General features: G+C 43.9%; 2 protein-coding genes and 1 pseudogene across 5 annotated transcripts; 1 reads left to right on the forward strand and 2 right to left on the reverse strand.

Annotated features, from left to right (window-relative positions):
• Nucleotides 1–43308: 43308 nt before the first annotated feature.
• FAF2 (Fas associated factor family member 2) lies at nucleotides 43309–106663 on the forward strand (the record flags this gene model as incomplete). Its single annotated transcript, XM_080693869.1, has 11 exons — nucleotides 43309–43371; nucleotides 77448–77516; nucleotides 83120–83254; nucleotides 87668–87744; nucleotides 91009–91147; nucleotides 92736–92821; nucleotides 92912–93003; nucleotides 96279–96456; nucleotides 98795–98966; nucleotides 100794–100937; nucleotides 106481–106663. The coding sequence occupies 11 exons, from the start codon at nucleotides 43309–43311 to the stop codon at nucleotides 106661–106663; spliced, it is 1338 nt and encodes a 445-aa protein (XP_080549995.1).
• Nucleotides 57968–59132, reverse strand: LOC308279238 (Y-box-binding protein 1-like; annotated as a pseudogene). Its single transcript has one exon. The product of its transcript is annotated as a Y-box-binding protein 1-like (transcript).
• Nucleotides 106664–122490: 15827 nt separating the features above from the next.
• Nucleotides 122491–125715, reverse strand: RNF44 (ring finger protein 44; the record flags this gene model as incomplete). Of its 3 annotated transcripts, none has more annotated exons than XM_080695458.1 (10): nucleotides 122491–122553; nucleotides 122693–122792; nucleotides 122920–123041; nucleotides 123124–123211; nucleotides 123422–123546; nucleotides 123635–123796; nucleotides 123874–124047; nucleotides 124667–124834; nucleotides 125246–125420; nucleotides 125580–125715. In XM_080695458.1, 10 exons carry the CDS (start codon nucleotides 125681–125683, stop codon nucleotides 122491–122493), a joined length of 1281 nt encoding a protein of 426 aa, XP_080551584.1. The 3 variants fall into 3 exon arrangements, with proteins under 3 accessions (XP_080551584.1, XP_080551583.1, XP_080551582.1); XM_080695457.1 differs by having other exon boundaries at nucleotides 123874–124050; nucleotides 125580–125683; XM_080695456.1 differs by having other exon boundaries at nucleotides 125246–125450; nucleotides 125580–125683.
• Between the last annotated feature and the right edge of the window lie 18464 nt (nucleotides 125716–144179).

Below are 144179 nucleotides of genomic sequence, written 5' to 3' on the forward strand. Positions count from 1 at the left end.
CTATTTTTTTCTTAAATTTTGGAACAGGGTTTTACTAAGTGGCCAAGGCTGCCTGCAAAACTGTGATTCTTTTGATTCAGCCTCCCAATTACAAGAATGTGCAACCACGTTCAGCCTATTTTTAAATAAAGCATTGAATAGCTCATACAATGTATTGAATACTATACTGAAAGTGAAAAGTGCAATAGTTGTATGGATACTTGAAGTAAGGTTTCTATTAAGTGCAAATGGCTTTTGTACCATGGTAAAGTTGCAAAATCAGAAAGTGACCAAACGTAAGTTCGAGATCATCTACAACAATAATATAATCAGTCAGTAGAGTGAAAAAAAAGGGAAAAAAATAAGACCCTGAACAGCCTGGTCCATGCCCACCACTTCAGCATCATCTTTCACCTCCTCCTCAACTACACAAGCATAGGTTTTATTACAGGAGGCTTTGATCTACAGAGAACAAGAGACTAGCAGGTCTCTTTATTCACCCATGAGGCCCAGAGAGCAGAGCTCCAAGTCTGACACCCAAATGGTGCCATCATACAAATTATATAGCTAACCCTAGTGGTACAGGTTCTGATTGGGTCAATAACAGGCAGGGGTACAATATGGGGACTAAGGTCAGGTTTCATTTCTGCTTCCTGAGCTATATTTCCTGTATTAGCTTCCATGTGACCAGGACTGGGTGGTGCCTCCCTGGGCTCCTGCCTCATTTCCTTCTTTGAGATACCTAGATTGATATTTAATTTCGGGGCCTCATATTCTCTTTCTTTCATCCTCCAACTTGCTCTGGAGGGGCTTGGAGTAATGCAACCACATAAGGTGGGCAGCCATCTTCTGGTCTACCAGGCCTTGCCATGGCAGTGAGAGTGTTTTTGAATTAAGGGAGCTCACAGGGCAGGAAGAGGAGCATCACTAGGATCACCAGAACAGTGAAGCCTCTGAGGGCAGAGAGCCATCCTCCAAAGGCACTGTTCACATCCCAACCCTTCCAAGTATGGACAGGGACATGAGCAATCTGCCTTGTGTTATCAATGATATTGGTCATAGCCTCGTCATTACCAGCTATGTTTAGACAACAGTTGGTATAAAGTTAAAATTTCCACAAACCCCTCATTCTTCAGCTAATAAGTAATTTAGGGTTAAGTGGTTTTGGTAATGGCTGTTCTCATTTGCTCTGGTTGATTATCTCTAAGCTCTAGGGCAGAGGCTGTCTGTTATGATTTCTAGAACTGCCTGGAACCTGATAATGCAGTTTAGCATAAAAACAGGTGTCCAGTAACCCCAGGCTCTGTCCTAAGTCCAGGGGGTTGGGCTATACTATTGGATAATTGGCTGAAGTGGCCACTCATTGCCTATCCACTGCTGAGTCCCTCCTATGTCAACCATGCAGCAATGCCAGGATGAGGTTTTGGGAAGTAAATCATCAAATAAGGGGATGCCCAGGAATGTACTACTGGTGTTGGGAAGGAGGAAGAACCCTGGCACAATGATGCCAAGAGAACAGGTGCCAGTCCAGTTACTGGGGAAGAGAATATAAGCCATTTTTCCACAACGCCAGAACATTCCCTACGAGGCTACCCATCTCAGGCTTGTGTTCCAGGGCTGTTCCCAGAGAGTGGCTAGGGCCAGGGGACAGTTCTCATAGGGGCTGCAGAGGGATTAGTTAGTAGGATTACTGCTGAGCAACCAGACCCCTGCAGAGCTATTTGAGATTAGGATGTCAATACAAGAGCTGTCCTCAACTGACTTTCCCTCCATGTTTTCTTGGAGCCTTGAGACACATTTGGTTCCACTGCAGGGTATGTCAGTGGCCAGGTAAATGGTCTCCAATAGGAGAGAGAGTAGATATTTGGTGATATTGGTGGGGAAGATCTAGGCCTCAGCATGGCTACTGCTCACTCATCTGAGCCCCCGAAGACCAACAGTTGGTAAGATTAAGGGAATGGGCAATACACTCAGCTAGATTCATAAACAAATTTTTTTCCAGGGGCTGGTAACTTTATATTTATTTATTTATTTGGTGGTACTGGGGGTGGAACCCAGAGGCTTTCCACCTCTAGGCTATACTCCCAGACCTTTTTTTAAAAATATATTTTATTTGGAAACAGGGTCTCACTAAGTTGCTGAGAGCCTCACTAAGTAGCTGAGGCTGGCTTTGAACCCGTGCAATCCTCCTGTCTCAGACTCCCTAGCTCTGGGATTACAATCGTGCACCACCACACCCGGCTTGGGCTGGTAACTTTAAATCCCATTTTAAAAGACATAAGTTGGTATATATGTCAGATAAGATGCTCGGAATACGTGGTGGGATGTTGTACTGGCTAGCTAAGGTCTTAGAACCCTTGCTCTCTTTACCACCACCTTTTCTTGCTTTATGTCCTTGAGAACTTGGGAATTGACTCCCACTTGCCCAATGGGAGTGAAACACAAAAAATATTGTTTTCCTCATGAACATCTCTGCCCATTGTTGGAGCCCCTGGGCCCTAGGTGTTCTGTCCAGTAGTAACAGAAGCTTCCTCTACACAAATGTTTTGCTGAAATCTGTTTGCAGGCCTGACTGATGTGGTATAGGAAGCGCAGGTCTGAACTGTTGAAAGAGTTAGTAACAACGAGTACAAGGGTCCCTGAGGCAAAGGGGATTTTACCTAACTAGAGGGCAATGAGAAGATTCCTCCATCTTCAGCCCCATGTGGACCAGTCAGCTTCCCAGGTATGACTGGAGCAGGGTGTGACATCTTCTGCAGGGTCAGGTGGCAGGGCTTGTTGGGGGATCTGCTGCAGCTTTTCATGGCAGTTCTGGGGTGGCCCTTTTGAGGTGCTGTGGTAGATCCGACTCAGGCAGCTATGCTATCTATTTTTTGCAGCTGTGGGAGTAGTTAAGATAATAGTGAAGGGTCCTCTCCGCTTTGCCTTGAGAGGAGCTTGATTCCAGTCCTTGAGCCAAACTAAATCTCCAGGCTCATAGGGATGGACTGGGGTAGTAAAACTTACTGGCATTCTATCTAGCATTTATGTAGTGTGTGGGTGACCTTCCCCAAATCCCTCATAAGCCTATGAACTTCTATTTCTCCTCTTTCATGCAGCCTTTCTGGAAGTCCCTGGAGGATACAAGGGGGTCAAGCGAACATACCATGGTAGGGAGAATTCCCTATTCTTTTAGTGGGAGCACATCTAATCTTGAACAGGACGAAGGGTAAGGCTTGGGCCCAAGTTAGCTTGGTTTCCCGACACATCTTTTCTAGTCCAGTTTTGATGGTTCTGTTCATGTTTTCTCTTTTGCCTGAACAAACTATTTGGCCTATATGCAGAATGCTGCACTCTGGGAGACTTCCGCAACAAAGGTCTGCCCACTGTCTGACCCTATGTGGAAGGGAGGTTCATTTCTGGAAATTATATCTCTAAGTAAGGTTCTTTGGCCTTTTCTATCTGTCAGGGGTATGCTTCTACCCATCCAGTCTGAGTACATAGCCGATCTGTGCACTTTTAAAGGGGGAGGCTCCGACAGCCTGTATTCTGGGAAGGAATTCAGGTCCTTGCTTAGGATTATTTTTGCTGCAGGTCATGCACTGCTGCACAACCCCTTTCACGAGGGCTGCCTGATGTTATATGTAATAATACCGGCCAAGCAGATTTTCAAGGTTTTCTCACCTGATGTGAGTGGATGCATACGCCTCCTGCACAGTTGTTAGTCCAAACTTGTAAGGAATGACTATGTGATTATCAGGCAGTAGAATCCATTTTCCTGGGGTTTTGGTTGGCTTTTCTCTTCTTAGCCACTCCACCTTGGGGCTCATAGAAGGGACATGGGTGGGTGCCCATGGCAGGAGAATTGCTGGGGACAGCCTCAGCAATTTAATGAGACCCTCAGCAATTTAGGAGACCCTGTTTCAAAATAAAGAATAAAAAATAGGGCTTGTGACGGGCCCCGCCCATCAGCCAGTAAGTCCGAGAGCTAAGATGGCGCTGAGCGGAATTTCCCCAGAGCACTTAGGTGGTAAACAGCTTTCAGGAAGTGACGACAAGAGCATGAGATACACGGGAACACCGCATGCCATAGGGCAACAGCCAATGGACTGGCTGTTGCCATGAGTTGTGCACGTGAACAGTCTGCTGATTGGCTGTTGGGCTCTATATAAGGGGAAGATTTCTGGGGGGAGGAGATCGACGGGAGAAGATCTACGGGAAGAAGTTTTACGGGAACTGTACAAGAACCTGGGGTAATAAAACTGCTTGAGGAAGATCGTGTAAGAGTCGTCGCTGCGCCCGACAAGTGGTGGCCCGTACGGGGACCTTCGCTTTGATCAGAACCTCGGCAGTCCAGGGCAGCTGGCTGGTAAGTACTCCTTGACTCCAAAAAGGGAGGAGGAGGCTCCGTTTACGGAGGGTTATTTTCCCCGATCAAAGGGGGCTCCATTAAGGAGGGCAGCTGGCTGGTAAGTACTCCTTTGACTCCGAAAAGGGAGGAGGAGGCTCCGTTTACGGAGGGTTATTTTCCCCGATCAAAGGGGGCTCCATTAAGGAGGATATTTTTTAATGTAAGCAAGTTAGAGAATCGGGCTGGTCCTGATTCGATTTTCTCGAACAAATAGATAGGGTAGCGCCATGGTTTACAGTATCAGGGAATCTTTCTTTAGCAAGCTGGGATAAATTGGGAAGAGACGTAGAACGCGCCGAAGAACAAGGTATTGTTACAGGAGGGACTCGGCCGCTTTTTCGGCTGATTCGTGCCTGTTTGGAAGAAAGGCGCTTTAGAAAATTTGTGCAGGAGGGCCAGGCAGCTTTAGACGGTGTAAAAGAGGAACGTTCAACTTCCTCTAAAGTGGCCAGTGAGGAGGATTCAGAGTCAGAGGGGGAAGATGACTCTGAGGAGGAATTAGAGGCCATTTGTAAACAAGTGAAAGCTTTTGAACTGATTAAAGAGGAAATTTCGCCTCCTCCGTATAACCCTTCTGCGCCCGGAGCAGGAGAAGGTGTTTCTTTTAGTAGTCAGATGTGGAGAGATGCGGGAATTTTTCTAGCAAATCAAGCTTTCCCAGTTTTCCAGCTGCAGGAGGGGGGAAATCGTTATCATGAGCCTTTGGACTTTAAAACAGTTAAGCATCTCGCAGAGTCAGTTCGCACATATGGGTTGTCAGCTGCTTTCAATATAGCAATAATAGAGAGTTTACATCGCTATGCCATGACCCCAGGAGACTGGCAAAATTTAGTTAGGGCCATCTTAAATCCTGGCCAATACTTGGATTGATCCACAATGGGGGCTTCTGACTGCTTTTCCTTTTCCATTGCCTTTGAGTCATTCTGCTCAAGTTTTTCCCCGCTTAATCCTTTTACCTTTTCCCCTAAAATTGGCACAGGAGCAAATTCTACTTTTGCAGGTTATAATTTTACTTATCAGAGCCCGACCATGGCCTTTCATTCTAACCCATTTGATCTGTGGCTTCTTTGTGGGATAAATGGCAGTTGCACGGATTTAGCTCCCCTTGTCATGATTAATGATAACGCGTCTATTGCCGCTAATCTTTCTTGCGAGCTTTCTGCATATCCTACAGATAACTGGTCATCGAAATTTGACAATTTGACAAAACAGTTGCGGTTGGAGATCATCAAAACCAATACTACTCGAGTTGACCCGGTGATGGCCCGCACCTTGATGTCCTGGATCCAACAAGCAGCTCGTCATTTAAAAGAGTGGGCTGGACTGGGTGCTCTTGGCCTCTGTCTGGTCTTACTGTGTATCTTATGTCTCTATTGTCTTAGAAAACTAATCCGTCAGCGCGCTACAGATCAAGTGCTCATAGCTCAGGCATTTGCAGCCATGGAGTTGGGACAATCCCCTCAAATATGGCTTGCGGCGATGGGAAAGTCTTAATGACAGGATGCCAGCTAGGACTGCACTCGGGACCCCGGGAGGGTGCATCCCGAGGAGGGCATGCTCAACTGCATACGGGTTGCCACTGATTCTTGTCCCGTCCCTGGCAAAAGGTGGTGGGCCTAGAAGCCCCTTCCAAACATACAGGGGTTGAGTCCTCTGTCCTCTCCTGTCTGAAAAAACAAAAAAGGGGGAACTGTGACGGGCCCCGCCCATCAGCCAGTAAGTCCGAGAGCTAAGATGGCGCTGAGCGGAATTTCCCCAGAGCACTTAGGTGGTAAACAGCTTTCAGGAAGTGACGACAAGAGCATGAGATACACGGGAACACCGCATGCCATAGGGCAACAGCCAATGGACTGGCTGTTGCCATGAGTTGTGCACGTGAACAGTCTGCTGATTGGCTGTTGGGCTCTATATAAGGGGAAGATTTCTGGGGGGAGGAGATCGACGGGAGAAGATCTACGGGAAGAAGTTTTACGGGAACTGTACAAGAACCTGGGGTAATAAAACTGCTTGAGGAAGATCGTGTAAGAGTCGTCGCTGCGCCCGACAAGGGCTGAGAGTGTAGCTTGGAGGTAGAATGCACCCGGGTTCAATCCCTAGTACTGAAAAACAAACAAAAAAAATCCCATTTCCTAAGGCTTCAGAAGTCCATTCTCAATAACCTCAAAACCAAAAAAATAAAATGCCTTGAAATAAGCCTAGCCAAGGAAGTAAAGAACCTGTACAATAAAAATTATAAAACACTAAAGAAAGAAATTGGAGAAGATCTTAGAAGATGGAAAGATTTCCCTTACTTTGGATGGAAAAATAAGTATTATCAAAATGGCCATTCTACCGAAAGTGGTTTACAGAGTCAATGCAATATCTATCAAAATGCCAATGTCATCTTCACAGACCTAGAAAAATCAGTTCTAAATTTCATATGGAGAAACAACGGACCCAGCATAGGCAAAACAGTTCTTAGAAACAAGAACTGTGAGCCCGGCGTGGTGGCGCACGCTTGTAATCCCCACTCTTGGGAGGCTGAGACAGGAGGATCATACGGGTTCAAAGCCAGCCTCAGCTACTTAGTGAGGTTCTCAGCAACCGAGTGAGACCCTGTTTCCAAATAAAATATAAAAAAGGTCTGGGAGCATAGCCCGGAGGTAGAAAGCCTCTGGGTTCCACCCCCAGTACCACAAAAAAAAAAAAAGAAAAGAAAAGAAAAAGAAACAAGAACCGTGCAGGAGGCATTACAATTCCTGATTTTAAATTATACTACAGAGCTATAGTAATAAAAACAACATGATATTAGCACAAAAACAGACAAATAGACCAATGGAACAGAATAGAAGACACAGAAGCAAATCCACACACTTATATCCAATGGATTTTCTTTTTTTTTCTCTCTCTCTCTCTTTTCTGGCACTGGGGATGGAACCCAGGAGCATTCTACCTCTGAGCAACACCCCTAGCCCTGTTTTTATTCTTTACTTTGAATCAGGGCCTCACTAAGTAGCTGAGGCTGTCCAAGAACCGTGATTCTCCTGTCTCACGCTCCCAAATGCGCTACAAGTGTGTGCTACCATGACCAGCTTGCCAATGGGTTTTCAACAAAGGTGCCAAACACATATCTTGGAGAAAAGACAACCTTTTCAACAAATGGTGTTGGTAAAACTTGTTATCCAATGTAGAAAAGTGGACCTAAATTCTTACCTCTCACCCTGCACAGGAATCAACTCGAGATGGATCAAAGACCTGGAAGTTAAACCAGAGATTTTGGAGCTGCTAGAGGAGGGCATAGGTTCAACACTCCAACATATAGGCACAGATAGAAAGTTCCTCAGCAAGACCCCAATAGCTCAGGAAATTAAAACAAGAATTAATTAATAGGTGAAAATTAAACTAAAAAGTTTCTGCTCATCAAAGGAAACCATCAAGAGTCTAAGAGGAAGCCTATGGAATGGAAGATCTTTACCAGTTACCCATTTGATAGAGAATTAATATCTAGAATATACAAATAACTTAAAAGACTTTACACTAAAAATAAACCTAATCAAGAAATGGGCAATTAGGCTAAAAAGACGTTTCACAAAAGAAGAGATACAAATGGCCAATAAATACATGAAAAAATGTTTAGCATCATTAGCGATCAAGGAGATGCAAATCAAAACTACACTGAGATTTCATCTAACCCCAGTCAGAATAGCAATCATTAAGAAGTAAAAAAAAATAACAGATTTTTCAAGGATATAGGAAATTAGAAACTTTTCTACACTGTTGGTGGAACTGCAAATTAGTTCAGCCACTATGAAGATCAGTATGGAGATTCCTCAGGAAAGGGGGATGGATCCACCATACGATCCAGCTTTACCTCCTGGGGATCTTTCCAAAATTAGAGAACTACAGTAATGTATACATATTCATGTTCATAGCACCACAATTCACAGTAGCCAAATTGTGGAACCAACCTAGGTGTTCATCAACAGATGAATGGATTACAAAATTGTGGGATAGCCAGACAATGGAATTCTACTCAGCAATAAACAAGAAAAAATTAAGGCATTTGTAGGAAAATGGAAGGACCTAGAGAACATTACATTAAGTGAGATTAGCCAGTCACAGAAAGTAAAGGGTCATATGTTTTCTCTAATATGCAGAAGCTAGGGAGTGATTGGGATACCAGAGGGACTACATATGATGGAGGACTAACTTCGGGGGAGCCAGAGAGGAGATCTAGAGAAGAAGGGGGAAGAGTGAGGACCAATAAAGAAATGACTACCATCAGCTTTGTGTATATATGTGAAAATACTAATGTCAATCTTAGTACTCTTCATGGGGAAGAATGGTATAGAGAGGGAGAGGTGGGGCTACCAAGTACTATGTGTATGTATGTCACTGTGAACATGATTTACATTAAATACCATAAAATAAATAATAAAAACAAATAAAGTATTACTAAAGTTACATTTTGAATCATGTAGCAAGCACTTCTATGTGATAGAGATTTTTTTTTTTTTTTTTTTTTTTTTTTTGCCATACTGAAGATGGAACCCTGGGGCACTCTACCTCTGAGCAACACCTCCAGCCCTATTTTTTGATTCTTTATTTTGAAACAGGGTCTCACTGAGTTGCAAAGGACCTCTCAGCCTCTCAAATGTTGGGATTACAAGGGTGTGCCACCACTCCTGGTTCAGATAGTTCTAGTTTATTGACAATCCTTTACCTTTGTAGGTACCTAAATATTATTCCAATTTTTTAATGTGCTGGGAATTAAACCTAGGGCCTTGGGTACACTAGGCAAGCACTCTACTACTACTAAGCAATATCCCTAGCCCTCTAGTTTTTATTCCCCCATTTTTCGTTGGTTTATATTATTTCCAGTGTTTCTTTTAATTTTTCCCCACTTTTATTTTGACATAATGTCAGGTTTACAGACATAGCAAAGAGTTTCCATATGCTCCACAGTAGACATCAGATGACAACATTCATCACATTAGCTTTATCCCTTTTCTCCCTTCTCTATTACTCTCTTTGTCTTTCTTTCTTTTATTATTTTTTCAGCACTGGGAATTAAATCCAGTGCTGCTCTACCACTTGGCTAGATCCCCAGACCGACCTTTCTTTCTTTCTTTCTTTCTTCCCTTCTTTGTTTATTCGTTTATTTTTGCAGTTCTAGGGATTGAACCCAGAGGCACTCCTCCTCTGAGATACATCCTCACCCCTTTTGTTGTTGCTGTTGTTTTATTTTATTTTTTTATTTTTTGGTGGTACTGGGGGTGGAACACAGAGGCTTTCTACCTCTGGGCTATACTCCCAGACCTATTTTTATATTTTATTTGGAAACAGGGTCTCACTAAGTTGCTGAGAGCCTCACTAAGTAGCTGAGGCTGGCTTCGAACCTGTGTGATCCTCCTGTCTCAGCCTCCCAAGCGTGGAGATTACAAGCGTGCGCCACCACGCCCGGCTGTTGTTTTATTTTTTAAACGGAATCTCACTAGGTTGCTAAGGCTGGCCTCAAGCCTACAATCTTCCTGTCTCGGCCTCCCAGATACTGGAATTAGCTGGGCGTGGTGGTGCACACCTTTAATCCCAGTACTGGAGAGGCTAAGACAGGAGGGTAACAGGTTTGAAGTCAGCCTCAGAAATTTAGCAAGGCTCTCAGCAACTTAGCAAGACCCTGTTTCCAAATAAAAAATAAAATAAGAGCAGAGCATGGTGGTGCACTCTTGTAATCCCAGTACTAGTGAGGCTAAAACAGGAGGTCTACAGGTTTGAGGACAGCCTCAGCTACTTAGTGAGGCCCTCAGCAACTTAGTGAGACTCTGTTTCAAAATAAGGAATAAAAAATTAGGGCTGGGAGTGTAGCTCAGAGTTAGAATGCCCCTGAGTTCAATCCCAAGTACCACAAAATAAAACAAAACAAAATAAAATAGAGACCATTAGATCTTTCAGCCCCAAAAGCCAGCTTCCAAGCCAGAGTGGTGAAGACATAACCTTTCTGTGTTTTATTTCTTCATCTATAAATGAATAAATCCATCACCAAGATCCTTGGCTAAATAACTATTAAACACATTATGATGATCTTTACAGACATCAAGCACTGAGTCAAGGGAAAAAATAAAATAGGGCTGGAGGTGTAGTGCAGAGGTAGAATGCCTCTGGGTTTAATCATTAGCACCAAATCAAACAAACAAACAAACAAACAAACATCAAAAGGAAGTAATGAAAGGGAAAAAGAGACTAGTGGTAGTTAAGTTTCTGCTTGACCTGCTGCATTCCTCCCTGTGACCAGAGTCATGTTAAACTTTTTCTTTTTTTGGTGGTAATGGGGGTGGAACCCAGAGGCTTTCTACCTCCGAGCTATACTCCCAGACCTTTTTTATATTTTATTTGGAAACAGGGTCTCACTAAGTTGCTGAGAGCCTCACTAAGTAGCTGAGGCTGGCTTCGAACCTGTGCTATCCTCCTGTCTCAGCCTCCCAAGCGCGGGGATTACAAGCGTGTGCCACCACGTCTGGCTCTAAGTTTTATATTTTAAAAATTTATGAATAATTTCCAGCTTCCACAAAAATAGAGATGATTATAAAATATATATAATCACATATAAGATTGTCATATTACAATATAACAATACTAATATAATAATATAACAACATTATTATAACAATAATAATAAGGTCAATAATGCAGTATAGATTTTTTTTCTCACAGTGCCAGGGCTCAAACTGGGACTTGACATGTGCTAGAAAGTGCTCTACCACTGAGCTAAGCTTTCATGCCAATGATATAGTATAGTAAATCCCAATGTGTCTATTGCCCAGCTTCAATAGTTATCAATATTTGACCAAACTTGTTTCATCTATACCCTAACACTTTAAATTATTTTAAAGGGAAAACATGTTATATCAATTCATCCACAAATATTTCTCTAAAAGAAGATTTATTTTCCTCTTTTTAGTAGAATCACAAAATAATTACCAGAGATTAAATAAAAAAATTTCCAACAATATCAATATCAGCAAGTATGCAGCCAGTATTCCAATTTTCATGATTGGAATACTGATTTCATGAATCAGAATTTCATGAATCAGGCATGGTGGTACACTCTTGTAATCCCAATACTCAGGAGGCTGAGACAGGAGGACGGAAAGTTCACGGCCAGCCTCAGCAATTTATGAGGCCCTCTGCAACTCAGTGAGACCCTGTTTCATTCTTTTTTTTTTTTTTTGGTGGTACTGGGGGTAGAACCCAGGGGCTTTCTACCTCCGGGCTATACTCCCATACCTATTTTATATTTTATTTGGAAACAGGGTCTCACTAAATTGCTAAGAGCCTCACTAAGTAGCTGAGGCTGGCTCCGAACCTGTGCAATCCTCCTGATGAGACCCTGTTTCAAAATAAAGAGTAAAATAGGACTGTGGGTTTATCTCAGAGGTACAATGCCCCTGGGTTCAATTCTCAGTATTACAAAATAATTATCATCGTCATCATCATCATCATCATCATCATCATCAAGATCTAAAAAATGGAGCCAGGCGTGGTAGTGCACACTTGTAATCCCAGCATTTGGGAGGCTGAGACAGGAGGATCACAGTTCGCAGACAGCCTCAGCAACTTAGTGAGGCCCTTTGCAACTCAGTGAGACCCTGTTTCAAAATAAAGAATAAAATTTTGGGCAGGGGTGTAGCTCAGAGGTCAAATGCCCCTGGGTTCCATCCCCAGACCCACAAAAAAAAAAAAATCTAAAAAGTGTCTCCACTTTGCACTTGTTCATGTCTCCCAAGCCTTTTTGGAAAACCAACAATATAGAAGCAAAATTTATAAACAACAAAATGTACCTATTTTTAGTGTGAAATCTGAGTTTTGACAAATGTGTATACCTATATAACTACCAGCAAAATCAAGATATGTATCACATCCATCACCCAAAATATTTTATTATTTATTTATTTACTTAGTATTTGGGATTAAACCCCAGGGTGTTCTACTTCTGAGCAATATTCCAGCTCTGTTGTTTTTTTTTTTTTTTGAAACAGGGTCTCACTAAGCTGTCCTCAAACCTGTGATCCTCATGTCTTAGCCTTCTGAGTACTGAGATTACACAGGTGTGTTCTACCTTTCCCAGCTCTCAAGTTTTCCTGTGCCCTTTCTCATTAAACTCCTTCTACTTCAACCCGTTCCCAGGAAGTGAGTGGCCTGCATTCAGTTGACCACAGATTCCTTTTTGTGAATTCATCCACATTATTGCATGTATCCACATTTATTGCTATATGGACATTCTATATCCAAACCATAACAACAGGCAAAGCGTTTGCTATTATGCATAAAGTTGCTATGAAGATCCGTGTACAGTCTTTGCATGGATATATTTTCATTTCTCCTGGGTAAATGACTAAGAGTGGAATTGCTAGGTTGCTTGTAAAGTGTATGTCTATCTTTACAAGGCACAAATTGTTTTCCATATTATATTCCCACTAGTAAAATCTGAGAGTTTCTGTTGCTCTACATCTTCATAAATTCTTAGACTTTTTTTTTTTTAAACTTTGGACCTTCTAGATGTTTGAGTGATATCTCACTAAGATTTTAATTTGCATTTCTCTGAAAACTAAAATGATGAAAAGTTTCTCTCCAGGCGTGGTGGCGCAAGATTGTAATCCCAGAGTTTGGGAGGCTGAGACAGGAGGATCGCGCAGGTTCGAAGCCAGCCTCAGCTATTTAGTGAAGCTCTCAGCAACTTAGTGAGACCCTGTTTCCAAATCAAATATAAAATAGTCTGGGAGTATAGACTGGAGGTAGAAAGTCTCTGGGTTCCACCCCCAGTACCACCAAAATAATAATAATAATAATAATGAAAAGTTTCTCATAGAATGATGAAAACTTTCTTCTCTTATGCAGTGTCTCATCAAATCTTTTTTCCATATTTTCATTGGGTTGCTCTCTTATTATTGATTTATAAGAAGTATTTATGTATTCTGTATTCAAGTTCTTCAACAGATACATTTATTGCTGTGAGTATTTTCCCCATTCTATATGCTTTTTTTTGGGGGGGGTATGTGGTACTGGGAATTGAACCCCGGAGTATTTTACCTCCAGGATACACTCCCAGCCCTATCTTTTATTCTTATTTTATTTTATTTTATTTTATTTTATTTTATTTTTGGTGGTACTGGGGTTTCTGGAAGCCCTTCTACCTCCGGGCTACACTCCCAGACCTATTTTACATTTTCATTTTTGGAAACAGGGTCTCCTAAGCCAGCGCGCGCGGCTGGCTTCGAACCTGTGCGATCCTCCTGTCTCTGCCTCCCAAGCGCGGGGATTACAAGCGTGCGCCACCACGCCCGGCTTATTCTTATTTTAAAACAGGGTCTCACTAGGTTGATTAGAATCTCACCATTTGCTGAGGCTATCCTCAAACCTGAGCTCTTCCTGCCTCAGCCCCCCAAGTACTGAGGTTATAGGTATGCGCCACCACTCTCAGCTACCTTTTCATTTTTGTATTTGTGACTTTTAGACAGCAGATTTCAAAAAACTTCTTGAGACAGCATCTCTCTATGTTACCCAGGCTGGTCTGGAACTCTTGGGCCCAAGCAATCATCCCTCCTCAGCCTGCTACAGGGGCACCACTGTGCCTGGTTAAAGTTTGTAACTTTTATAAGGCTTTTTGTGATCTATCTTTAAAACTACCTACATCAAATTTGTAAAGTTTTTCTTCTAGAAGTTTTGTAGTTTTAGTTTTTATGTAATATAGTGCATTACAAGATAATCTTTGTGTATGCTGTTAGGTAAGATTGAGGTTCACTTTTTTAAATATGAATATCCAGCTTGGCTGTATGTTTTTTTCCCCTTCCTTCCTTCCTTTCTTTTTTTTTTTTTCAGGTCTGAGGATGAAACCCAAGGGCATTTGACCTCTGAGCTACACCCCCTGCCCTATTTTTTATTCTTTATTTTGAAACAGGGTCTCACTAAGTTGTGGAGGGCCTCACTAAGTAGCTGAGGCTGTCCAGGAACTGCAATCCTCCTGTCTCAGCCTCCCAAATGCTGGGATTACAAGCGTGCGCCACCACACCTGGCTTTCTTTCTTTCTTTCTTTCTTTCTTTCTTTCTTTCTTTCTTCTTTCTTTTTTAGTACTGGGGATTGAACCCAGGGGAATTCTTCCTCCAAGCAGTACCCTCAGCTCTTTTTATGTTTTTGTGGTACTGGGAACTGAACCCCAGGGCATTCTACCTCTGAGCTATACCCCTAGTCCTCTTTTTATGTTTTTTTTTTTTTTGGTGGTACTAGGGGTGGAACCCAGAGGCTTCTACCTCTGGGCTATACTCCCAGACCTTTTTTATATTTTATTTGGAAACAGGGTCTCACTAAGTTGCTGAGAGCCTCACTAAGTAGCTGAGGCTGGCTTTGAACCCATGTGATCCTCCTGTCTCAGCCTCCCAAGCATGGGGATTACAAGCGTGTACCACCATGCTTTTTTATGTTTTATTTAGAAACAAGGTCTCACTAAGTTGCTGAGGCTGGCTTAGAACCTGTGATCCTCCTGTCTCAGCCTCCCAGATACTGAAATTGCAAGCATGTATCACCATGTCTGGCTCATAGGTCTATTTCTGGATTCTATTACATTGATCAGTGTATCTATCTATATGCCAATACTATGCTGTCTTAATTATTATAGCTAAGTAAGTTTGGTAGTCAGAGAATGTAAATCCTCCACCTATATTTTTTTTCAAAATTGTTTGGCTCCATTATCACCACTCCTTTTCAATACAGTCCTCAAGATTCTTGCTACAGCAATAAGAGAAGGATATCATAGGAATTCAAATAGGAAAGAGGAATTAAAATTATCCTTGTTTGCAGACAACATGATCCTATATGTATAAGACCCAAAAAAAACTCAACCAAAAGACTCCTAGAGCTGATAACCAATTCAGCAAAATAGAGGGCTACAAAATCAACCTAAAGAAACCAGTTGCTTTTCAATGTGCCAACAATGAATCCACAAAGAAAAAAATTAAGAAAACAATTCCATTCACAATAACCTCAAAACCAAATAAAATACCTAGGAATAAACCTAACTAAAGATGTAAAAGTCCTATACAATGAAAATTATAAAACATTTTTTAAAAAGACATTTAAGAAGACCTTGGAAGATGGAAAGATCTCCCTTGCTCATGGATAGGCAGAATAAATATAATCAAAATGGCCATTCTGCCAAAATTGACCTACAGATTCAATGCAATTCCTATCAAAATACCAATGACAAGCCGGGCGTGGTGGCGCACACTTGTAATCCCAGCATTTGGGAGGCTGAGACCGGAGGATTGCAGTTCATGGACAGCCTCAGCTACTTAGGCCCTCTGCAACTCAGTGAGACCCACTTTCATAATAAAAGAATACAAAAATAGGGCAGGGGGTGTAGCTCGGAAGTCGAATGCCCCTGGGTTCAATCCCCAGACACACACACACACACACACAATGACATTCTTCATAAACCTAGAAAACTCAGTCATGAATTTCATATGGAGAAAGAAAAGACCCAGAATAGCCAAAGCAATTCTCAGCAATAAGAACCATGCAGGAGGCATCACAATTCCTGACTTCAAACTATACTACAGAGCAATAGTAGTAAAAACAGCATGGTATGGGCACAATAACAATAACAGGCACACAGACCAATGGGACAGAATAGAAGATGCAGAAACAAACCCCACACACTTATAGTAAATTGATTTTTGACAGAGGTGCCAAATTCTACACTGGAGAAAAGACAGCCTTTTCAACAAATGGTGCTGGAAGAACCAGTTATCCATTTGTAGAAAGATGGAACTAAATCCTTACCTCTCACCATGGACAGGAATCAATCAGGATGCATCAAAGACCTGGATATCAGACCAGACCCTGTGAAGCTATTAGAGGAGGGCATAGACTCAACACTCCAACATATAGTTACAGGTAGTAATTTCCTCAACAAGACCTCCAAAGTGCAGGAAATTAAAACAAGAATTAACATGTGGGATGGCATCAAACTAAAAAGTTTCTGCTTATCAAAGGAAACCATAAAGAACCTAAAGAGAAAGCCTATAGAATGGGAGAAGATTTTTTACCAGCCACCACTCTGATAGAGGACTAATCCAGAATATACATAGAGCTCAAAAGACTCTACACTAGCAAAACAAATAACCCAACCAAGAAATGGGCAACTGAATTGAATAGACACTTCACAAAAGAAGAGATACAAATGGCCAACAGATACATGAAAAGATGTTCAACATCATTAGCCATCAGGGAGATGCAAGTCAAAACTACACTGAGATTCCGTCTAACCCCAGTCAGAGTGGCAAGCATAAAGAAGTCAAATAACAAATGCTGGCGAAGATGTGGGGAAAGAGGAACTCTTTTACACTGTTGGTGGGAGTGCAAACCAGTTCAGCTGCTATGGAGATCAGTATGGAGATTCCTTAGAAAACTGGGAATGGATCCACCATATGATCTGGCTTTACCACTCCTGGGTATCTTTCCAAAGAGGCTGAAATCAGAGAACTACGGAAACATATGCATACTCATGTATCCCATCAGGAAGATGCATATCAAAACTACAGTGAGATTCCATCTAACCCCAGTCAGGAATATCTACTTCACCTGGCTATCTTGCCCTATTTTATTACTTGTTTATTTTTATTTTTTGTAGTACTGGGAATTGAAATCAGGAGCATTCTGCTTCTGAGCTATACTCCCAGCCTTATTATTTATTTATTTATTTATTTATTTATTTATTTATTTTATTTATGGTGCTGGAAATTGAACCCAGAGTATTCTACCTCTGAGATATACCCCATCCTTATTTTTACATTTATTTATTTATTTATGGCACTAGGGATTGAACCCAGGGGCATTCTACTTCTGAGCTACACCCTTAGCCCTATTTTATTTTTATTTGGAAACAAGGTCTCGCTAGGTTAATGAGAGTCTCATTATTTGCTGAGATTGTTCTTGAACCTGTGATCCCCATCTCAGACTCCTAAGTACTGGGATTACAACCATGCACCACCACACCCAGCTATTTTTATTTTAAAACAGGTTCTCACTACTTGCTGAGGCTGTGCTAAAACCTGCAATCCCCCTTTCTTACTCTCCCAAGTACTGAGATTACAGGTATGTGCCACCATGTCTGGCTTATTTTTATTTACTTATTTATTTATTATTTATTTTTGTGATACTGGAGATTGAACTCAGGGCATTCTACCATTCTACCTCCAAGCTACACTCTCAGCCCTATTTTTTATTCTTTTTTTTTTTTTTTTTTTTTTTTTTTTGCGGGTCTGGGGATGGAACCCAGGAGCATTCAACCTCCGAACTACAGCCCTTGCCCTTTTTTTTATTCTTTATTTTGAAACCAGGTCTCACTGAGTTGCAGAGGGCCTCACTAAGTAGCTGAGGCTGCCCGCGAACCGCGATCCTCTGGTCTCAGCCTCCCGAATGCTGGGATTACAAGCGTGCGCCACCACGCCCAGCTTTATTTTTATTCTTTTATTTTGAAACAGGGTTTTTCTAAGTGCAGAAGTCTTCACTAAGTAGCTGAGGCTGGCCACAAACTTGTGATCATCCTGTTTCAGCCTCCCAAGTACTGGGATTATAAGTGTGCACCACTATGCCTGGCCTATTTTTTAATTTGAAACAGGGTCTCCCTAAATTGTGAAGAGCTTCACTAATTTGCTCAGGATGACCTTGAACTGGAGCTCCTTCTGTCTCAGCTTCTCAAATTTTGGGATTACAAATGTGTGCCACCACACCTGGCTAAATTATTCTATGTTCATGATTTTCCAGTTATCATTTGCTAGAAAACAAGTAAAAAATAGGGCTGGGGGTGTCACTCGGAGGTAGAATGCCCCTGGGTTCCATCCCCAGTACCGCAAAAAAAAAAAAAAAAAAGAAAGAAAGAAAGAAAGGAAGGAAGGAGAAAGAAAAGGAAAAAAGGGGGGAAAAAAGCAAAGAAAAGGTACTGGGAGTTTGAACCCAGGGCCATTCTACCTCTGAGACCCAGTTTTAAAATAAAAAATAAAGCCGGGCGTGGTGGCGCACGCTTATAATCCTAGCATTTGGGAGGCTGAGACCTGAGGATAGCGGTTCGCAGACAGCCTCAGCTACTTAGTGAGGCCCTTTGCAACTCAGTGAGACCCTGTTTCAAAATAAAGAATAAAAGCCAGGCATGGTGACACAGGCTTGTAATCCCCACGCTTGGGAGGCAGAGACAGGAGGATCGCGCAGGTTCAAAGCCAAATGCACTGGTTTAAGAGACCCTGTTTCCAAATAAAAATATAAAAATAGGTCTGGGAGTGTAGCCCAGAGGTAGAAGGGTTTCCAGGAAAACCACTAAATAAATAAATAAATAAATAAATATAAAAATAAAGAATAAAAAATTGGGCAGGGGTTGTAGCTCGGAGGTCAAATGCCTCTGGGTTCCAGCCCCAGACCTGCAAAATAAATAAATAAATAAATAAATAAGTAAATAAATAAATAAATAAAATAGGGATGGGTGTAACTCAGGGGTACCAAAAAATAAAAAATAAAAGAAAGAGAAAAGGAAGGAAAGAAGGAAGAGAAAAACATAGTGTCTTTCTCCTCTCTCTCTCTCTGTCTCTCTGTCTCTCTCTCTCTCTGTCTGTCTCTGTCTCTGTCTCTCTCTCTCTCTCTCTCTCTCTCACTGGGGATTGAACCCAGAGGCATTCTACCTTCAAGCTATATACCCCCAATCTTCTTAGAATCTTACTTCTTGCCAAGGCTGTCCTCGAACCTGTGATCCTCCTATCTCAGCCTCCCAAGTACTAGGATTACAGCCATGCACCACCATGCTTGGTTGGCTACTCTTTTTTTAAATTTCTGCTTCAGGAAATTTGTGTATTTCATGTAATTTGTTCACTTTTATACTATGTGATTAAATTTATTGGGACAAAGTTATTCATAATATTTCTCATTTTCTAAATTTATTATTTTTCTTGTGATAAACCATAAGTAACATAAATTTTTTTTTACTTTTTTTTTTTTTTTTTGGAAACAGGGTCTCACTAAGTTGCTGAGAGCCTCACTAAGTAGCTGAGGCTGGCTTCAAACTTGCGCGATCCTCCTGTCTCGGCCTCCCAAGCACGGTAATTATAAGTGTGTGCCACCACGCCTGGCTGAACTTCACATTTTATTTTATTTTATTTTATTTTATTTTATTTTATTTTATTTTATTTTATTTTATTTTTGGTGGTACTGGGGATGGAATCCAGAGGCTTTCTACCTCCAAGCCATACTCCCAGACCTTTTTTTGTGTGTGTGTGTGTGTGTGTGGTGGTACTGGGGTTCCTGGAAGCCCTTCTACCTCCAGGCTACACTCCCAGACCTATTTTTACATTTTTATTTGGAAACAGGGTCTCCTAAACCAGCATGCGGCTGGCTTCGAACCTGCGCGATCCTCCTGTCTCAGCCTCCCAACGCGGGGATTACAAGCGTGAGCCACCACGCCCAGCTACTCCCAGACCTTTTTTATATTTTTTATTTGGAAACAGGGTCTCACTAAGTTGCTGAGAACCTCACCAAGTAGCTGAGGCTGGCTTCGAACCCGTGCGATCCTCCTGTCTCAGCCTCCCAAGAGCAGGGATTACAGGTGTGCGCTACCAGGCCGGCTTTGAACTTCACATTTTTAAATATACATAATCTGTTCAAAAGTTGTGCTAAATTCCTATATTTGGATCATGAGTATTCCCCCCAAGGCCCATGTGCCGAAGGCATTTCTTTAAAATTTTACGGTGAAGCTGGGTGTGGTGGTGCATGCTTGTAATCCCCGCGCTTGGGAGGCTGAGACAGGAGGATCACACAGATTCAAAGCCAGCCTCAGCTACTTAGTGAGGCTTTCAGCAACTCAGTGAGACCCTGTTTCTAAATAAAATATAAAAAAAGGTATGGGAGTATAGCCCGGAGGTAGAAAGCCTCTGGATTCCACCCCCAGTACCACCAAAAAAAAAAAAATAATAATAATAATAATAAATAAAATAAAATTTTACAGTGGGTTGGATTGGGTCTCTGCCTCTACCAAATACTGACCACTCTGCTGCTGCCACAGCCATCTTGGTTCTCTTTGGAGCACCTTATTCACAAAGCATGTTGTCTCAAATTCCCGAGCATGTGCAGTGGTAGCATTCTACCTTTGGGGCGATTTCTTCAAAAGCTCAAGGTGGATTGAATTAGATCTCTGCCTCTCCCGAATACTGACCATTGCGATTGCCACTGCCTCCACCATCTCCATTCTCTCCCAAGCATTTTTCCCACACAGCATGTTGTCCAGAATTCCTAAGCATGCGCAGTGGTAGCAATCTACGTTTGGGGCAATTTCTTCAAAATACCAAGGTGGATTGGGTCAGATCTCTGCCTCTCCCAAATACCGGCCTCTGCTGCCCCTGCCACCGCCGCCTTCCTCCTAGTTCTCCACTGAGCTCTTTCCTTACATGGTATGAAGTCCAGAATTCTTAAGCATGTGTGGCAGTAGCAATCTGCCTTCGGGGCAATTTCTTCAAAATATCATGGTGGATTGGGTCAGATCTCTGCCTCTCCCATGTACTAGCCCCCGCCACTGCCACCACTGATTGTGTCAGATCTCTGCCTCTCCCAAATACTGGCCTTCACCGCCCCTGCCACCACCGCCGCCTTCCTCCTGGTTCTCTGCTGAGCTCCTTCCTTACATGGTATGAAGTCCAGAATTCTTAAGCATGTGTGACGGGAGCAATCCCCCTTCCCAGAGATTTTTTTTCCCCAAAAGTTCAAGGTGGATTGGTTAGGATTTTCTGCATCTCCTGAATTCTGGCTGCTGCCACTACCATCTTGGTCCCTTTCCAATATTTTTAATAAGAGAAGACAGTGTGTGTTTTGAAGAGGTTGTGAGATCGAGCACTCAGCAGCAATGAATTTTATCTCTCCTCCATGAGTGAAGGCCCACAGCCTCACCACGTAGAGCAGGATCTGCTGTTCCAAGCACATCCCGGCCCCCAGCACAGCATAGGAGCGCGGTGGCCAGGCGCACTGAGTTTCCCGGAACCCACGGCTGGGCTTCCCACCCAGTTCTGCTGGACTCCCTCCACCACACCTGGATCATTTTTCTTACAAGGTATGTTGTTAAGAGTCCCCAGCATGTGCGGCTGAAGCGGTCTTTTCTCTAATCTCTTCTGGGATGTTCTTCCAAAAATCACTTTTCTTGCGTGGTGGTGCCACTGCAAGCACAGCCGCTGCCATCTTCCTCTGTCTTCTTTTATTCTTTATTTTGAAACAAGGTCTCATTAAGTTGTGGAGAGCCTCACTAAGTAGCTGAGGCTGACTGCGAATCATGATCCTCCTGTCTCAGCCTCCTAAGTACTAGGATTACAACATGGGCCACCACACCGGTTGGAACCCTTGTTGAGAGTCATTTGACCACACATTAAAGAGCTTATTTCTGGACTCTATTCTACTCCATTGTTCTATATGTCTTTCTTTATGTCAGCACTACACTATTCTAATTCCTGGAAACTTGTAGTAAAATTTAAAATTGGAAAGTGTGAGTCATCTAGCTTTGTTCTTCTTTTTCAAAATTGACTATTTGGAATCCTTTTGAGATTTCCTATGAATTTTAGAATGAGTCTTTCTCTCTTTCTTTCTTCTTTCTTTCTTTCTTTCTTTCTTTCTTTCTTTCTTTCTTTCTTTCTTTCTTTCTTTCTTTCTTTCGTGGTACTGGGGATGGAACCCAGGGGCATTCTACCTCCAAACTACACCCTCAGCCCTATTTTTTGTTTTTTATTTTGAAACAGGTTCTCACTGAATTGCAGAGGGCCTGCGTAGCTGAGTCTGTCCATGAACCGCAATCCTCCTGTCTCAGCCTCTCAAATGCTGGGATTACAAGTGTGCGCCACCACGCCTGACTTTAGGATGAGTTTTTCTATTTCTGCAAGAGAAAACAAAACAAAACATTGGGATTTTGATAGGATTATACTAAATCTGTATATTGCTTTCAATTTTGGATTGTATTGCCTTTTTTGTTTTTTTCAGTACTGAAGATGGAACCCAGGGTCTCATAAATGTCTTGCAAGAGCTCTACCATTGAGCTATACAGCCCCAGCAGTTTTTTTTTCTTATTTTGAGACAGGGTCTCACTATGTTGCCCAGGCTGTGTGCAAATTTGTGATCCCTTTACCTCAGTCTCCGAGTAGATGAGATTATAGGCATGCACCATCATGCCTGGCTACATTGCCACCTTAACAATATTAAATCATTTAACACATGAACATAATATATTTTTCACTTATTTATATCTTCTTATGTTTCTCAGCAATGTTTGCTGTTGTCATTGTACTCATCTTTCATCTCCTCGGTTAACTTAATTTTCATCTATTTTATTATTGTTATGCTGTTGTAAATGGAATTGTTTCTCCTCCTCCTCCTCCTCCTCCTCCTCCTCCTCCTCCTCCTCCTCCTCCTCCTCCCTCTTTACGTTACGTACCTTGTGCTGCTCATTCTCCCCATCACTGGAGATCATTGCCTGGTCAAAGAAATGAAGATCAGTTCCTTGGAGATCTATCTTTTCTTCCTGCCTACCAAGGAGTCTGAGATGATTGATTTTTTTTTTTCTGGATGCATCACTCAAGGATGGGATTTTGAAAATCATACCTGTGCAGAGGCAGACCTGGCTGACAAATCAGGTTCAAGACATTTGTCACAAGGGGGACTACAAAGGTCACGTTAGTCTTGCAAGTGGTCAGGCCTTTGCATTGGGGCTTTCCCTCTCGGGACCCCCTCCCCTTTTGGAGAGCTGTTCTCTCTCTCGCAGGTCGTGTTGGCCTGAGAGAAGGCAGAGTGCATCTGAGGGCACGTGGCTCGGGCGACTCTCAAGTAGTGACCTGAAGGCCTCTGCTGGACATCAAGGCTAACCAGGCCCCCTAGGGGTGACCTGCACCTCTTTTCTGGCAGATCGCATGGACTCTGGGAGAAAGTAGTCTGTAATTGACGGCACTTGGCTCGGGAGACACTCGGGAAGTGACCTGAAGACAGCTACTGGACAACAGAGACCCGACCGCCCCTTTGGGGTGTTCGGCCACTTTTCTCTATTCCCTTCTGGCAGATCGCGTGGACTCTGAGAAAAAGCAGCCTGCACCTGAAGGCAATTCGGCTTGGGCTACTCTCAAGTATTGTCCTGAAGCAGCTGCTGGACCCAGAGTTCTAGCCCCTTTGGGGTGTTCAGCCACCCTCCCCCCATTCCCTGCTGCTTCCAATAAACCTTTTATTCCCCTTCCTGAGGTCTGCGGGGGTCATTCTTAGCTCACCGTAGACAAGAACCCGGTAAGGAAACGTCTTAGGAAACTCCATTTCATCTCGAGGAAATGCCAGGTTTCCTCTCAAGAAACCCCCGTTTCACTACTACCTGACACATGACCTCTGGAAAGACTGTGTTCACCAAGTATTCCTATCAGGAGTTCACAGACCATCTTGTGAAAATCCACACCAGAGTCTCGGTACAGAGTACCCAGGGGCCACCTGTGGCTACAACATAGACTTTTTAATACTACAAAGTAAAAGAAATGGCTGGGCATTGTGGCACATGCTTGTAATCCCAGCATTCGAGAGGCTGAGACAGGAGGATCTCAGTTTGCAGACAGCCTCAGCTACTACTTAGTGAGGCCCTTTGCAATTCAGTGAGACCCTGTTTCAAAACAAAGAATAAAAAATAGGGCTAGGGTTGTAGCTCAGAGGTAGGATGCCTGTGAGTTTCATCTCCAGTACCACAAAAATAAATACATAAAAAGTAAAAAAATAAAAGGAACGGACCCTGTCAAAAAATAAATAAAATAAAGCTGGATGTGAGCCAGGAGTGGTGGCGCACGCTTGTAATTCCAGCATTTGGGAGGCTGAGATAGGAGGATCACGGTTCATGGACAGCTTCAGCTACTTAGTGAGGCCCTTTGCAACTCAGTGAGACCCTGTTTCAATATAAAGAATAAAAAATAGGGCAGGGGGTGTAGCTTGAAGGTAGAATGCCCCTGGGTTCTATCCCTGGTACTGCAATAAATAAATAAATATAAAAAAAACCCATAAAAACTAGTGCTGGGGCATAACTCAGAGGTACAATGTCCCTGGGTTTCATCCCCAATACTGCAAAAGAAAGAAATAAAAATGTGGCTGGGGGGAAGTAGTTCAGAGCTAGAATGCTCCTGGGTTCCATCTCCAGTACCGCAAACAAAACAAAACAACAACAAAAAATAAATAACTAAATAAAGCTGGATTTGGTGGCACAGATTTATAATCCCAGTACTTGGGAGGCTGAGACAGGAGGATTGAAGTTTCAAGATAGGCCTTGGCAGCTTAGCAAGACCATAAGCAACCCAGTGAGATCCTGTTTCAAAAAGAAAAATAAAAAAGCAATAAAATGGGCTTTCTGTAGAACAACTTTGGGTTCAATCTTCAGTACCACAAATAATCATTATTATTATTACAAAAATGGCTAGGGGTGTTTTTCATCTCAGAGAGAGGTAGAATGCCCCCAGGCCCAATTTCTATTATCACAAAACAAACAAACAAACAAACAAACATTATTGTCATTGTATAAATGCAAATCAAAAAGCACAATGAGATACTACTTTAGATGCCTGGCACAATTTTTTATTGAAAGGTCATTTTATTTTATTTTTATACTTTTATTGGGGCATTGCAATTTCATATCATAATGAGATTTAGTGGTGGTACTGGGGGTGGAACCCAGAGGCTTTCTACTTCCGGGTTATACTCCCAGACCTTTTTTTAAAAAATATTTTATTTGGAGACAGGGTCTCACTAAGTTGCTGAGAGCCTCACTAAGTAGCTGAGGCTGGCTTCGAACCCTTGCGATCCTCCTGTCTCAGCCTCCCAAGCGCGGGGATTACAAGTGTGCGCCACCACGCCCGGCTCATAATGAGATTTAAAGTGACAGATTAATATATGTACACATCACTTGTGTTTCTACCCCTCAAAAATTATTTTGTGTGTGATACTGACTGGGAGACTGCTCAAGCATGGCCAACTGTACAGGTTTTCCTCATGTCTGTGGTCATACAGTAAAATCTGTGACAGGATATGTTCTGGTTTCTGAAAGTTCTAGATCTGGTTTCTTTCTGGGCAATAAATATCTGTAACTCTCTTGTCCCCTACCTGATGTTCTTTGTTGTGTTATGTATGTAATGTGTCTGTATATTTTCTACATGATACCAAAATTTGGCATATTAATAAATGATTGCTAACCAAATTAAAAAAATATTAAAAATGCTTTCACTGTATCTAACAACAGAGTACATTTAAGATTTATTTGTGATATTAAGGTAAAAATAGCCTTAAAATTATTAACATATGCCTTTTTTTCCTACGTAAATCAACATTACATTTACCTCTGTAAAATGTTTTCAAATAAAGTGTTTATTGCTTTTAAAGATTTTTCTCAGCGGGGCATGGTGGTACATACTTATAATCCCAGTACTTGGGAAGCTGAGACAGGAGGATCAAAGGGTTCGCAGCCAGCTTTGGAAACTTAATGGTTACTTAGAGGCTTTCAGTAACCTAGTGAGACCCTGTTTCCAAATAAGAAATAAAATTGAGCATGTCTATAAATATCTCGTTTTATTTACTGGATTTCCTTTTGTCTTTTTGGGCTCTGGTGTCATAGCAAATATTCATCTGTCAGTGTGGCCAGAGGGGCCACATCTGATTTACCTTGCTGACATAGCTTTGGATTTTTCTTACTAGAAACTTTATTTATTTATTTATTTATTTATTTATTTATTTATTTATTTATTTATTTGGTGGTACTGGGATTCCTGGAAGCCCACGCCCGGCTTTCTTACTATAAACTTTAGACCCTTCACTTTCCTCTTGCAAGAAAGATCCAGGTACAAGATGGTATCACTCTTTATATTTTTCTCTGTTGGCCATTCTTTCTGTCTTTTAATTTATAATACCAAAAATAGAAAAAGACTAGAATTTTTTTTAGTGTCTGGACTCAACGAATTCCCAGTTCCATAAAATACAGTCTAAGAGGGTGCTAGTGGTCTTGGCAGTTGGGAAATTTTCCACTTGAAAGATAGAGGAGAAAAAAAAATCCTTTTAGTTCTCTCACTGCACCAGTACCCCGAAGTGCACCATTTGGCTCCTGAACCTGATTTCCATCCATGCACGTCCATAGGTGGGATGCGTCCACCTGATTTATCCACATTCACCAGCGAGATATGGAGCTGACACCTAGTTCGGACTGCCAGGTGCATACACATACATCTGTAGTGGTTGCCAGAAAGACATAAAGCTGGAATGTCACATGACCATCGAACTCTGCATATACATTTGTGGTAGCAAGTGAGACAGGCAGCCAGCACCCATTTCTGGCCACTGCCCCCCTCTGTACTGATGGCAGCTGCAGCACATACTGCTGCCTATCTGTGCCTTTCCTTTATTGCCAAAAGGAAGTGTCCGTACTCTATCTGTGTTTTAGTTTTTCTGGGAGAATAGCCAGTGTAAGACAGGAATTTGGGGTGTATAGCCCAGCTCTTGGCATCATTGTATTTTCAGCATCTGGACCAATAAAATTTGGACTTTTCTTTTTAGAGAAATTTAGAAAATCTCCATGCAGCTCTATCAGCTAAAGATTGTTAAGGTGTGTTTCATTGGTCTTATCATTGTCTCCAAATTCTTAGGATGCTCAGGTAAAAGAAGAGATAGTTGTTCCCATCAAAGCAATGCAAACAAAATTACACACTGGCCTGAACCCTGATTCCCAGGAATATTTGTTGTTGTTAAATAAAGACCTAAAAAAACAAAGTCATCCCATAATATTGTTTTCCTATATACCAAAAATTTAGAAACCCAATCAATAGGCACAAATGTTATTCTAGATCCTAAGAGAATTTTAAAGCATTAGTTACATTTTATATTTACTCTATTTAATTTAATAATTATATTATAGATTGCTGCTAAAAATCAAGACATCAGATAAATAAATATTATTACTGTCTTAAATACTTTTTCCTGCCAGAGAAAAATCTTTTTTTTAAATACAGGGGATTGAACCAAGAGGCATTCTACCTCTGAGCTACACCCCTAGCCCTATTTTTTTAGTCTTTTTAGGTTTTGAAATAGGCTCTCACTGAGTTGCCAAGGGCTTCGCTAAGTAGCTGAGGCTGTCTGCAAACCACGATCTTCCAGTCTCCGCCTCCCAAATGCTGGGATTACGCCAGGCGTGGTAGCACACACTTGTAATCCCAGCATTCAAGAGGCTGAGACTGAAGGATCACATTTGGGGGACAGTGTCAGCTACTTAGGCCCTCTGCAACTTAGTGAGACCCTGTTTCAAAAATAAAGAATAAAAATAGGGCAGGGGTTTTTCATATATATATTTTTCATATATATTTTTTCATATATATTTTTTCTTTTCATATATATATGAAAAGAAAAAGAATATATAATATATATATATATATATATATATATATATATATATGAAAAGAAAAGAAAAAGAAAGTGATGCCAGGGAGCTAGGGCTATAGCTCAGTAGTAGAATATTTATCTACTATGTGCAAGGCTGTAGGTCCAAACCCAAGTACCACCAAAAAAAAAAAAAGAAAAAGAAAGAAAAGAAAAGAAATAAATTGATATGAGGCCACCACATCAAGTACAGGTTGGTGGTACATGCCTGTAATGTCAGTACTTGGGAGGCTGGGACAGTAGAATCCAGCCTCAGCAATTCAGTGAGACCCTCCTGTTTCAACATAAAATTTTTTATTAAAAGGACTAGGGATGTAACCCAGAAGTAGAACACCCCTGGTTTCAATCATCAGTACCCAAACAATAAGGAGAAGGAGGAGGAAGAGGAGGAGGAGGAGGAGGAGGAGGAGGAGTTGTTGTTGTTGACGTCAAGTGTGGTAGCACACACCTGTAATCCCAGTACCTGAGAGGCTGAGACAGGAAAATCACAGGTTCAAGGACAGCACGTGATACCTTAGCAAGACTCTATTTCAAAATAAAAAACAGAGCTGGGCATGGTGGAGCGCACTTGTAATCCCAGTACTTGGGAGGCTGAGACAGGAGGATCACGCAGGTTCAAAGCCAGCATCAGCTACTTAGTGAGACTCTCAGCAACTTAGTGAGACCCTGTTTCCAAATAAAATATAAAATAGGTCTGGGAGTATAGCCCGGAGGTAGAAAGCCCCTGGGTTCCATCCCAGCACCACAAAAAAATAAAATAAAATAAAATAAAATAAATAAAATAGGGCTGGGGATTTAGCTCAGAGGTAGAAAGGCCCAGATTCAATCCCTAGGACCAAAAAGAGGGGTGGCTAACAGTTTTACTCATAGTTAAAATAGGGTCTTGCTAGTTTGATGAGAGTCTCACTACTTGCTGAGGCTGTCCTTAAACCTGTGATCTTCCTGTGTCTCAGTCTCCCAAGTACTGGGAGATCCTATTTCAAAAAACAAACAAACAAGTAAAGGGCAGAGTGTGTAGCTCAAACCCCAGAACCACACACACACACACTAATGATAGAGGGATGGGATTGTATCTCAGTGATAGTGGACCCCTGGGTTCCATCCTCAGTATCACACACACACTCAAAGAAGGAATGTCATGGTTTGGTTTTAGAATGTCCCCAAAAGCTCCTGTATTACAAGCATGGTTCCTCATTGCAGGAAGGTTCAGAGGAGGGGCATGGCTGGAGGAGCTGCTTTACTGGGGCCATGGCCTTGAGTACTGTATCTGTCCCTGGCCCCTTGTCTCACTCTTTCTGCTTCTAGACACCATGAGTTGAGTAGCTTTTCCTCTGCCAACCCTGCTGCCGAGATGTTTCTGCCTTGGAGCCGGGCAACCAAGGACTGAAGCTGGGAGCCCAAAAGAATCTTTCTTCCTCTAAGTTGTTCTTACAGGTATTTTGGTCACAGTAACAAAAGAAAACTGATCAAAACAGCCTCTAAGATGCCCAAACTAGTTTCAAATTATTGATCCTCTTGCCTTAGCTTCCCAAGACTCTTGGAATTCGAGATATGTACCACCGTACCTGGTCATTATGTTGTGTGTGTGAGTGCGTGTGTGTGTGTGTGTAAATGTTTGTGATGCTAAGAATTAAATGCAGGGGCATTCTACCTCTGAGCACATCTCCAGTCTTATTTTATTTTTTTTTATTTGGCCAGAGTAATTTATAAATTGTTGAGGCTGGCTTTGAACCTGTGATCCTCCTGTCTCAGTCTCCCAAGTACTGTAATTACAGGTGTGCACCATCACGCCTGGTTACCATTATACTTCTTGATACTTAAATTTTTCTGTCATTCATAAGTGGGAGCCTCTTCAAATTTGTTCCCGAGTTATTGGAACATTAGTCATTAATATTTCCATGTTATAATGTTTTATGTAATAACATGATTGCTTTCATGTTATCAGTAAGGTCCCACAAGTATTGGGACCTTACTGATATTTCTAATCAAATTTAAGATAACAATGTTTTTACTTAATATCTTGGATTGTAGATGTATATATTTCTGCTTTCATTGAAAACCTTGGTTCTGATGCATAGTATGGTTACTTTTTGTTGTTCTGTTTATTTATATATCTAATTTTAACTGTATCTAAGCCAAATATGGTGTCAAGGGACTACAGTCCCAGATACTATAGTCCCAGTCACCCAGGAGTTGGAAACTACCCTGGACAACATAGTGAGATCCTGTCTCAAAAAATTAAACTAAAATAAAATAACATCTGGGCACAGTGGCACACACCTGTAATTCCAGCAACTAAGAAAATGAAATAGGAGGATTGAAGTTAGAGGCTCGACTTGGCAACTTAGAGAAACCTTATATAAAATTAAAAAAAAATAGGGTCGGGGATGTATCTCAGTGGTAAAATGCTTGTCTTGTGAGACCCTGGGTTCAATCTCCAGTACAGAAAATAAAAATTAATGACAGTATCAATATTATTTCTCATACTACTGAAAATCATTTAAGATTTCTTTGCTATTTTTTGTTCCTATATATTTTCATAGTTGTAAGTACATGTTTTTTATGTATAACCTATAGAGAATGTATAGACATTGACGTGTTTTAAATTCATTTGTATTTGTTGTTTTTTTCTCTTCTAAGGTTGAGCTGTTAACCTGATATATAGTGTCATAGCCCAGTTCCATAGGAAATATAGCCTGCGTCGGTCTATAGAAAGGCATAGGTGGCATAGGCCTGTAATCCTAGTACTGGGAAGGCTAAGACAGGAGGATCAGAGATTTGAGGCCAAGCTCAGCAACTTAGGGCGACCCTTAGCAACTTAGCTAGGCTCAGTTTCAAAATAAGAGCTTTGGGGAGCTGGGTGTGGTACCAAACATCATGTGATAACTTAGCAAGCTTCTATTTCAAAACAAAAAATAAAATAGAGCTGGGGGTCTCGCTCAGAGTTAGAATGCCCCTGGGTACAATCCCTAATACCAAAAAGGTGGGTGGTTGGGGGTTTTACTCAGAGTTAAAATGCCCCTGGGTTCAATCCCTAAGGCAAAATAAAGATGAAAGAAAAGAAAAAAGAGAAAGAAGGGAAAAGAAAAGAAAGAAAGAGAGAAAGAAGGAAAGAAAGAAAGAAAGAAAGAAAGAAAGAAAGGAAGGAAGGAAGGAAGGAAGAAAGAAAAGAGATAACAGCCTTACTCAATACTTATAAATTATGTTTCTGAGAGGTAATCCTAGGTAATCCTAGGGAACTCGATATGAGGAAACGGGAGGGCAAATTCAGGGACTGGCTGATGCTTGACACTGAAAACATTGGTCAATACCAAGAGTGTGACCTCAGCGAAGCCACCAAACTACTGCTTCTCAAAACATTTCACCAAGAAGCAGGAAGTGAGATTTTATTTGGAGGATCCCACCTCTCATTGGTCAAGGTTTGCTTCATGGGACATGAGTTCCCTTGTACTTCTGGCTTCTACGTGTGTGGATACTGTGCTGGTCCATGATGTATTGTTCTTCAGTAACAGGAAAGTACTACGTTGAAAGGCAGAAGGCTTATAGTACATGCATGGAGTGAGGTGCTGTTGCATTAGATGTGTGTAACCTGGTACCCATGCTAGTCAGCTTTTTATTACTGTAACAAAACACCTGAGAAAAACAACTTAAAGGAGCAAAGGTTTATTTTGGCTCCTGGTTTTAGAGGATGTAGTCCATAGTCAGCTGGCTCTGTTGCTCTGGGCCTTGAGTGAAGAAGAGCATCATGGCAGAGAGGGCATGGTGGAGCAGAGCTGCTTCTTCATGGTGGTCAAGAAGCAGAACGAAGGGCTGAGAACAAGATGACCTACTTCCTGCAGCTAGACCCCACCTCTTACAGTTTCTACCACATCACAGTGATGCCATCAAACGATGAACCCATCAACAGTGAACTGATCCACTGATGAAGTTATAGCCCTCATGATCCAATCACTTCCTAAAGGCCCTGCCTTTCAACACTGCCACACTGAGCCTGACACATGGACTTCTGTTTTTTGGTGTGTGTGTGTGTGTGTGTGTGTGTGTGTGTGTGTGTGTGTGTTGTGGCACTGGGGATTGAACCCAGGAGCATTCTACCTCTGAGGTATACCCCCAGCCCTATTTTATTTTTATTTGGAAACAGGACCTTGCTAAATTGCTTAGGCGGTCCTCAAAACTGCAATCCACCTGTCTCAGCCTCTCAAATGCTGGGGTTACAGATGTCAGCCACCACCTTGGCTCAACACATGAGCCTTTGGACCTGAAACATTCCAGGTCCAGGCAAGGCAGACTCCATCATGTAGCTGGCTACTTCAAAAGTATAGGGAGGTGCAACAAATGACAGGGGCCTTGGAGATACATTGCAAAGACCTGAGAGATGTTTGGTATGTTAAGTACCTTGTGCTGCTCATTACCCCCATTCTATTTAGTCCCATACTGCAATCTGGGTCCTTGACTGGCGTGAGAATATGTGTCCTTACTCCTTCCAAGATGAGAGGTTCAAGTACAGTCATTTACCTGGGGTAGGGGAGACCTAGTTGCCAGCCATAATCTCTGTTACAACTTAAAGCAAGTTAATTAGCAAGATAAACGACTATTGTCAGCAGTTTTATCATCTTCTGCCTCCAGGACTCACCCTAGAATCTAGATTTCCTTCACCCGTGGCTAACACTTTGGTTGTTTAATTGCTGTCCAGTGCTGTCATCCACACTTTCATTCCTGAGTGACCCGGGCTTTTCGTCATCTTCCATTGTGTTGGACTTGCTGCATGGCTTAGTTTCTTTTATCACTGAGATGTCCCAGTAAGTCCTCTGCACTCCAGATAGACTCCTCCCAGATCCGGGGTGTGTACCAGCAGCTTGGCGCCTCACTGTAATCAGAAGGTTTACCCTGCCAGTACGGTGATTCTTCTACTTCCAGGTTCACTGGCATAAGGAGTCCAAGTGCAAAGTGTTTAGATAGTAATCACAAGCATCTCCAGGCGTGGTGGCGCACGCTTGTAATCCCTGCACTTGGGAGGCTGAGACAGGAGGATAGCACAGGTTTGAAGCCCGCCTTAGCTACTTAGTGAGGCTCTCAGCAACTTAGTGAGACCCTGTTTCCAAATAAAATAGAAAATTGGTCTGGGAGTATAGCCCGGAGGTAGAAAGCCTCTGGGTTCCATCTCCAGGACCACCACCAAAAAAAAAAAAAAAAAAAAAAAATCACAAGCATCCAGTTCAATGGAAATCCATAATATGTCCCCTGGAAAATATGCCCCATCAACTAGGTAAAGTCTAAACTTCTGAGGATAATTTACAAATTGTGAAATTTTGGAATTTGTGTGTGGTACTGGGATTTGAACCCATACCCAACTTCCCAACACCACCACCTTTTTTTTTTTTTTTTTTTGCGGGTCTAGGGGTGGAACCCAAGGGAATTCAACCTCCGAGCTACACCTCCTGCCCTATTTTTAATTCTTTATTTTGAAACCAGGTCTCACTGAGTTGCAGAGGGCCTCACTAAGTAGCTGAGGCTATCCGCGAACCGCAATCCTCTGGTCTCAGCCTCCCAAATGCTGGATTACAAGTGTGCGCCACCACGCTCGGGTAACACCACCACCTTTTTTTGTTTTTGTTTTGCGGGTCTGGGGGTGGAACCCAGGGGCATTTAACTTCCGAGCTACACCCCCTGCCTATTTTTTATTCTTTATTTTTGAAACAGGGTCTCACTAAATTGCAGAGGACCTCATTAAGTAGTTGAGGCTGTTCGCGAACCACAATCCTCCTGAATGCTGGGATTATAAGTGTGTGCCACCACACCTGGCTTACCTTTTTTTTTTTTTTATGGTGATATTGGAAAATGAACTCAGGTATTTTTTGGGATTCAACTGTCTCGGCCTCCTAAGTACTGGGGTTATAGGATTATGCTCAGCTTCCTCAACTGGAGAGAGAGAGAGTACAAATCTGTTTGGGATTGCATTGAAGATGTCAACCTGAGTGTTCTCAACTTGGTTATGAGAGAGAGAGAGAGAGAGAGAGAGAGAGAGAGAGATTGATTGATTGATTGATTCCCGGACTGATGGATACCACTGTGCCTCATTGACTGGGGCCCAAAAGACTCAGCAGAATCCAAAAACTTCTCAATCTTTCCAGAGAAGATGATGTCCACCCATAAAAAACCCTTTTAAAAGGAAGGTAAGGAAAAAAAACCAAACAAACCCAGGGCCAAAGTACTCAGGATTCAGTATCTTGCTACTGTTACTTGCTTTGAAATAACAATACTAAGGAAAACAAGAAAGAGGCTTCAGAGTATGCTAAGTTGGGGGCCAAGAGAATGAAGAAAGTCAAAGAAAAATTCCAGGAGCAGACTGTCAAGAGAAACAAGCTGTCCTCCCCGAGAGTTGCTATTTCTAAGTCTGAGTTTGGTAAAAAATTAAAAACTTGTCAGGCGTGGTGGCACACACTTGTAATCCCAGCATTTGGGAGGCTGAGACAGGATTACAGTTTTCAGACAGCCTCAGCTACTTAGTGAGGCCCTCTGCAACTCAGTGAAACCCTGTTTCAAAATAAAGAATAAATAATAGGGCCGGGGGTGTAGCTTGGATCCCCAGTACCACACAAAAAATTTTTTTTAACTTTTCAATGTAACAAATAAGATCAGAGGAGGAGGAGGAGGAGGAGGAGGAGGAGGAGGAGGAGGAGGAGGAGGAGGAGGAGGAGGAAACAAAAAAAGAAAATCACTGGACAAGAACCCTATCAGAGGAGATACCAGCGTTTTACTACCACACCCAGCTGAAGTGCTCCCCAGGCACAGAGGCAGATGCCTATAATCCCAGTATTTGGTAAACTGAGACCGAAGGATTGCAGATTAGAGACCAGCCTCAGCAATTTAGCAAGACCCTATTTTAATATAAAAAGTAGAAGAAGCTGGGTGTTGTGGCGCATACCTGAAATCCCAGTACTTGAGAGGGTGGGACCATAAGATTGCAGGTTCAAAGTCAGCCCTTAGCAACTTAATGAGGCTCTCTGCAACTTAGCAAGACCCTGTTTCCAAGTTAAAAAAAAAAAATAGGGATGGGGGAAGAGGAGGAGGAGGAGGAGAAGGAGGAGGAAGAGAAAAAGAAGGAGGAGGGGTTGAGCAGGTATGTTGCATCCCTGTAATCCCGGTACTTGGGAAGGTGAGACAGGAGGATGATAGGTTCAAAGCTAGCAATTTAGTGAGGCTCTCAGCAACTTATCAAGAACCCTGTTTCCAGATAATAAATAAAATAGTGATGGGGGTATAGCTCAGAGGTAGAATGCAGCTGGATTCAAACCCTAGTATACCCTCCCCCCACCAAAAAAAAATTGCTCACCTCTCTGTATGCCATAAAAGCAGTAGCTTTATTTCCTGATTTATTTTCCATGCCTTTATCCCACAGATCCACTCATATTCACAGGGATGCTCCTCTAAGGATCTTCCTGGGCCAAGTATCATAGACCTTGTCCTGTGTGCCTAGGGCTAGGGCACTGGAGTTTCAGTGGAAGCAAAAGCCAACTTGATCTGTCACCCTCATGGTATCTGAGGGTAGGGTAGGGAGATAAACAGTAAACAGGCAAACAAGGAAATGTTATCTACTGATAAAAAGCTTTGGAGAAAACAGCATATTTAGGTTTTCTGAGTGAGAGAGTGTGTGTTATTGGGGATTGAACTCAAGGGCATTCTACCTCTGAGCTATATGCTCAGCACTTTTTTATTTTTTATTTTTATTTTTAGTGGTACTGGGGGTGGAACCCAGAGGCTTTCTACCTCCGGGCTATACTCCCAGACCTTTTTTATATTTTATTTGGAAACAGGGTCTCACTAAGTTGCTGGAACCCTCACTGAGTAGCTGAGGCTGGCTTCGAACCTGTGCGATCCTCCTGTCTCAGCCTCCCAAGCGCAGGGATTACAAGTGTGTGCCACCATTCCCAGCTTTATTTTTATTTTGAAACAGGATCTCACTAAGCAGGGCGTGATGGCACATGCTTGTAATTCCAGCATTCAGGAGGCTGAGACCAGAGGATCGCAGTTCCCGGACAACCTCAGCTACTTAGTGAGGCCCTCCACTACTTAGTGAGACCCTGTTTCAAAATAAAGAATAAAAAAATAGGCAGGGGGGTGTAGCTTGAAAGTCAAATGCCTCTGGGTTCCATCACCAGATGCCCCCCACCAAAAAAATCAGGGTCTCACTAGGGGCTAATGAGAGTCTCACTACTTGCTGAGGCTATCTTCAAACCTACGTTTCTCCTATCTCGGCCTCCTAAGTACTAGGATTACAGGTGCGTGCCACTATACCTGGCTAGAATGCATTGTTCTTGTGCTGTGATCTGAATATAAAGAAAGGAACCTGTCAGCTGGGCATGGTTGCCCACACTTGGAATCTCAGTTGGGAGACTGAGAGGATTGCAGGTTTACCACCAACCTCAGCAACTTAGTAAGGCCCTCTGCAATTTAGTGAAATCCTGTTTCAAAATAAAAGAATAAAATTGGGCTGGAGATGTAGCTCAGAAGTAGAATGTCCCTGGGCTCCATCCCTGGTAACACACACAGACACACATGCAAGCACACAGAGCCCAGTCATGAAAGTACTTAAGTGTTTCAGATGGAGAGTGCTAGGAAAGTGAAGTCCCATAGGTCTGCATGACAACAGGGAAGTGAAGGCTTCAATGAGATAAGCACTAATGAGGTCAAAGGGGCAGGAAAGGCCAGATCATTGGGGCATCTTAGTGGTAGGATTCTATTCTAAGTATACTAGGAAGTCAATAGAGGGTTTGTTTTAGGGAGTCCTATACAAAAATCACAAATTAATTGATCACTTTCTCCAAGCAATTCTCCTACCAAAGGCAGCAGCAGTTATCCATTGCAAGGGACACCAAAAGGGATAGAGGCTAGATCTCCTCAAATAACCAAGAGGTAGACAAGCTAGCAAGATTGGCTGCTAATAACTCCGAGGTAGAATGCCCCTGGGTTCGGTCATCAGTTCCGAAAAAATGAAAGAGGGGACTCTGGGGGAGAATTTTGAAAATTGGGAATCCATGGGCTGGTAAGACATGCTGAAGGACAGATGGCATATTCACAAAGCATCCTCTGTGAGGGCAGCAAGAGGCTGGAATTATCCACTTATTGTATGGGTGGGGCCAGAAACAGGAAGCCAGGCATGCCCAAGTTCCTAATTTGGAAAGGGAAAATCCCCAGGCCTGGAGAAGAAATCTCTGGTAGGGTATCCCCATGCCTTTTGGCAGGACGAGGCAGGAAGAAGGGGCTCCAAAGCTGGAAATCTGGGTTGGGGGGATTTTTGCAGGGCCTTTCTGGGTACCACAGAAAGGTGGACAGGAGCAGGACTTACTGGACCCAAAGTAGTGATCAATGTTGAATGGAGGAACCTGGATCAGCAAAGGAACATCCAGTGCCTGCCGGAGCCCCAGATGGAAGGACTTACTCTGCCAGCTGGAACACCCAGACGGGCAGGCAGTAAAATGAGCCTAATCCCAGAGTTTCAGTAGAACTACGGATAGAATTTTATTTCACTCCATTGTGATCCTTTTTTTTTTTTTTTTTTTTTTTTTTTTTGGTGGGTCTGGGGATGGAATCCAGGGGCATTGGACCTCCAAGGTACATCCCTTGCCCTAGTTTTTATTCCTTATTTTTTTGGGGGGAGGCAGTACTGGGGATGGAACCCAGGGGCGTTCTACCTCCCGGCTACACCCACAGCCCTATTTTATAATTTATTTGGAAACAGGGTCTCACTAAATTGCTCAAAGCCTAAGTAGCTGAGGCTGGCTTCAAACCTGTGCGATCCTCCTGTCTCAGCCTCCCAGCGCTGGGATTACAAGCGTGCGCCACCATGCCCGGCTTTTATTCCTTATTTTGAAACCGGGTCGCACAGATTTGCAGAGAGCCTCGCTAAGTAGCTGAGGCTGTCCATGAACCGCGATCCTCTGGTCTCAGCCTCCCGAATGCTGGCATTACAAGCGCCATCACGCCCGGCTCATTGTGATCCTTTTGGCCACACTCAGGAGGGAAGAAATGGGGGAGGAGAAAATGAAGCTGGTCCTCTGGAATGGCCAGAAATCTCTCAGGATCTGGGAATTAGACCGAGATAGGCTGCCATGGAATGCTCTCAGGGCAAGGTGACTGCAGCTGCCGGCCACTTCCCAAGTCCTTTGGAGATCACCTCTCACCAGCGGATGCCCCTGGTCTGGAATGTGGAGCTACAGGACTTAATGTTTGTCCTGCTGGTTTCAGTGTTACTTTGGTCCCATTCATTCTTTCTATGCTCTTCTTCCGCCTTTTGGAATGGGAATGTTTACTCAGTACCGTTGTATATTGGAAGAATGTAACTTGCTTTTTTATTTTTATAGGGGCTCACAGTTATGATTTTTGCCTTGAGTCTCAGAGGAGCCTTTGGATTTAGACTTTTGAGCAATGCTAGGACTGTTTAGACTATCTTGAAGATGAACTGAATGCATTTTGCCTTGCAAGATGACCCTGAGTTTTTGGGACCCAGGGGAAGAATGTTATGGTTTGGGTTTAAAATGTCCTTCATCACCGGGCGTGGTGGCGCATGCTTGTATGCTTGTAATCCCTGTGCTTGGGAGGTGGAAAAAGGAGGATCGTGCAGCTTCAAAGCCAGCCTTGCTGGCTTAAGAAACCCTGTTTCCAAAAAATATATATAGCCTGGGAGTGTATCCCGGAGGTCGAAGGGTTTCCAGGAACCCCAGTACCACACACACAAAAAAATGTCCTTCATGGCCAGGCATGGTTGCTCATGCCCATAATAATCCCGATACTTAGGAGGCCATGACAGGTAGATTGCAGGTTCAAGGACAGCCTCAGCAACTTAGTAAGAACCTGTTTCAAAATAAAAAATAAAATAGATCTGGGGTAAAATGTACCTGGGTTCAATCCCTGGTACTAAAAAAAAAAAGTGTTGAGAGCTCATATGTTGAAAGCATGGTTTCCAATGGAGGAAGTGTCGGAGGTGGAGCATGGTTGGAAGAGGTGGGAAACTAAGGGCATAGCCTTGGAGACTATAGATATCTCCAGCCTCCTCTCCACACACTCTCTGCTTCTGGCCACCACACTGAGGGCAGCTTTTCTCTGTAATGTTCCCTTCTGCCACGGCGTCTGCCTTTGAGCGAGCTGATTGTGAACGGAACCTCTTGAACCTCTAAAACTCTGAGATAAACTTTTCCTTCTCTAAGTTGTGCTTGTCAGTTATTTTGATCATAGTAATAGAAAGCCAAAGTTATATGATCAATTAACAATAACATCAGAGTTTGTCCTTAGGTCTCCCTGAAAAGCATGAGATATATTTTGTGACTTGTATAAAGCAACTTGACCTCCAAGCCTACTCTGTTTCATCAATTCAAATACCATCTCAGGAGTCTGAGGATCTTCAACATAAAAACAACAAATACTGCTGCTGACATCTTAATGATCTAATTTTCTGCAGTCAAGATGTGTTCCCAACTGATAGAAAATATTTTATGTTAAGCTATTCAGAAATTGAGAGTTTGTTTTAGCATTCCAAGGCTCTGCAGGACAGGGTTTGTTCATTATCAGGAACAAAATGATAAGGAATCAGAAAAACAAATTATTACTAGGATTAGAGAAACAAATGTTCATTAGATTCTATGAGATAACTCTCAGCTACAAGGCCTTGTGTGTAATAAGCATAAGACTGGGACTCAAAAACCTACACATACAAATTCTTCTAGAGAAGTGACGAAATCCATTTAATTTTAAAACACTGTGTTATTCTTAGAGGGCAGCAACTGTGTACTGTTTATCTTAGTAGCATCTGGTCCAGAGCCTGGCTCAGAATAGCACTCAACAAATTTCTGTAGTACAAATTCTTAAAATCTGTAGATGAAGTTGGGGGTGGTGGCGCACGCAATCTCAGCATTTGGGAGGCTGAGACAGGAGGACTGCGGTTCGTGGCCAGCTTCAGCTATTTAGTAAGGCCCTCTGCAATTCAGTGAGACCCTGTTTCAAAATAAGAGGATGAAAAATAGGGCTGGGGGCATAGCTTGGAGATAGAATGCTCCTGGGTTCCATCTCCAGTTCTGCAAAAAAAAAAAAAAAAATCTGTAGATGAATATAATTAACAAATCTGATAAAATCTTCAGGCCTGGCATTATGGTAAATGCTAGTAATCCCAGCAACCCAGAAGATAGAATGATTACAAGTTCTAGGCCAGCCAGGACAACTTAGAGAGATCTTGTTTTAAATTAAAATTAAAAAGTAAAGCTGGACATGGTGGCACACGCTTCTAATCCCACTGCTTGGGAGGCTGAGATAGGAGGATCTCAGGATCGGGGCCAGCCTCGGCTACTTACTGAGGCCCTCCACAATTTAGTAAGACTCTGTTTCAAAATAAAGAATAAAAATAGGGCTGGGGATGTAGCTCGTAGATAGAATGCCCCTGAGTTCAATCCCCAGTACAACAACAACAAAAAAAAAAAAGTGAAGCAGGGCATGGTAGCACTCACTTGTAAGCCCAATACTTGGGAGGCTAAGGCAGGAAGGTCATAAATTCAAGGACAGCCTTAGCAAGTAGTAAGACTCTCATCAATCTAGAAAGACCCTATTTCAAAATAAAAATAAAATAGGGTAGGAATATAACTCAGAGATAGAATGCCCCTGAGTTCAATCTTCAGTACCAAAACAAAAACAAACAAAAAACTGACTTGGGTGTGATAGCAAATGCTGATAATCCCAGTATGTGGAAAGGCTGAGACAGGAGGTTCACAGGTTCAAGGCCAGCCTAAGCATCTTAGTGAGGCCCTCTGCAACTTAATGAAATCCTGTTTCAAAATAAAAAAATAAAATAGGGTTGAGGATGTAGCTCAGAGATATAATGCCCCTGGGTTCCATCTCCAGTACCACAAGAAAAAAGAAATGAAAGGGGGCTGGGGATGTAGTTACATAGTAGAATACTTGCCAACCATGTGCAAGGCCCTGGGTTTAATCTACAATACCACACCAAAAAAAAAAGTTTTCAGAGATACACTAACGCAGTTGTCATTTTCTATGTGTAGCAAGCAGGTACATGAGATGTAGGTAGTCCAAGTCGATTAATGTGTTAAATGTAAAATTCACACTAAACTTTGAAGGCCAAATAAAAAAATAAGCATACTATTTTGAACATATTGGGTTAAATAAAATATATTATTAAAATTAATTTCACTGTCTTAAATGTAGCTGCTAGAATTTTGTTTTGTGGTACTTAAGATTGAATCTACATCCCACCCCTCTTTATTTTTTTTTTCTTGCTAACTTTCTGAAGCTGACCTTAAACTTTAGATCTTCCTGCCTCGGTCTCCTGAGTTACTAGTATTATAATCCTAGATATTTTATTTATTTATTTGTTTGTTTATTTATTTTTGTGGGTCTAGGGATGGAATACAGGAGCATTCGACCTCTGAGCTACACCCCCTGCCCTATTTTTTATTCTTTATTTTGAAACAGGGTCTCACTAAGTTGCAGAGGGCCTCACTTTGTAGCTAAGGCTGTGCGAACCACTATCCTCTAGTCTCAGCCTCTCAAATGCTGAGATTGATTACAAGCATGCGCCACCATGCCCAGCTCTATTTATTGTTTGTTTGTTTATTTGTTTATGTGGTACTGAAGATTGAACCAAGAAGTGTTTTACCTCAAAGCTACACCTCAGCCTCAGTCTTATTTTTTATATTTTGAAACAGGGTTTTGCTAGGTTTTTACACACTGATTTCAAACCTGAGATCCTCCTGTCTCAGCTTCATGAGTTCTGAGATTACAAGCCTGTTCCATGTGACCCACTATGGATTTCTTCTGTGTGTGATTGTGTGTGTGTGATTGTGTGATTGTGTGTGTGATTGTGTGTGTGTGTGTGTGTGTGTGTGTGTGTGTGTGTTATTGGGGATTGAACCCAGGGGCATTCTACCAGTGAACTATATCCCTGCCCTTTTGATTTTGAAAAGGGGTTTTTACTGAGTTTCCAAGGTTGGTGTCCTGTTTCAGCCTGTACTGGGATTACAAGAGTGCTGCTGGGCCTGGTTTCGTATCCTGACTGGGAAGCCCTGCTCTAGAAGGCAAAATGGAGCTTGGAAAAAGCCAGGCCTGATGGCACACACTTGTAACTCCAATATGTAATAGCTGAGACAGGAGGATGGAAGGTTCAAGGACAGCCTCAGCAAGTAGTGAGTCTCTTACCTACTTCGGGAGACCCTGTTTCAAAAATAAAAATAGGAGCCGGGAGTGGTGGTGCACGCTTGTAATCCCAGCATTTGGGAGGCTGAGATCTGAGGATCGAGGTTTGCGAACAACCCCAGCTACTTAGTGAGGCCCTCCGCAACTCAGCAAGACACTGTTTCAAAATAAAGAATAAAAAATTGGGCAGGGAGTGTAGCTCGGAGGTCAAATGCCTCTGGGTTCCATCCCCAGACACACACACACACACACACACACACACACACACACACACACACACACACTAAAAATAAAAATAGGGCTGGGGGCATAACTCAGAGGTAAAATGCCCCTGGGTTTAATCTCTAGAACCACACCCAAAAATAAATAAATAAATAATAACGAAAATAAAAAATTTGGCAGGGGGTATAGCTTGGAGGTAGAATGTCTCTGGGTTCAATCCCTAGCACCACAATCAACAATCAATCAATCAATCAATCAATGTCAGAAAAAAAAAAAAGCATTTTATGCCGGGCATGGTGGTGGCTGCCTGTAATCCCAGTACTTGGGAGACGGTTCAAGGATAGCTTCCGCAACTCAAGACTTTCAGCAACCTAGCAAGACCCTGAGACCCCACTTCTAAACAAAAATTAAAAAAGGTCTGGGGCTGAGGCTTGGAGGTAGAACACCCCTGGGTTCAATTCCTAGTAACACACACACACACACACACACACACACACACACACACACACACACATTTTTAAAAGAAAGGCAGTGTAGGCAATGCCCCACAAGTATTCCAAGACTTTCAGAAGCTCCAGAAAGATGGTCAAGAGGTTTTGGAAACGTTAGGGCATGGATCAAGCATCAAAGGGCCGATAACTTTGCAAAGGCCACAACTGCCCAAGAAACTTTTACAAATGTCAGAAATGATTGGGAAAGGAGCCGCCAAAGGCAGCTGAACGTCATTCGGGACTTTCCGGAACTCCTCGAGGCACGTTCGGGCCCACTGGGCTCTCCGATCCATTCAGGAATCTTCTGTCTCTAGTACCTCGGTCCGTTGCCAACATCATAAGGGCGACTAATACCTACGGTCCCTCGGCTCTTTCCATAGCCGTTCGGAACAGACTCAGAGTGGCGCCCTCTGGCGGCGGACGGCGGAAGGACCGCGTGAGCCAGCGCGCGCAGACGCAGTTGCGTGCCGGCGGCCGTTCAGACCGGATGTGGTTGCGCCTGATGTCACTTCCGGCGGGTGACGGTGCGGACGGGTCAGGAGCGTAGAGGCGGCGGCAAAATGGCGGCGCCTGAGGAGCGGGATCTAACCCAGGAGCAGACAGAGAAACTGCTGCAGTTTCAGGTAGCAGCGAGTACTCGGTGCGGCATATTACGCCGCGGGATAGAGAGTGGGCCCCAGAGGGCCGCACGCCCTCCTCAGATTGGTCTGGGCTCTTTCTCAGACCAGCAGGTGGCCCCCTCCCCCAGACGCCAGCTGCCCGGATTCCCTCAGCTCCCGCACCTCTGTGGGTCCCCAGCCTTCCGGCCATCGCTGCCAGCCGGCCCGCCTCCTCCGTGCCCCTCTGCCCTCAACGGGTCCGCTTCCTGAGTTTCTCTTAGCGCCACCAGACCGCAGAAATCCTTCCCAAGCTGCTTACTGGTCAGACACTCCGCCCATCGACTCTAGATGGGTCCGAGGTGCTTAATCTGTACCTCAGAGTTGGCCTCAATTCGGGTCTCTCGAACACTTCCTACCACTAGCCCGAACTATTTTCCACACACTTTTCCCGAGGGCCTCCCGGGCATCAGGTCTTGTGTTGCGAGCTCTGGTGGGGAGGAAGCACCTCCCAGGTCTGGGTCTTACCCTAGAAGTATGGGAGCGCACCACATACAGAAACAATGCAACACAAATGACACCGAGGGCTTCCGAGGGGTCGTTCCTTTCGGCTCAATCCTGGACAACTATCTCGTGTCTGAAGAGCTTTGGCAGCTTTCAGGAATCCGCCTTTTAGTGGATGTTAAAGATACTTGGTGCTAAGCACTTTTGAGCTGCAGAATTCGGTTGGAGGACACCAGTAGGTGTGGTAACCTTGGTTTTGTTACCACTTTCCCTCTTCTAAATGCACATTTTAAAAGCGCCGATTCCCCTGAGGATGTTGGGGAGAGTAAATGAGCTTATGGATATTAGGAGGCTTCTGTAAACAGTAAAATGCTCCCAAACGGTGTTGCTGCTGTTAATTATTAAGACAGAACTAAAATGGTACACTAATATAAAGTGTACTAGATGGTCACTTATTTGGTAGTATTTATGAAGAATCAGGCCCTGCTGAGTATCGTTTACTAAGTATTTCTAATTTTTAAGTACTTTGTCAAACGTTTAGCATATATTATCTTAATATTCAGATCACCTGGATGAGGTTCATGCTGTTACAGTGCTTATTTTACAGATGAAGGCTTATGAGATGGCATACTTAGGAACCTCCCTAGGTTGCTGAACGTGTGGCTAAGTTGCTGAGGCTGTCCAACCTCCAGTGCTCCTGTCTTAGTCTCCCAAGTACTGAGATTACAGGCATGAACCACCACTGCTGGACTCCGATGTTTGTTTTAAGCTCTTTCTTATGAGAAGAATAGGGACATGAGTTTTAAAAAAAGCTAAAAGCAGGCATGCAGAAGGTTTGCTTTGTTGTTTTGTGGTGTTTTTTTTTCTTTTTGATAAGTGCTGATGTCAGATTTAAACCCAGGTCCATCTTTCCAGAACCTTTCCTGGGCTTTAGACTTATCTGCTACACAACAGGTTGCATATGTGTGGAGAGGAGAAATTGTGGAGTTTTTCAATTGTTAACGAATTTAGGAAATTGGGGATGGAAAATACGACTGGAGGGGTGAAGTAGAGCCAGATCCTGGAGATCTTTCAAACCTGTACGCAGTAGTTTAAACTTTAATCTGTAGGCATGGGGAGCCATTAAGGTTTTTTCAACTAAGAAGTGTCCCACTAGGTTTCAGATTTGTTGAGAAAGTAGTATGGAAAGTCGGGCGTGGTGGTGCATGCTTGTAATCCCAGCATTTGGGAGGCTGAGACTGGAGGATCGCGATTTGTGGACAGTCTCAGCTACTTAGTGAGGCCCTCCGTAGCTTACTGAGACCCAGTTTCAAAAAATAAAGAATAAAATTAGGGCAGGGGCTGTAGATTGGAAGTCGAATGCCCCTGGGTTCCATCCCCAGACACCCCCCCCCAAAAAAAAAAGAAAGTAGTGTGGATAGCCAGGTGTGGTGCCCCACACTTGTAATCCTAGTACTTGGGAGGCTGAGACTGGAGGATAACCTTAGCAATTTAGTGAGGTTCTCAGCAACCTAGTGAGACCCTGTTTCCAAATAAAATTGGTCTGGGGATGTAGCTCAGAGGTAGAATGCCTCTGGGTTCAATTCCCATACCACAAAATAAATAAATAAACAAGAGTATGGAACATGTGCTTACATCCTCCACAGGGGCCTTGATAGAGCCAGATGACTCTGCTAGGAGCTGGTTTTCGGTGTGTTTCTTCATATGATATATTGAAATTAGTGAAAGTAAAATATTTTAGAAATCTAAATTGTCCTCTTTTCATTTGTGTGTATATGTGAGACATGTGATTTGATTAGCACTCCCTGTGGCATAGTTATCATGTATCTCAGGTCATTTGTTGTTTTTAAGATTTTCTTCACTTCTGTTTTATTTTGGTACCAGCTGAGGTTTTTTATTTGTTTTTTGTTTTTGTGGTACTGGGGATTGAACCCAGAGGCATTTTGCCTCTTAGTTATACCCCTAGCCCCTTCCTTCTTTTCTTCCCTTTCTTTCTCATTCTTTCCTTTCTTCTTTCTTTTCTTTTCTTTCTTTCTCGTGTGTGTGTGTGTGTGTGTGTGTGTGTGTGTGTGTGTGTGTGTGATGCTGGGAATGGAATCAGCATTCCCAGAGGTAGAGGCATTCTACCTCTGAACAATACCCCTAATCCTTTTTTATTATTTATCTTGAAGTAGACTTTCACTAAGTTGCAAGGGCCTCACAAGTTGCTAAGGCTGGCCCCGAACTTGGAATCCTATCTCAGCCCCAAGTATTAGGATTACAGGCGTGTGCCACCATGCCTGGCTCCCAGCTCTTTTTAAAATTATTATTATTTACTTTTGAAACATGGTCTCCTTAAGTTGCTGAAAATATCACTAAATTGCTGAGGTTGTCCTTCATTCTTCCATTTTAGCATTCCAGTTATGAGATTATAGGTATGTACCACCATGCCTGGCTCAGATGTTTGTTTTAAGCTATTTTGAATGGAAAAGAATAGGGACATGAGTTTTAAAAAGAGCTAAAGCAGGTGATTGGAAGGTGTTTGTTTGTTTTAGTTTGAAACAAGGTTTCACTTAGTTGCAGAGGGCCTCATTAAGTAGCTGAAACTGGCTGTAAACTTGCTTGGGGTCTTCATAGGTCACTGAAAGTATCACTAAATTGCTGAGATTGTCCTGAAAGTATCACTAAATTGCTGAGATTGTCCTTCAGTCTTCCATCCTCCTGTCTTGGCCTCCCAAGTACTGGGATTACAAGCGAAAACCTCCACGCCTGGCTTTTTGCTGTGTGTGTGTGTGTGTGTGTGTGTGTGTGTGTGTGTGTGTGTGTGTGTATTGAACCCAGGGGCATTCTACTACCAAGCTTCACCCCAACCCTATGTTTTATTCTTTCTTTTGAAACAAAGACTCACTAAGTTGCAGAAGGCCTCACTTAAATTATGCTATCCATGAACAGAGATCCTCCTGTCTCTGGATCCCATATGCTGGGATTACAAGCCTGTGCCACTACACCTGGCTAAATACTTTTTTTTTTTTTTTTTTATGGTACTGGGGTTCCTGGAAACCCTTATACCTCCGGGATACACTTCCAGACCTATTTTTTATATTTTTATTTGGAAACAGGGTCTCTTAATCCAGAGAGGTTGGCTTCGAACCTGCGCAGTCCTCCTATCTCCGCCTCCCAAGTGCAGGGATTACAAACGTGTGCCTCCATGCCAAGTTTAACTACTTTTTTGAAATGGGATCTCACTAAGTACCTGAGCCTAGCTGTGAACCTGTGATCCTCCTATCTTAGCCTCCCAAGTACTGGGATTACAAGTGTTTACTACTACACCTGGATCTATTTTGTTTATTTTTATTTTTATTTTATTTAATTTTTTGTGGTACTGGGGGTGGAACCCAGGGGCATTCTACCTCCAAACGACACCCCCAGCCCTATTTTTTATTCTTTATTTTGAAACAGGGTCTCACTGAGTTGCAGAGGGCATAAGTAGCTGAGGCTGTCTGCGAACTGTGATCCTTTAGTCTCAGCCTCCTGAATATTGGGAGTACAAGCACGCGCCACCACACCCGGATTATTTATTTTTTTGAAGCAGGTCTCATTAAATTACTGAGGGCCTTTCTTAGTGACAGAGGTTGAACTTGAACCTTGATCCTCCTGTCTCAGCCTCCCAAGTACTAGGATCACACACATGTGACCACACTTGGCTTGAAGGTTATTTTTATTGGAGTCCATTTTCCCAAGTTTCTGAATATACTACACTTCCCTAGTGTCTTGGGTTACTGCCTCTGAGTTGTGGTTTGAACACCTGGACAAGGATGACAGGGGAGAAAGAAGGGGAACAAAAGGAGTTATGCCTTGCCGGAGAGGAAGAAGTGATTTCTGCTTGTGTAGTAGTTATGAAAATTTTCCTTTTAAATAGATAGTAGGGCCAGGTGTGGTGGCGCATGCTTGTAATCCTAGTATTTGAGAATCTGATTGGGAGGATTGCTGGTTTGAGGACATCCTAGCAACACCTTGTTTCCAAATAAAAATAAAAAATAGGTCTTGGAGTGTAGCTTGGAAGTAGAATGTCCCTGGATTCAATCCCCAGTGCCACAAAAAATAAGTAAATGGATAGTAGGGTATGGCTCTCATTTCTTGAGTTATAAAAAGTAAAACTTGGAAACACCAAGTGATGTGTACATGTATGTTTATATCACATTGAATCACTATAATGTTTGATTACATTGCACCAATAAGATTTTTATTATTAACTTTTTTGCAGTACTGGAGATTAAACCCAGGGGCATTCTACCTCTGAGCTACACCCCTAGCCCTAGTTTTTATTCTTTACTTTAAAACAAGGTCTCACTGAGTTGCAAAGGGTCTCACTAAGTAGCTGGGCTGTCGCGAACCGCAATCCTCCTGTCTCACTACAAGCATGTGCCACCATACCTGGCTTTATTCTTTATTTTATTTTTTGTGGTACTGGGGGGTGGAACTCAGGGGCTTTCTACCTCCAGGCTATACTCCCAGCCCTATTTTATAATTTATTTGGAAACAGGGTCTCACTAAGTAGCTGAGGCTGGCTTCGGACCTGTGTGATCCTCCTGTCTTAGCCTCCAGAGTGCTAGGATTACAAGCATGTGCCACCACATCTAGCCTTTTATTCTTTATTTTGAAACAGGGTCTCACTGAGTTGCAAAGGGCCTCACTAAGTAGCTGAGGCTGTCATGAACCATGATCCTCCTGTCTCAGCCTCCCAAACTGCTGGGATTATAAGTGTGCACCACCACATCCAGCTTTGGCTCTTTGTTTTTAAACATTTATTGATGCATTATAATTCTATATCACAGCGAGGTTAAAGTGATACACATAGCACTTGTATTTCCTTCAGCAAGGATAATTTTTTTAAGTAAAGCTTAAACTCTGAGAAATAGAATCAAGTTTATAACTCATTTTGAAAAGCTTTCATTAGTCTTCACTGGATTATTTCTTAGAGGGGAAAAAAAAAATACAAGCTGGTTGTGGTGACCCATGCCTTTAATCCCTGTTAAGATGAGACAGGATAGCAGGTTGGAGGCTAGCCTTAGTGATTTATCAAGACCCTGCATCAAAACAAAAATGAACTGGGAAGCCGGGCATGGAGGTGCACACTTGTAATCCCAGCATTTGAGAGGCTGAGTTGCAGAGGGCCTCATGAAGTAGTTGAAGCTGTCCAACCTGTTATCCTCCTGTCTTAGAGCTTCCCGAATTCTAGGCATGTTCCACCAAGCCCTGCTTCATTTTTGTTGTTTACTTAAAAAAAAAAATCTATCGGCTAGGCATGGTGGCTAGGCATGGTGGCGCACGCTTGTAATCCCAGCATTCCAGAGGCTGAGACCAGAGGATCACGGTTCAAGGACAGCCTCAGCTACTTAGTGAGGCCCTTTGCAACTCAGTGAGACCATGTTTCAAAGTAAAGAATAAAAAATAAGGCAGGGAGTGTAGCTCAGAGGTAGAATGCCCCTGGGTTCCATCCCTAACCCCCCCCCACACACACACAACCCCCCCCCCAAAACCTATCAAGTAATGCATGAGTATAAATCAGCATCTTATAACTGTATAAAAAGTAATGGGACTCATCAGCCTACTGAGATCCTGTTTCAAAATAAAAATAAAAATTGGGCTGGGGTCCCAACATTGGTGGTACACACTTATAATCCTAGCATTTGGTAGGCTGAGAATGGAGGATTGTGGTTTATGAACAGCCTCAGCTACTTAGTGAGGCCCTTTGCAACTTAGTGAGACCCTGTTTCAAAATAAAGAATAAAAAATAGAAAAATAGAGCTGGGTGTGTAGCTCGGAGGTAGAATGCCCCTGGGTTCCATCCCCATTACTGCAAGATAAATAAAATAAATAAATAGGGCTGGGGGTGTAGCTCAGAAGTAGATTCCCCCTGGGTTTAATCCTTTTTATCACACACACACAAATAAAAGGTCAATTAAGTCTCATTTTATTCTCCTCAACCTAATTATAGGTATATTGTGTATCTTTGTATGTTTTTTTTAAATAAATATGCAGATCTGCAAATGCTTGTGTGTGTGTTTGTGTATGTGTGTATGGTATTGAGGATGGAACCCAAGGGCTTTCTACCTTTCAGCTATACCCCAGCTCAGTTTTACTTTTTTATTTTTTTTATGTATTTTTTATTTTTTTATTTTTTGCGGGTCTGGGGGATGGAACCCAGGGGCATTTGACCTCCGGGCTACACCCTCTGCCCTATTTTTTATTCTTTATTTTGAAACCAGGTCTTACTGAGTTGCAGAGGGCCTCACTAAGTAGCTGAGGCTGTCCGTGAACTGCGATCCTCCAGGTCTCAGCCTCCCGAATGCTGGGATTACAAGTGTGCACCGCCATGCCCGGCTTACTTTTTATTTTGAAACAGAGTCTGCTAAATTGATAAGAGCCTCACTGAATTGCTGAGACTGGCTTCAAACCTACGATCCTCCTGACTCAAGCTCCCAAATATTGGTGTTACAAGCATATGCCACCATGCCCAGCTCTTCTAATGATTATAATTATTTATTATTATTTGGAACAGATTGTCCTCCATTTTAAGGGCTACTCTAATGTATTTAAGTATTTGTGTTCTTACCAGTTGAATTGTGCTCTTGACAAGAATAATTGTTTGCCCCTAAACGAATATGTGACATATTTTTTTATCTTGTTACTGCTATTTTTATCACAAATTTAATTAAATATTATATAAACCAATAAAATACCAGTAGAAAAAGTTTCATTTATAGAGCCGGGCGTGGTGGCGCACACTTGTAATCCCCGCGCTTGGGAGGCTGAGACAGGAGGATTGCACGGGTTCGAAGCCAGCCTCAGCTTCTTAGTGAGTAAGATTCTCAACAACTTAGTGAGACCCTGTTTCCAAATAAAATATAAAATAGGTCTGGGAGTATAGCCCAGAGGTAGAAAGCCTCTGGGTTCCACTTCAGTACTACCAAAAATAAATAAGTAAAATAAAAAATAAAAAGTTTCATTTATATAAAAAATTAAATGCTTCAGAAAAGCTCTATAGGAACAAGTTAATGAGAAAAATAATCATTCTCTTAGATTTGAGTAAAATAAAGCTGTATGTGATTTTGGGGAAACCATTGAGATGGAAGATTGTGTACTTATTGCTTGGCAACTGGTTTAAGGTTGCACTCTCAAAGAATTTCAGCCAATTATTTCCCCCAGTACTGGGGATGGAACCCAGGGACATTTTACCTCTGAGCTACATCCCCAACCTTATTTTTTGAAACAAGAGTCTCACTGAGTTGCAAAGGACCTCAACTAAGCAGCTAAGGTTGTCCAAGAACTGCAATCCTTCTCCCTTAACCTCCCAAATGCTGGGATTACAAGCGTGCACCACCAAGCTGGGCTGTAGGTCCCATTTCTCATTGGTTAAGAAAACTTCTGTTTCTCTTTGTCTTATAGGAATATGAGCATATTTTATGTAATAAAAGCCAGCAGAGTACAGTAAGTGGTAATGAAGATTGATTCTGGAGTAAGGCTTCCTGGATTGCCATTTACTAACTTTGTGATCTTGGCAGAATAACTTAACCTCTCTGCCTTAATTTCATGTATGGACTAATAATATTACCTACCTCACAGGGTTGTTTCAGTTGTTTAAAGCACTGGCAAATATTAAGCACTTGAATGTTAAATATTATTGTTACTTTGAAGTTTGTTTCTTTGTACTAGGGGATTGATTGAATCCTGGGCATTCTACCTCTTAACTACACCCTTAGTCCTTTTATACATTTTATTTTTGATACTAGGGACTGAACCCAAGGGGCATTCTGCCTCCAAGCTACAGCCCAACCCTTGTTAAAATTTTGTTTGTTTGTTTGTTTATTTGTAGTGCTGGGGGTTGAAGCCAGGGGCATTTTATCTTTGAACTACACCCTCAGCCCTATTTTATTTGTATTTGAAACAGAGTCTCACGAGGTTACTGTTGAGTCTTACTAATTGTGAGGCTAATTTTGTTTTTGTTTTTGTTTTTGTTTTTGTTTTTGGTGGAACTGGGGATGGAACCCAGGGGCCTTCTACCTCCGGGCTACACTCCCAGACCTATTTTATATTTTATTTGGAAACAGGGTCTCTTAAGCCAGCATGGCTGGCTTCGAACCTGCGCGATCCTCCTGTCTCAGCCTCCCAAGAGCAGGGATTACAAACGTGCACCACCATGCCTGGCGCTGAGGCTAACTTCAAACCTGTGATCCTCCTGTCTCAGCCTCCCAAGTATTGGGATTACAGATGTATGCCATCACACTCGGCTCAAGAATTTTATTATTTTTAATGGTATTGGGAATGTAATTGTTTTTTCAGTTTTATTTTCAGGTTGTTCATTGCTAATGTGTATAAATATAACTGGGTTTTGTATATTGGTCTTGTACCTTGTAACTTTTCTGAACAGAAAGGTTTATTCTAACAGTTATTTTTTAACTTTTTGGTAGGGCGATACTATCAAATGGAATAGTTTTAGGAATGTTCAGTTGAACATATGCTCTCTTATGTATGTCTTTTTCCCTCAGTCCTCAGACTCAAACATGTTAGCAGGTGTTCTAACACTGAAATGTGGTGCTGGGGATGGAACCTCCCTCTTATTCTCTTAAATTTCTCTTACTTTTTCTGAGAAATATATATATATATGGTAGTGGGAGTCAAATCTAAAAGTGCTCTACCATTGAGCTATATCCCTAGCCCCTTTTATTTTTTATTTTGAGACAGTCTTGCTGAGGTACCCAAGCTGACCTTGAATTTGCAATATTCCTGCCTCAACCTTCCAACCACCTGGATTATAGATGTCTGCCACCATGCTTGGCTCTGGGGACTATTTATTTATTGGTTGGTTGATTGTGATGCTGAGGATTGAACTTAGGGGCATTCTTCCTCTTGAGTTACACCCCAGCCCTATTTTATTTTTTATTTGGAAACAAGGTCTCACTAAGTTGCTGAGAGCCTTGTTAAATTGTTGATACTGACTTTGAACCCAAAATCCTCCTGTCTCAACCTCCCAAGTACTGGGATTATAAGTGTGTGCCACCATGCCCAGCTTCTGGAACTATTTAATAGAGGGTGAAATTGAGTTTGTGCAAAAATGCTGTCCTTTTAAAAAATTGGGACATGGGAGAAAAAGATTTAACCAACTAATCAACTACCAGAAATATACTTAAAAGACTGCAAGTCATTTTTAGAAACAATATAGAGAAGATTTTACATGGAGAAGACTTATGTGATACTTTTCACATGTGTAGAAATAAACCTATGATTTGAGAATTAAAAGTATTGGTGCTTAGACTTTATAGAGATTTTGTTTTTCATTTAAGTTTTATTTTTAAGCCAGGCATGGTGGCACATGCTTGTTAATCTTAGTACTTGGGAGACTGAGACAGGAGGATCATAGGCCTGAGGATCACAGGTTTGAGGCCAGCCTCAGCTACTTAGGCCCTCCACAACTTAGTGAGACTCTGTTTCAAAATAATGAATAAAAAATAGGGCTGGGGTGTCACTTAAAGGAAGAAAGCTCCCCTGTGTTCAGCCCCCACTTCTGAAAAAAAATCTTTTTTTTTTTTGTTTTGTTCCTGGGGTATTCTACCTCCAGGCTATACCCCCAAGTCCTTATTATTTTGAAACAGTCTTTTTTTTTTTTTCTTTTGGTGGTACTGGGGTTCCTGGAAGCCCTTCTACCTCCGGGCTACACTCCCAGACTTATTTTATTTTTGGAAACTGGGTCTCTTAAGCCAGCGCGGCTTTGAACCTGCAGGATCCTCTTGTCTCCACCTCCCAAGCCCGAGGATTACAAGCGTGTGCCACCACGACCGGCTGAAGCAGTCTTACTAAGTGCTGAGGGCTTATCTGAGGTGCTGAGGCTGGCTTTGGACCCACAGTCCTCCTATGTTAGCCTCCCAAATAGTGAGATTACAGGTTTGTGCCATCATATCCAGCCCTTTTTAATTTTGAGACAGTATCTCACTAAGTTGCCCCTGCTGGTTTCAAATTTGCATTCCTCCTGCCTCAGCCATGTGCTGTAATCACTGGGCCCAGCTAAGCTTTAGGTTTTTTTCTCTGTAAAAATAGAATATATTGCTTATGTTAAAGGGTTGTTAGAATTAGATAGCATATTAAACTGCCCAGCATAATTCCAGATACATAATCATTAATAAATGTGAGTTCCTTTTGTAGAATCCAACTTATCTTATTGGTATTCTTGTTCTCTGCTCCAAGTATAAAAAGCTACCTGCATTTTGACAAGTGCTAATTGATTGAATACCCAAGTATTTCCTTTGAGTAAAACTTTTTATTTTATTGTTACTATTTTCTGAGAGGTACAGATGTATTTTGTTTTAATTAAACTTTATTTTTAGAGCAGTTTTGGGTTTATAGCAAAATTGAATGGAAGGATCTCCCATGAACCCTGTCACCACACAGAAACACAGCCTACCCTACTCTAACACTTCGCACTGGAGTGGCAAATTGGTAACAGTCTATGAACTTGCACTCACTATCACCCAGACTCCATAGTTCACCCTATAGTTCACTCTTGGTGCTGTATATCTTACGGGTTTTACAAAATGTGTAATGCCACTTATTCACCATTATCTTATCATATAGAATGCTTCACCAGTTTTATATGCCTGGAATACATCTCGTTGTTTGTTTGTTTGTTTGTTTGTTTGTTTTGTGTGTGGGGAGGTCTGCAGATGGAACCCAGGGGCATTCGACCTCCGAGCTACACTATTTTTTATTCTTTAGTTTGAAACAGGGTCTCACTGAGTTGAGGAGGGCCTCACTGAGTAGCTGAGGCTTTCCACAAACTGCAATCCTCCAGTTTCAGCCTCCTGAATGCTGAGATTACAAGCATGCACCACCAAGCCCTGCTGGTTGTTTATAATTTTTATACCTTTGTGGATTTGATTTTTTTCTCTTTTTGTTTTTTTGTGGTACTGGGGGTTGAGCCAGGGGCACTCTACCTCAGAACTACACCCCGAGCCTTATTTTTATTTTTTATTTTGAAACAAGTTCTCACCAAATTGCTGAGAGCCTCACTAAGTTTCTGGGGATGAATTCGAGCCTTCAATCCTCCTGTCTCAGCTTCCCAAGTACTTGAATTCCAAGCATGCACCACCACGCCTGCTGATATCCTGATGTTTTGTTGAGATTTTTTTCCTTCTGTGTTCATGAGAGATAATGGTATGGTTTTCTATTGTAGTGATTGTCTGGCTTTAGTATTAAGATAATGGTGACCTTGTTGAATATTTATATCTTCTGGAAGAGATTGTAGAGAATTGATATCCCTTCTTCCTTAAATGTTTGGTTAAATTTCACAGGGTGGCAGGGTATGGTGGTACACTTGTAACCCCAGTACTTGGGAGGCTGAGACCAGATAATCACAGGTTCAAGGAGAGTTTCAGCAAGTAGTGACACTCTCATCAACCTAGTGAGATCCTGGTTCAAAATAGAAATAAAATAGATCTAGGGGTGTGGCCTAGAGGTAGAATGTCTCTGAGTTCTATCCCTAGTACCACACATACACAGACCCAAAGGGTGGGCCATGCCTGTGATCCCAGTTTACTTGGGAGGCTGAGACAAGATCACATGTTTGAAGCCAGCCTCAGCAACCTAGAGGGACACTCAGCAATTCAGTGAGATCTTGTTCCAAATTTTTAAAAATGATTTTGCCCCTGAATACCAACCCCTCTCAAAAAAAAAATAGTTTGGTAAAATTTACCAATGAACCTATATATGCTTGGTGTTTTCTGTTTTAGAACTTTTGAGTTTTGTTTTATATTGAGGGTTGAACCCAGGGCCTCATAGATTTTATAAGTAGGGGGTTCTACCACTGCTCTATCCCCAGTCCCAGATAATTCATTATTGATTCATTTTCTTTAATATATATAGGCCTATGCAGATGGTGTTTTTTTTTTTAATATTTGTTAAGAATCTCCAAAACCTGGCATGGTGGCACACATAATTCCTGCTCTTGGGAAGTTGAGACAGGAGGATCCCGCAGGTTTGAAGCCAGGCTAAGTTACTTAGTGAAGCTCTCAGCAATTTAGTGAGATCCTGTTACCAAATAAAATATAAAATAGGGCTGGGAGTATAGTCCGGAGGTAGAAAGCCTCTGGGTTCCACCCCCAGTACCCCCCCCACACACACACACACACACAAATCTCCAGCCAGGTATGTTGGCACACTTGTGATCTCAGTACTTAGGAGGCTGAGACAAGGAGGATCGCAGTCTCAGCAACTTAGTGAGACCCCTTTTCCAAATAAAATATAAAAAATAGGTATGGGAGTGTAGCCCAGAGGTAGAAAGCCCCTGGGTTCCATCTCTAGTACCACGCACACACAAATAAATAAAAATAAGAATCTCCAATGTCTGTGTCAGTGCCTACTAGTTCAGTAAATATTTGTTGGATGACTAGATTATGCTTTCTAAGGGAGATAGTAAAAATTTATTTGTCATAGAAACAGGGTTTTTGTTTTTTATGGTACTGAGGATTGAACCCAAGGACATTCTACCTCTAAATCCCAGCCTTATTTTTTTTCTTTTTTTGTGGGTGTGGAGATGGAACCCAGAGGCATTTGACCTCCAAGCTACACCCTTGCCCAATTTTTTATTCTTTATTTTGAAACAGGGTCTCATTGAGTTGCAGAGGGCCTCACTTAAGTAGCTGAGGCTGTCCGCAAACTGTGATCCTCAGGTCTCAGCCTCCCAAATGCTGGGATTACAAGCGTGCGCCACCACACCTGGCCCAGCCCTACTTTTTATATTTATTATTTATTTTTATTTTTGTGGTACTGGGCATAGAACCCAGAGGCATTCTACCTTAGTGTTAAACCCCCAGCCCAATTTTATTTCTTACTTGGAAAAAAGGTCTTACTGGGTTGGTGAGAGTCTCACTACTTGCTGAAGCTGTCTTTGAATTTGCAATCCTCCTGTCTCAGCCTCCCAAGCACTGGGATTATAAATGTACACCACTATCCCAGGCTCTAGAAACAGTTTTTAATTGGTTGTTTTTTTTTTTTTTTTTTCTGGTGTTGGTACTGGGGGTGGAACCCAGAGGCTTTCTACCTCCGAGCTACACTCCCAGACCTTTTTTATATTTTATTTGGAAACAGGGTCTCACAAAGTTGCTGAAAGCCTCACTAAGTAGCTGAGGCTGGCTTCAAACCTGTGCGATCCTCCTGTCTCGGCCTCCCAAGCGCGGGGATTACAAGTGTGCGCCACCAAGCCCAGCTAACAGTTTTTAATTGTGACTTGATGTCCAGCATAACTTTTATGTGTGTGGTGTGGAACTGAGGATTGACCCGCTGAGCTATACTCCCAGCTCTATTACACAATGTACATGTATGTATTTATTCATTGTGGTATTGGGAATGGAACCCAGGGGTCTTCCACCTCCAAACTATGCCCCATTTATCTATATTTGGAAAAGGGGTGTCAATAAGTTCCTCAGATCCTCACTAGGTTGCTGAGATTGGCTTCAAACTTGTGATGCTCCTGTCTCAGCTTCCCAAGTACTGGGATTACAGGTGTGCACCACCATGCCTCACTACTTTTTTTTCTTCTCTTTAGTATAGGTAATTGAACCAGGGGTGTTCTACCTCCAAGCTATACTCCAGCCCTATTTTTTGTTCTTTATTTTGGTGGTACTGGGAGTGGAACCCAGAGGCTTTCTACCTCCGGGCTATACTCCCAGACCTTTATTTTATTTTATTTTATTTTTTATTTGGAAACAGGGTCTCACTAAGTTGCTGAAAGCCTCACTAAGTAGCTGAGGCTGGCTTCGAACCCGTGCGATTCTCCTGTCTCAGCCTCCCAAGCGCAGGGATTACAAGCGTGCGCCACCACGCCCGGCTCTTTTTTATTCTTTTTTTTTTTTTTATTATTATTTAAGACCTTTATTAACAGATGCTTGCAGTTTGTTGACTTTTTTGAAAAAATCAAGTTGTAAACTTTTATTACAAATTAAAAATGAAGTTCTTAAAAATCTCAACTTGACCAGATATGAAACAATTTAAAAACCTTTAAAGGTGTATTGAGAAAAAACAGGCTTTTTTTTTAAAAAACACGTTTGTCATTACCAAAAAGAGACATCTTTAGGTAAAAATAATAAAAACCCCATGCTGCATAGATAATGCAGATAGTTCTAGTTATCTGGTCAGCGGGCAAAAAGCAAGCACTTAAGGTCTTCAGCTCCAATCTTTTGTTCATTTCTTATTGCTGGAATTTCATTTTCATTTCTTGTTGGATGACTAAACCGGATGATGGTAGAGATGGTAAGCCGGCATTTACTCAGCCCCGCCCTGCTCAGCCTCGGGAGCGGACGAATTCTCAGCTGGTGGATCGGCTGCTTTTGTCTCTTTGCCATCTTGTGGTTTAGGGTTTTCTGGGCGTCTGCGCCGGTAATTGAAGTTGCGGCGGTACCGACGTTGAGGTGGCTGCTGACCTTGGGTATCATCTCCTTGATTTTCTTTATCCTCTTCGTTGCTGTCCTCTCTAGGCTGTCTTTGGCGAGGAGGGCCCCTGGAAGGGACACTGCGATATCGTGGTCTGTAACCCCGATACATATTCTGTCTCACTGGTCTACCTTGTTCTCCTGCACCTTGGTTGTCAGCACCCTCCATCACTTCTCCTTGCACAGGAGGGTTGGAATACTGTGGTCGACGCCCATAGGGTCTCCGCATGTAGTAAGGGGGGAACCTTCGCCTGCGGTAGGGCCGGCGTTGTTGGGCCTGGCCTTCGGGAGCGCTCTCCGATCCCTCATTCTTTTCCCCACTCTCACTATTCTGGTAATTCTGCTGGTAATTGCGTGGAGGACCCCTACGACGTGGATAGCGTCTATAATGGTTACGGTCTGCTGCATATTTACTGCCTTGAACTGGAACTCCACCAGGGCCTGTAACATTTGCTGCCTCCGCACCCTTTTCTCCTTCAACAACATCAAACTCCACAGTTTCTCCATCTCCTACACTGCGAAGGTACTTCCTGGGGTTATTCTTCTTTATGGCAGTCTGGTGTACAAATACATCTTCCTTGGTGTCATTCCTGTTGATGAAACCATATCCGTTTCTTACATTGAACCATTTTACTGTTCCCAAAACCTTCGTTGCGATGACCTTCTTGTCCCCGCCGGCAGGCGCCGCCGATGTGAGGCCGCCCGGGCCGCCGCTCCCTGCGCCGCTGCCCGTGGTGCCGGGCTTGGTGTCGGCGGCGCTGAGGGCGGGGGCGGCGGGGGGGGGGGGGCGGCGGGCGGCTGCTGGGTCTCGGCCTCGCTGCTCATGGTTGCGGTGATGGTGACTGGGGCCGGCTGCGGCAGCTGCGGCTCCTCCCGGGGTGTGATGGTAACTAGGCCGGCGGCGGCGGTGGGGCTGCTCAGGGCTCTCTGGGGTCCGCTCTCCGCTCCCGCTACCGATCGAACTCTCTTTTTTATTCTTTATTTTGAACTGAGATTACAAGTGTGCACCACCATGCCCAGTTTACCTTTTTTTTTTTAACTGCAAATTTAACACAAGGGTATTTTACTCTGAGATAAACACCTATTTCTTTTTATTTTATTTTTTATTTTTTTGGTGGTACTGGGGTTCCTGGAAACCCTTTTACCTCCGGGCTACACTCCCAGACACCTATTTTTTATATTTTTATTTGGAAACAGGGTCTCCTAAGCCAGCATGGCTGGCTTCAAACTTGCGTGATCCTCCTGTCTCTGCCTCCCAAGCGCAGGGATTACAAGCATGCACCACCACCACGGCCCCACCACGGCCTGTCTGTTTCTTTTGATTTTGAAACAAGGTTTTGCTAAATTGCTCAGGGTCTTCCTTAAGGTGCAGAGACTAGCCACAAACCTTTGATCTTTCTGTCTTAGCCTCCCAAGTACTGGGATTGCTGGAGTGAGCCACTGTGCTCATTATAACATTGTGGGTAGTGCTAAGTGATAAAGCCTATTCTTGGTATAACTTTAAGCTATCTATTCAAATTAGTTAGTACAGACTTGAGATTCCAATAAAATCTATAAACGGAAGTTGGATGGTGTGTGTCTTTGTGTGTGTGTGTGTGTGTGTGTGTGTGTGTTGCTGGGATTTAACCCAGGGGCATTCTACCTCTGAGCTACATCCCAGGCCAATTTTATTTTTTATTTGGAAACAGGGTCTTGCTAAGTTGCTGAAGCTGGCTTGGAACCTGTGATCTTCTGTCAGCCTCCTGGCTTGGTGTGTCTCTTATCATCTCCCTCTTCCTCCCTCTCCCTCCCTCTCCCCCTCTTCCCCTCTCCCCCTCTTCCCCCCCTCTCCCTCCCTCCCTCCCTCCCTCCAGTGCTGGAAATCAAAGCCCTCTCAAGCTAGGCAAGAGCTATAACTCCCAGTCTTTAAGTCTTTCTTATCTATAGCTTTATCTCCCTTTATTCTCACCCCCCCACCCCCAAGAGCCAACCCAGGAGCTCTCTGCCTCTGAACTACATCCGCAGTCCTGTTTTTTTTAAGGGTCACACTAAATTGCTCAGGCTGCATTCCACTTGCCATCCCCGTGCTCTCAGCCTCTGGAGGAGCTAGAATTGGAGGTAGGTATATGCCGCAATGTCCAGGTTCTTCTTTTTCTAACCTTGCATTTGATGAAGAAATGGATTCTATTACAGCCTGCATTTGGTGCATCCCAAAGATGATGGCTACTGCGTTCCTTTTTCCTTTTGTATTTCTCATAAGTTGCTAGGTCAAGACATTTGATCTCATTCAAGGTTTTTGTTTGGTGAGGCAAGGGGAGTGAAATATTTCCTATATGCTGTTTTATTTTTCTTCAGTATTGGAGATTGCTCCCCTGAGCTATGCACTCAGCCCTATTTTTCTTTTTCTTTTCTTTTCTTTTTTTTTTTTTTTTTTAAACAGGGTCTCACTAAGTTGTGGAGGGCCTCAGTAAGTAGCTGAGGCTGGCCTTGAACCTCTGAATCTCCTGTCTTAGCCTCCTAAGTACTAAGATTACAAGTGTGCACCACCATGCTGACCTTTTTTTTTTTTTTTTACCTTTTATAGGGGGTGTACATACTATCTTTTTTTCTCTCCAGTGTTAACAATGCCTAATGTCATGTCAATGTTGATGGCTATCACTTAGATCTTGATTTTAATAGACATTGCAAAATGGCGACACTTCACTTCTTCCTGTATTTTTTTTATTGAGATTTCTCTATAAAGAGAAATGTTCTCTTATTTGTTCAGTTATACTGAATTATAGCATGTACTGTAATGGCAAGATAGTTGATATTTACTAGTATTTAATGAGTTGGTTCGCTAGCATCCTCCAAAAGTGACTACTGAAACAGTTTAAAGTTTGAGTATTATAGCTATTTTATGTAATTCTAGTACTTAATAGGCAGAGACAGGAGGATCGGAAGTTCGAAACCAGCCTTGGCAAATTAATGTGGCTGTCAGCAACCTAGCAAAACTGTTATTTCAAAAATAAAACATAAAATAGGGGTGGGAAGTTAGAATGCTTCCGGGTTCAATCCCTAGCACACGCCCCACACACACACACACAAATAAAAAGAAATCCGGGTTTTACACAATTTGTGGAGCATAGGAACACAGAAAAAAAGATCTTTGGAATTTGTAAAACTTCTCTATTGTTACTTTTAAGAGCTTTTGTCTTGTTGTAATGGCCCAGTCATCTTTGATAGCTTTTTACCTTTCTCATGCAACAAGGTGTTTCTTAGATTCAGAATCAACCATTTTGCCAAGTAACTTGAGAAATGACATTTAGAAATCACTAGGCCGGGCATGGTGGCCACACTTGTAATCCCAGCACTTGGGAGACTGAGAAAAGAGGATCAATGCAGGTTTGAAGCCAGCCTCAGTTACTTAGTGAGGCTGTCAGCAACTTACTGACACTGTTTCCAAATTAAATATAAAAGAGGTCTGGTAGTGTAGCCTGGAGGTAGAAAGCCCCTGGATTTCATCCCCAGCAACACACACACACACACACACACACACACACACACACTGTCTGGAAGCTGTTAGTGCTTGTTGGTACTGTGTTGATTTAGAACTATTTAGTTGTCAGGAAATACATAATTATGAACTATTTAGTTGTCAGTACATAGATACATAAATATGTTTATTTTCTTGATATAACAGTGCATTTCCATTTCAAATTCAAAACTACCAATGCAAATGCAACTACATTTTCTACCTTTTTTATGCCAAAAAATTGGTTCTTAATAAGACTTAACAATTATGCACTTTCATTATTACATAATTAACCCATAATTTTCAAAATAGAAATGTCCACATTACTACAATCAATATGATTATTTTTAAAAAGTTTCCCCTTTTTTGCTATTTTTTCAATTTACCTTTTGGATTTTTGTTGTTGTTTGTTTTTTGCGAGTCTGGGTATGGAACCCAGGGGCATTCGACCTCCGAGCTACACCCCCTGCCCTATATTTTATTCTTTATTTTGAAACCAGGTTCAAAAAAAATATATATATATCCTCGGCATGTCAGATTTGGGGGATGAGAATCCAAGTTATTTCAAAATATATATGGTGGCAGATTTTGTCAGTCAAGAGGGGTTGGAAAGTGGAGAAGGAACATGGACGGCCAGACTCTCAGATTACTTTTGGTAGAATAGTAAAGTTTGCGGCCCTACAGTGTTTTTCATAAAGAGGAAAACAAAAATATTTCCATGCCTCTCTAAACAGTTTGTTCTACTTGATTCTGAGCAGTAAAGTCACATTTAGAAAAAGGTAAGGCTCAGCTGGGCGTGGTGGTGCACACTTGTAATCCCCACACTTGGAAGGCTGAGACAGGAGGATCACACCAGTTCGAAGCCAGCCTCAGCTACTTAGGCTCTCAGCAACTTAGTAGACCCTGTTTCCAAAAAAAAAAAAAAAAAAAAAAAAAATAGGTCTGGGAGTGTAGCCCGGAGGTACAATCTTTTGTTGAATTGAAATTCAACAAAAGATAAATCACCTGATTTCTCCCAAGTTCTAATTGTAGTACTTTGAAACCTAAAATTCACAATACTTTGCAAATTTCTTCTTTCTGTTATTTGGTACTAGGGACCCTTTTGTTTTCAGGGTCTTGCTAAGCCAGGCATGGTGGCAAATGCTTGTAATCCCAATAGTTGGGAGGCTAAAACAGGAGAATTGTGGGTTTGAGGACAGCCTGGGCAACCTAGTTAGACCCTGTTTCAGACTAAAATTAGGGCCAGAGTGTGACTCAGAGGTAGACACACACACACACACACACACACACACACAGTCTCACCAACACTCTTAGGCTAGTCTTAAACCTGAAATCCTTTTGTCTTAGCCTCCCAAAGTACTGGAATTTACAGATGTGTACCACCACACCTAGCTGCAAATTTCTCATTCTTCTATTTTTTTCTTTGGATACTCAGGATGTATCCAGCAACACCCCCAGCTCTTTTTTTAATTTGGAACAAGGTATTGCTAGGCTGTTGAGAGTTTTGCTGTTGTTGAGGCTGTCCTTGAATTTGAGATCCTCCTGTTTCAGCCTCCCAAGTACTGGCATTACAGTCATGCACCAACATTCCCTGCCTTTTTTTTTTTTTTTTTTTTTTTTTAGGGAGAATATAAAAGATTGATTGGGAGAAGTAGGAGTGCAGATTAAAAGGCCACAGTAAAGGAGCTACATTCCAGAGAAAGATTCTGGAACGGTCAATTTATAGAGTAGTAATTGGCCAATGTTTCTCATAATAATAGCTAACCTGTATTGAGACTGTTTAAACTTCACAATCCACCTGGGCGTGGTGGCGTATGCTTGTAATCCCAGAGGTTGAGAGGCTGAGATAGGAGGATTGCACAGGTTCGAAGCCAGCCTTAGCTACTTAGTGAGGCTCTCAACAGCTGAGACCCTGTTTCCAAATAAAATATAAAATAGGTCTGGGAGTGTAGCCCAGAGGTAGAAAGCCCCTGGGTTCCATTCCCAATACAATAATAATAATAATAGTTATTATTATTATTATTAATCTTCACAATCCAAAGAATTGAGCACTTTATATTTCACCAATGAGAAAATTAAACCTAAGAAAGATAACTATGAAGCTGGGCATGGTGGCGCATGCCTGTAATCCCAGTACTTTGGAGGCTGAGACTGGAGGATAGTGGGCTCCAGAACAGCCTCAGCAACTAAGGCTCTCAGCAAATGAGTAAGACTTTTTTTCATAAACCAAAAAATAAAAGGGGCTATGGATATAACTCAGAGGTAGAACTCCTCTGGGACCAATCCCCAGTAGCACACATCCTCACACACCAAAAAAAACCCCACTATTGAGTGTCTACGGCTATACCACCCTGGAACGCACCAGTTCTTGGAAGCTAAGTGGGGTCAAGACTGGTTAGTACGTGGATGGGAGAAAAATATCTATGGTTACCAAATCTAGTTGGTGGCAGAATTAGAAGGAAGCCGGGCGTGGTGGCGCCTGCGCATGGGAGGCTGAGACAGGAGGATCGCATAGGTTTGAAGGCAGCCTCAGCTACTTAGTGAGGCTCTCAGCAACTTAGTGAGACCCTGTTTACAAATAAAAATATAAAATAGGTCTGGGAGTATAGCCCAGAGGTAGAAGGCCTCTGGGTTCCACCCCCAGTACCACCAAAAAAAAAAAAAAAAATTAGAAGGAAGAATTTTTTTTGGTTGTACTGGGGATGGAACCCAGGGACTTTCTACCTCTGGGCTACACTCTCAGACCTATTTTATATTTTTATTTGTAAACAGGGTCTCACTAAGTTGCTGAGGCTGGCTTCGAACCTGCCCGATCCTCCTGTCTCAGCCTCCCAAGTACTGGAATTACAAGCATGTGCCACTGTACCCAGCTAGAAGGAAGGATTTTTGAAGATCCTGGTGTTCTTCTAGTTTTCCAACAAATCTTAACCAATGATTTCACTTACTCTTAATTGTTTGGATAAAGAATATTATGGTTGGTATGGTGGCACATGCCTGTAATCAGTACTTTGGAGGGTGAGACAGCAGAATCACAGGTTGGCCTCAGCAATTTAGTGAGACTTATTTCAAAATAAAAAATAAAATAGGGCTGTGATTCTGCCTCAGAGCTATGAGACAAAATGTCCCTAGGTTCAATACCTTAGTATCAAGGGGGGGAATTGCTGGCATGCTAATTAGTCATGTTCCCGCTGAGCCACACCTCAAGCTGTTGTTTGTTTGTTGGTTGGTTTGTTTGTTTGTTTGTTTAGGCACTGGGGATTAAACCCAGGGACATTTTGGCTCCAAGCCATATTTTGACACAGGGTCTTGCTAAGTTTCTGAGGCTGGCCTGGAACCTGTGATCATCCTGTCTCAGCCTCCCAAGTACTGGGATTATAGTGTTACACCACCTTGCCTGGCTCCTCATATATTATTTTAACATAGATTCATATATTTTCCCATAAAATAAGTCCACATGTATATTGTAATTTGGGTCCAAAGAGTTATCAAATATTTCAGAATCTACTATGTAGAAGCCAGGTGTGGTGGTGCACACTTGTAATCCCAGCATTTGGGAGGCTGAGACAGGAGGATCGCAGTTCACAGGCAGCCTCAGCTGCTTAGTGAAGCCCTTTGCAACTCAGACCCTGTTTCAAAACAAAGAATAAACATTAGGGCTGGGGTTATAGCTTGGAGGTAGAAAGCCCTTGGGTTCCATCCCCATTACTACACACACACACAGAATCTGCAGTGTTATACGTATTCACACAGGGCATTTGGTTTGACATCTATTGATGAACTAAACCTGTATTTGTAAGCTGATTTTTTTTTTTTTAACGTATCACTAGGTTGATGAGAGTCTCACTACTTGCCAAGCGTGCACCACCACACCTAGATGCAAGCTGATTCTAAGGGAAAACAGCAGATGTCAGTAGTGTTGTTGTTTAATGGGGATTTAACCCCAGGCTAATATTTAGCTACTACTTGGGGCAATAAAGAAATTGAAATTTTCTAAATTGAGAACTTACTGAAATCTTCTTGTTTTCAAACATAAATTTATTTATTATTGGGACGCATCATGGCATAAGAGAGAACCTGGATTTTGAGAGTAGCTATTCTTGGTTTCACCCTCAACTTTACCATTTATTAGCTGGTCTGTCCTTCCTTCCTTCCTTCCTTCCTTCCTTTCTTTTTTCTCTCTTTTGTACTTTCTTTGTGGTACTGGAGATTGAATCCTCCCAGCTACAACCCCAGCCCTATTTTTTGTTCTTTATTATAAAATAGGGTCTCACTAAATTGCAGAGGGCCTTACTTAAATAGCTGAAGCTGGCTGTGAACCTGTGATCCTCCTGCCTCAGCCTCCTAGGTACTGGGATTACAAGCTTGTGTCACCATGCCCAGTTTATCTGGGTAGTCTTAGACAAGATATATAACCTTTGAATACTTGGCTTTTCAGTCCTAAAAATGAGAGTTTTGGTATTCGCAGTGCTTATTACATAGATGTTTAGTAAGTGGGTAGTACAGGTATTTTATATGAGAGATCAGTAATTGTGAATGCAAAAGTTCTGTGTATACGGATTTTCCTTAAAAATCAGAGCCCAGTCACAATTACTTTCTTCAAGGATTTTACATTCCTTTTCTCTTGCCACTACCAGGGAAGGCATACTGCCAGTTGCATAAAGCAAAGCAAAGCCATCTGTGTGGTAAAAAAGAGAAAACAAAAACCCCCTAGTTTTTGCCAAGTTTCTCTCTGGGAATAATAAAAGCAAAATTTAAAATGTGTATCCTCAACAAGCTAGAGCTAACAAACCAATTGTAATTTAGAAAACCTAGATCTCCACTGAGATTTCACACCCACCTCCTACAGTGTTTGTTAGTATCAACAGTTGAGATATGGAAAGAGAAACATTTCTTAGGAAAGGGAGGTGATTATACATACCCTAGTTACCCAATCCCTACACAAATAGTTGATTAAGACATCTGGTTAAAATGCTACACACTGCCTAATGTTTGTGATACCATCCTTGAATCATATTTGGCAAGAGATAGCTCAGGAATTATAGTATTGCAAAAGTTGGTTGCCAGGTGTGTGTGTGTGTGGGGGGGGGGAGATATTGATGTAAGATTGAGCCCAGGAGCATTCTGCCTCTGAGCTACACCCCTAGCCCCTTTTTATTTTGAACAGGGTCTAGCTAGATTGATGAGAGCCTCACAACTTGCCCAGCCTGTCCTCAAACCTGTGATCCTCCTGTCTCAGCCTCTCAAGTACTGGGATTACACATGTGCTTTGTCCTCTTACCTTCTGACCTGAGAGGAAGAAATTAGACCAAGGCTATTTGAGATAGGCTAGGGCTATTAGAATAGTTTACATACTACCTCAGTTTCCCCTGTGCATTTTACTGGAAACTGGTTGGGTTTCACAATATATTTTTCCCCCTTTAGTGCTGGAGATTGAACCCAGGGGCATTCTACCTCCAAGCTATATCCCCAGCCCTATTTTTGTAATTTTTATTTGGAAACAGGGTCTCAAAGTTGCTGAGAGCCTTGCTAAATTGCTGAGGTTGGCCTTGAATTTGTAATCCTGTCTCAGCCTCCCAAGTACTGAGAGGCCTGCACCACTACACCTGTCTCAATATTTTTTGTTTCAAAGGTAAATATTGACCTTCTCTCCTTCTGTGTAAATTACTGTATCAAAATGCAGTATTCTCCTAAATTCTTGGCAGGCCAGTTCAAGGAAGGGGAGTTATCTCTGAGGGGAGAAAGAAAGAGGGCAAAGTTCATGGAGCAAAGAATGTTTGTTTCTCAAAAAGACACCCAGCTGTACCTGCCCAGTACAGGGTGGATGTGTGGTAGCCATTGGTGACATTTAACACTTGTCACTGGGGAAAAAGAAGGCTCCAAAGGTAATCTTTATTTCCCATTGCCGCTATTTTGTCCAGTGCTGTCTCATTAGGTCAGATGGCAGTGAAGCTGAATACAAGCCAGTTAGGAGACAGTTTAGATTTAGCCATCTTTTATTGAGTACTGGCTGGGTACCCACAATGGTGTGGTGGGGTGCTTCCATGTGATTCTTGTTAATGGATATGATGGCAGGATGTTTCTCAGAAGGTTGTTGAGGAAAATGTAAAGATAGCTAACAGCTCCTGGCACAGAGTAGTAATAATGAAAAGAACAATGTTTGACAAACAAGAGAGAAACAAAAGTTGTTAGGGTGAGGTAGGATTCCTTATTTAGTCACTCAGTCATTTCTTACTGTATATCAAGGAATTACAGTGGATTTAGGGAATAGAAGGGTCAGTCAGTTGGTTCTTTTCTCCATCTAGATTTTTTTTTTTTTTAACAAGGCTGGGGTATAGTTCAGTAGTAGAGTGGATGCTTAGCATTTATAAAGCTCTGGGTTTGTCAGGGTGAAAGGGGTCAGTTCCTCATCTTAACTCAGGATCAGTAGGGTCCTTGGCTTCCATGGCACACACCAGTCAGAGACAAAGACAGACAGAGATTAGTTTAGGAAAAGTGAGAGATACGCGTTCAAAGAAGAGCACAGGCCATCTCTAGAGGAGCTGTTGTCTCATAATTCTTACTCATGGGAGACCTGAGGGAGTGGGTAGGTGTGCACAGCAGGGATAGAGGTCTCAATTTCCTTAGGTTCCTGCATTGGTGGGTGGTGGCTGGGTGGCACCTTTAGCTTGACCTTCCTTAGGGATCCCCTGTTCACTAAGCATCTCAGGTGGGGTGAGGGACCATTGTGATTAAGGGTGCAGGATTGCTGAAGGGTTTTTTTGTTTGTTTGTTTTGTTTTTGTCTTTGTTGCCTAAGAAAGAAGCAGGCCCTGAAGGATGAAGATAAAATTATGAAGTGTCTAGGTTTTAAAACTATAATTTTTGCAGGGTATGGTAGCATATGATTGTGGTCCCAGTACTGGGGAGGCTGAGACAGAAGGAACATAGATTTGAGGCCAGCCTCAGCTACTTAGGCATCTGCAACTTAGTGAGACCCTGTTTCACAATAAAGAATAACATATAGGCCGGGTGTGGTGGCGCACGCTTGTAATCCCTGCGCTTGGGAGGCTGAGACAGGAGGATCGCACAGGTTCGAAGCCAGCCTCAGCTACTTAGTGAGGCTCTCAGCAACTTAGACCCTGTTTCCAAATAAAGTATAAAAAAGTTTTGGGAGGGGTGTATTCATTTCGAGTCACCCCCCCCCATGCCATTTTGGCATGGGGCTGTATTTCTCTCTTTTAATAAACTTCTTTAAATCTTCAAAAAAAAAAAAAAGGTTTGGGAGTATAGCCCAGAGGTAGAAAGCCCCTGGGTTCTACCCCCAGTACCACCAAAAAAAAAAAAAAGAAAAAAATATAGGTCTGGGGGTGTAGCTCAGAGGTAGAATGCCCCGGACGGAGTTCAGTTCCCAGTAACACACACACACACACACACAAAAAAAAAAAAAAAAAAAAAAAAAAACCAAAACAGAACAGTCTTGCTAAGTTGCTCGAGGATCTTGCAAAGTTGGCTGGCTTTGAACCAACAGTTTTCCTGTCTCAGCCTCCCAAGTACTGAGATTACAGGCATATGCCGCTACACTTATCTCCCCTATTTTTTTTTTTTTTTTTTTGTGTGTGTGTGTGTGTGGTACTGGGGTTGGAACCCAGAGGCTTTCTACCTCCGGGCGATACTCCCAGACCTTTTTTTATATTTTATTTGGAAACAGGGTCTCACTAAGTTGCTGCGAGCCTCATAAGTAGCTGAGGGTGGCTTCGAACCCGTGCGATCCTCCTATCTCAGCCTCCCAAGCATGGGGATTACAAGCGTGCGCCACCACGCCTGGCTTCCCCTAATTTTTTAAACATTTATTTTACCATAAATAAATGTTTCTTGTAAAGATAAATAAAATTATTTTAGCAGTTTTTCTATTCTTCCTTAAGTACTCATTATATTTGCTTAAGCCTAAGAGTCCTTGTAAATTTTCTATTCTATCCCCCACATACTTAGTTATCATCCAGTCCTTTTGACTCTACTTTTTTTTTTTTTTTTTTTTTTGGTGAAACTGGGGATGGAACCCAGGGGCCTTCTACCTCTGGACTACACTCCCAGACCTATTTTATATTTTATTTGGAAACCGGGTCTCTTAAGCCAGCTGAGGCTGGCTTTGAACCTGTGTGATCCTCCTGTCTCAGCCTCCCAAGCGTGGGGATTACAAGTGTGTACCACCACGCCCGGCTTGACTCTACTTTTAAAAATATGTCCCAAATATGTCTGATTCTCTCTTTGCTGCTTTCATGCGTGTGTGTGTGTGTGTGTGCAATATATATATATGCATCATGATATATATAGTGAGGGGGTGCTGGGGATTGAACCAGGGGCATTCTACCTCTCCTTATTTTTATTTATTTAGCAGTACTGGGGATGGAACCCAGAGGCATTCTACCTTCAAGCTACACCCCCAGCCCTATTTATTTTATTATTATTATATATATATTTTTTGTATGTGTGGTACTGGGGTAGAACCCAAGGGCTTTCTACCTCCGGGCTACGCTCCCAGACCTATTTTATATTTTATTTGGTCTCACTAAGTTGCTGAGAGCCTCACTAAGTAGCTGAGGCTGGCTTCGAAACTGTACAGTCCTCCTGTCTCAGCCTCCCAAGTACTGGGATTACAAGCATATGCTACCACGAAGGGCTATTCTTTATTTTGAAGCAGGGTCTCACTGAGTTGCAAACGACCTTACTAAATAGCTGAGGTTGTCCATGAACTGCAGCCCACCTTAACAGCCTCCCAAATGCCAAGATTGCAAACATATGCTACCATGTGCAACTTATATTTTTATTTTTGAAACAGGGTCTCACTAGGTTGAGAGTCTCACTCTTCATTGCTATAATTTCTAAGCCACCATGCTCTTTTTCTTGGACCTCTGAGTAGATTTCCTGCTGGCATCCTATTCTTTTTTTTTTTTTTTTTTTTTTTTTTTTGGTGGTACTGGGGTTCCTGGAAGCCCTTCTACCTCCGGGCTACACTCCCAGACCTATTTTATATTTTTGAAACAGGGTCTCCTACGCCAGCGCGGCTGGCTTCGAACCTGCGCGATCCTCCTGTCTCCACCTCCCAAGCGCGGGGATTACAAGCGTGCGCCACCACGCCCGGCGGCATCTTATTCTTTAATGCCTTCCACAATTATATTTTCATGTGCAACCAGAATGACTTTAAATTGTGTACATGTGACTATGTCAGTTCCATGGGGCTTAGAATTAGGCTTTGGATTTAGTAATTCTCTACATTAAAGACACCTGGAAGCTGGGCATGATGGCACATGCTTGTAATCCCAGCATTCAGGAGGCTGAGACCGGAAGATCGCGGTTCACGCACAGCCTTAGCTACTTAGACCCTCTGCAACTCATTGAGACCCGGTTTCAAAATAAAGAATAAAAAATAGGGCAGGAGTTGTAGCTCGGAAGTCTAATGCCCCTGGGCTCCATCCCCAGACCCGCAAAAAAAAAAAAAAAAAAAAAGACACCTGGAAATTCCCCACCCCTACAGAAAAAAAATTACCTGTGCAGAGGCTTCAGAGAATCAGATTAAACTGCTGGAGGAGCCAGTGTCATGGTACCTTCTTGTAATCCCAGTACTTGACAAGCTGAGACAGGAGGATCACAGGTCTGAGACTTAGACTCAACTACTTAGCAAGAAACTCAGCAACTTAGTGAGACCCTGTTTCAAAATAAATATATTGCTGAGCATTGTGCCGCACACTTGTAATCCCAGCATTTAGAAGGCTGAGATGGGAGGATGATGGTTCAAGGGCAGCCTCAGCTACTACTTAGTAAGGGCCTTTGCAACTCAGTGAGACCATGTTTCAAAATAAAGAATAAAAAATAGGTCTGGAGGTATAGCTCAGAGGTAGAACACCCCTGAGCTCAATCCTCAGTACAAATAAATAAAGAAATAGAAATAGAAATAGGGCTGGCTGGGAGTGTACCTTAGGTAGAATGCCCCTGGGTTCCATCTCTAGTATCACACAAACCCTGCTTGGAGTGGTAAGTCTACTTAAGTGCTTCCTATCCACCAGTAAGACTCGTTAAACACTGTCCTTAGATGGATCTTTTTGTTTTTGTTTTGGTGGTACTGAGGTTCCTGGAAGCCCTTCTATCACCGGGCTACACTCCCAGACCTATTTTATACTTTTTTATTTTTGGAAACAGGGTCTCTTAAGCCAGCGCGGCTGGTTTCGAACCTGCGCGATCCTCCTGTCTACGCCTCCCAAGCGCGGGGATTACAAGCCTGCGCCACCACGCCGGGCCAGATGAGCGATCTTTCATCTGCCTATTTCTCAGACTTTATTCACTAACCTGCCAGACTGTCTCAGGTTTCTTCTCTATCTGAGTCAGGTTCTTTTCTTTCTTTCCTTTTCTCTCCCCCATCCCCTTCTGGCAGTGCTGGCGATGAATGTGTATGCTAGGCAAGTGCTCTACCACAGAGCCACGCCCCCAGCCCTATTTTTTGGTAGTACTGGAGTTCCTGGAAGCCCTTCTACCTCCGGGCTACACTTCCAGACCTATTTTCATATTATTTTTATTTGGAAACAGGGTCTCCTAAGCCAGCAAGGCTGGCTTCGAACCTGCACGATCCTCTTGTCTCCGCCTCCCAAGCATGGGGATTACAAGCGTGCGCCACCACGCCCGGCTCCCAGCCCTGTTTTTAAATAAATTTTTGTTTTAGAACAGATTTAGATTTACAGAAAATTATGATGGTATTATAGAAAACTCCCATATAAGCCGAGTGTGGTGACACAAACCCACAATACTAGTACTTGGAGTCTGAGACAGGAGGATCAGAGCTTTGAGACCAGCCTCAGCAGTTTACTGAGGCTGTCAAGCAATTTAGCAAGACCTTGTTTTAAAATTAAAATAAAAAGGGCTGGAAGTGTTGCTGAAAGGTACAAAGCCCCTGGGTTTAACTGGACTCAACACCCAGTAAGTAACACACAGACACACACATGCTCCCATATGATTCCGTGTTCCCTATTAATGCCTTAAAACATTAGTATGATACAGAGCTAGGCATGGTGATGCATGTTTGTAATCCCAGTACTTGGGAGGCTGAGACAGGAAGAGTGCAGATTAGTTTGAAGGTAGCTGGCCTCTGCTATTTAGCCAGGCCCTCTGCAACCTAGTGAAACCTTGTTTCAAAATAAAGAATTAAAAAAAAAATAGGGCTGAGGGTGTACCTCAGAGGTAGAATGCCTCTGGGTTCATTCCCCAGTACTGTTAAAAAAAAAAAAAAAAATGCCAGCCAAAGCATTAGCACGATACAATTGTCACAGTTAAAGAACCAAATAACCTCCTTATTTTTTTTACCTAATGTCTTTTTTTTAGTCCAGGATCCTATCTAGGATATCACATTTCATTTAACAGTCATGTCTCAGGCTTTTTGGGTGTGACGGTTTCTTGGACTTACTTTTTTTGGTTTTGGTTTTGATAACCTTGACAGTTTTCCGGAGTACTAGTCTGGTGTTTTGTAGAATGTCCCCTATTGGGATAAATCTGCTTTTCTCATGACTTGGCTGGGGTTATAGGTTTTTGGAAGGAAGACCACAGTAAAGCACCATTCTTATTACATCGTATTAAGGGTACAAACTATTTAACAGGATTTATTACTGCTGATGTTGCTCACCTGACTGAGGAAGTGCTTGTCAGATTTCTCCACTATAAAGTTATTTTTCTTCCATCCCTTTTGTCATACTATATTTTTTTTTGGAAGGAAGTCACCATGTATAGTCAACACTGGGAAAGAGTGGGAAGTTATGCTTCTGTTTGAAGGTAAAAAATATCTACCTAAATTATTTGGAATTCTTCTGTACAGGATATTTGTCTTTTCTTTCTCCTTTATTCATCATGTATTTATGCTATAGATTTTTTTTATACTTTAGGTTACAATCTTTTACTACATCATCCTTATCATCATCATTCTTGTCATCGTTATTTGGTGATACTGGGGATTGAACTCTGAGGCATTCTACTTCTGAGTACCTCCCCAGCCTTATTTTATTCTTTTTTTTTTTTTTTTTTTTTGCTGTACTGGGGATGGAACCCAAAGGCATTGTACCTATTGTACCTCTGAGCTACACCCCCATCCCAGCCCTATTTTTTAGTCTATTTTATTTTTTTAAAACAGAATCTCACTGAGTTACAAAGGGACTCGCTAAGTAGCTGAGGCTGTCCATGAACCTCAATCCTCTGGTCTCAGCCTCCCAAATTCTGGGATTACAAGTGTGCGCTACCATGGCCTATTGTATTCTTTATTTTAAAACAGGGTCTAAGTTGTGGAGGGCCTCACTAAGTAGCTGAGGCTGGCCGCAAACCTATGATCCTCCTGTCTCAGCCTCCCAAATACTGGGATTACAAGCATGCGCTACCACACCGGCTTTTATTTTTTATTATTTTATATATTTTTATTTATTTATTTACTTACTTATTTTGCGGGTCTGAGAATGGAACCCAGGGGCATTTGACCTCCAAGCTACACCCCCTGCCCTATTTTTTATTCTTTATTTTGAAACCGGGTCTCACTGAGTTGCAGAGGGCCTCATGAAGTAGCTGAGGCTGTCTGCGAACTGTGATCCTCCAGGTCTCAGCCTCCGAATGCTGGGATTACAAGCATGCACCACTACGCCCGGCTTCACACCGGCTTTTAAAAATTACTTTAATAAGACTTAAAATCTCATTTGTGGCTAGCCTCAGCTACTTAGTGAGGCCCTCCGCAACTTAATGAGACCCTGTTTCAGAATAAAAGAATAGCCAGGCGTGGTGGCGCACGCTTGTAATCCCCGAGTTTGGGAGGTAGAGACAGGAGGATCGCACAAGTTCGAAGCCAGCTATGCTGCCTTAAGAGACCCTGTTCCCAAATAAAAAAGTATAAAATAGGTCTGGGAGTGTAGCCCTGAGGTAGAAGGGCTTCCAGGAACCCCAGTACCACCAATAAATAAATAAAATAAAAGAATATAAAATAAGCCTGGAGCCGGGCGTGGTGGCGCACACTTGTAATCCCTGCACTTGGGAGGCTGAGACAGGAGGATCGTGCAGGTTCGAAGCCAGCCTCAACTGGCTTAAGAGACCCTGTTTCCAAATAAAATATAAAATAGGTCTGGGAGTGTAACCTGGAGGTAGAAGGCCCCTGGTAGAAGGTCCCTGGTTTCCATCCCCAGTACCACCAAAAAAAAAAAAAAAAAGGCCTGGAGGTGTAGCTCAGAGGTAGAAATGCCCCTGGGATAGATAGAAAGAAAGAAAGAAAGAAAGAAAGGAAGGAAGGAAGGAAGGAAGGAAGGAAGAAAGAAAGAAAGAAAGAAAGAAAGAAAGAAAGAAAGAAAGAAAGAAAGGCAGGCAGGCTATGTTTCATTGATGGGGATGTAACTGAGTACAGTATTTGGTTTCAATCCCTAATACTACAAAAACAAACAGAAAACTTGGTTCCTACTTATAATTACATTAATATCCATTTCCCAGCTTGGTTGTATATTAGAATCAGTTGGGGAACCTTTAAAAAAAGTTTAACTAAGGAACTTATTTAAAAAAAAAAAACATAGCCAGGTGAGATGGCATACGCCTGTAATTCCAGTACTTGGGAGGTTGAGACAGGAAGATTACAGGTTCAAGGACAGCCTCAGCAATGTAGCAGGACTCAACAACCTAGTAAGACCTTTTTTCTTTCTTTCAAATTTTAAATTTTTGGTGTGTGTGTGTGTGTGTGTTTGTGTGTGTGTATTTTTTGAGGGGGTACTGAGGATGGAACCCAGGGATCTCCTACCTTCAGGATATATCCCCCAGACCTAATTTGTTTTTTATTTGGAAACAATCTCACTAAGTTGCTGAAAGCCTCACTAAGTTGCCGAGGCTGGCTTCAAACCTTTGATCCTCCTGGTGAGACCTGTTGCAAAGTAAAAAAAGATTGGGGCTATAGGCTGGAGGTAGGATGCCCCTGGATTCAATTTCTAGTACACATACATACATACATACATACATACATACATACATACATACATACATACCACCCACTGTTTCCTGCATGCTTTCTCTAACCAGGAAGATTTTGACTAATTTGTACTTTTTTTGTGTGTGTATATGGTACTAAGGGTTAAACCCATTGATATTCTACCTCTGAGCTACAGCCCCAGCCCTATTTTATTTTATTTTTTAAACAGGGTCTCACTAAATTCCTGAGAGCCTCACTAAATTGCTAAGACTGGCCTCAAACCTGTGATCAACCTGTTTGAGCCTCCCAAGTGCTGAGATTATAAGTGTGAGCCACTATGCTTGGCTTAAAATCTTGAAGTTTTAAAAAGAAGTTCCATATTTGAAAATTATTAGTCTAGAATAGTTAGCTGACTAGAGAAATTGTTACAGTTCTACCATACATTAAACATCTGCCTTAAATACTTTGTTTTTGCAGAACTGGGGAGTGAACCCAGGGGCACTCTACCTCCAAGCTGCATCTCCAGCCCTTTTTTTTCTTCTTTTTTTTTTTTCCAGTACTGGGGGTGGAACCCAGGGGCTACACCACCAGCCCTATTTTTTATTCTTTGTTTTGAAACAGGGTCTCACTGAGTTGCAAAGGGTCTCACTAAGTAGCTGAAGCTGTCCGTGAACTGCGATCCTCCTGTCTCAGCCTCCCTAATGCTTCAATTACAAGCATGCGCCGCCACGCTGGGTTTCTGTTTGTTTGTTTATTTATTTATTTATATAATTTATTTATTTTTGCGGGTCTGGGGATAGAACCCAGGGGCATTTGACCTCCGAGCTACACCCTTTTATTCTTTATTTTGAAACAGGGTCTCACTAAGTTGCAGAGGGCCTCATGAAGTAGCTGAGGCTGTCCGTGAACCGTGATCCTCCGGTCTCAGCCTCCTGGATCTGGGATTACAAGCGTGCACTACCATGCCCTGCTTCTTTTTTATTCATTATTTTGAAACAGGGTTTTCTAAGTTGCCAAAGGCCTCACTAAGTACCTAAGGCTGGCCAGTCTTAGCCTCCAAAGTACTGGGATTACAAATGTGCACTACCACAATGCCTTCCACCTCCAAGGTGCACATTAAATATTTATTTATTTATTTATTTGTTTATTTATTTATTTTGGTGGTACTGGGGTTCCTGGAAGTCCTTCTACCTCCAGGCTACACTCCCAGACCTATTTTATTTTTGGAAACAGGGTCTCTTAAGCCAGAGCGGCTGGCTTTGAACCTGCGCGATCCTCCTGTCTCCACCTCCCAAGCGTGGGGATTACAAGTGTGCACCACCACGCCTGGCTTCATTAAATACTTTTTAGTGCCTTTTTCTAGCATTATAAATTAAAGATTCCTAGGTGGGTGTGGAGGCACACACTTGTTATCCCAGTATTTTGGAGGCTGAGACAAGAGGATCACAGTTTGCGGACAGCCTCAGCTACTTAGTGAGGTCCTCCGCAACTTAGTGAGACCCTGTTCCAAAATAAAGAATAAAAAATAGGGCAGGGGCTAAAGCTCGGAGGTCAAATGAGGTTCATCCCCAGACCCGCCCCCCAAAAAAAATAACAATAATAATAATAATAACAATATAAAAAGGTTCCATTAGGGATAAAGACATCCATATAAGTATTTTTTATTATTTCCCTAATTAACTTCTTTTTTTTATCTTTTTTTTTTTCAGGATCTGACTGGCATAGAATCTATGGATCAGTGTCGCCATACATTGGAACAGCATAACTGGAACATAGAGGTATAATAGGATTCATTCTATACTTGTTTTTTTGTTTCAGGTACAAGGGATTGAACTAAGGGGCATTGTACCAATTGAACTACAACCTCAGCTCCTTTTTTTCTTTGTCTCCTCTCCCTTTCCCTCTCTTTCCTCTCCCTTTCTTTCTGTACTAGAGGTTGAACTCGGGAACATTAAACCTCAAAGCTACACCCCCAGCCCTGTTTTTTAATTTTTATTTTGAAACAAGGTCTTATTAGATTGATGAGCGTCTCACTATTTGCTGAGGCTATCCTCAAACCTGCAATCTTCCTGTCTCGGCCTCCCAAGTACTAGGATTCCAGTCATGCACCACTTTGCCCGACTCACTTTTACTTTGAAATAGGGCTTTGCTAAGTTGCCAAGGGTCTTACTACATTGCTTAGGTTCTCACTAAATTGCAGAGGCTGCCCTCAAACCTGCAATTCTTCTATCTCAGCCTCCTTAAGAGCTGGGATTATAGGCATGTGCTATTATGCCCAGCTCCAAATCCTTATTGTGTTTCTCTTTTCATGTCTATTTGGGAAAATTTTTAATTTTCTATTCCAGACACCTTAATGGGAACCTTCTTAGTCTATATTTTATAGATTATTATTATGGATTTTTCTAGGTAATCATGTCATCTTCAGCTAAGTGATTTTTTTCTTCAGTATATTCATCTATATTTTACTTGACTGTGAAGTTAACTAGAACTTTAGAACAATATCTAAATAAGTGATAGTAATAGCAAATATTTTGTCCTTACCATAATGCCTCTGACATTATATTAATAATTTTGATGTTGGGGCGCATGCGCACTCGCACGTGCGTGCGTGCGTGTGTATGTTACTGAGGATTGAACCTAGGGGTATCCTATCTATGAGCTATACCCCAGCCCTATTGTGTGTGTGTGTGTGTGTGTGTGTGTGTGCACGCGCGTGCTCTGGGGATGGAACCCAGAGCCATTTGACCTCTGAGCTACATCCACTGCCCTATTTTTTATTCTTTATTTTGAAACAGGGTCTCACTAAGTTGCAGAGGACCTCACTAAGTAGCTGAGGCTGGCCGTGAACCATGATCCTCCAGTCTCAGCCTCATGAATGCTGGGATTACAAGCGTGTGCCACCATGCCCGGATTTTATTTATTTATTTATTTATTTATTTATTTATTTATTTATTTATTTTGTGGTACTGGGGGTGGAATCCAGAGGCTTTCTACCTCCAGGCTATACTCCCAGACCTTTTTTTATATTTTATTTGGAAACAGGGTCTCACAAAGTTGCTGAAAGCCTCACTAAGTAGCTGAGGCTGGCTTCGAACCCCTACGATCTTCCTGTCTCAGCCTCCCAAGTGCGGGGATTACAAGTGTGCGCCACCACGCCCGGCTTACTTTTTATTTTGAAATAAGGTCTCATTAAGTTGCAGAAAGCCTCACTAAATTGCTGAGGTTGGCCTTGAACCTGCAATCCTCCTGTTTCAGCCTCCCAAGTATAGGCATACAGACATGTGCTACCATGCACAGCTTGATGTTGGTTCTTGCATTGATATAGATGAATAAAATATAAGTTTCATGAGAACAGAGTTTGTTTTGTTGGGCTGTGTGTGTGTGTGTGTGTGTGTGTGTGCACGCGCAGGTGTGCACCAAGAAGCGTTCTACCTTAGAGCTGTGCCACAGCCTTTTTCATTATTCATTTTGTAACAGAATTTTACTAGATTGCTTAGAGTCTTTTTTTTTTTTTTTTTTTTTTTTTAGTAATGGGAATGAAACCCAGGGATACACTCCCAGCCCTATTTTTTATTCTTTATTTTTGAAACAGGGTTTCACTAGTAGCCAAGGCTGGCCACGAACCCAGATCCTCCTGTCTCAGCCTCCCAAATGCTGGAATTGCAAGCATGTGCCACCACACCAGGCTATTTTTCCATTCTTGATATATTAATAGTCTATATCGGGAGTAGATAGCTGCGGCGGGCGTAGTGGCACATGCCTATAATCCCAGTATTCCTGGGAGGCTGAGACAGAAGGACTACAGGTTTGAGGCCAGCTTCCACAACTTAGCAAGCCCCTATTAAAAAGTAAAAAGGAGCCAGGTGTGGTGGTGGTGCACACTTGTAATCCAGGTGTGGTGGTGCACAATTATTATCTCAGTACTTGGGAGGCTGAGATAGGAGGATCGCAGATTCTCGGCAATCCTCTGCTACTTAGCGAGGCCTTCCACAACTTACTGAAACCCTGTTTCAAAATAAAGAGTAAAAAATAGGGCTAGGGGTGTAGCTCAGAGGTAGAATGCCCCTGGGTTCAATCTCCAGTACCACACACACAAAAAAAAATAAAATAAAATAAAAAAGGTAAAAAGGGCTGGGGCTATAGTTCAGAGTTGAACACCCCTGAGTTCCATCCAGAGCATAACCAAACAAAACAAAAAAGAAAGTAATGATCATTTTTAAACCACTTTATGGGTACCTCATGTTATATCTTACTGTATCTCCACATTTCAGACTATATTATTATTATTTGTGTTTGGGAAAGGTCTGGGGATGGAACCCGGGGCATTCAACCTCCGAGCTACACTCCCACCCCTATTTTTATTCTTTATTTTGAAAGAGGGTCTCACTAAGTAGCTGAGGCTGTCCACGAACTGCTATCCTCTCCGGTCTCAGCCTCCTGAATGCTGGGATTACAAGCATGTGCCGCTACGCCTGGCTTCAGACTCTGTATTATTGATATGACTATAGACATATATAATTATTTTTCTCATACATATGAGATTGTGCTATATTTATATATATTCTTTCATTGTAGAAGGTTACTGGGGATTGAACTCAGGCACATTCTATCTTTGAGCTACACCTCTATCTTTTTTTGTGTGTGGGGGGGGAACCCAGGAGCTTTTCTAGCTCTGGGCTATACTCTCAGACTTATTTTATATTTTATTTGGAAACAGGGTCTCACTAAGTTGCTGAGAGCCTCACTAAGTAGCTGAGGCTGGGTTTGAACTTGTCCAATCCTCCTGTCTCAGCCTCCCAAGCACGGGGATTACAAGTGTGTGCCTCCACGCCAGGCTTCTTTTTAATTTTTAGTTTTGAAACAAGTCTCACTAGGTTGCTGAATTTTGCTAAATTGCTGAGACTGTCTTTGAACCTTTGATCCTCCTCTCTTAGCCTCACAAGTACTGGGATTACAGGCATTCACTACCACACTTTGTTAGTTTTTTTCACTTTAAATCTGTTTTTGTAGCCAGGCATGGTGGCACACGCTTGTAATCCTAGCAATTGGGAGGCTGAGACCAGAAGATCGCGATTCACGGACAGCCACTTAGTGAGGCCCTCTGCAACTCAGTGAGACCAGTTTCAAAATAAAGAATAAAAAATAGGGCAGGGGGTGTAGCTCGGAGGTCGAATGCCCCTGGGTTCCATCCCCAGACCCGCAAAAAAAAAAAAAATAATACTTAAAAATAATTTTAGTTTTTTATAAAGTTCAAACACAGCCCAAGATAAAATTTGAAAAATATCCCACTCATGTCACTTCCTTACCACTGTTTTCCCAATATAGTCTTACTAATTTGAGTGAGGCATGATGGCACGCCACCAAACTCATCAGGAAAGCCTTTAACTATTAGGAACTCTTGAGTGTACTGTGTCAAATACAAGTTTTCCAAAATTCTGATTTTTGTTTGAAGCTCTGATTTTATAATTGACAGCAAATACTTTCACATGTGGCTTTTTAAATAACTTTATATGCAGGGTGTGGTGGTGTACAGTTGTAATCCCAGTAGTTAGGAGGCAGAGACAGGAAGATCAGCCTCACACCAGCCTCAGCTACTGAGTGAGGCCCTCTGCTACTTAGACCCTGTTTCAAACTAAAGAAAAAAAATAGGGCTTGGGGGTATAGCTCAGAGATAGAATGCCCCTGGGTTCAATCCTCAGTACTGTATAAGTAAATAAGTACGTACGTATGTACGTACGTATGTACATACATACATACATACAATAAGTTTATGCCATTGTTGGCAGTAAATACTTGTAATCCCAGTACTTGGGAGGCTGTGACAGGATCCCAGGTTTGTGGCCAGCCTCAGCAACTTTGTAAGGCCCTCCACAACTTACTGAGACTCTGTTTCAAACTAAAGAATAAAAAATTGTAGCCAGGAATGGTGGCGCAAGCTTATAATCCCTGTGCTTGGGAGGCAGAGACAGGAGGACCGTGCAGGTTTGAAGCCAGCCTCTCTGGCTTAAGAGACCCTGTTTCCAAATAAAAATATAAAAAAATAGTTCTGGGAGTGTAGCCTGGAGGTTTAAGGGCTTCCATGAACCCCAGTACCACCAAAAGGAGAAAAAAAAATTGTGCTGGGGATGTAGCTTGGAGGAAGAATGCCCCCCTGAGTTCAATCCCCAGTACTGCAAAAAATAATAATAACTTCATTGATAAATAATTCACATGCCAAATTACACATTATTTTAAATATGAAATTTAGTGGTTGCCAATATATTCACAGACTTACGCAGTCATTCCCACAATCAATTTTAAAACATTTACCCAGTATTTATTTATTTATTTATTTATTTATTTATTTGCGGATCTGGGGGTGGAACCCAGGGGCATTCGACCTCTGAGCTACACCCCCTGCCCTATTTTTTATTCATTTCGAAACCGGGTCTCACTGAGTTGCAGAGGGCCTCACTTAAGTACCTGAGGCTGTCTGCAAACTGCGATCCTCCAGGTCTCAGCCTTCCAAATGCTGGGATTACACGCGTGCGCCACCACGCCCGGCTTATCCAGAATGTTTGTTTAGAACATTACCCCCAAAAGAAACCTCATACCCTTTAGCTATTACCCTTCTACTTCCTTATTCCTCTATCCCTAACCAACCACCAGTCTTTTTGTGTTGTAGATTTCTTTTCTAGACATTTCTATGAATAGAATCGTAGAGCATATAGGATTTACGACTGATATCTTTCACTTTAGTTTAATGTTTTCAAGGATTGTCATGCTGTAGCATATATCGGTACTTCATTACTTCTTTTTTTTTCCCCCTTCGGCAGTGTAGAATGAAGCCAGTATCACCAAAAAAAATTAAAAAAATAAAAAAGACATTATTAAATAAATAAATAAATTTTCAGATTAACTCTGAACATTATTGTTCATGTTGCATAGGAGGAACCAGAGGCGTGTAAAGTAGCTTCTCTGAGTGATAGAACTAGGATGCAGACTTGAGTTTCTCTCTGCCAAAGTCCTCTGATAAGTGCTACCCATCAGGGCTGCCCCATTCTACAGCTCCAGAGTCACTCTCCACACTGTGTTCTCTGTGGATGACTTTTCTAGGGATTGTACATTGAAGCACCTTGTATCTCAGCCACCCTGAGTATAGATGCCGTCTGAATAAGAGTGGGATGAGTGCTGTATAAATGTGGCTTTCAGACAAATCTCTGGTCTCTTCTACTGTGTGTGAATGAATTCTCATCGTCTCTCAGTTCCGGTTAAAAGATTCTTGAAGATAAACTTTATCCTCTGGTCATTTTGTGTAATGATCACCACGTAGGAGTTGCCTCCTCTATTCTGGGTTGATTTGAACAGTACTAAAACTCTTGCTGTTCTGTTTCTTTTTCAGGCTGCTGTACAGGACAGACTAAATGAACAAGAGGGTGTACCCAGTGTTTTCAACCCACCTCCATCCCGACCCCTACAAGTTAACACAGCTGACCACCGGATCTATAGCTATGTTGTCTCAAGACCACAGCCAAGGGCAAGTTATTTTGCAGCTGGATTTTCTTTCCTTTTTATTCTGTATATTTATTCATTTGATTATATATTGATCTCTGTATGATAAGAGCAGAAGAAATTCAGAATGTTAATCTGCTAGCCAGACCTAGGCCCTTGGTAGATTTAGTATCTATATCTTATTTTACTCTTGATTTCTTATTTATTTTTTTATTTTGTTCTTTGCCAATTACTTAGATTATTTTTCTGCACCTTGTTTTGAATACCTAGATAGGTTCTATATTGGCTAAAAATGTTTTAGGTTTACTAGATCACATTTATTTATTTATTTATTTATTTAACGTGTGTGTTCACTAGGGATTGAACCATTTTGGAGCTATATGGAGCTATACCACCAACCCTATTTTAATTTTTTATTTTGAAGCAAGGTCTCACTAAGTTGCTGAGACTGGCTGCAAACCTGTGTTCCTCCTTTCTGAGCCTCCCAAGTACTGGGATTATAACAGTGTGCTACCACGCTTGGCTCACCATCTTTTAAATTAGAATCTCTTCACTGAGTTCTTTGTTGCTTGAGTTTACTTAATTTTAGCTACTTTTGTGGAAGTACTTAGACTCTTGAGATCCTCTAGAAATTAGTCTTGAAGGACCAATAGCAAAGAGGATAGGCATTAAATTGGACGTTCATTTCAGAATGCTCCAAAATCTGGTATTTTGGCATTAGAGACCCAGAGATGACCAAAGAGCTAGTTTTCTCATTTCAAATTTAATTTCTCAGTTTAGTTAGAGAACTCAGATGTATATATTAATACTTAACTCTAAAGAACTTAGGAATGTTTTGTTCTTCTCCTTGAGGTTATATTTACCTTTTATTCTTGTATTTAGAATCCTAAGAAAGCAGCACTTCCTATAGCTTTGGAGCAGCTAGAATTTATTCTAACATCATTTTTTTTTTTTGAGTACTTAATATTTTTAAAATGGAATTTAGCAGAGCATAGTGCATGCCTGTAATCTCAGTATTTGGTAGGCTGAGATAGGAGGAGGATCACAAGATTCAAGACCAGTGTTCAGTAACTTAGTGAGACCTTGTTTCTAAATAAAGAGAGCTGGGGGTGTGGCTTAGAAGCAGAGAACCCCTGGACTCAATCCCTGCTACCACAACAAACAATAAATAAATAGGTAGGTAGGTAGGTAGGTAGATAGGTAGATAGCCAGTGCTTAGTAACTTAGGCCCTGTTTCAAAATAAAGAGAACTGGTAGTATAGCTTAGAAGCAGAATGTCCCTGGGCTCAATCCCAAGTACCACAAATAAACGATAGATAGATAGATAGATAGATAGATAGATAGATAGATAGATAGATAGATAGATAGCTGAGAGGTGGCAGATTATGAGTTCGAGACCAGTCTGGGCAGCATGGGCAGACCCCATTGATTGATTGATAGACAGGCAGACAGACAGACAATAAATATATACATACATACACAGTTTAAGTACAATAGTCCAACCTTATCCTTGGGGTAGGGATACATTTCAGGACCTCTTGTAGATGCCTGAAATTGCCAATAATACCAATCCTTTAATGCTTTTTTCATCTTAATTAAAGTATTTATCACGTACCGTGGCTGTAATTTGCAGTTACAGTTGAAACAGCAAAGCTAGCACAATTTTTTTCTTCCTTACGATTTCTTGAGTAAAAGATCTTAGCAACCTCAGCCTATAATGTTTTAATATGCAAACTTACTTTTTCACTTAAAAGAAGCACTTTATGATTTTTCTTTGGTATCTAAATTGCCAGCATCACTACTCTTATTTTGGGGGCCATTGTTCAGTAAAGTAAGGACTACTTGAACACAAGCACTACAGTACCTTGACAGTTAATCTGATGACTGAGACAGCTGCTGAGTGACTACAGGGCACATATCCTTTGTAAGACCGGATCGTGGAGTGGAGCAGGACTGTGTGAGATTCATCAGGACAATGCATAGTTTAAAACTTAAAAATTGCTTATTTTTGGAATTTTCAATTTAACATTTTCAGACCTCAGTTGACTGGGTAACTAAAACAGCAGAAAATGAGACTCCAGATAAAGGGGGGATAGGGGCTGCTATCAGTTTAGGCCATTCTGTTTTAAGAGGGTACAGATTCCTAGAGAATTACTACTCAGGGAGTAGTTCTGTATATATCCCTTGTTTCTTATATTGCTTTAGGTTTAACTCCTTTGGGGCCTTCAAGTCAGCCATGGGGCTCTAGATCCTCCCTGGTTATGGACCAGAAAGTATCTCAGACTAACAAAATGTGACATCTGAGCAGTGCTCTGTAAACTATAGAGCCTTGTATGTTTGGTAGTTAATAATAATAGCAATAATATTATTAATTAGTATTATTACTAGAATAAGCAGCTATATAAGGATTTTTTGTTATGGTAATATCCTTCTTTATATACAAATGTCCAAGGTAGTAATAATGGTTATCTTTTAAGCCGGGCGTGGTGGCGCACGCTTGTAATCCCAGCATTCAGGAGGCTGAGACTGGAGGATCGCGGTTCGCAGACAGCCTCAGCTACTTAGTGAGGCCCTCTGCAACTCAGTGAGACCCTGTTTCAAAATAAAGAATAAAAAAAAAAATTGGGGCAGTGGGAGTAGCTCAGAGGTCAAATGCCTCTGGTTCCATCCCCAAGCCCGCAAAAAAAAAAAAAAAAAAAAAAAAAAAGTCTGGGAGTATAGCCCGGAGGTAGAAAGCCTCTGGGTTCCACCCCCAGTACCACCAAAAAAAAAAAAAAGGTTATCTTTTCTGCTGTTTCTGTGGTGTGTGTGGGTATGTTTTAGTTATGAGTGGGTGATATTGGGGATTGAACCAGGCACATTCTACCTCTGAGCTATATTCCCAGCACACCCTCCCTTTGTTTTTTGCAGTACTGAGGATTGAACCTAGGGAAATTCTACCTCCAAGTTATACCCGTAGCCCTATTCTTTATTTTGAAACAGGGTAAGTTTCAGAGGGCCTCACTAAATAACTGAGGCTGGCTATGAACTTGCAATCATCCTGTCTCTGCCTCCCAAGTACTGAAATTACAAGTGTGTGCCACCATGCCCAGCTTTTTTTTTTTTAATTTTGAAAAAAAGTCTTGATATGTTGTTGAGAGTCTTGCTAAATTGTTGAGACTGGCCTCAAACCTCCAATCCTCCTTTCTCAGCCTCCCAAGTACTAGGATTGCAGGAATGTACCACCATGCCCAGAAATATGTGCTGTTTGTTTGTTTGTTTGTTTTGTGATGCCGGGGACGGAACCCAGGGGCATTCTACTTCTGATCTACACCCCCAGCCCTATTTTTTATTCTTTATTTGAAACAGGGTCTCACTGAGTTGCAAAGGGCCTCACTAAGTAGCTGAGGCTGGCTGCGAACCATGATCCTCCTGTCTCAGCCTCCTGAATGCTGGGATTACATGTATGTGCCACCATGCCCAGCTGTTTGTTCTGTATTTTAATCACTTTTTTTTTCCTTGTACTATGGATGGTACCCAGGGGCACTCTACCTCTGAGCTACACCCCAGCCCTATTGTTTAGTCTTTATTTTTTAAACAGGGTCTGAGTTGCAAAGGGCCTCACCAAGTAGCTGAGGCTGTCCATGAACTGCTATCCTCCTGTCTCAGCCTCCCAAATGCTGAGATTACAAGCGTGCATTACCACGGCTTTTTTTTTTTTTTTTTAATCAGGGTCTCACTAAATTGCTGACAGCCTCACCAAGTTGCTGAGACTGGCTTCTAGCTCCCAATCCTCCTCTCTTGGCCTCTCCAGTGCTGGGATTATAGCCATGTACCACCATACCTGGCTTAAATTAGCATTTAAAAGATTGAGGTAACCAGGTGATTGGCACACCCCTGTAAACCCAACTACTTGGGAGGCTAAGGCAGGAGAATCACAAGTTTGGGGCAGTTCTGGGCAACCTAGCAGATCCCATCTCAAAATAAAATTTATATAGGGTTTGGCACAGGTATGGGGGTACACATATGTAATCCCAGTACTTGGGAGGCTGAAACAGGAGGATTACACTGTTTCAAAGTAAAAAATGAAACTGGCTGGTGGCATATGAGGGTCTAGCTCAGAGGTCGAATGCCCGAGTTCAACCTGGCACCAAACAATAATAATGACGATGATGGAGGGGGTGATTATAGCTCAGTAGTGGATCACTTGCCTGTCATGCACAAGGCCCGGGTTTAATCCACAATAACACACACACACACACACACTCCACAATAACACACACACACACACACACACACACACACACACACACACACACACACAACCAGGAAGAGCAAAGTGTATTATAGAGGAAGAAATCACATGAAAGAACAGAAAGTGTGAAAATCTGAACTAGCTATTTTGTAAAGTATATGAGATTGGAAGAATGGTATCTAACTTTGTCTTTTGGACTTTCAGGGGCTGCTTGGATGGGGTTATTACTTGATAATGCTTCCATTCCGGTTTACCTATTACACGATACTTGATATATTTAGGTATGTACCTCTGTGTTTATTAACAGCAACAGAGTAGACTTTGGAGCTGAAACTTGGATAAGAATACATTTTATGCTCTTATGGATGTTGATTATGAGCCATCTTTTACTATAGTGCACAAAAATATTTTAAATTGTTCAAGCATGGGGGGCAGTGTAAATGAAGTTGTTTTTAATTAGTTCAATAATATCTATTTGCAATTAGTTCAATAATATCTATTTGCAAGAATCAATCTGCCTACATTAATTGGTCTCCTCCCTCTTCTCCCCCACCATGTTTGTCACCTCTACATTCCCTAGTTAATCTCCACACCCTTTCTTTCTAACCACCATTATCTCCTAACTTCACATTCCTTGGAACTTTTACCCTAAAACACTTCTCTATCTTGACTACTTAAAATCCCAGCAGATTTTCTTGCTCTGAGATTACCCACTTTGCCCTAGATTCCTTTCACAGTAGTGGCATCTCTCTAGACACTATGTTCTGTACATTTCTCTCTTCACAGACAGCCGTTGCTGACACTGGGTCCCTTTTGTGTATACATCCATTTGCTTCATACTTTCACCTTCTAGCTTCCTTCATATAACCATCAAAAAGCTCGTCATTGGATGCTGTAGAGGGTCAAAACATAGCAAATGTTGAATGGAGCAGGTATTTGTCTAGAGCCACACCTAGGCTTTATGGGGAACTAAAATGTTTATGGCCATTCAAACCAGCAGATGGAGCTAGAAATGTGATCTGTGCTTTGCATACATCACAACCTTTGCCTCCTTCCAAATACAGGGCAGGCTTTGTTCTACTCTAAGGAGGCTGGAAGTTAGCATGTAGTAGTTGCAGAAGTTCAGGGATAATACCTTTTATCTTGGCCTCTTAGTTTTTTGTTTTTTTTTTTTTTTTTTTTTTTTGAGATTACCTTCTTAATTAATGGCTTCCTTGCTTTAGCAGAGTTCTTAATGGCCACCAACTATTGCTTAGTATTTTCTCTATTTCTATAGGAATAGAAGCATAAAAACATTTACAATCGTAATGAAGACTAAATTAACATATCTGTCCTAAATTGTGTCAACTGTAGGGGATAACAAGAAACAAAAAGTTCAAACCTTTATTTATTTCTAAAAATTTGAACACTTAAAAGTGATGCCCTTTGCAACTCAGTGAGACCCTGTTTCAAAAATAAAATAGGAAGCCGGGCATGGTGGCGCACACTTGTAATCCCAGCATTTGGGAGGCTGAGACAGGAGGATTGCACAGGTTCAAAGCCAGCTTCAGCTACTTAGTGAGGCCCTTTGCAACTCAGTGAGACCCTGTTTCAAAATAAAGAATATATAATAGGGCTGGGGCTGGGGCTGTCGCTTAGAGGTAAAATGCCCCTGGGTTCCATCCCCGGTACCACAAAAGAAATAAAATAGGATTAAAACATAGGGCTGGGGGTGTAGCTTGGAGTTACAATGCCCCTGGGTTCCATTCCCAGTAAAACAAAAAAAGAAAAATCGTAGGCTGGTTGTAGTATCATGCGCCTGTAATTCTAGTACTTGGGATGCTGAGACAAGAGGATTACAGGTTTGAAGCCAGCCTCAGCAATTAGATCCTGCTTCTGAATAAAATACAAAGCTGGGCGTGGTGGCACACGCTTGTAATCCCCGCGCTTGGGAGGCTGAGACAGGAGGATCGCGCAGGTTCAAAGCTAGCCTCAGCTACTTAGAGGCTCTCAGCAACTTAGTGAGACCCTGTTTCCAAATATATATACATACATACATACATACATACATACATACATACATACATACATATATATGGTCTGGGAGTATAGCCCAGAGGTAGAAAGCCTCTGGGTTCTACCTCCAGTACCACACACACACAAAAAAATAAACACACACACACACGGCTAGGGGTGTAACTCGGAGGCAGAATGCCTCTGGATTCAATCCTGAACAAAAAACACACATGAACACACCTGCACACACATGCACATTCACACACACACACACACACACACACACACTACTAAATTAATTTTAGAGAGAGTAGTCAAAATATTAATATTCTGAAGGATTTCTTAATCATTCTTCTACATACACAACTTCTTACACTTTGTGTTCTTAATTTGCTCTGGGATGATTATATCAATGAATTTGGTTTAATTGCTCAGAAGAAATTCCAAGTGTAATTCTATACACATGGGGAATTTGTTGAAGGGTCAGAAATTGGTTCAAGATTTGGTAAGGAAAATATTATAGTTTAGTCACCTTTTCTGTGCTGAAAGTTTTTCAAGTAAGTGACTACTATCATTTGCTTTCCTTGGAAAGATGTGCATGGCATGTGTTACTAACTTTGATGCACCTATACCACCCAGGCAACTTGTTCAATGTCTTGTAGCACATTGGCCTCTGCCTCACTGCCTTCTATGGAAACCCAGAGCAAAAAGAAATGGTGCTGTACAAAAAGACAGGATGAGCTCTTTAGGCATAGATGTGTCGTACTATCAGGTAATGGGTCTTTAACTTTACAGTTTTACCCATATTCCAAATATGCAAGTTAAGTTTTGGATCCATTTTATAACTTCCTTCATGGATGCCATTGACCATAAATCATCAAGCAAAATTTACTTGCCCCTTTGAAGAGCAAGTAAATTTTGACTATACTATAGTTCAGGTTTGAAAACTCTGTTTAAAAAGGAGAGCGGCAGTTAGGACAACCAGAAAGATTTGTGTTCAGAATTGGCACTATTCCGTAGAACTTTGTGTGGTGATGGAAATTTTCGATCTCTGCACTGTTGGGTATAGAAGCTACTGACCACATGTGGCTCTTGAGTACTTGAAATGTAGCAGGTGTGACTGAGGCACTGGTTTTTTCATTGTGTTTTATTTACTGCATTTAAATATGGAATATCCACAAGTGGCCAGTGGCTACTCTATGAGACAGTGTCTGAAAGCATGGTCTGGTCCCTGATCTTTTTTAATACTGTGTCTTCCTTTCCTAACCCCTTGTAGCCCTTGATTTTTCTGCAAAAAGCGCACAGGATTTGTTTAGGCTGGTGTTAAAATTTATAATCCTAGTAGTATTCATTCTTCTTGAATAGGCAGTGGGACAATACTTGCAGCTTCTGGCTTTTGAGCTAGACATTACTCCCAGGTTTGATGTTCCACACAAACCTCCCTTTGCTGCCATGCCTCTGGCCCTGCTGTAGGAATCTGTACAAACTGGCCCACTCCTTGTACACTACAGTAACCTAGATTCATGTGATATTTATTCCTTCCTCCCCAGGTTTGCTCTTCGTTTTATACGGCCTGACCCTCGCAGCCGGGTCACTGACCCCGTTGGGGACATTGTTTCATTTATGCACTCTTTTGAAGAGAAATATGGGAGGGCACACCCTGTCTTCTACCAGGGAACGTACAGCCAGGTCAGTGCCACAAACCATATAGATGCCAACTTACATGATTCTCTCCTCCAAGGAAAGCATATTCCCGCACTGATCATGCCATTCTTTTACTCAGAAACTTTAAATAGCTCCTCACTGCTTACAGAAGAAAGGGGGGGGGGACAAAACCTTTAGCTGGGCCCTCCTTGATCTAATCTCAACCTTCTTTTGAGATCTTTCACATAACTCGTTTTCCTAGGTTCCAGCCAAACCTTTCCCCGAACACTCTCTCTACTTTCCTTCCTACCTCTGTGCCTTTGCTTTTGCTGTTCCCTCCACCTGGAATGCCTTCCTCACATTTAGTTCATTGGAATCTTGTCCATCCTGCACCAGCTCATGTCACTCCCCTTTTCTATCCATTCTGATTGTTGTGTCATATCCTGCCCTATCTTGTAGTCCAAAATATTAATCCTTTTTTCTTCTATAGCTGTTTTTTAATTTATAGCAGTTTCACATTCCTCCTTATAATTATTTGTGTTCGTGTCTTGCCTCCTTTACCAGACTGTATGTTCCTTGAAGGCAGAGCCTAAATCTTTTTTGATTTCTTACAGAATTGAATAAAGGTGTACAGATCATAGACTCAAGGTGGCTCATCTCATTCAACCGTAGCCACACAGATCTCTGACTGTCACCCCAGGGGAGGAAAACTTGAGTTCTCTGAGCATTAGACATGTTTCTAGTTTTCCAGAGAAAAAGAGAATTATAACTGAGCATTGCCAAAAGGGTGGTACTGCTCTGCAGCCTCCAGGATTCCTGACTATCTGGAGAGAGGAGAAAAATGCTTCTGCTTTGATTTCCCACATCTGCTTTTTCTCACAGTCATTCTCCTTTCTGGCTGCTTCCACCCACTCACCAAACAAAAAGCACCTAGTACATGGCATTAAGGCCTTGTGCTGAATGTGGAGACACGGGAATGAATAAGGTGAACACCTTTCATTTACACTCTTTGCTCTGATCCTGAGGGTGAGACCACCGTTGGCCATTCAGGAAATGTTCAGGTACAATGTACTCAGGAGTATACCAAAGTATATGCAAGAGTTTTGGCTAGTAGCCTTATCTTTGAAGAGCTCTTAAGCCCTGTGCTCCTTAGAAAGCCTGTGAGTCCTGTGGTTCTTTATTCTGCTTGTTACGTGGACTGGGATCAGGCTCATCGTTGTAGATATTTTTTATTTACAAGAATATTATGTCTATAAAGTAGCAAAAATTTTGCTTCTTTTTTCAGATGGTCAGTGTCCTGTTTTTATCTTTGTTTAGACTGGGAACATCTGACTTTTCTGTGATTTATAGGAGGCCTATATGTGTCAGCCTGTCTATTCTCATATGCTTGATAAAGTTTAAGTCCTAACAACACTAAAACCTTTGCATTAAAACTTGTTAGCATAGACTCTTTATAGGGAGAAAATGCTAGGGGTATGAAGGTAGGAGCCCAGGAATTTTCTGGTTTCTTGCTCACCATTTTTTTTTTTTAATTTCTCTTTTATTCCCCCTAAATACACATATTTAGGTCCCTTAGCCTAAATAACAGCTTAGAGAACTGTCTATATAATAATTAGTGGTCTATTTCTCACAGGCACTTAATGATGCCAAGCGGGAGCTTCGCTTCCTTTTGGTTTATCTCCATGGAGATGACCACCAGGACTCTGATGAGTTTTGTCGGTAAGTGGATCAATAATTTTCTTTTTATTTTCTGACCCTTTCTTCTGACTGTGTCAGTTGTTCTTATGTCCTTTTCATCCCTTTCTGTAGCAATACACTCTGTGCACCTGAAGTTATTTCACTAATAAACACTAGGATGCTCTTCTGGGCATGCTCTACAAACAAGCCTGAAGGCTACAGGGGTAAGTTATGTTTCTTTTACCTCCTTGAGAACTTTGGAGTGTCTTTTGAAAGGTCTGGATAGACACTCTGCACTGTTTCTTACATGGGATATTGTGTAACTACATTCTTTTACAGTGATAAGTGCACTTTTTATATCATTTAATCTTCTCAGCAGTTTTGAGCAGTACTGAATTATATTACCTCTACTCTGGGCTTAGGAAACAGACTCAAAGAATTTAAGATCATACAGTTAGCAGGGTTTGAAGCAAGATTAGCTCTGATAAATTCCCATTATTTACAGTTGACCATTGCCAGACCTTTCACTTTAAGGAAATTAAAGTGAGCCAGGCGTAGTGGCGCACTCTTGTAATCCCCGCGTTTGGGAGGCAGAGACAGGAGGATCACACAGGTTCGAAGCCAGCCACACGCGCTGGCTTACGAGACCCTGTTTCCAAAAAAAAATGTAAAAATAGGTCTGGGAGTGTAGCCCAGAGTTAGAAGGGCTTCCAGGAACCCCAGTACCACCAAATTATAATAATAATAATAACAACAACAACAACAACAATAATAATGATAATAATAAAGAAATTAAAGTGAAATAGTAGCATATCTTTAGGGTGTTTTTTTTTTTTAATGGAAGAATTTATTTTCATCATCAGCAATTTTAACAGAGCTTCTTGCACAGTGATTTAGCTAGTTAAGTGCCCTGAGTACTGATATGGGTTCAAAAAATTCAGTTCTTTGCTGGTAGTAACTCTTATTTGGAGATAAGTTTTTTTTGTTTTGTTTTGTTTTGTTTTTGTTTTGTTTTTGTGGTACTCGGAGTGGAACCCCAAAGGCTTTCTACCTCTGGGCTATATTCCCAGACCTTTTTTATATTTTATTTGGAAACAGGGTCTCACTAAGTTGCTGAGAGCCTCACTAAGCAGCTGAGGCTGGCTTCGAACCTGTGTGATCTCTTGTCTCAGCCTCCCAAGCATGGGGATTACAAGCGTGTGCCACCACACCTGGCTGGAGATAAGTATTTTTAGAAGTTACTAGGAGGCCGGGTGTGGTGGCGCATGCTTGTAATCCCAGCATTTGGGAGACTGAGACAGGAGGATTTTGGTTCATGGACAGCCTCAGCACTTAATGAGGCCCTTTGCAACTCAAGTGAGACCCTGTTTCAAAATAAAAAATAGGGCTGGGGTATCACTTGGAGGTAAAATATCCCCGGGTTCCATCCCCAGTACCACAAAAAAGTAAATAAATAAAATAAAAATAAAAAGACTAAAAAATAGGGCTGGGGGTGTGTAGCTCGGAGGTAGAATGGCCCTGGGTTCCATCCCCAGTACTGTAAAAAAAGAAGTTACTAGTAGATAAGCCAAGTATAGTAAGTGCACACCAATAATCTCTGGGAGGCTGAGACAGGAGGATGGAAGGTTTAATGCCAGCCTCAGAAACTTAGTGATACTCTGTTACCAAATTAAAAATAATATAAACCTGGGAGCAGGGCATGGTGGTACATGCTTGTAATTCTAGTATTTGGGAGGCTGAAACAGGAAGATTGAAGGTTGTAGGACAGCCTCAGCAAATAGACACTCATCAGCCTAGTGAGACCATGTTTAAAAATGAAAATAAAATAGGGCTGGGAATGTAGCTCAGAGGTAAATTACCCCTGAATTCAATCAATACTCAGTACACCCCCTCAAAAAAAAAGAATACAGATACAATGGCCCCTGTGTTAAATCCCCAGCACCACACATACACAAAAAGTTAAATTTGAAGACATCCAATAAAGAAAGTCCTTTTGCAGCTCTTCTATCCAGCCAGCTGAGTATATGCTAGCATGCCAGGCATTATGCTAGGTCTTGAGAACCAAAGATGCAGCAGGTGTTTTCTTTGTACACTGGAATCTTTACCCCTAATTGTGTTTTCTTCTTTTATTTTGCTGGTGTGTGTGTGTGTGTGTGTGTGTACGTACACAAGTGCTTGCACGAGGGATTAAACCCAGAGGCATTCTATCTCTACTCTAAGCCACACCCCTAGCCATGTTTCTTATTTATTTATTTATTTATTTATTTATTTATGTTTTTGCTTGAAACAGAGTTTCACTAAGTTGCTGAGGCTCCCTATGAACCTGTAATCCTTCTGTCTCAGCCTTCCAATTACTGGGTGCAGGCATGCACCACCACACCCAGCTTCCTGCATACATTTTGCCATTCAAATATGGCTTTGCAGCCAGGCATGATAGCACATGCTTGTAATCCCAGCATTTGGGAGGCGAAGACCAGAGGATCACAGTCTGTGGACAGACTCAGCTACTTAGTGAGGCCCTTTGCAACTCAGTAAGACCCTGTTTCAAAAAAAAAAAAAACTTTTTAAGACTAAAAAAAAAAAAAAAAAAAAAATAGGGGCCAGGGGTGTAGCTCAGAGGTAGAATGCGCCTGGGTTCCAGCCCCAGTAATGCAAATATGGCTTTGCAGTGTTGGATAGAAGAGACCAAGAATACTTTTGTTGGTTTTGTTTGCTGTGGTACTGGGGATTGAACCCAGGGACACTCTATTGCCAGGCTTTACCTGAATCCCTTTCTAATTTTTGTTCTGAAACAAAGTTTCTGATCCTTGCTACATTGCTGAAGCTAACCTCAAACTGCAAAATCTTGTCCCAGCCTTCCAAGTACTGGGATTATAGGCCCATGCCATCATGCCTGGCCCAAGGATACTTTTTATGTAAATTTCTACAATCTCTTCTTTAATATCATAAGGAAAGTATAGGTAAAACTTCAGTATGGTAAATTTTGTTTATTTGAAGAATAGTTTAGCTCCTTTGGAACATAAAAACCAGCCTTTTAGGAGTAGAAAATAGGAAAAAGAGATAATGAAGGGATTAGGAGAAAGGAAGAAGAGAGAGTTCATCACCAGTAGCATCAGGCTGATTCTTGCAGTCTTGTATCTTTGCAACCTTGTCGCCTTGACCCTTTACCCAGGGAGAACTATGCTTAAGCAGTAGCCAGATTCTTTTCCTACCATTAGGTAGACATTGTCTTTGAATTCTACAACCTTTTCCAGCATTACAACAGCCACTTCCCACTAGAAAAGCCTCTTTTCTAATTAAGCACCTAGCTGTAGGCACACAAACATAAAAAAGAGAAAAAATTAGGACGTGGGGTGGGGGGGATAGGTAAGAATAAATGACATCTCTCCTTTCTTTACCAACTGGGATTAAAACACTTCTCTCTCCCATTATGGAAAATCTAAGAGTTGATCTGTTTCATCTGCAAGTCCTGCCCTTGATCTCTTGGGTGTTCTGTCAGTCTCACAGGCTTTACGAGAGAACACCTATCCATTCCTGGCCATGATTATGCTGAAGGATCGGAGGATGACTGTGGTGGGGCGCCTAGAAGGGCTCATCCAACCTGATGACCTCATCAACCAGCTTACTTTTATTATGGATGCAAACCAGACATACCTGGTTTCAGAGCGCCTCGAAAGGTATGAGTAGGTTCTTTTCTTTTTTATGCCCTTTTTATTTATTTATTTATTTTTTTTTTTTTGGTGGTACTACAGATTGAACCCAGGGGCATTCTACCTCTTAAGCTACATCCCCAGCCCTGTTTTATTTTTATTTTGAAACAGGGTCTCACTAGGTTGATGAGAGTCTCACTACTTGGCTGAGGCTATCCTCAAACTTGCGGTCCACCTGTCTCAGCCTCCCAAGTACTAGGATTACAGGCCTGTGCCATCATACCCAGTTTGCAAGTTATTTTCTGAAAGGAAGAGACCAGTTGTATATTTGGAAGGCAGACCTAGCTCTGTCCTCAGGAATAAGTATTATAAACCAGGATGGTGGCACCTATAATCTCAGCTACTTGGGAGGCTGAAGTAGAAGGATTATAAGTTTAAGGCCAGCCTGGGTAACTTAGCGAGGACCCTAAAATAAAATAAAAATAAAAATGCCAGGCGAGTTGTCGCACACCTATAATCCTGGTACTTGGGAGGCTGAGACAGGAGGATTTGAAGCCAGCTTCAGCAATTTACAGAGACCTTGTTTCCAAGTAGAAAATAAAACAGGGGTGGAGGGTATAGCTCAGAGGTAGAATGCCTCTGGGTTCATTCCCCAGCACCAATAAATTAATAATAAAAAATAAAAAGGACTGAGGATGTAGTTCAATGGTAGTGTCCCTACCACCACACCCAGCTATGTACATTAATTGTAAAAAGTTTGAAAAACACAGAAAAGCAGAAATTAAAAATCACAAAGCCGGGCATGGTGGTGCATGTTTGTAATCCCTGCGCTTGGGAAGCTGAGACAGGAGGATGGCACAGGTTCAAAGCCAGCCTCAGCTACTGAAGCTCTCAGCAACTTAATAAGACCCTGTTTCCAAATAAAATATAAAATAGGTCTGGGAGTATAGGCCGGAGGTAGAAAAGCCCCTGGGTTCCATCCCCAGTAACACACACACACACACACACACACACACACACACACACACACACAAAAACCAGGGTCTTGATAGGTTGCCAAGAGTCTAGCTAGGTTGCTGAGGCTGGCCTTGAACCTGCAATCCTTCAGTTTTAGCCTCCTTACTAATGGGATTACAGGCGTGTGCCACCACAACCAGCTCCTATTGTATATACCCTGACGATCTTAAGGAAAAAAAAAACAACTCAAGCCCAGTTTCTCCTATTGTATGGTCCCAGCACGTTATTTCTGACACTGGATACGTGGGGTTTTCTCCCCATACAAAAAGCAGGCAATCAGAGCTCAGTTGCCAAGAGTGCTGCCTACTCAGTATACATGCCAGTTTAAAGCCTCAGAGGGGCCAGGTGCAGTGGCATACACCTGTAGTGAAAAAATATAAAGTTTAAAGAGAACATGATAAGCCGGGCATGGCGATGCACACTTGTAATCCCAGCATTTGGGAGGCTGAGAAAGGAAGATTGCAGTTCATGGCCAGCCTCAGCTACTTAGTGGGGTCCTTTGCAACTCAATGAGACCTTGTTTCAAAATAAAAAATAAAAATAGGGCTGGGGGTGTAGCTTGGAAGTAGAATGCCCCTGGGTTCCATCCCTAGTACCACAAGTAAGAAGAAAAAAAAGGAAGAGGAAAGATTGTTCTTCTGCCAAATTAAATTGAGGGAAGAGATGACTCATTCATATTTCTGCCATACTGTTTTTGGAATCCCTCAGGGGACCAACATTTTTTCAGATGTTTAGTATAAGAAAATACAGGGGGCTGAGCCTCGCGCACACCTATAATCCCTGTACGTGGGAGGCTGAAACAGAAGGATCACATGATAGGTTCAAGGACACTGTCCGCTACACAGCTAGACTCTCAGCAACTTGCCAAGACCCTGTTTCAAAGACCAAAACTAAAAAGGACGATGCTACAAAAAATAGAGTCAGCCAGGCATGGTGGCACACGCTTGTAATCCCAGTACTTATAAGACTGAGACAGGAGCATCACCATAAGTTCAAAGCCAGCCTTGGCAACTCAGTGAGGCTCTCAGCAACACACCGAGACCCTGTTTCCAAATAAGAAATAAAATTGGGCTGGGAGTGTATCTCAGAGGTAGAATGCCCCTGGGTTCGAACCCTAATACCACAAAAATAAAAAAGGACTGCAGTGTAGTTCAGAGGTAGAATACTCCTGAGTTGATTCCTAGTGCTACCAAAGAAAAAGACAAGAAAACACCGGGGGCTGGGGTATGGGAGCGTGTTTGCCTGGCATCCCTGAGTCTCTGAGATCAATCCCAGTACCAAAAAAAAAAAAAAACCACAGCTTTGCGAGATTGCAGTTTTCCTTTTAATGCTTTTGATCTGTCCACAGGGAAGAAAGGAACCAGACCCAGGTGCTGAGACAACAGCAGGATGAGGCCTATCTGGCCTCTCTCAGAGCTGACCAGGAGAAAGAAAGGAAGAAGCGGGAGGAGCGGGAGCGGAAGAGGCGAAAGGAGGAAGAGGTGCAACAGCAGAAGCTGGCAGAGGAGAGAAGGCGGCAGGTGATGGGCCATGCCTTTGTTACTTGTGGTTCCTAAACTGTTGAGATTGTCTTATTCTGCTTATTAAGTGTGAAAGGAACCTGCATGGTGGCTTTCACCAGTAATCCCAGCTACTCAGAAAGCTAAGACAGGAAAGTCTTAAGTTCCAGGACAGCCTGTGAAACCCTCTAATCAAAAATAAACAAAATAGCCGGGCGTGGTGGCGCACGCTTATAATCTCCACGCTTGGGAGGCTGTGCAGGTTTGAAGCCAGCCTCAGCTGGCTTAAGAGACCCTGTTTCCAAATAAAATATAAAATAGGTCTGGGAGTGTAGCCCGGAGGTAGACGGCCTCTGGGTTCCATCCCCACTACCACCAAAAAAAACCAAATAAAACTATAAGTAAATAAATAAGCCAGGTGTGGTGGCGCATGCCTGTAATCCCCGCGCTTGGGAGGCTGAGACAGGAGGATTGCACAGGTTCGAAGCCAGCCTCAGCTACTTAGTGAGGCTCTCAGCAACTTAGTGAGACCCTGTTTCCGAATAAAATATAAAATAGGTCTGGGAGTATAGCCCGGAGGTAGAAAGCCCCTGGGTTCCATCCCCAGTACCACAAATAAATAAATAAGTAAATAAATAAATAAATAAGCCAGGTTTGGTGGTGCACGCCTATAATTCTAATACTTGGGAGACTGAGACAGGAAGATCACAGATTCAAGAACAGCATCAGTAACATATCTTGACTCTCAGCAACCTAGTGAGACCCTGTATCAAAAACTAAAAACACCCAGGCGTGGTGGTGCACGCTTGTAATTCCCTTGCTTGGGAGGTGGAGACAGGAGGATCACGCAGGTTCGAAGCCAGCCTTGCTAGCTTAAAAGACCCTGTTTCCAAATAAAAATATAAAAAATAGGTGTCTGGGAGTATAACGCGGAGGCAGAAGGGTTTCCAGGAACCCCAGTACCACCCCCCCCCCAAAAAAAAAAAAACCAACTTGAAACATCCTGGGTGTAGTTCAGAGGTAGAATGCCCCAGGGTTCAATTGCGGGGTCTGATAGAGACAAAATGAAGCAGGCATGGTAGCATATGCCTGTAATCCCAGTACTTGGAAGGCTGAGACAGGAAGGTAACAGGCCAGAGGCCAGCCTCGCAACTTAGCAAGGTTCTTAGCAACTTAGCAAGATCCAGCTTCAAAATAAAATAGGGTTTGGGGTGTAGCTGGGAGGTAGAATGCTCCTGGGTTCAACCCCCAGACCACTAAATAAACAAACAAAACCCAAAAATTCTGAAAGAAAGTTCTTGAAATTTTGGGTGGTTTAAATTATTTTTGCTCCATTTATTCTTTTTTTTTTTTTTTTTTTTTTTTTTTTTAGGTCTAGGGATGAAACCCAGGGGTATTCAACCTCCAAGCTAAAACCTCTACCCTTTTTTTTATTCTTTATTTTGAAACCGAGTCTCACTGAGTTGCAGAGGGCCTCACTAAGTAGCTGAGGCTGTCCGCGGTTGATCCTCCAGGTCTCAGCCTCCCGAATGCTGGGATTACAAGCATGCGCCACCATGCCCGGCAGTCCATTTATTCTTAGTACCAGTGTGAGTTGCAGGTACATTTCATTTATGATCTTCTTTCATTATGCTTTTAGCCATTGCCTTTTTTCTTAAATACTTAAGTACCTGAACACAGTCAGTAAACAATGCACATGATGCAGCAGAGTTGTTTCTTGTCCCTTGCCAAGAGGTTTTTTTCATATAAAAATGAGTCATTAATTTTCTTCTGAGTGTGTAGTAAACCTATATGATCCTGTTCCCCTCTTATGAACCATAGCCTCCCCTTTGCTTTGTGTCTCTGCAGAACTTAAAGGAGGAAAAGGAAAGGAAGTTGGAGTGCCTGCCTCCTGAACCTTCCCCGGATGACCCTGAAAGTGTCAAGATTATCTTCAAATTACCCAATGATTCTCGAGTAGAGAGACGATTCCACTTTTCACAGTCTCTGACAGTAAGCATCACCTAAATTAGATGAAATCTTTGTAGCATCAAGTCTGTTACAGGTCTAGAAACTTTTACAGACTCTTTAGACTATCAGGTGTTACTGGTAGATCTGATGCTCTGACGAGTAAGAAAGGAACCAAGGGAAGGAAGTGTGATGTCAGAAGACACCAGGGAAAATGAAATGAACAACTCAAGATTCCTTCAGTCCTGTCAGTCTGCTCAGTGTGTGTGTGTGTGTGTGTGTGTGTGTGTGTGTGCGCGCGAGCGCGTGCGCGCGCGCATGCATGCGCGCACTCGTAGAGGAGAGAGTGGTATGGATTGAACCTAGGGGTATTCAAACACTGATCTATACCTCAGCCTTTTTATTTTGAAACAAGATGTTATGCCTAGGCGTGGCACATGCCTGTAATCCCAGTACTTAGGAGGCAGAGAGGCTGAGATAAGAGGGTTTTAAGTTCTAGGCCCACCTCAGAAATGTAACCAGCCTAGAGAGATCCTGGTTAAAAACAAAACATCAGATGGCCCAGGGGTCTATCTTCAAGATAGTATGTCCCTATCCCCAGATAGTTCAATCCCCAGATACCACTAATAAAACAAAATGGGATCTTGCTAAGTTGCCAAGGCTGGAGGTTATCTTTGAACTTTTGATCTTTCTGTCTCAACCAAGTACTCTGATTCTAGGCATGCCCCACCATGCCTAGTTTTACATTACTTCTGAAGGTTTTCTTCATTATAGTGTTTAAACAAAACAAAAACCTTATAAAGAGTCCCACAAAGCAGGCATGGTGGTGCATGCTTGTAATTCCAGTACTTGGGAGGCTGAGACAGGAAGATCGCTGGTTCACAGCCAGCCTCAGCTACTTAGTGAGGCCCTGTTTGAAAATAAAGAATAAAAAATAGGGATGGGAGTATAATGCCCCTGGGTTCCATCCCCAGGACCGGGGGGGGGGGGTGGGGAAGAGTCCCTCAAAGCCAGGTGTAGTAGTCCATGCCTATAATTCAAGTATTTGGGAGGCTGAGACAGGAGAATCCCAGGTTTGAGAAAGCTCCTAGTATCTTAGCGAGACTCTCAGCAATCCAGCGAGACTGTATTTCTTTCTTTCTTTCTTTTTTTTTTTTTTTTTTGGTGGTACTTGGGGTGGAACCCAGAGGCTGTCTACCTTCGAGCTATACTCCCAGACCTATTTTATATTTTATTTGGAAACAGGGTCTCACCAAGTTGCTGAGAGCCTCACTCAGTAGCTGAGGCTGGCTTCGAACCTGTGCGATCCTCCTGTCTCAGCCTCCCAAGCGCGGGGATTACAAGCGTGCGCCACCACGCCCGGCTTCAGCAAGACCCTATTTCAAAGCAAAAAATAAAAAGGGCTTGGGGTACAGCTCAGAAATAGAATGCTCTGGGTTCAATCATTAGTACCACACCAAAAAAAGCCCTACAAAAGCTCTGTGTGTTGGATGTTGGGAGTCTCTTCTAGCATTGGCTTTAGAACCCTACCAGAAACTCTTGCTCTAAACAGAACGCTCTGCCTCCAGTAATCTAGAAGCACTGAAGTATACATCCACAGTAAGTCCACATGCAGTTTAGACACTGTTATTTCCCTTTCTGCCCATTTAGCACATAAGAAGCCTCACTTGTTGATACCTTGATATTTGGAGTCCATGTAACAATGTTTATCTTTTTCATAGGGAAGTAGTTAAAAGCAGAGACTCTTAAGAGTCTCTCAGAATGAGGAACAGTTTCATTCTCTCAGGATTGCTGACCAGAGAAACACATCTAGCCCCAATTTCTTCATCTATACAGTTGGTCTAATAATAGGCACTCTATAATAAGATTGTTGTTAACATTAAATATCTATAAACTGTGTACTGTGGCATGTGCCTAGCCCCAGTACTTGGGAGGCTAAGACAGGAGGATCCCAGGTATGAGGCTAACTTCAGCAGTTATTTTTTTCCGATACGAGAGATTGAACCCATGGGTACTCTTACCTCCAAGCTACACCCCCAGTCCTAATTTTTATTCTTTATTTTTAAAAACAGGGTCTCACTAAGTTGCAGAGGGCTTAAGAAGCTGAGGCTAGCCACGAACCTACCATCCTCCTGCTTCGGCCTCTCAAGTATTGGAATTACAAGTGTGCGTCACCATGCCTGGCTTAGCCTCAGCAATTTAAGCAAGACCCTGTTTCAAAATGAGAAATAGAAAGGGCTGGGCATATAGCTTGGAGGTTGAACGCGCCTGGGTTCTATCCCTGGTACTAGGTACACATATATACATACAAAGACTAAGTTCTTGTAAAGTGCTCACCATTGTGGATCATAGTAAATAATTAAATATATGTATATAAGCAAGGCATTGTGGTATACACCTATAATCCCAGTACTAGTAGTTGGGAGGCTGAGACAGGAGGGTCAAGGTTCAAGACCAGCCTCAACAACTGGTTGTTGTTTATCTGTGGTACTGGGGTTCCTGGAAGCCCTTCTACCTCCAGAGTACACTCCTAAACCTATTTTATACTTTTTATTTGGAAACAGGGTCTCTTAAGCCAGTGTGGCTGGCTTCAAACCTGCGCAATCCTCCTGTCTTCGCCTCCCAAGCGCGGGGATTACAAGCATGCGCCACCACGCCCGGCTTGGTTGTTTTTTTTTTTTTTTTTCTCTCTTTTTTTTTCCAGGTCTGGGGATGGAACCCAGAGGCATTTGACCTCCGAGCTACATCCCCTGCCCAATCTTTTTATTATTTATTTTGAAACAGGGTCTCACTAAGTTGCTGAGGACCTCACTAAGTAGCTGAGGCTGTCCGCGAACTGCGATCCTCCGGTCTCAGCCTCCTGAATGCTGGGATTATAAGCGTGCACCACTACACCCAGCTTCCAGCTTGGTTTTCTTGATGTTACCTCACTTCTACCTTATTTTTTACTAAGAATTTACTTGTACCTTTTCAGATCCACAACAAGGTAAAGAGTGCTTTTCCACAGAGGGATGGTCCACATAAGGGCAACCATTTTATTAAAATACCCACATGGTAGGCCCACACTCTACCCCTGAGCTGCATCCCCACCCCATCCCTCACACCCCCTTTCTCCTTTCTTTGAAGCAGAGTCTCACTAAGTTACTGAGGCTATCCTTCAACGAACTGCATTCCTCCTGCCTCAGCTTCCCAAGTACTAGAATTAAGTCATGAACCACTAGTTGCAGTTTTCCTACCTCAGCTTCCTGAGGGATGTCGATTCTTTCTGTCTGTATGAGAAACTGAGGATTGAACCCCAGGGCATTCTTCTCCAAGATATACCCTCAAGCCCTCTTTTTTACTGTTTATTGTGAAACAGGGTTTCCCTAAGTTGCAGAGGGCCTCACTAAGTAGCTGAGGCTGGCTATGAGCCTGTGCCTTCCAAATACCGGCATTACAAGCGTGCACCACCACACCCACTCTACTTTTTAATCTTCAAACAGGGTCTCACTAACTTGCTGAGGCTATCCTCATACCTAGAGTCCTCCTGTCTCAGACTCCCAAGTACTAGAATTATAGATGTGGGCCACACGTATAATTCTAGTATGAATTCTTGTCTGGGTTAAAGAATGTGTCTATATATTGGGGCAACTCAGTGCAGAGATATCTGAGTCCAGATCCCCAGGATTTCTAAGAGAGAATACAGTAAGGAGCGTATACATAGAAAGGCAAGGAGGGGCAAGTGTAATCATGTTTGTTTTTTTTTTTTGTTTGTTTGTTTTTGCATACACAAATAGGAGACATTGGAGTGAGTTTGTACATATACATACACACATTCTCCACAGAGAATACCTAGGATCAGCAACTCCCAGTCGAAATAGGTATACTTGGCACCTAGATCTTGGATCTTGGCTTTTGAATATGATTGCCTCTTTTTTTGGTGGGGGGGGGGTTCTGGGGATGGAACCCAGGGGCATTCGACCTCCAAGCTATGCCCCCTGCCCTGTTTTTTTTATTCTGAAACAGGGTCTCAATAAGTTGCGGAGAGACTAAGTCGCTGAGGCTGTCCACAAACCGTGATCATCCTGTCTCCGCCTCCTGAATGCTGGGATTACAAATGTGCACCACCATGCCCAGTGGGGTTCATTGTCTCTTAAGAAGAACTAGGTGGAGTGCAGTGGCACACACCTATAATCCCAATACTTGGGAGGTAGAGACAGGAGGATCACAGATTCAAGGATAGTCTCAGCAAGTAGTGAGATTCTCAGCAACCTCGAAGACCCTGTTTTATTTTTTTATTTTTTTATTTTTATTTTTTTGGTGGTACTGGGGTTCCTGGAAGCCCTGCTACCTCTGGGCTACACTCCCAGACCTATTTTTACATTTTTATTTGGAAACAGGGTCTCTTAAGCCAGTGCGCGCAGCTGGCTTCGAACCTGCGTGATCCTCCTGTCTCTGCCTCCCAAGCGTGGGGATTACAAGCGTGCGCCACCACGCCCGGCTAGAAGACCCTGTTTTAAAATAAGAATAGGGCCCCAGTACCCCCACACACACAGCTGAGCGTGGTGGCACATTCCCATAATACTAGACTGGGAGGCTGAGACACAAGGATTATAGGTTCAAGGCAAGCCTCAATTTAGCAAGACCCTGTTCAAAATTAAATAATAAAAGGGCTGAGAGTTTCACTTAAAGGTAGATTGTCTCTAGGTTCTATCTCAGTACCACACACAAAAAATAAAGAAACAGTGCTGGGAAGTAGCTCAGTGGTAGAACACTTGCCTAGCTTGTATGAGGCCCTATGTTCAAAAGGGAAAAAAATTAATCTACAGTCAAAAGACCTGGCAGGCCAGGTGTAGTGGCGCACGCTTGTAATCCCAGCGCTTAGGAGGCTGAGACAGGAGGATCGCACAGGTTCAAAGCCAGCCTCAGCTACTTAGGCTCTCAGCAACTTAGTGAGACCCGGTTTTCAAATAAAATATAAAATAGGTCTAGGAGTACAGCCCGGAGGTAGAAAAGCCCTACACACACACGCAGACACCATCTGAATCAAGTTACCAAAGTTGAACTTTATAAGTAATGAAGTAAATTGAAAGGCCTCAAATGCCAGGCGTGGTGGCATGCTTGTAATCCCAACATTTGGGAGGCTGAGACAGAAGGATCACAGTTCGCAGACAGCCTCAGCTACTTAGTGAGGCCTTTTGCAACTTAGTGAGACCCTGTTTCAAAATAAAGAATTAAACAAAAAGGGCTTGGAGTGTTGTAGCTCTGGGATAGAATGCCCCTCCTTTCCATCCCCAGTACTGCAAAAAGAAAGAAAGGGAGGGAGGGAGGGGGAAAAAAAAAAGTCCTCAAACCTGCAGTCTCCTTGGAACTCAAGTATTCCAAAGTGATTAGTCCTCCTAGGTACTGGGATTACAGTTGTGTGCCACCATGCCCAGTTTATCCTATATATTTCCCCTGGGACATGGAAATACCTGCAGTAGAAAGAATCCCGGTGTAATGTATCGTCTTCATATCCCAGAGTCATCTTAGGGAGAGCGAGGGGCATTGGCTTTATAGTGGTGTGTGTCTTTTTCTCACTGCCATTCTTTTCCACATGACTTCTGCAGGTAATCCACGACTTCTTATTCTCCCTGAAGGAAAGCCCTGAGAAGTTCCAGATTGAAGCCAATTTCCCCAGGCGGGTACTGCCCTGTGTCCCCTCAGAGGAATGGCCCAATCCCCCTACACTGCAGGAGGCGGGACTCAGCCACACAGAAGTTCTCTTTGTTCAGGACCTAACAGATGAATGACACTTGTTTCCCTCTCCTCTCTCACCCCAATCCCTAAAAGAAATGGAAAAAACAAAAACAGAAAACAAAAAAAGAGAGAAATTCATATTATTATAATACAATATTTTTTTTAAAAGACTGCTGCATCCTTAAGGAAGGATCAGAAACCATGCTGCCTGCAAGAGTCACAACCTGTGTACGTGCGTGAGGTTAGCAGCTAATGTACCCGCTCAGCAAGCTCACCCTTCCCTATGGCTTCTGTACCACGCACCTTCCAGCGAATGGAGACTCTTCACCTCCAACCCGTCCATTGTTCCAGCTGGGGAAGGGGACATTCCTACTAGTTCCCGTTCGGTATTGCTTTTATGGAAAATAAAAGTGAAAACCTCCATCAACCAGCTACATCAGCATCTCCTGAGGACTTGCTTCTCCCGCCTCTGGAGTAGAGGGGGAAGAGAAAGCACAGAACTGAGATGTTCCTTGAACTGCCCATAGTTTATAAATAACTTTAATTGTTTCTGTTGCTTTATAATGACCAAAGGAATGAGGCTGACAGATGTATTTCTTTTCCTTAACTTTATTTGATAAAGAGCCAATTCTTAAACCCATGAGTTCATGCCCTGGGCTCCTTAGCCCGCAGTAGTGTAATAAAAGTGCCCCGGGCTGGTTTGTGTTTATTTCTGCCATTGCCCCTCTCATGTTCCCAGAGAGGTCATTGAATTTGGTCCAACTCTTGCTATCCTTTCTTGCCACCTGTGTACCCCACTTGAAGCAATGGGAGGAAATCTTTGTAACCCCCACAGAAGTTTTGTATGTTCAGATTATACCCTGTGTGGGATGTGCTGCAGCTTTCCCTTGGAATCTGCGCCAGGTGGTGGTGAAGGGGTCTGAACCAAAGGATAGCAGCTCTGCATTCCTCTCCCGACATGTGCATGCTGCTCCTTCTAGTTTTCCCTAATTGCCAAGCTTGGTGCCTTTCTAAAGGACTAGCAGAGCCTGTGGAGCCCGCAGAACCCATGAGAGTGTCCTGCCTGCCTGTCTCAGTGTTGTGTTTTTTGTTTTGTTTTTTGTTTGTTTGTTTTTTTAAGGATAAATAGAACCAGGGGCCTTGAAGGGAAAAGACAGGGCTACCAGCCTGTATAAGCTGTTGAAATACCACTTCCTGATGAAGCCACCAGCCAGAGGCAGTTTTCCTCTTCCTCTATTACTTACTGTGTTGAAGTAATAGGGTTTTTGGTGTTGATGTTTTGTTTTTCCTCTGTATGTCTCTCTCTGTGGTTGAGTTTATGGTAATGGGTACATGGGTTGGACCATGTATTAACTTGCCATTGTGGCTAACAAATATTCCAAAGTGTTCAGTAGCTAGGCTGGTGCAGGCTCATAAATAGCCAGCCACGGTTGCTAGCATACTATGAGGGCAGGATAAAGCATAACTTGCTAGATTTGTTGTTTCCAAAACCTTTCTTAACTAAAACCTAAGGACCACTTTCTTTGGTAGTAGTAATAGACTTAACTTTCTCTGCAGTCCTCTGCAGGTGGTGTTGGGGTAAATATCATGGGGCAGAAGTAGGTGCCTCTTTTAAAACATTGGGGAGTGTGAGAATTTCCTAGTGGCCTTGGCATAGGGGTGTAGAATACCATCTCTAGGAAAAGTTCTGTTCCAGCTGCCTCATTCTTCCTCTTAAGTTTCCTTCTGTCCCATAGGCCAGATGAGTGGGAAATAGCCATCTCACTGTTAAGTGTCCAGTGTGAACATCAGATAGACCATGCTCTTTGCTTAGCTTCAGGTGAAGTTGGCTTCTCACCGGAATTTTTTTACGTACAGCCTCCCTCCCTCCCTGTTTGCAGTTCACAGCTGTTTCTCTGGCAGCACATAAAAAGGTGGGAAGGACTTTCATTAGGCTGGTGTACTGTATAAGTATCTTGCATACTCCTGCTTGGGGGAGTTGTAACCCCCACCCCAATAACTCAGTCTCATCCTACAGTATGCACTTTATGCCTTTTTGCCTTTTGACAACTGTTCAGTAAAATCAGATACCAGGATATTAAGACAAGGTCCCTCTCACTACAACTCAGTGTGGCCTGCCCAGTTACTCTAGTTTTGAAGAGGCTTCAGCAGGAGCACATGTCTCTCTCTGGTCCCTTTTGAAACCGTTCTGCTTTGCTTAGACCCTATGTCTGCTTCTTTGCGGCCCCTTCTACTGCTGCCTCCATGCCATTTCCCTTCCTCCTAGGTGAAATAGGGGCTGCAAATTTTGTCACTTAATGCCAGTACAATCTGTTACTCCCAAGGACCTCCAAGAGCTTGATGGGACCTGCAAGGGAGAAAAGGCTGAGAAACCAGTGAACTGCAAGCTCGGGCTCCTGTTTCCAAACTGCCTCTGGGATATATCAGCTGTTGTTTCCAAATAGCAAGTCATCAACTGAAGAAAACACTTATTTCAAGTTTTGTTCTGCACTCCCAGGACTGAAGTTGTAGATACAGCTGAATAACCATTTGAATTTTTGCAGCCTCAGTGGGTACTTCTGGTCTTTTCTTCCACTTCTGCAGAATTTTCTGCGGCAAATCCTTCTTCCTCCTTGCTTACCTTCACCATGAGCTTTGAAGAAGAGATAGTGGGAGGAAAATATCTTTTAAAAACAAAAGAATCTGAAATCAACTGAGCAGTTATTCTGAAAATTGCTAATGGTGCCAAGGCCAAGAAAAGATTCAGAAAAGGAGGAGTGATAATCCCCAGAATTAGGGGAGTATTATCACCTGGTGCTTGAACAAGGAGCTCCACCTTACAACTGTGTTTAGGACTTGTGAGGAAAGCAGCAACAGAAAATCCATCCGCAAAGGATGCAGTGCCCCAACTTGTACTGCACCTGAATAGTTACATGGTAATTTCCTGAAGAAATCTAGTGTACCTAAAATTTTTTTCATAAAGGTTTACAATGTATTGTAGGTTAACATTAAATGTTTTATAACAAAAATTTCAAAACCAGCTTGGTTCTTTGTCTCCAGAATAGGCGTGGCAGGTATTTTTCTGTGTGTGTGTGAAGGAAAACTAGGAGAGGAAACAGCATTGCATTGCTAAGAAGTAAGGGAGAATCACAGAAGCAAGCTTTTAAAATAGGTCTATATTGTGTCCCTGCGAGAAATAGCAGCTTAGGCTGTATGGTGTACTAGAAAGAACAGGTAGATCTGGGATCTGATTTTGGCTGTCATTTTGTTAGTTTTGTGACCTCAGGTGAGTTTTGTTTTGGTCACTGGGGATGGAACCCAGAGGCATTCTACCTCCCAGCTACACTCCCTGCCCTATTTTTTATTCTTTATTTTCTTTGAAACAGGGCCACTAAGCTGAGGAGGGCCTCACCAAGTAGCTGAGGCTGTCAGCAAACCACAATCCTCTGGTCTCAGCCTCCTCCCAAATGCTGGGATTACAAGCATGGGTCACCACACCTGGCTTTTACTTTTTGTTTTGAAACAAAATTTCACTGAATTGCTGAGAGTCTGGCTACTTGTTGAGGCTAGCCTTCAACCTATACTCTTCTGTCAGAACTGGGATTTCCTAATCCCAGAACTGAGATTAGGTACACATGCCACCATGCCCAGCTTAGCACACTACTTTGTCACCTTCCTTTTTCACCTCAAAATTTTGTAATGACTCCTGCTTCCTCTAATATTTTGTGGCCTTTTTTTTTTTTTTTATGAGATATACTTTACCTACAGTAAAATGCCCAAACCTTAAATTGCAGTTTGGTAAAACTTTGACTATGTATACACCAAAATCAATGTGGAGAATATTCAGGGCTAATGATGTCGCTCAGTGGTAGAGTCCCTGCCTAGCATATACAAGACCTGGGGTTCAACTCTAGCACCATGAAAAAAGATGCAGACTACTCCCACCACCCCTAAAAAGTTCCTTTTGTTTTGATGAGACGAACCCTGAGAGATGTAGCCGTGGGTTCTTGTTCTTAGCTGTGGGTAGAAAACATAGCCAGAAATAAGCTTAAGCAACTTTATTATTACAAAGATGGAAAGATAGGGCAGAACTTAGATTAAAGCACTACGTCAGAGAGAGTGACATAGTGGGGTGACTTGAGAATAAGTTACCAAAGTTTTTTTTGGATACAGAACAGTTTTATACCAATAGTCTTCTGACCCAACTAGATCCTTTCCTTCTGGGGCACGTATTTTGATGTGGGGATTCCTTCCTGTAGGCCTGCCCATGCCTTTTGTTACACCCCAAAATGTACTAATTGATGATCAGAGTCTGGGATCTCTTGAAGCTTATGGCATCCCCCCACATCCTTGGAAAGTTTTGCTTCTGTTTAGAATGTAAAAGCTTTCTAATACCATAATACCGAAGTTATTTTCAAATACTTTTATGTGTGTGTGTGTGTGTGTGTGTGTGTGTGTGTGTGTGGTACTGGGGATGGAACCCAGGGGCCTTCTACCTCTGGGCTACACTCCAAGACCTGTTTTTTAATATTTTTTACTTGGGAACAGGGTCTCTTAAGCCAGCAGAGGCTGGCTTCGAACCTGTGCGATCCTTCTGTCTCAGTCTCCCAAGCGCGGGGATTACAAGCGTGCGCCACCACGCCTGGCTTCAAATATATTTTTAAGCCATTTCTCAATACCAACACATTAATACCAAAGCTATTTTCAAATACGTTTTGAAGCCATTTCCCAATACCATAACACCTTTGTGTGTCTTTACAATGAGTAGCACCTTCAGAACCAGGTTAGTAGCATACACTTGTAATCCCAGCACATAAGAAGCTGAGACAAGGGAATCAGAGTTTGTTGCCAGCCTCAGCAACTTAGTGAGGACCTGTTTCCAAAGTAAAGAATAAAAAATTGGGCTGGGAGTGTACCTCAGAGGTAGAATCCCCCTAGGTCAATCCCTAGCACAACAAAAGAAAAACAGGAGCCAGGCATGGTGGCCCACACTTGGTGCCTATTTAAAAAAAAAAAAAAAAAAAAAAAAAAAACAGGCATGGTGGCACATGCTTGTAATCCCAGCATTTGGGAGGCTGAGACCGGAGGATCACGGTTCGCAGACAGCCTCAGCTGCTTAGGCCCTCCACAACTCAGACCCTGTTTCAAAATAAAAAAATTGGGCACAGGGTGAAGCTTGGAGGTGAAATGCCTCTGGGTTCCATCCCCAGACCCGCAAAAAAAAAAAAAAAAAAAAGGCTATTTCATTTTTTTTTTAAAATAGGGCCAGAAGCATAGCCCTGAGCTAAAATTTTCCTGGGTTCAATTGTTAGTACCCCTCCTTAATCCCCCTCAAAAATAAAACTTACAGAGCTGACCACTGTTTTGTTTTGTTTTGTTTTGTTTTGTTTCCAGTACTGGTGATTGAAGCCTGAGGCATTCTACCAAGTGACACCTCCAGTTTATTTATTATTATTGTTATTTTTTTTTTTTGGTGGAACTGGGGGTGGAACCCAGAGGCCTTTTACCTCTGGGCTATACTCCCAGACCTATTTTTATATATTTATTTGGAAACAGGGTCTCACTAAGTTGCCGAGAGCCTCACTAAGTAGCTGAGGCTGGCTTCGAACCTGTGCGATCCTCCTGTCTCAGTCTCCCAAGTGTGGGGATTACAAGCGTGCACCACCACGCCCGGCTTCAGTTTTTTTTATTTTTTAAACAGGATCTTGCTAGGTTGCTGGGAGTCTCACTACTTGCTGAGGCTCTTCTCAAACCTGGGATTTTCCTGTCTCAGCCTCCCAAATACTAGGATTATAGGTGTGCACCACCAAGTCCAGTTCCATTGTTAATCTTGCTGGACTTTCCATTATCCTCTTCAATGGCTTCAAAACATTTACTAAGCTGGGCATGGTGGTGCACTCCTATAGTCCCAGTACTTGGGAGGCTGAGACGAGATTGAAACTTCAAGGACAGCCTAGGTAAGTAGACTCATCAACCTAGCAAAATCTTTTTTCAAAATAAAAATTTTTCAAAAGCCAGGAGTAGTGGCATATGCTTGTAATCCCAGGACTTGGGAGGTAGAGACAGGAAGATCGCAGGTTTAAAGCCAGTCTCAGCAACATGGTGAGACCCTGTTTTTGTTGTTGTTGTTGTTGTTGGTTTTTTGTTTTGTTTGTTGTTGTTGTTGTTGTTGTTGTTGTTTTGGTGGTACTGGGAGTGGAACCCAGGGGCTTTTTTCTACCTCCAGGCTATACTCCCAGACCTATTTTATATTTTATTTGGAAATAGGGTCTCACTAAGTTGCTAAAAGCCTCACTAAGTAGCTAGCTGAGGCTGGCTTGGAACCTGTGCGATCCTCCTGTCTCAGCCTTTCAAGTGCAGGGATTACAAGCGTGCGCCACCATGCCCGGCTACCCTGTTTCAAAAAATAAAAAATCATGAACATTCGGGAGGCTGAGACCAGAGTATCACAGTTTGCAGACAGCCTCAGCTACTTAGTGATGCCCTCTGCAACTCAGTGAAACCCAGTTTCAAAATAAAAAATAGGGCAGGGGGGTGTAGCTTGGAGGTTGAATGGCCCTGGGATCCATCCCCAGACCCACAAAAAATTAAAATTAAAAAATAAAAAATCGGGCTGGAGGTATAACTTGGAGGTAGAATGCCTCTAAATTCAATCCCCACTGCCCCTAAAATAGGACTGGGGGTGTAGCCCAGAAATAGAATGCCCTAGGATCAATCCCAAGTAACACACACACAGCATTTTACTGACTCAATGTATCATAGATAAAAACTTTTTAAAATGTTAAATGTTTTTGTTGTTTATTTCTTTCCTAAATAGCAAATTGATAAGCATCCCTATAGCTTTGCACATCCATGAAAGTTTTCTCAGGAAGAAAAAAAGCCAGGGTTGGGAATAAAGCTCAGTGATGAGTGCTTGTCTAACATGCATGAGGTCAGGATTGCAGGGGAAATCCTACAAGTGAAATTGCTGAGTCAAAAAGAGATAGGGGGGCGGGCCTAGTGGCACACACCTGTAATCCCAGTGCTTGGGAGGCAGAGACAGGAGGATGGCTCAGGTTTGAAGTCAGCCTCTCTGGCTTAAGAGACCCTGTTTCCAAATAAAATATAAAATGGGTCTGGGAGTGTAGCCTGGAGGTAAAAGGGTTCCATCCCCAGTACCACCAAAAAAAGAAGAAAAAAAAGATAGAGAGCCAAGATGTAGCTCAGTGGCAAAGACAAGTGCACTGCCCTGGGTTTGATCCCCAGTCCAGAATGATTTAAAAAAAAAGCCCCCAACTGGGCATGGTGGCGCATGCTTGTGATCCCAGCATTTGGGAGGCTGAGACAAGAGGACGAGGACAGCCTTACCTACTACTTAGGCCCTCTGCAACTCAGTGAGACCCTGTTTCAAAATAAAAAATAGGGCTAGGGGTATATCTCAGAGGTAGAATGCTCCTGGGTTCCATCCTCAGTACTGGGGAGGAGGGGGGTGTCCCCTTTAAAAAGAGATGAGAGCCAGGCATGGTGGCGCACACTTGTAATCCCAGCATTTGGGAGGCTGAGACAGGAGGATCCCGGTTCGTGGACAGCCTCAGCTACTTGGTGAGGCCCTCTGCAACTCAGTGAGACCCTGTTTCAAAATAAAAGAATAAAAAATTGGGCAGGAGGTGTAGCTCAGAGGTCAAATGCCTCTGGGTTCCATCCTCAGACTGGAAAAAAAATAAATAATAAAAAAAATAAAAAGAGATGAGTCAGGCCTGGTGGCACACACCTGTAATCCCAGTACTTGGGAGGCTGATACAGGAGGATCAAAGGTTTGAGGATAGCCTTAGCAATGTAGCAAGACCCTCAACAATCTGGTGAGCTCATTTCAAAATAAAAAGGACTGGGGGTGTAGCTCAGTGGTAAAGCACCCTTGGGTTCAATCTCCAGTACCTCAGCAATTTAGGCCCTCAGCAACCTAGTGAGATCCTGTTTCAAAACAAAATAAAATCAATCTGGGGGTATAGCTCAAGTAAAATGCCTCTGGGTTCAGTCCTCAGCACCAGAGAGAGAGAAAGAGAAAAACAAAACTATTGCTTTTGGTACTAGGGTTAAAACCCAGGGGCATTCTACCACCATTCCCAGTAATTTTGGCATACACCTATAATTTTAGCACTTGGGAAGCTGAGGCAGGAAGATCGCAGGTTTAAGGCCATCTTCAGTGAGACCATCAAGTTGACAAGATCCTGTTTCTTTCCCCTTTTTTTATGGTACTAGAGGTGGAACCCATGGTCCTTCTAGCTATACCCCCAGCCCTGTTTTATTTTTTATTTGGAAACAGGGTCTTGCTCAATTGCTAAGGCTGACTTCAAATCTGCAATCCTATTTCATCCTCTCAAGTACTGGGATTACAGGTGTGTGCCACCACACCCACCTATCCTGTTTCAAAACTTTAAAAAAGCTGGGATTTTAGTTCAGAAGTAAGATGCTCCTCGGTTCCATCACCAGAACCAGAAAAAAAATGTTATCTCCAAATTTTTTGTCCAGAAATTATTTACATTGCTATCAGCAGTGTATGGATGTGTCCGTAATCCCCATCTGTCACCATACTCCCAGAACCTTTGCCAACTATTCCCCCACTCGTGTGTGTGTGTGTGTGTGTGTGTGTATGTGTGGTACTGGGGTGGAACCCAGAGGTTTTCTACTTCCAGGCTATACTCCCAGACCCATTTTATATTTTATTTGGAAACAGGGTTTCACTAAGTTTCTGGGAGCCTCACTAAGTAGCTGAGGCTGGCTTGGAACCTGTGCGATCCTCCTGTCTCAGCCTCCCAAGCGCGGGGATTACAAATGTGCGCCACCATGCCTGGCCCCCACTCCTTTTTTTCATGGGACTGGAGATTGAACCCAAGGGTTACCCACCACTGAGCTACACTCCCAACCCTTTTTACTTTTTATTTTGAAGTAGGATCTGATAAGCCAGGCATGGTGGCACACCCTTGTAATCTCAGTATTTGGGAAGCCGAGACAGAAAGATCACAAGTTCAAGGCCAGCCTCAGCAAATTAGTGAGATTCTTTCATTTTTTAATGAAAAGTACTACGGGTGGGGTGTAGCTCAGAGGTAGATGCCCTTGGGTTCAATCTCCAGTACTTGAAGAAAAAAAAATAATTTCTTTAGCTGGACATGGTGATGCATACCTGTAATCCTAGTACTTGGGAGGCTCATGCAGTAGGACCACAGGTTCAAGGACAACCTCAGCAACCTACCCTGTTTCAAAATAAAAGGCTGGTGTGTTGCTCCAAGGTAGATTACCCCTGGGTTCAATCCCTAGTACCAATAAACAGCCAGGCGTGGTGGCACACACTTATAATCCCAGCATTTAGGAGGCTGAGACAATGCCCCTGGGTTTTGTCCCCAGTACTGCAAAAAAACAAAAACAAAAACAAAAAACATAAAAAAACCCTAGAGGTGCGTCTAGTGATTGAACAGGTGTCTGTGTGACTAGTGATTGAACACAGGTGTGTTCTACCTCAGAGCTACACCTCCAGCCCTTTTGAAATGGGTTGTGTGTGTATGAGGGACACTGGATATCAAACCTAGGAGCATTCTACCTCTGAGATACACCTTTCCACGCATGGTGGCACACGCTTGTAATCCCAGATTCGGGAGGCTGAGACCAGAGGATGGTTTGTGGACAGCCCCATGTACTTAGTGAGGCTTTCCGCAACTTAGGCCCTGTTTCAAAATAAAGAATAAAGGCTGGGCATGGTGGCACACACTTGTAATTCCAGCATTCAGGAGGCTAAGACTGGAGGATCACGATTCGCGGACAACCTCAGCTACTTATGCCCTCTGCAACTCAGTGAGACCCGGTTTCAAAAGAATAAAAATTAGGGCAGGGGGTATAGCTCGGAGGTCGAATGCCTCTGGGTTCCAACCCTAGTACCACAAAAATAAATAAATGAATATATATATATATATATATATATATATCCCTAGTACCACAAAAATAAATCCATTTATTTTTGTGGTACTAGGGATGGAACCCAGGGGCTTTCTACCCCCCAGAGCTACCCTCCCAGACCTATTTTATATTTTATTTGGAAACAGGATCTCACTAAATTGTTGAGAGCCTAAGTCCTGAGGCTGGTTTTGGACCTGTGCGATCCTCCTGTCTCATCCTCCCAAGTACTAGGGTTAACAAGCATGCACCACCATGCCCAGCTCAAAAAAAAATTTTTTTTTGTGGTACTGGAGGTGGAGCCCAGGGGCTTTTCTACCTCCTGGCTATACTCCCAGACCTATTTTATACTTTATTTGGAAACAGTGTCACTAAGTTGCTGAGAGCCTCACTAAGTAGCCAAGGCTGGCTTTGAACCTGTGTGATCCTCCTGTCTCAGCCTCCCAAGTGCTGGGATTACAAACCTGCACCACCACGCCCAGCCAGGTTGCTAAAGCTGTCCTAGAACCTGTGATCCCTTCTGTCTCAGCCTCTCAAGTACTGGGATGACAGATGTACCACCACACCTGACATCTCATGTTGGGTCTATATATATAGTATTTCACATGCTTATCTTTTCTTTTTCTATTCTGAAATAACTTTCAATTTGTAGAAAACTGCAAAAATATTACAGAAAGGTCCTATGTACTGTTAGTTTCTCTCAATGGTAACATTTGTAAAGCCAGAAAACTGGTGTGCTAGGGGCATAGCTTAGTAGAAAACTACATGATCAACATGTATGTTCAACCCTCAGTCCACGCACATGTATACAGAGAAATTGGCATTAGTACCCTCTGTAAGCTTTCCAGTTTTACACGCACCCATTTGTGTGTAATTGTCTCACCGCGTGTAAATGTACAACCACTCCATGTCCAACTCACACAACTGCTGCACCACCAAGGTCTTCTTCACTGCCTGCTACTGGTTCCTCATTCCTGATCACTGGCAACCACCAATTTGTTTCTTTCCTTGCTTCCTTCCCTCCCCGCCTTTCTTGTGCATGCTAGGCAAGTGCTCTACCACTGAGCTACAGTCCTAGCTCCACTCATTTCAAGCTCTCTGATAACATTGTATAAATAAAGTCTTGTGATTAGCTTTTTTCACTCAGCAAACTTCCTGTGAGATCCATCTTTGAGCTGTTTTATCAGGTCTCTTCCTAGCCAGGCATGGTGGCCTAAGCCTGTAATCCCCATACTTGAAACACACCTGTGTTTTTTTTGTTGTTATTGTTTGTTTCTGTGGTAATGGGGATTTTTTTTCCCCTGTACTGGGAATTGAACAGGGCATTCTACCTCTAAGCTACACCCTAGCTCTATTATTTTTATATTCTTTACTTTGAAACAGTGTCTCACTAAGGGTCTCACAAGTAGCTGAGGCTGTCCACGAACCTGTGATCCTCCCATTTCAGCCCCCCAAGTACTGGGATTACAAGCCTGTGCCACCAGGCCCGGCTGGTACTGGAGATTAAACCCAGGGGTAGTCCACCTTCACACTACATCCCCAGCCCTTTTTATTTGAACCAGTCATGGTAGGTTGCTGAGTCTTCTTGTTGCTTAAGCTGTCCTTGAACCTATAGATCTTCCCGTCTCAGCCTCCCAAATATTGGGATTACAGGTGTGAATCACCACACTCAACCAGATCCTGTTTCAAAAAGGAGGGTGGCTGGGGTATAGCACAGAGTACCCCTGGGTTCTATCCCCAATACCACCCACCACACACAAAATAATGTAGCTAACTTTTATGTGGACAGAAAATTTTATATTAGCTGGGCGTGGTGGCGCACACTTGTAATCCCCGCGCTTGGGAGGCTGAGACAGGAGGATCACACAGGTTCAAAGCCAGCCTCAGCCACTTAGGCTCTTAGCAAGTTACTGAGACCATTTCCAAATAAAATATAAAATAGGTCTGAGATTATACCCCGGAGGTAGAAAGCCTCTGGGTTCCACCCCGAGTACCGAGTACCACCACCACACAAAAAAATTCATATTATTGGGATAAATGTCTAGAATAGTCACTGAATTATCATGGTATGTTTATTTTAATAAGAAACTACCAAACTACATTGCAGAGTGGCTTTATCATCTTACATTCCCACCAGCAATGTATTTCTCTACATTCTTAACCAAACTTTGCACTATTTTTGTTGTTTTAATAGGTATATAAGAATATCTCATTGCTATTTAATTTACATTTTCTAGCAACTAAGTTGTTGAACAAAGCTTCATAAGCACATGAAATATCTTTGTTAATATGTATGCTAGAAAGCTGGGCATGATGGTGCACGCTTGTAATCCCCGCACTTGGGAGGAAAAGACAGGAGGATCGCGCAGGTTCGAAGCCAGCTGCGTTGGCTTAAAAGACCCTGTTTCCAAATTTAAAAAAAGTATAAAACAGGTCTGGGAGTGTAGCCTGGAGGCAGAAGGGCTTCCAAGAACCCCAGTACCACCAAAAAACCCAAAAAAGTATGCTAGAGCCAGGCATGGTGGTGCACCGCTTATAATCCCAGCTACTTATTATGGGATTTTCTTGTTGAGAAGACTATCATCAAGTGGTTAAAGGTCAACTGTACTTGTGTGAGGATGATTTCAGGGCTCTTTATTCTATTCCAGTGATTGATGTTATCCCATTGTCAAGTCTTAATTAATGCAGATATACAGTAAGTTTTCTAGTACTTCTTCCTATTTTATCTTTGCTTTACAAAATTGTTTTATGTAGTCTAGTTCCTTTTCATACTTTTTTTTTTTTCTTGTGGTACTGGGGTTCCTGGAAGCCCTTCTACCTCTGGGCTACACTCCCAGACCAATTTTTTTTTTTTTTGAAACAGGGTCTCAAGCCAGCGCAGCTGGTTTCGAACTTGCACGATCCTCCTGTCTCCGCCTCCCAAGCGTGCGCCACCACACCTGGCCTTTTCATACCTTTTAGAATAAGCATGTCTGTGTCTAACAAAAAAGAAAACACACATGCACACACACAAAACATAAACATAAACAAAAACTTAAACAAGGCATGATAACACAAGCCTATAATCCCAGTACTTGCCAAGAAAAAAAAATTCCTGGGATTTTGAAAGGAATTACAAAAGCCTATAGATCAATTAGGGGGGAAAATGACATCTTTATTACATTGACTATTCTAATCCAAGAACATGTAGTTTCCATTTATTTAGGTTTTATTTTGGTTTTTTGGTACCAGGAATTGAACCTAGTGGCATTTTACTACCACTGAAGATAAACCTCCAGCTTTTTTTTTTTTTTGGCGCTGGAGATTGAACTGAGAGGTATCTACCTCTGAGCTATACCCCCAACCCTATTGTATTTTTTATTTTGAAACAGTTTCTGACTAAGTTGCAGAGGGCCTAAATTGCTGAGACTAGCTTCTGACTGTGATCCTCCTGTATCAACCTTCCAAGGACTGCAATTACAGGCCTGTGCCCCCAGGCCTAGCTGGAGAGCCACTCATGATAAGGGGGATACTGACTGCCCCAAGGTCCCACAGCAAATAATCTTTTCTACCTGCTTTCCCTGCATCTTTTCCCTCCACACCCTCAGTAAGGTCACTCCCCACTCTCCAGTTCTCACCAAAAGGACACAGGTAGCCAAAGGCAGCTCGGGCAATACTTGGTATACATCATACATTTATTAGTGAATATCCCTCTGAAATCAGCAACAATATTAAAAAAAATAATGATTGCACTACTTAGTCAAGCAGAACTAGCAACTTTCATTTTAAAAAAAGTACAAATCTGTTAAAAATTTCAATCAGTATACACATATATATAATACAACATACTAGTTATGTTAAATGCTACAAACCAATGTGAATCCAATGGAATGGGAAAAAAACCACACATTTAAGCTTTAAGAACTGTTTTTTCTATATATATTAGCATTTTCTCAAATACATACATGGGAAAAAATGAGGTAACTGTAAAATGTGCAAGGAACAGGGCCCCCAAAATTACACATATTAATATATATATATATGTATATGTATATGTGTATGTATATATATATATATACACACACATACACACACATATATATATATATATTAAACCTTTCTAACACAGAACACAGGCGCTGGGCCCTGCGGGGCTGGGGGAAGGTGCCCACTGTCATGCCTAGGCCAGAAGTTGGTAAATAAAAGTAAACAATGACAAGCCCCCACCACAGGAAATCATTGGTAACATGGCATCTACAGCAAGGTCGGCAAATCACAAACATCCTAAATAATTGTTTCATAAATCTTTTTTTTATGATGATTTTTAAAAAACGCTGTCCCCCACCCCCCAGTAGCTGCTTGCTGGAATCGCTGCGGCAGCCAACCACACGATCGGTGAGCCTGCTTCCGCCTGCCCCAGGAATGGTGAGGGTTCTGAAAACCTTTTGTTTGGGTGGGAAAAGGAGGGGGTGGTTCTCTGTGTAAAACACATGGGTTTTCAACACTGCTATAAATATAGAAACGTCACCTGGAGTTATATACAGTAAGACTTTGGGTTCTCCATGGGGACAGGACCAGGCTGATGGGTCCCTTGGCAGGCAGGCTGGGGTGGGAGCCAGGGCCGCTGCAGGTGAACGAGGGTGGTTGGAGCATCCCTGAGGCAGCAGGCGCCAAGGGCTGCCTGCTAGGATGTGCCGGCCCCACACGCGGTTCGTTCAGGGTAGCAACCCCAGCTCGGGGTAGGAAAGAAATGGGCCCAAGGAAGGAGGGTGGGGGCTCAGCCAGACCCTCCAGGGGCCTCCTCCAGATCCAAGAAGGCAGGGACCGGGCTTGGGGGAGGCCTCGTGGAGGTGGAGGTCCACGCCTCCCTGGTCCCTGTCCTTCTGGGATTCCTTGGTGGAGACTCACCCAGGCAGGTGGAGATGAGCCCGGGCTGGAGAGGGAGAAATGCCCTGAAAAGCGTAAGGTCCCAGTGGGCTCTAGGGACGTGTGCAGTACAGTGCATGGCAGTTATCAGCTGAGCACAGACCCCCCCACAACTGGCCCCACAACCGCAGCCCAGCCCTAGCTGCACGCACACATGCAGCCCAGGCAGCACCCCACCTCAACCCTTCTCTGCCCTCTGGGCAATTCGGTCCTGGTTGGTCCTGTACCCCCACATTACACCAAAAGAAAAAATATCCACACCCCCAAACCTTACACGCAATTTTGGGTCAAATGATTGAAAAACTGCTGTTCCTCACATTCATGCAAAAGGACAGAGGGGAGAAGACTGGGCACCGGTCTGCCCCGGCACCCACGAAGGGTGGTCAGCAGGAACTCGGCTCACTGGGCCCAGGCCCCCTCGGATTCATGTGCCCCAGCTGGAGCCTGTCTCCTGCTCACTCAAGAGGCCTAACTGGGGCGCCTCCTGCCCAGGAGGGGGCTGCAGTACTGTGCCTGGGCAAGGGTCTGTGAGAAAACACACACACCATGCACAGAACCCGGGCAGAGTGGATGCGAGTCAGCCTGGGCTCAAGCAGGAAGATGCAGCCCTGGGGCCTAGAAATGGCCTCAGGCCACCATCCCTCCACACACCTGGCAGTGACCCCTGGGCAGAGGGTACACCATTTCAGTGCAAGAGGCCAGATGACCCAGGAGAGTGACCCCCGTGTCCATCCCGGGCCAAGGATCTCCACTAGCCACACTGGGGGAAATAGGCCCCTGGCCCCCAGTGCCAGCAGGAAAGAGGGACCTGAGGCCAAACAGGAGGGAGACTGAGTTGGGGACACTCAGCCAGCTCCATGGCGGGCAGACAGGCAGGCAGATAGGAAGGAGTCTTTGGAGCTTGGCAAATGCAGGGGCTTATTGCAGGGCTTCTTGTGGGGTGGACCCTGGCACCAGCTCCGGAGATGCAAGTAGACGACAGGGCAGGCCTGGGCCATTCCCTCCCCAGCCTCCCTGGGTTCCCCAAGTTTCCAGAGCTTCAGGCAGGGTTCTTGCGGACAGCTGTGGGGCTTCACTCAGCCTCCCTGGGCATCTCGGAGGCATCGGCCCGGCAAATAGGACACGTCCGGTTGGCCTGAGGGACCAGCAGCAAGTCAGCTTCACTTGCCCGTCCCCCGTGCCACCCCTTGGTGTTTACCTGGTGGGGACAAGGATGAGGAGGAAGCTCTCCAGCCTGCCCGCCCCCCCAGGAGGAGCCCGCGGGGGCGCCTTACCTTCAGCCACTTGTCCACACACTTGGTGTGGAACTCGTGGTTGCAGGGGAGGACTCGGAGCAGCTGCCGTGCCTCAAAGTCACTGAAGCAGACCACGCACCTGGAGAGGGGCACAGGGCATCACCCCACACTGAAGACTGTGGGAGGGGTGGGCAGAGGAGAACTCCCCAAGGGGCTCTCACCACAGTGCAGAGGGTGGGGACGGAAGGCAGGGGCGTGGCACTCACAGCGTCTGCTCTGACTGATGGCTGTCTGGGTTGAAGCGGTAGGATGGGAGCTGTTCTATGTCTGCTTTGGTGAGACCTCGGGGCTTGGCATCTCCCAGCCGCTCGGCCAGGTTCAGGAGCGCCTGGACACCGGCAGGAGCAGAGGGTCAGTGCCCGCAGCCAAAGGCCTCCCAAACCCCACCTCCCAGCAAGGGAGCCACAGACCTCATAGTTCTCCATCTCTACGTCATCCACATCCACGTCCAGGCTGATGGTGGGCCCCACTGCGGTTGGTGACATAGGCAGCATCGAGCTAGAGGCGGTACCCAAAGCCAAAGTTAATGGAGGCGGAGGGAGGCAGGGTGCACAGAGCCACGCCCCGGCTCCTCCGCTCAAAGCAGAGCTCTGCACAGGCCACACGGTGGGCCCCGGAGGGCCTGGTGTTTGTCCCAACGTGTGCACGTGCCTGTGTGTGCGCCTGTCTAGGGGAGCAGGGTTCAGGGGCCGATATGCTGGTACTTACAGGAAGTAGGGCAGAAAGCTGGGGTAATAAGGTGGCGGCGGCGGCGGGGGTGGTGGTGGTGGCAGCGGCTGTTGCAGGCGGTACCTCTGGGTGCTTAGTCTCCGTGGCATCATGTGGGAATACGGCTGTGAGAAGGGGGCCGGGTGCAGGTTAGCCCAGAGTCCTGCCTCCCAATTGCCCTAAAGCCTGGATGGGGAGGGCATGGACACTTACCATACCAAAGGACAGCTCTTGGTGTAGTGGGTCGTGGGGCAGATAGTGTAAGGGCACAGAGGGGGACAAGGCTGGGCCAGTGGCAGAAGTAGAATAAGTAAAGCCACCCAGCGGATGCTGGTCCCCCCGAAGGTCCACTTCGTTCTCCAGCCGCTGCAGGGGCTACAAATGGCAGGAATGGTCAGCCACAGTTGGTCACAAGGGACCTCCCACCCTGCTCTCCCATCCCCCAGACTCACCATACGTGGATGCTGGGTCTGCAGGGATACAAACTGCCCAAGAGGTGCCATGTGGGTGGGCTGGGGCGGAGGGGCTGGCGGTGGGGGGTGTAGGATGTAATGGTCACTGGAGATGAGGTGGGGGTAGGTCTGATAGGGCACAGGGAGCTGCTGCATGGTGCACGCCTGGATCAGCTGCCAAGAGAGGGGTGGAGGCTGGAGAATGCGCTTCTGGGCTCTAAGCTTATGATGAGGGCTGAGGCCACGCCACACAGCAAGACCTTGGTCCTCACTGCACACATAAACCCAGTAGCTACGGCAGCTTTGGAAGTCCCATCCCAGGCAGGACACTGTATTTTTTTTCTTGTGTGTGTATGGCACTGGGGATAGAATCCAGGAGCATTCTAACCTCCAAGCTACACCCCCAACCCTATTTTTTATTCTTTATTTTGAAACAGTGTCTAAGTTGTGGAGGGCGTGACTGGCCAAAAGCCTACGATTCTCCTGTCTCAGCTTCCCAAATGCTGGGATTACAAGCATGTGCCACCACACCCGGCTTAAACACTGTATTCTAAAGGCCCCTGGCCTCCACTCCAGGGCCTAGGCCAACACAAAAGGGAGGCTAAGGTGTGGGGAGGTCCTAGAACTCTGAAATGCTCTGGCCTGGAGGTCAGGTAGGCACTCGGACAGCCTGGATGGACACTGTTAGCTCAGCTTAGTTCTGGGCTGCCCTGTGCCTACTGGGACAAACAGTTGCTGGCCCCTGTCTGGGGCTTGCAGCTGGGGCTTGAGGTAGGAGAGAGCACCCACTCACCGGGGGTGGGAGACAGCAGAGAGGGTAGTGCTGCCCGCTGAACATCACGGAGCATGCTGGGAGCTGCTGGGCACTGCAGCCAGGGATGTGCTGGCCTGTAGGCAAGGGGAAGCCTTGGGTGGTCACTGTGGTGACTGTGTAGGACAGAGGGACAGGTCCCTGGTGCACCTGTGAGTGGAGACAGAGAGCCAGGGGCCTGTTTTGAGGAAGCCTGGCCACTGGGATATGCTCAGGAGAAAAGGCCCTGCCAGGCTCGGCTCCTGGCTCCCAGCTCCCAGCCCTTCTCCAGCTGGAGACCTACCTAGACACAGACCAGACAGCACCCTGGCCGAGGCACCCTAAGGAAGAAGAGTCCTCTAGGGGCCCAGCTCTGCCGATCATTCACCATGTGGCCCTAGGGAAGACCCTCCCCTTCTCTGGGTCTCCGCCCACCTACCTGTAAAACAGGGCTAATGATGGCTCCCTGAGCATGCCATGAGTTAAGAAGAAAGGTGGAGTCAGGGCTTTGCTGCCTCTGCTTCTCAGACTGGCTTGTCAAAGGCTGGGGAACAGCAGGGTGGTGGCAAGTGTTCTGCCTACCTGCTCGTGGAGATCAACCATGAACGGGCTCTGCTGGGTAGCTGGGTGCAGCATTCGGGGGCTCCCACCGGCAGGAGCAGAGGCTCGGCGCTCCTCTACAGGGGGGTGTGGCGGTCGGGGCGGCAGCTGCTGGGAGGGTAAGTGCTCATCCTGGGCAGTTGGGCTGGCCAGGGGGCTGCACCACAAAAAGGAGGTCCCAAGCAGGGAGAGAAGCCAGGGTCACACCCCAACCAGGCAGGGAAGCAGCTCAGGGCTCTATGTCCCACCCCTGTGGCTCCTTGTGCCCCAGCCAAGCTGGCTGCCTTAGCACCAGGGCTGGGAGACTCCCTCCTACCTTCCCGAGAGCTGGCCCAGAGCGCTGCCAGGTCCTGTAGAGAACTGCTGACCCACAAGGGCAGAGGGTGGCCACCTAGTCACTGCCAGAGTCCATGGTCGCATCGGGGGGACAGGGAGGTGGAGGGGCTAGGCTGAGGCTCACGACCCTACAAGGCAAGCAGACAACGAAACTGAGAAGCCGGGCGTGGTGGCGCACACTTGTAATCCCTATGCTTGGGAGGCTGAGACAGGAGGATCGCACAGGTTCAAAGCCAGCCTCAGCTACTTAGTGAGGCTCTCAGCAACTTAGTGAGACCCTGTTTCCAAATAAAGTATAAAATAGGTCTGGGAGTATTGCCCAGAGGTAGAAAAGCCCCTGGGTTCCATCTACAGTACTACCGGAAAAAAAAAAAAAAAAAATAGAAACAGAGACATGGAGAAGTCCAGTCTCTTGTCCCATTATGGGTCAGGGAGACTAAATCAAACTCCTACAGTGTGAGTCCAGGAGCCAGATAGGTTTGTCAGGCCCCTGGGCTCCACATGCACTCTGGGCCAGGCCTTCCCCTAGGCCCCAGGTCTAGTGCTCGCAGCCCAGCTCTACCTGTAGGTAACCCAGCCTCAGCTACCTGCTCTGTGAAGTGGGATCAAGTCCCTCAGAGTTGTGGTGAGTTCAGAGACCAGGCCAGCTGGCCCGTCCCGCTGAGCGGGCCCCAGGACACCCCATCCTGGTGTAGGACTGGGACAAGGACCTCCCCTTGCCTCATGCTATTTGGTGGCCATTATAGCGACTCCAAAACGTGGGCGTGGTGGCGCACGCTTGTAATCCCAGCACTTGGGAGGCTGAGACAGGAGGATCACACAGGTTCAAGGCCAGGCTCAGATACTTAGTGAGGCTCTCAGCAACTTAGTGAGACCCTGTTTTCAAATAAGTATAAAACAGGTCTGGGAGAGCCAGGCATGGTGGCACACACTTATAATCCCGGCATTTGGGAGGCTGAGACCGGAGGATCGCGGTTCGCAGACAACCTCAGCTTGTAATTCCCACGCTTGGGAGGCGGAGACAGGTTCGAAGCCTGGTTCGAAGCCAGCCTTGCTGGCTTAAGAGACCCTGTTTCCAAATAAAAAATATAAAATAGGTCTGGGAGTGTAGCCCAGAGGTAGAGGGGTTTCCAGAAACCCCAGTACCACACACACACACACACACACACACACACACACACACACACACACAAAAAAAAGGGCAGGGGATGTAGCTTGGAAGTCAAATGCCCCTGGGTTCTATCCCCAAACCTGCAAAAAAAAAAAAAAAAGTATAGCCCGAAGGTAGGAAGCCCCTGGGTTCTACCCCCAGTACCACAAAATGGGGGATTCTGGGGTGGGGCACTCAAGCTTCCTCCTTCCATCTGGCTGGCTCAGAAGGCATCTCCAAGAGGCCTGGAATAGTTCTCCCACTATTGCCAGGTAAGAGGTTCTGACCTGGTTCCTGCCCTTGGGGGCTTTCAGTCCCAGACACGGCAATAGTCTTTCTTTCCTTAGTCTGTCCCACGGTACTTATCCAAGCATGGCTTCATTTACTCTTCATGGAAGGTACTGTTAGCCCCATTCGACAGAGGCTCAGCAAGAGGAAGGGACTTACCGTAGGCCCCAAAGGCCTCAAAGCTAGGAGCAGGGGCACTACAAGTCTGTCCCTGTACCTTTGCTGCTAAGGGCCAGCCCAAGAATTCAGAGGGGACAATGAAGGAAGCTGGCTACTGGTAGCCTACTGGGTCTGGCATGCAGCCAGGTCCTTGATCTGGAGGTCCCAACACAGCCCCCAAAGTGGGAGGCGGCGCCTGCTGAGAAAAAGAGGAACAAAAACTAGAGAGGAAGCTGAGAAGGAAGAGGTGGGGCAGATCAGGGTCCAGGTGGAGGAAGCGGAGGGGCCTGGCTCAACCCAGGCTTCCATTCACTAATTTCAGAGGCTGGGCTGAGGCTCTCACATGGAAAGTTCTAGACTCTGTCATGCTCTACAAAGTTGAAGGGTGCGCCAAACAGGGCCAGCCTTATGCCGTGTCTGCCACAGGGAGGTCCCCTCCACCTCTTCTCCATCTAACAAACTTCCTATGCATCCTTGATAGCCAGTGTTTTGTTTGGGTACTGGGGGTTGAACTCGGGGGCATTCTACCACCGAGCTCTACCTCCAGCCCTATTTTATTCCTTTATTTTGAAACAGGGTCTCACTAGGTTGCAGAGGCTGGCCGGATCCTCCTGTCTCAGCCTCCCAAGTACTAGATTAGAAATGCGCACCACCACACCCAGCTGATATCCAGAGTTAATGTCTCTTCCCTGCTGACACAGCCAAGAGGTTTGTTTAACTGTCAGCTGGACACCTTGTCCTTCCTGCCAACAGCAGTGAGAGCCATCTCCTCAGTGCTGAGCTCTACAAGCACGGACTCTGATCCTCAAACTGGCCTGCTTTACAGGCTCCACTTTACAGGACGGCGCCACACACTTAGGAAGTGTTGAAGCTGGACACTTCCCACCAACTCAGAGCCCTTAGGACTGAGCAGAGAGGATGGGCAGGGCCCCATGGCCACCTTGTTTGTAGCACAGGGCAAGCATGATAAACGTACACTGAAGAGTCGATCATTTATGTCTAATGCCCATCAGTGATGAGGTTACTGCCAGTGATTAAGAACGGGGAGGATGCCGGGCGTGGTGGCGCACGCTTGTAATCCCCGCGCTTGGGAGGCGGAGACAGGAGGATCGCGCAGGTTCGAAGCCAGCCGCGTGCGCTGGCTTAGGAGACCCTGTTTCTAAATAAAAATATAAAATAGGTCTGGGCGTGTAGCCCGGAGGTATAAGGGCTTCCAGGAACCCCAGTACCACCCAAAAAAAAAAAAAAAAAAAAAAAGAACGGGGAGGTTGCCGGGCGTGGTGGCGCACGCTTGTAATCCCCGCGCTTGGGAGGCGGAGACAGGAGGATCGCGCAGGTTCGAAGCCAGCCGCGCTGGCTTAAGAGACCCTGTTTCCAAATTTAAAAAAATATATAAAATAGGTCTGGGAGTGTAACCCAAAGGTAGAAGGGCTTCTAGAAATCCCAATACCAAAAAAAAAAAAAAAAAAAAAAAAAAAAAAAAAAAAAAGAACGGGGAGGTTATGCCAGGTGGGATGGCACATAGCTATAATCCCAGAACCTGGGAGGCTGAGGCAGGAGAGTAGGAAGGTTGAGGTCAGCCTCAGGACTGAGGGAGGCCCTCAGCAACTTCATGAGACCACATTTCAAATGATTAATTTTAAAAGGCTGGGGGTGGGTCCAGGCGTGGTGGCGCACACTTGTAATCACAGCATTTGGGAGGCTGAGACTGGAGGATCGCAGGTTCGTGCCCGGCCTCCGCTACTTAGTGAGGCCCCGTTTCAAAATAAAGAATAAAAAATAGGGCTTGGGGCATAGCTCGGAAGTAGAATGCCCATGAGTTCAATCCCCAATACAGCAAAGGAACAAAACAACAACAACAACAACAAAAGGCTGGGGGGTGTAGCTTGAAGGTAGAATGCCCTCGGGGTTCAAAAAAATAAAAATAAAAAGACTTCTCTAGGGAAAATGTGGGAAATCTGGCCCCACCGAGCTTTCTTTTCTGCTTGCCTCTCACACTGGCTCTCAGGCCACTCCAGCCCATTCTCTGCCCTACCCACCATAAAGTGACTGGGTTGACGAGCGCCAGAGGGGCCACACACCCTCACACGTGTGTCTAGATATGTGTGGCTCCCCTACTCCTGCTAGCCAAGAGAGACTCAAAGGAAACCCACAAATAACTGAAGCGACAGGCTCCTGTCTCACTCCAGACCTTCTGGGTCAGGATCTTTGGTGGGTTGGAGAACAGAGGCACCTCGGTTTTTACTGAATTCCCCAGCAGTACCACCAGGTTTGGAATTTCTGCCCTAGCTGATTTCAGAGATCCTGGGGGCCCACTGTTTTGCTGAGGAGTATTATCAGTATTAACCTATTTCTCATTTGCCCTGAGTATACTCATTGGCCAGTGAAGCATTAACCCCGAGAAAACTTACCTTGAGAATTCTTTATAGTCCTAAAATATTTTCACAAATGGATAAACAGAAAGACACAATAAAGAATTCTTTTCTTTTCTTTTTTTTTTTTTTTTGGTGCTACTGGGGGTGGAACCCAGGGGCTTTTATACCTCCGGGCTCCACTCACAGACCTATTTTATTCTTTATTTGGAAACAGGGTCTCACTGAGTTGCTGAGAGCCTCACTAAGTAGCTGAGGCTGGCTTCGAACCTGCGCGATCCTCCTGTCTCAGCCTCCCAAGCACGGGGATTACAAGTGTGCACCACCACGCCTGGCAGAACTTAAATTCTTTTAGAAATAACTGAAAGTTCTGTTTAGAAATAACTACAAGAGCAGCAACTGTTAATCTCAGTACTTAGGCGGCTGAGGTAAGAGTACTGCAGATTTAAGGACAGTCTCACTACTTGGGAAGACCCTTAGCAACTTAGTGAGACCCTGTTTCCAAATAAAAAAATATAAAATAGGTCTGGAGATGTAGCATGGAGTTTGTAGAAGGCCCTGGGCTCCACCCCAAGTACCACAAACAAAAAAGAAAATCGACCCAAGAGTTGGGCATGGTGCACACCTGTAATCCAGTACTTAGGAGCCTGAGATAAGAGGATTGCAGGTTTGAGGACAGCCTCAGCAACTTAGCAAGATTCACTTTTGAAACAAAAAAATAAAAAGGGCTGGGAGTGTAGCTTGAAGGAAGAACGTCCCTCATTCAATCCCCAGTACTATATATAAAAAAAAAAAAAGAACTCCAAGAATAGTTTCTATCTTATTTTCATTGAAAATCAGTCGAGAGACACATCAGCCTCAAAGACAAAGGGTATGTAAAACTAAATGAACATGGCAACGAACTACACTTTTTATTTCTAAATAGGAAATGAGTTAAGAACTATGAGAGGGGCATAGTGACACACACTGTACTTTAGAAGCTGGGATAGAAAGATCACAAGTTCAAGGCCAGCCTTGTCAACTTAGGGAGACGCTGTTTCAAAATAAAAAATAAAAAGGATTGGGAATAAAATTAAAACTTTAATGGTAGAAGAATACTGAGTTCAATTCCTAGTACTGCCAAAAAAAAAAAAAAAAAACCCAAACCATGATATTTTGCAATGACATATTGCAAAGTTCTCACAAGCAGCCTCGGAGGTTATGGAGACCGAGAGGTGAGGTCCATGGCCAGTCAGCTGTCGCTGTGTGTGCACTGGGACACGACCTGCCAAGCCAATGGCCTCAAATGCTTCTTGTGCCAGGCTGTTTTCTGAGGCTATGCTCATAGTTCTTAACCCATTTTTCATTTAGATTAAAAAAAAAAAAAAAAAAAAAAAGCCAGGCGTGTTGGCCCACACTTGTAATCCCAGCATTTGGGAGGCTGAGACAAGAGGATGGCAGTTTGCAGACAGCCTCAGCTACTACTTAGTGAGGCCCTTTGCAACTCAGTGAGACCCTGTTTCAAAATAAAGAATAAAAAATAGGGCTGGGATGTGCAGCTTGGAGGTAGAATGCTCACGGATTCCATCCCCAGTACCACAAAACAACAAAAAATGTGGCCCACTGCCACATTCATTTAGTTTTATATAAACACACACTCTGAGGTTGAAGCAGATGTTTTTCCTTTCTTCTTTTTGGAGTACTGGGTATTGAACCCAGGGGCCTTTTACCTCTGATCTCTACCCCCAACCCTAGTGTATTTAGAAGCAAATTTCCACTAAGTTGTTGAGACTGACTTCAAACCTGTGATCCTCCTGCCTCAGCTTCCGAAGGCGTGGGATTACAGGTGTGCATCGCTGTGCCTGGCTCCGGCTGGTTTTCAATTAAAATAATATATAAAAGCTGTTCTTGGAGTTATTTCTAAGCAGAACTCAAGAGCACTGATCCCACAGAGGCCTAGGCCTATAGGCGTCTGCTCCATCACCAGCTCTCTACAAAGGCATCTGCTCCCCAGTGAAGAAACGTGGGTAAGGAGCTGGGAAGCCACAGCAGCAGACGCCAGGTCTCCAGCTGCGGATGCCGGCGCCCAGGTGACAGCGTCAGTCCCCACAGTCCTATCGCCCCCAACTTCTGGCCAGAGTCTCGGTTGAAGACGTTTTGTACAGCTTCTCCTTTCTGGCTTTAGCTTTCTCATCTGCAAATGGGAACGACCTAACTGCCTTCCTGGACACTGTCAAGGACTGCTCCAAAGGCAAGAGCAGAAGCCATTTCTGACATTTTATCTCATTTTGGGTGTGAATGATCATTATTAGAAAATAAGATATGGCCCCACCTGTTAGTACTTGGGAGGCTGAGACAAGAGGACTGCGGGTTCAAAGACAGCCTCAGCAAGTAGTGACATTCATCAACTTAGCAAGACCCTGTTTCAAAATCAAAATAAAATAGGGCTAGGGGTATAGCTTGAAAGTAGAATGCCCCTGGGCTCAATCCCCAGTACCACAAAAAAAAAAAAAAAAAAAAAAAAGGGGGCTGGGGGGGTGTGTGGTTTTGATGTAGACTCCCTCTGAGTTCAATCCCAGTGACAATAAAGATAAGCCGGGCGTGGTGGCACACACTTGTAATCCCAGCATTTGGGAGGCTGAGACAGGAGGATCTCGGTTCGCCGACAGCCTCAGCTACTTAGTGGGACCCTGTCTCAAAATAAAGAATAAAAAATAGGGCAGGGGGTGTAGCTCAGAGGTCGAATGCCCCAGGGTGGTTCCATCTCCAGACCGGCAAAAAAAAATTTATAAAATTATAAATTATGTATTGTGTATTATGTAACACACACACACACACACACACACTGATCTCCATCCCCAACCCCCAAGCAGAAATGGCACCAAGGGCTCCAGGAGGTAGCAGGGAAGTGTACTGCCCTAGGGGAGTAACTCCAGGCGGGAAGAGGGACCCCTAGCTGTTTTAAGTTGTACCAGGAACAGAGGTGACAAAGAAGGAACACACCCACTTCACAGTAGACAAAACTAAGGGCCAAGTGAAGACATTTGCTCTAATCACCAAGCAACTGGTCCTGGTGGCCCCCTAGGCCCAAACTCTCCCAACCACTATCTCTCTCATAGGCAACAGTACTCCCAGGAAGAACCACCTAATTCCAAGTCTATTCCCTCCTAAAGGAGGAGGGGAGAGCATCCTCTATCTCCCAGCTGTGAGTAGCTCTGTTGTGAAACAAATGAGGCGGAGTTGGAGCTAGTAACTTGCTCAAGGTCAAATAGTGGGAGTGGCCTCCCACACCTGCACGGTGCTCTCCTAGAGGTCTGTGTATAGGAGCTGGGAGTCCCCTAGGTCCACTCTTGCCTAGAGGCAGGCACCCCCCTTAGCAGTAACATCCCCATATCCCTCACCCCCCTGCCAGCCAAGTCCTTAAGTCCAGTGCCCTGAACAGCTACCCTGACTCTAGTCTAGGGAACCGGGAATCATTTGGGCCTGGGGTCTTTTTTGCAGGACTAGACACTCCCTTCTGCAGATGAGCAAAGTCAAACCCTAGAAAATCTCAGTAGTTTCAGGCTGAAAGAGAAGCCCTGTCCCTACTTCCCTGCCCCACCCCCACCAAAAGGAGCTCCCCAACGTGTGGTCCAGGAGGCGGTTGAAGGCGGGACCACCACACTGGGAGCAGAGAGTCCTTGGCCAGTTCAGACTCCCCGGGTGACCTTGGTCAAGGAAATCCCTTAGCTTCTGAAAGCCTCTGTGGCCACTACCGTAAGGTGGGGGCTGAGAACTCCTCCCCATAAGACCACAAAAATCCAGAGAGACACGCAAGAAACGCGAGTGGTCACTTTAGTGGAGGAGGAAAACAGTGTCCCTGGAGGGCAGGCTCCTCCTCAGAGCAGGCCACGCTCAGGCTGTGGGGCTCCCGGAAGCTCCCGTAACCACCTCTCCCTGGGGATGGGGCTGAGTCTTGGCCACCTGCCCGGACAGGGACCTCCCGCGACTCTCTCCTAATCCTTTGTGCCGCGCTCGAAGGGAAACTGGGGCGGGAGGCCACACTGCAGCATCGGAGCCGGGGCGCTGTGACTTTAAGAGCCGAGGATCCTGGACCATGTGCTCGGCGTGAGACAAAAGCAACAACAAAGGAAGTGGCGGCCGCCGGGGGAGGGGGCGGCTCCTTCCTCTCCAACCGCAGCGCTCGGCCTCTGGAGGGGAGAGCGGGGCCGGCCTGGGGGGCGCGGCGGGGTCCCCGGTGCCCGCGGTCCCGCCGCCCCGGTGCGGACCGCCTTGATTAACCCCTGAGGAGCCAGCTGTTTCCCAGCCCCCGTCCCCCGGGGAGGCGAACGCGAGTTTTAGGGGTGCGGGAATAAGGAGTTAGGGGCCCGAGCCCCGACTCACCTTCGGCCGCCCGGCCACTCGTGGACTCCTTTGTTCGCGATCTAGGACGGCTAAGCTGGGCAGGGGGGCGGGGGGGGGGTGCTGCCCGGACCCTTTAAGAGTCCCCGCCTTGCGGAACAATGTGCTCCCCTCCCCACCCCCCCGGTCCGGGGGCAGCCCGGCTCCTTCCGGGGCCCTTTGTCTCGGTCGTCCGCCCGACCGTGTCCGCCTCGCGAGGCACCGGCGCCGGGGTCTCTCTCGGCCCGAGCCCCGGGGGACGGGAGGCCGCGCAGGACGCAGCTGGTGTGCGCGGCTGCCGGCGGCTGGCCCTTTAAGAACTGTCCGCGGCCGCGGCGGAATGTAACAAACCCCACATTTGATTCACAACATTGGAAGCGGCGGGGTCGCGCGCCGGGCGGGAGGGGGGCTCGCGGGGGCGCGCCGGGAGACTCCGACAAACAGTAGCCGACGGCAGGCCCGCGGCGGCCCCGCCCCGCGCCGAGGGCTCCGCCCCGCGGCGGCCCCAAGAGCCAATCACTGGCCGGAGCCAGGCACGTGACTCGCGGTCCGCCATCTTGAAAGGCACTTTTTAAAAACCTATTTGCCCCCACCTTCGCACTTAAAGTGACTGTCGCTACGGTCAAAAGCCAGGGGCGGGGCTAGAGAGCCCGAAATAAAGATGAAGACCCCCGAGGACCATAAGATCGATGGGCTGCAACCCGAACTTGCTATGCACACTCGCTAGCCGCTCGCACCTCTGTGGCTCTTACCCTGGGAGAGAAATGGGTCCCACAGGAGAGCCGTAGCCTAGACTTACTGTGTCATGTTCACCTCCTCGGAGACAGGGCGCCGCCTCGGACACTGGAGTGCAACGGAGCTGACCTCAGACGGGACAGGGGCCACCTCTTATGCTGGCCCGAGTAGTTAGAAGGGCCCTAACAGCCTTGGGCAGGCAACCTTTCCGGAGATGACGTCACCTCAAGAGCTGCAGCACCGCGATGACATCATGGTCTGCTCGCCCCACATCTTCTTGTTTATACTACGCGGTGCCTTTAAGATGGTGGGACGGTCTGCATTGCCCAATAGACCAATGGAAAGCTACCCATGCAAACGAGCTTTGGTCTACCGGGTAGAGGGATTGGTCCTACGTGCACTGATGTCACAGAGACATTTAACGGCCCCGCCCCCAGCGTGGCCAGGAGAAAGGGGCGGGGAACCGGCTGTAATTTAAGGCTGAGCAGCAGTCCCCGTGCGTTCGGGGATCTCTGGGTCAGGTCGGGGAGAGTTTGTCCTCACCCTGGAGGATTGGGAAACTAAATCAATATTGTTCCTATACTTTGATTTCCTGCCCCTTCCCCAACAGCTATAAGACCAGAGATTACAACAGCCAGTCCTTTTCACAGATGGAGAAAGTAGAATCAAGAGAGACTACACTGGGGCTGGGGTGCAGCCCAGTGGTAGACTCCTAGCCTAGCTGGGCGAGGCCCTAGGTTTGATCCCCACCGCCTCAGAACAGCAGGGCGGGAGCGCGAGGGCACCAGCCTTCGCTCACCCCAGATCACACAGTTGGGAAGTGTGGAGGAGCAGGAATTTGAACCTAGGCAAGCCTCTTTCTCCCTTTCCTTTGATTCCTCCCCAAGCAAACATTTATACAAAGTGGTTTATTACTTCCACATCGATTATATACGCAAAAAAGCAATATGGTAGAGATATCTCAGAGTCAGGGAAAGGCTAAATAAAAAATGGTGAGCCGGAAGCCGGACCTGGTGGCACATGCTTGTAATCCCATCATTTGGGAGGCTGAGACAGGAGGATCCCAGTTCAGGGACAGCCTCAGCGACTTAGTGAGGCCCTTTGCAACTCAATGAGACCCTGTTTCAAAATAAAGAATAAAAAAATAGGGCTGGGGTGTAGCTCGATAGTAAAATGTCCCTGATTTCCATGCCCAGTACCGAAGGGGAAAAAAAAAAAAAAAAGGTGAGCCAAGTGTGGGGGGGATGCTTGTAATCCCAGTACTTGGGAGGCTGAGACAGGATGATTGCAGGTTCAAGACCAGCCTCAGCAATTTAGCGGGACTCTCAGTAACCTAGCCAGATCCTGTTTCAAAACAATTAAAAAAAAAAAAAAGGGCTGTGAGGGGTGTATTCATTCGAGTCACCCCTCCATGCCAGTCTGGTGTGGAGCTGTACCTATCCTCTGTATTTCTATCTTTTAATAAACTTTAAACCTTAAAAAAAAGGGGGGGGCTGTGAGGTATAGCTTGGAGATAGAATGCTCCTGGGTTCAATCCCCAGTACAACACACACACACACACACACACACACACACACACACACACACACAATGTTAGCAGTCACTAAACCTGTTATGGATTGCAGAATAGGGCTCATTTTCTATGCTTCTTGAATAGATTTTATAATCCACAATTTAAAAATTCACCTGGTTAAGATGTATAACTACAATGCACCAATAAAAAATTTTAGCCTGGATGTGGTGGCGCACGCTTGTAATCCCCGAGCTTGGGAGGCTGAGACAGGAGGATCGCACAGGTTCGAAGCCAGCCTCAGCTACTTAGTGAGGCTCTCAGCAACTCAGTGAGATCCTGTTTCCAAATAAAGTATAAAATAGGTCTGGGAGTATAGCCCCGAGGTAGAAAGCCCTGGGTTCCACTCCCAATACCACCAAAAATATAAAAAATAAAAGTAAATAAAAATCCACCTACGCATAGTGGCACCAACACATGAGAGGCTGAGACAGGAGAATCACAGGTTCAAGGATAGTTCTCAGCAACGTAAACCATATATATATATATATATATATATATATATATATATATATATATATTACATGCCAGATGTGGTGGCACATGCTTGTAATCCCAGTACTTGGGAGGCTGAGACAGGAGGATCTCAGGTTCAAAGCCATCCTCGACAACTTAGGCCCTTCACAACTTAAACCCCATTTCCAAAAAAATAAAATTGGGCTGGGAATTTAACTAAGAGAGAATGCCTCTGGGTTCAATCCCCAGTGTCACACACACACACACACACACACACACACACACAATTTTACATAGATAAATATAAAATTAAAATATAATACACACATATATATACATATATATGTATGTATGTATATATATATATGGCTGGGGGTTATATCCCAGAGATAGCATGCCCTGGGTTCAATCTCCAGTACTACTAATGGTTGGGGGTTATATCCCAGAGATAGAATGCCCTGGGTTCAATCCCCAGTACTACTAAATAAATAAATAAACAAATAATTAGAAGCAGGGCATGATAGTACACTTCTTAATCCCAGTACTTGGGAGGCTGGGACAGGAGGATTGCAGGCTTGAAGCCAACCTCAGCAACCTAGTGAGGCTCTCAGCAACTTAGTGAGATTCTGTTTCAAAATAAAAAAGAGCTGGGCACGGTGACACACGCCTGTAATCCCAGCACATAGGAAGCTGAGACAGGAGGATCACAGGTTTGAGGACAGCCTCAGCAAGTAGTGAGACTCTCATCAACCTGGTAAGACACTGTTTCCAAATAAAAAATAAAATCGGGCTAGAGGTAGCTTGAAGGTAGACTACCTCTGAGTTCAATCCCTAGTACCACAAAAAATAAAAATAAAAGTAAAAAATAAAGCTGGCCATGATGGTGCACGCTTGTAACTCCAGAATTTGGGAGGCTGAGCCAAGAGGATCCAGGTTCACCGCCAGCCTCAGCTACTTAGTGAAGTAAGACCTCAGTGAGACCGTGTTTCAAAATAATCAGCTGGGCATGGTGGTGCAGGTTTGTAAACCCAGTGCTCGGGAGGCTGAGACAGGAGGATCGCACAGGTTCAAAGCCAGCCTCTGCTACTTAGTGAGGCTCTCAGCAACTTAGTAAGACCCTGCTTCCTTGGGAGGCTGAGACAGGAGGATGGCGCAGGGTTCAAAGCCAGTCTCAGCTGGCTTAAGAGACCCTGTTTCCAAATAAAAATATAAAATAGGTCTGGGAATGTAGCCCGGAGGTAGAAGGCCCCTGGGTTCCATCCCCAGTACCACCAAAAAAAAAAAAAAAAAAAAAAAACCTCAGAGTACAACCTACTAAAAAATTTAATGAAAAATACTAAAAAAAAGAAAATGTTTTAAGACCCTTAAGACATAAAAACCTTTGTTCTCTTAGGGGCAGAAACCCCCTTCAGGAAAGGTCTCCGATGAAAGACTCCAGAAGAGAGTTTGCTGAACTTCAGACCAAGGGCCATCAGTCTTACTGTGTGTGCACAGCTAGCCAGGACACCACCGTGGCCAGTGCAGTCGAGCTCACGATGCAGATCACAGACGATATCTGGAATGCCAAACTCGGTATCCATCAGCACGTCAATAGTTAACATGACGTCTGCATGATATTGTGACATTAAATGTGTACACACATGGTGATTATATACATACACACATTTGGTACTAGGCACTGAACCCAGGAGCAGTCTGTCTTCAAGCTACACCCCCAGCCCTTTATAATTTTTTTGTTTTGAAATAAGTTCTCATTCAGTTGCTGAAACTGGCCTTGAACCTGTGATCCTCCCATTTCAGCCTCCCAAGTATTAGGATTATAGGTGTGTGCCATCTTACCTGGCTGGATCAAACCCAGGGCCTCATACATGCTAGACAAACATCAGAGCCTACGTGATGTGTGTGTGTGTGTGTGTGTGTGTGTGTGTGTGTGTGTGGTGCTGGGGATGGAACCCAGGGGCATTCTACCTCCAAGCTACACCCCCAGCCCTATTTATATTCTTTATTTTGAAACAGGGTCTCACTGAGTTGCAAAGGGCCTCACTAAGTAGCCGAGGCTGTCCATGAATCGCAATCCTCCTGTCTCAGCACCCCAAATGCTGGGATTACAAGTGTGTGCCACCACACCCAGCTTTTTTTTTTTTTTAACAACACTGGGGGTGGAACCCAGGGGCTTTCTACCTCTGGGCTATACTCCCAGACCTATTTTATATTTTATTTGGAAACAGTGTCTCACTAAGTTCCTGAGAGCCTAAGTAGCTGAGGCTGGCTTCGAACCTGTGCGATCCTCCTGTCTCAGCCTCCCAAGCTCAGGGATTACAAGTGTGCGCCACCACTCCCAGCTTCCAATATGAACTTTTTTTTTTTTTTTTTTTTTTTGGTACTGGGGTTCCTGGAAGCCCTTCTACTCTGGGATAGACTCCCACACCTATTTTTTAACTTTTTTATGTGGAAACAAGGTCTCTTAAGCCAGTGAAGCTGGCTCTGAACCCGCGCGATCCTCCTGTCTCCGCTTCCAAAGTGCGGGGATTACAAGCGTGTGCCACCTCGCCCGGCCAGTATGAACTTTGAAGCCACCTAGCCTCTGCCTATGCCGCTCTCTCTGCCCCATATGTCCTAAACACTCCCTGCTCACCTGAGGCAAAATCCTGCTGAAGTTTTAGGGCAGCTCGAAGACTGTCCTTCCTGAGCCTCCATAACTTGCTGGCTTCTAGCTTCCTGACCAGCATTATCACAGCGCGTCCCAGCAGCAGACGGCTTTCTCTGGGCTCATCCCTATCCTTACTTGTACAGGAAGCCCCCTCTCTGTCTTCTCTCCTGCATGAACCTCTTTTTTTACAGCCCCTTTTCCTCTTCCGTAGTATGCCTGACCTCAGGAAGTCCTCAGTATATTCCCAGAGTCCCTTGGGGTTTCTCCAAGGCCAGAGGTCAATAGCATTTCTCCCTGATGTTACGTTTTGGTGCCATCGTGTCATGGGTTCTTGTCCTCTGCCATTTAGAAAAATGGAGCCAGGACAACCTTTAATTGCAAAGCTTAAAGTTGGATTTACTAGAAATAGATGCGAAGCTGGGCTTGGTGGCACATGCTTATAATCCCAGCATTTGGGAGGCTGAGACAAGAGGATGTGAGTTCGAGATCAGCCTCAGCTACTTAGTGAGATCCTTTGCAACTCAGTGAGACCCCGTTTCAATATAAAGAATAAGCCGGGCATGGTGACACACGCTTGTAATCCCAGCATTCGGGAGGCTGAGACAGGATCACAGTTCGCAAACAGCCTCAGCTACTTAGTGAGGCCCTCTGTAATTTAGTGAGACCCAGTTTCAAATTAATGAATAAATGAATAAATCTAGGGCAGGGGGTGTTGTAGCTCGGAGGTCGAATGCCCCCGGGTTCCATCCCCAGACCGAAAGAAAGAAAGAAGGAAGGAAGGAAGGAAGGAAGGAAGACAGGTCTGGGAAGCTGGGCGTGGTGGCGCACGCTTATAATCCCAGCATTCGGGAGGCTGAAACCGGAGGATCATGGTATGTGGACAGCCTTAGCTACTTAATGAGGCCCTCTATAACTTAGTAAGATCCTGCTTCAAAATAAAGAATACAAAGCCAGGCGTGGTGGCACACACTTGTAATCCCCACACTTGGGAGGCGAAGACAGGAGGATCACGCAGGTTTGAAGCCAGCCCCACTAGCTTAAGAGACCCTGTTTCCAAATAAAATATAAAATAGGTCTGGGGGTGTATTCATTCAAGTCATCCCTCCATGCCAGTCTGGTATGGAGCTGTACCTATCTTCTGTATTTCTATCTTTTAATAAACTTCTTTAAATCTTCAAAAAAAATAAAATAGGTCTGGGAGTGTAGCGCGGAGGTAGAAGGGTTCCATACCCAGTACCACCAAAATAAATAAATAAATAAATAAATATAATAATAAATGAATAAATAATACAAAATAGGGCAGGAGGTGTAGCTTGGAGGTTGAATGTACACACACACACACACACACACACACACACACACACACACACAGGGCTGGGAGTGTAGCTCAGGGATAGAATTCCCCCAGGTTCCACCCCCAGTATTGAAAAAAATAAAGGAAGGAAGAAAAAAAGAGAAGAGAAAGAGCACTGCACCCGAAAGTGAGCATAGCAGAGCCCCAAGGAGGATGTCAGCTTGAGGGACTCAGTGGTCCCTGGGCCCCCAGAAATAGGGTATTTTCAGGTTCCACGACAAGGAGGAAATGGCTTACTTTTGCACTCTTGCTTTCCTTTTCTATACAAGATGGGCTAGTCTGAAATCATAAATCAGGGTTTAGCTACCTGAAAAGATGCACATTGTCCTCTACCCCCAACCCCAAGTCTCAAGGTCTGCAACTTTTTGTGTGTGTGTGTGGCACTGGGTATGGAACCCAGAGGCTTTCTACCTCAGGTCTATACTCCCAGCCCTATTTTATATTTTATTTGGAAACAGGGTCTCACTAAGTTGCTGAGAACCTCACTCACTAAGTAGCGGAGGCTGGCTTCAAACCTGTGCTATCCTCCTGTCTCAGCCTCCCAAACACGGGGATTACAAGCGTGTGCCACCACGCCCAGCAAGGTCTGCAACTTTTTATCTAGTTGTCTTGTCCACCACAGCCTTCTTGAAGCTGCCTGTTTCAACCCTTTACATGCTTGCTTTGCTTCAGGACAGCACATGGATTAAAATTATCCATTTCTGGATCACTATGACCTGAAAAACCTTCCTGGCACATGCAACACCAGTCTGGAGCAAGTAGGAAGGGGGCACACTTTTATCAGATTTCACTTTTTCGACATGAGCCAGAAGTCTGAACTCTACTCCCAAATCCTAAGCTTCGGAACTCCAATGTGGGATGTGGCCTGCAAGCCTGCGGTATGTTCTGTTCTCATCATACCTGCACCTTCAAAGCAGGTATTATTTACATTCATATGACAGAGAGAGAGTGGTTCAGAGACAGGAAGTCACTGCCCTCACCACAGAACCCAGAAGTGTGGCCCAGGGGGCTCCAGGAAACAGGCAGGTGTGGCCTGCCATGTCCAGCCATCCGCTGTGTGCTCCTGTGGACATGTAGGTCCTAGGCTCCTGCAAGGTCTCGGCAAATGCCATCCTGATCATCGTTTTCTTTGTTTGCTTGTTTTGGTGCTGGGGATTAAGCCCAGGGTATTCTACCTCTGAGCTACAGCCCCAGCCCTATTTTTAATTTTGAAACTAAGTTGCAGACATCCTCAGTAAGTTGTGGGGGGGCTTCATTAAGTTGCCGAGGCTGGCCAAGAACCTGTGATCCTCCTGTCTCAGCCTCCTATGTACTGGGATTACAGGAGTGCACCACCATACCTAGCTTGGCATTCTGTCTCTGAGCTATACTTCCAGCCCCATTTTATTTTGAAACAGGCCTCACTAAGTTGCTGAGAACCTCACTGAGGCTGGGCTCGAACCTGTGATTCTCTTATTTTAGCCTTCCACAAACTGGGATTACAGGCGTGTACCACCACACCCCGCTACCCCTCAGCCCTTTTTAATTCTTTATTTTATTTATTTTTTATTTTGGTGGTCCTGGGGTTCCCGGGAGCCCTTCTACCTCTGGGCTACACTCCCAGACCTATGTTGTACTTTTTTATTTTTGGAAACAGAGTCTCTTAAGCCAGCGGAGCTGGCTCTGAACCATCGCGATCCTCCTGTCTCCGCCTCCCAAGCAGAGGATTACAAACGTGCACCACCACGCCTGGCCTTAATTCTTTATTTTGAAACAGAGTCTCACTAAGTTGCTGAGGTTGGCTTCAAGCCTTCGATCCTCCAATCTCAGCCTCAAAAGTACTGGGATGGTACTTTCATCACCATTTCATATCGGTTAAAGAGCGAGGTGCCAGTGTTTGCCCCATTTTACAAATGTGGAAAATGAGGTGATGACTCACCATTGCCACACTGAGCCAATCAGAGGACACATTTGGGATCACCTTGTTAAGTTTGGCCCGTGCAATGCAAATGCCAACACAGGTGCCCCGCTGGTATTGAGGTTACTCAGTAACAGAAAGCGCAGGCGTGCTGGGGAAGAGGAGACCACAGAGGCTTAGGATCACGCAGAGCAGAGGAGAGCCAGAGAGACACTCACATCCAGTTTTCCCGAGTGAGTGGAGCTTGATGCTACATTCCAGCTTCCTCCTCCAGCCTCCTCTAGATGGGAGGGGCTTGGGCAGGCTGAGACTGGAAGAGGAAGGTGTGGTCTGCACTTCCTACTGGAGCTTTGCCGGCTGATGTAGGACAGAAGAAGTAGGTAGAAAGGAGACAGACAGGAAGGAAAAGTAAAATATAACTGTAATATAAGAACCTGGAGCTGAAGTGCTTCAGCCTTGAGTCTACAAGTCAGTTCTCTTTCCCAGGAAGGCCTGACTCTCCCAAATTCCTGGGAAATCTGTAGATCCTAGAATTAACTAAAAGAAAGTATAATTGCCCCGTGCATGGATAACAAGACAGATATAATATTTTGAGAAACTTATAATTTAGGACACTCCAGCTTATCTGTCAATCAGCTAATGAGGACCCCAATCAGTGTGAGGACCTAAGGTTGACCAGACCGCCAGACCACCAGGAAGGCCTCGGGACTACTGGACTGAGATCATCCATCCTGAAGCTGACCAGGCTGCCAGACCACCACAAACTGCCTCAGGGAGTACCGGACTGAGACCATCCTCACATACCACCTCTATCCCACCTCTCATGAAAACCCCTATAAGAAGAGAGCCCTCAGCCAGGCATGGTGGCGCACGCTTGTAATCACAGTACTTGGGAGGCTGAGACAGGAGGATTGCACAGGTTCGAAGCCAGCCTCAACTACTTAGGCTCTCGGCAACTTAGTGAGACCCTGTTTCCAAATAAATTATAAAATAGGTCTGGGAGTGTAGCCTGAAGGTAGAAAGTCCTTGGGTTCCATCCCCAGTACCACAAGAAAAAGAGCTCTAAACTCCCCCAAATGCCTTTCTCGTCTTGAGGGGCCCGCATTCTCTCTTGAATGTGTATTTCCTCCCTTTCCCCAAATAAACCTCTGTCCATGTCTCTGACACATGCTGAAGTTATTTTCCCTCATATTAGCCAAGGACCCTGCAGATACTGAGTTCCTGAGCTGAGGACTCACTGGACACAGCCAGGTGCCTACCTACCCAAGAGCCTGCCTCCCTCATTCAGGATCACAGAATTCCATTCCTTTCTCACTCAGTGGCTCTTAAAACCCTCTTCCAAGCCGGGTGTGGTGGTGCACGCTTGTAATCCCTGTGCTTGGGAGGCTGAGACAGGAGGATCGCATGGGTTCAAAGCCAGCCTCAGCTACTTAGTGAGACCCTGTTTCCAAGTAAAAAATATAAAAAAGGTCTGGGAGTATAACCCGGAGGTAGAAAGCCTCTGGGTTCCACCCCCAGTACCACAAAAAAAAAAAAAAAAAAAAAAAAAAAAAAAAAAAAAAAACCCTCTTCCAAAGAGACAGGGCGCAG

Source organism: Muscardinus avellanarius (genome assembly GCF_963383645.1).
Source record: "Muscardinus avellanarius genome assembly, chromosome: 1".
NCBI classification, from domain to species: domain Eukaryota; kingdom Metazoa; phylum Chordata; class Mammalia; order Rodentia; family Gliridae; genus Muscardinus; species Muscardinus avellanarius.